The 104,052-nt window shown below is 43.1% G+C and overlaps 5 protein-coding genes, 5 long non-coding RNA genes and 1 pseudogene across 23 annotated transcripts; 4 read left to right on the forward strand and 7 right to left on the reverse strand.

The window, feature by feature from the left end:
• Positions 1–18,280: 18,280 nt before the first annotated feature.
• On the reverse strand, positions 18,281–22,233 carry LOC113123148 (H-2 class II histocompatibility antigen, I-E beta chain-like). The gene is made up of 6 exons (XM_026294976.1): positions 22,084–22,233; positions 21,353–21,625; positions 19,828–20,041; positions 19,670–19,737; positions 18,792–18,905; positions 18,281–18,694 (listed from the first exon to the last, which is right to left on the reverse strand). The coding sequence occupies exons 1-6, from the start codon at positions 22,136–22,138 to the stop codon at positions 18,669–18,671; spliced, it is 750 nt and encodes a 249-aa protein (XP_026150761.1). The 5' UTR covers positions 22,139–22,233; the 3' UTR covers positions 18,281–18,668.
• Positions 22,234–24,829: 2,596 nt separating this feature from the next.
• On the reverse strand, positions 24,830–30,309 carry LOC113145902 (mamu class II histocompatibility antigen, DR alpha chain-like). Its single transcript, XM_026333049.1, has 4 exons — positions 30,151–30,309; positions 29,824–30,072; positions 27,166–27,450; positions 24,830–25,351 (listed from the first exon to the last, which is right to left on the reverse strand). Exons 1-4 carry the CDS (start codon positions 30,227–30,229, stop codon positions 25,230–25,232), a joined length of 735 nt encoding a protein of 244 aa, XP_026188834.1. The 5' UTR covers positions 30,230–30,309; the 3' UTR covers positions 24,830–25,229.
• A 5,877-nt stretch (positions 30,310–36,186) lies between these two features.
• On the reverse strand, positions 36,187–40,754 carry LOC113145988 (uncharacterized). Of its 2 annotated transcripts, none has more exons than XR_003297303.2 (2): positions 40,661–40,754; positions 36,187–38,864 (listed from the first exon to the last, which is right to left on the reverse strand). It is a non-coding gene; the product is annotated as an uncharacterized LOC113145988 (long non-coding RNA). The 2 variants fall into 2 exon arrangements; XR_003297302.2 differs by lacking the exon at positions 40,661–40,754 and adding an exon at positions 39,139–39,280.
• Positions 40,755–41,811: 1,057 nt separating this feature from the next.
• Positions 41,812–63,435, forward strand: LOC113145958 (uncharacterized). Of its 11 annotated transcripts, none has more exons than XR_004463314.1 (13): positions 41,812–41,867; positions 44,919–45,059; positions 46,018–46,136; positions 46,315–46,511; positions 46,620–46,735; positions 48,528–49,478; positions 49,574–49,654; positions 49,740–49,945; positions 50,124–50,660; positions 50,784–51,928; positions 52,051–52,256; positions 52,417–52,723; positions 63,186–63,435. It is a non-coding gene; the product is annotated as an uncharacterized LOC113145958 (long non-coding RNA). The 11 variants fall into 11 exon arrangements; XR_004463318.1 differs by having other exon boundaries at positions 49,606–49,945; positions 50,784–51,309; positions 51,821–51,928; XR_004463311.1 differs by having other exon boundaries at positions 49,606–49,739; positions 49,816–49,945.
• Positions 46,178–54,145, reverse strand: LOC113145948 (CST complex subunit CTC1-like; annotated as a pseudogene).
• Positions 63,436–71,161: 7,726 nt separating the features above from the next.
• On the reverse strand, positions 71,162–77,046 carry LOC113145871 (H-2 class II histocompatibility antigen, E-S beta chain-like). Of its 2 annotated transcripts, XM_026333010.1 has the most exons (6): positions 76,898–76,967; positions 75,925–76,194; positions 72,637–72,850; positions 72,473–72,540; positions 71,638–71,751; positions 71,162–71,545 (listed from the first exon to the last, which is right to left on the reverse strand). In XM_026333010.1, exons 1-6 carry the CDS (start codon positions 76,950–76,952, stop codon positions 71,520–71,522), a joined length of 747 nt encoding a protein of 248 aa, XP_026188795.1. In that variant the 5' UTR covers positions 76,953–76,967; the 3' UTR covers positions 71,162–71,519. The 2 variants fall into 2 exon arrangements, with proteins under 2 accessions (XP_026188795.1, XP_026188803.1); XM_026333018.1 differs by lacking the exon at positions 71,162–71,545 and having other exon boundaries at positions 71,603–71,751; positions 76,898–77,046.
• Positions 77,047–78,871: 1,825 nt separating this feature from the next.
• On the reverse strand, positions 78,872–82,831 carry LOC113145911 (RLA class II histocompatibility antigen, DP alpha-1 chain-like). Its single transcript, XM_026333062.1, has 4 exons — positions 82,672–82,831; positions 82,349–82,597; positions 80,229–80,513; positions 78,872–79,445 (listed from the first exon to the last, which is right to left on the reverse strand). Exons 1-4 carry the CDS (start codon positions 82,748–82,750, stop codon positions 79,324–79,326), a joined length of 735 nt encoding a protein of 244 aa, XP_026188847.1. The 5' UTR covers positions 82,751–82,831; the 3' UTR covers positions 78,872–79,323.
• Positions 82,832–87,393: 4,562 nt separating this feature from the next.
• LOC113145824 (CST complex subunit CTC1-like) lies at positions 87,394–103,666 on the reverse strand. Its single transcript, XM_026332927.2, is given in 26 exon segments — positions 87,394–87,639; positions 87,809–87,929; positions 88,022–88,178; positions 88,306–88,361; positions 94,018–94,177; positions 94,264–94,332; positions 94,449–94,584; positions 94,843–94,919; positions 95,021–95,067; positions 95,163–95,300; positions 95,543–95,632; positions 95,719–96,127; positions 96,222–96,336; positions 96,417–96,435; positions 96,437–96,587; positions 96,825–97,039; positions 97,137–97,278; positions 97,485–97,714; positions 97,879–98,001; positions 98,103–98,408; positions 98,511–98,640; positions 98,713–98,933; positions 102,211–102,433; positions 102,665–102,761; positions 102,939–103,032; positions 103,496–103,666. Coding segments are annotated over 26 exon segments (3,675 nt in total). The 5' UTR covers positions 103,553–103,666; the 3' UTR covers positions 87,394–87,547.
• Positions 87,582–95,719, forward strand: LOC113146004 (uncharacterized). Its single transcript, XR_003297306.2, has 4 exons — positions 87,582–87,722; positions 87,831–87,946; positions 95,173–95,435; positions 95,533–95,719. It is a non-coding gene; the product is annotated as an uncharacterized LOC113146004 (long non-coding RNA).
• On the forward strand, positions 96,000–96,915 carry LOC113145997 (uncharacterized). 2 transcript variants are annotated; one of them, XR_003297305.1, is made up of 4 exons: positions 96,000–96,120; positions 96,260–96,393; positions 96,489–96,598; positions 96,782–96,915. It is a non-coding gene; the product is annotated as an uncharacterized LOC113145997 (long non-coding RNA). The 2 variants fall into 2 exon arrangements; XR_003297304.1 differs by having other exon boundaries at positions 96,080–96,133; positions 96,228–96,393.
• On the forward strand, positions 98,522–99,003 carry LOC117152768 (uncharacterized). Its single transcript, XR_004463319.1, has 2 exons — positions 98,522–98,657; positions 98,768–99,003. It is a non-coding gene; the product is annotated as an uncharacterized LOC117152768 (long non-coding RNA).
• Positions 103,667–104,052: the final 386 nt, after the last annotated feature.

Raw genomic sequence — 104,052 nt, forward strand, 5'->3', positions numbered from 1 at the left:
TTAATCAAAGATCAGTGTTTGACAGTTTGTCATCAAACCGTCGAGCTTCAGTCGTCACAGCAAAACATGGACACGTGTTAGAAAATATCTGCTTCTCTGGGAAAAAGCCAAAGACACAAGAGTCCTGAAGGAGAACCACAACTCCCAGGGTGCATTTCACCAACAAACAGTCAATCACAGAGCTTTCAAATGCTGCTCACTGTTACAGCCAGCTGTTCACTGATTCTTCATGGCCACAGCAGCTGAGGCTCATGGGTACTGTAGTTTTATAAACACAAGAAACCAGATTAGTCAGAAACAAAGTGTAAATAATAGAATCTGGTGTCAGAACAGAAACCGGTTTGACGGTTCCAGAATCAGGAGAATTTCAGTCACTTTCAGATCAGTCACAAACTGTGACCTGAGGTTTTAGAGGCAAAACAAACAAATCAGAAACAGTCAGAGCTGGACAGGAGCTCAAAGGCTGACGGCCATCACAGAGGTCAAAGGTCAGTAGGTCTGGAGCTGTTTCTGTTTTACTGTGAAATCTGTTTTCATGTGTTTTTTGTGTGATGACTGATGTGAGTCCTGCAGCTCAGACTCTGGACTGATCAGGAATAATGTCCATCCATCCCCGACTCCATCTCTGCTGCTGTGAACACGATGAAACGGGCTGATGTGATTGGTCGTCACTGAGTCCTGCTGATTGAGATTCTCCCTCCACACCTGAAGTCCACTACAGCAGGTGGCCCTGCCCTCACAGCTGTAACAGTCTGGAGGAAACCTCTGTTCTCAGGTGACCAAGGTCATGTTTGGCTGCAGTCAAAGCCAAAGTCTCCATCACTGAGTTTTCTGACCTGAATGGAGCATCAGCTTTTTGTCCCTTGTCCCTAAAATAAAGTCAAGTTTAATCACAGCTTCATCAGGACCTGGCAGTCTGGCTCCGTACCTGGGACCAGCAGTCTGAGCTGCAGGTTGGGGCTCAGAGCGTCATGGTTCAGGATTAGGTCACTGGCCAAAGAAGAAACGAGGACCTGGTCAAATGATAGAGAAGACAGTGAGTCCTAGAACCTATTTGCCCAATTTGGACATTTTCACTCAGGGGTGTACTCACTTTTGTTGCCAGCGGTTTAGACATTAATGGCTGTGTGTTGAGTTATTTTGAAGGGACAGCAGATTTACACTGTTATACAAGCTGTACACTCACTACTTTACATTGCAGCAAAGAGTCATTTCTTCAGTGTTGTCACATGAGAAGATATGATAAACTATTTACAGAAATGTGAGGGGTGGACTCACTTCTGTCAGATACTGTAACAGCAGGTTGTAAGATGCTAGCAGGCAGAGCGTACATGGAACGTCATAACCAAGCGGCCGGCATAGTGTACAGGAACATCTGTGCCGAGTATGGGCTGGAGGTCCCAAGGTCAAAATGGGACACGCCTCCAAAGGTGAGGGAGAATGACCGAGCTAAGATCCTGTGGGACTTCCAGATACAGACCGACAAACAGGTGATGGCTAACCAACCGGACATAGTAGTGGTGGACAAACAGCAGAAGAAAGCCGTAGTGGTAGATGTAGCGATCCCAAGTGACAGCAACATCAGAAAGAAGGAACATGAGAAGCTGGAGAAATACCAAGGGCTGAAAGAAGAGCTAGAAAAGATGTGGAAGGTGAAGGCAACAGTGGTCCCCGTGGTAATCGGCACCCTCGGGGCTGTGACCCCCAAACTGGGAGAGTGGCTCCAACAGATCCCAGGAACAACATCAGAGATCTCAGTCCAGAAGAGCGCAGTGCTAGGAACAGCTAAGATACTGCGAAGAACCCTCAAACTCCCAGGCCTCTGGTAGAGGACCCGAGATTGAGGAAGACACACCACCCATAGGGGTGAGACGGGAATTTTTTTTTTTTTTTTTTATATATATATATTCACACTACAGCTGTTTTTCCTGAGTCAACAGTTAAAAGCAGGTTGTTAAACTGTTAAAAGTCCTGTCTCTGTGCTGTGACGAGATTAAAACCTGATTTGAATTTCTCTGTAATCTCATTTATCTCAAGGTGTGACTGCAGTTGGTTATATACCTAAAGTTGGACAGTCCTGTAGGATCAGGGTCGTCCTTCTTGATGATGGGCTGTATGACAGCATGTTTAAAGGCAGCTGGGACATCAAGGACCAAGTTATCAAATCAACAAGTCTGGGCCTGAGTGTTTTAAAAACATCCTTAAGGAGGCGAGGAGGGAGAGTCCAGAGGACAGTAAGATGGTCTCAGGTCTTGGACAACTGTTGTCAGAGAGGAGAGAGAGACATGCTCCAAACTATCAACAACAGCCTGACATGGACTGACCACAGGATCAGGCACAGAAGGTCAAATATTAGACCAGATGCCAGTGATTTTGTCTCAGGAGAATTTCAGAAGACGTTCACACATTTGAGGTGAAGGTGGAATGGAGGACTCACAAGGATTCAAAAGAGAGTTCAGAGTGTTAAAGAGGATGTGAGGTTTGTGGCTGTTACCTGAAATTAAATTAGATCAGAATTGTTCTTTTGCAGCTTTTACAGCTCTCTGATCATTTAAAAGACTAAAAGTTTCTAAGGAGACATGGAGACGGTCTTTTTGTCATTTCCTCTTGACACGTCTGCTCACAAGTCTAAGTTCTCTAGTGGATTCATTCAGTCATGGTCCATGGTGTCCTCATGGTGTCCCTTTTCCATGTGTTGTATCTGACACTGACTGAAGGAGTCAATAAGATTCACAAAGTCTTTGGCCAAGGGTCTGGATATTAAAGTCTCCAGTAATTAAAGAAGGATTCATATTTAAGCAGCAGACCCATCACAAAGTCAGCAAACTCCTGTAGAAAGTCCTTATTAGGTCTAAGAGGATGATACAGGAGCACACACAGTGTGGGAGTGTTACACTTTAATACAAAAGAATCCAAAGCTACTTTCTGACACTGAATATTGGACTTAAACACCAAGGCCAGTCCACCACCTCTGCTGGAGGTTCATGGGGAACTAATAAGTCAGGATGAAGAATTTGTGAAAATGGGAGAGACTCACCAACTTGGAGCCAGGTCACATGTTGCGTCCAAAATCGCATATTTGCCTAATATATAGTCTGTAAAAACTAGTATGTGAGGCAGGTAGTATGGTCCAATTGGTAGTATGTGAAAAACAGTAGACGAGAAGTACCGGATGACCTACTACTTCTGCCCGAATTCTGTAGTATGCATACAATGTCAACTTTGTCATCCCATGATGCCACAGGAGAGGAGACGTCAAATGGTGGAACGTGTACTCCAGGGAAAAACGTTGTTCGTCTTGGTTAAATTGCACTTGTTTAACATGATCTAAATAAACGGCTGATTTGTGGAAAGTTTAAACGATGTAAATACATGAGATGATTTTCTGAATCCGCTGTAAAAAGATGGTGATAAAAACACACATACATGCCCCGTATCAACATCTGAATCTAGTACGTGATTTTTTTATTTGTATATCTAACAGGTTTCTTTAGCTTCTTTTTGAAACAGGGTTTAATGTTTTCTGTCCAGCTCATGTTGTGTCTGTTGTCCTCTCAGTCCCACAGGTGGAGGTGGAATCAGGGGCGGAGTCTGTCCAGCTGCCCTTCATAACCACAGCTGACCTGCCTGAAGACGTCACAGTGGAGTGGAAGGACAGGTTCGACGACAAGGTCCATGTGTATCAGGACGGCTCTGACCGACCTGAAGAACAGGACGAGTTTTACAGAAACAGAACAGAGATGAAGAAAGACCTGCTGAGAACTGGAGACCTCAGTCTGACCCTGAAACATCCAACAGGCAGAGACATAAACATCTTCACCTGCAGAGTCTACAGGGAGGGAAGAGTCCTGATGGAGAAACAGGTAAAGCTCAGGGTCAAAGGTCAGTTCAAAGTCTTTATACTGAACTAACTGTTTCCAGTCTTTGATTTTGAGCCTTGTGCTCTCTCTCTCCCCTAGTTTGTGCTCTCTCCCTCCCTCTCTCCCTCCCTCTCTGTTCTCTCTGTACCTTCTGCAGGTGTCCCTGGTCCTGGAGCTGTATATCGCTGATGTGCAGTTACTGGTCCCACCAACCTGCAGTGTCTATTTGTTGTTTATTGTTGCTGTTCTTTTCTCTCTGCTCTATCCACTCACCCCAACCGGTCGAGGCAGATGGCCGCCCAAACTGAGCCCGGTTCTGCTGGAGGTTTTTTTTTTCTTCCGTTAAAGGGAGTTTTTCCTCTCCACTGTCGCCAAGTGCTTGGTCATAAGGGAATTGTTGGGTTTTTAGTTTTAGTTTTTGTAAAGTGCCTTGAGATGATTGAGATGTTAGTTAGTTCTGAGCATAAATTCTTGTATTTGTTTGTCTGGTTGGTCTAGTCTGGAAATCAAAGCTCAGTCTCTTGTCTTGGTTCTTCAGGAGTTGGACCTTTAGATATTTACACACTGTCCATTAAAACCACATCAGTGCTGATGTTCTGTCTCTGCAGCCAAACTGTCCCTCATGTTTCCGTCTCAGTCGACCTCAGACTCATCACATGGTCCCAACATCCACAGACTGAACACAGTCAGAGCTGAGACTCTCTGATCTCAGTGTTTGACGACCAACTTACAAACTAAACTAAGTTCTTAGAGCAGAGTCCAAACTGAGACAGACCAGGTGCTGTTGATGCTCCAGGCTTTGGATCTTCCTCCATCAGGTGCTGAGAGACCTGCACCTTGTCCAAACCTAAATCCTGGAGCTGGATCAGTACCTGAGTCCTTCAGTGGACAAACTCTGCTCTGATACATGTGAAATATCTGAGGGTCCCTGGTTTTATCTGAGCTCAGACTCATGTTCATCAAACTGCACTTTAAATCTGTAGATACATGAAACAAGTGTCAGTGAAATAATTGATGAAGTGATTAGATTCTATTGAGTCAGGATCAATAACTAAGCAGTAAAATCCAGTGTTGAGCTGATCACAATGATCCTGATCCAGTGACTCAAATCACTGCATCACTTATTAACAACTGTGTGATAGAAACATGTTCATCAAGTAGTAACGTTCACCTCCTCTTTACTCCTGCTGCTCCTCAGGGAGGTTAGTAACGTTCACCTCCTCTTTACTCCTGCTGCTCCTCAGGGAGGTTAGTAACGTTCACCTCCTCTTTATTCCTGCTGCTCCTCAGGGAGGTTAGTAACGTTCACCTCCTCTTTACTCCTGCTGCTCCTCGGGGAGGTTAGTAACGTTCACCTCCTCTTTATTCCTGCTGCTCCTCAGGGAGGTTAGTAACGTTCACCTCCTCTTTACTCCTGCTGCTCCTCAGGGAGGTTAGTAACGTTCACCTCCTCTTTATTCCTGCTGCTCCTCAGGGAGGTTAGTAACGTTCACCTCCTCTTTACTCCTGCTGCTCCTCAGGGAGGTTAGTGACGTTCACCTCCTCTTTACTCCTGCTGCTCCTCAGGGAGGTTAGTGACGTTCACCTCCTCTTTACTCCTGCTGCTCCTCAGGGAGGTTAGTGACGTTCACCTCCTCTTTACTCCTGCTGCTCCTCAGGGAGGTTAGTGACGTTCACCTCCTCTTTATTCCTGCTGCTCCTCAGGGAGGTTAGTAACGTTCACCTCCTCTTTACTCCTGCTGCTCCTCGGGGAGGTTAGTAACGTTCACCTCCTCTTTATTCCTGCTGCTCCTCAGGGAGGTTAGTAACGTTCACCTCCTCTTTGCTCCTGCTGCTCCTCGGGGAGGTTAGTAACGTTCACCTCCTCTTTGCTCCTGCTGCTCCTCAGGGAGGTTAGTAACGTTCACCTCCTCTTTATTCCTGCTGCTCCTCAGGGAGGTTAGTAACGTTCACCTCCTCTTTACTCCTGCTGCTCCTCGGGGAGGTTAGTAACGTTCACCTCCTCTTTACTCCTGCTGCTCCTCGGGGAGGTTAGTAACGTTCACCTCCTCTTTACTCCTGCTGCTCCTCGGGGAGGTTAGTAACGTTCACCTTCTCTTTACTCCTGCTGCTCCTCAGGGAGGTTAGTAACGTTCACCTCCTCTTTATTCCTGCTGCTCCTCAGGGAGGTTAGTGACGTTCACCTCCTCTTTATTCCTGCTGCTCCTCGGGGAGGTTAGTAACGTTCACCTCCTCTTTGCTCCCGCTGCTCCTCAGGGAGGTTAGTAACGTTCACCTCCTCTTTGCTCCCGCTGCTCCTCAGGGAGGTTAGTAACGTTCACCTCCTCTTTATTCCTGCTGCTCCTCAGGGAGGTCAGTAACGTTCACCTCCTCTTTGCTCCCGCTGCTCCTCGGGGAGGTTAGTAACGTTCACCTCCTCTTTGCTCCCGCTGCTCCTCAGGGAGGTTAGTAACGTTCACCTCCTCTTTGCTCCCGCTGCTCCTCGGGGAGGTTAGTAACGTTCACCTCCTCTTTGCTCCCGCTGCTCCTCAGGGAGGTTAGTAACGTTCACCTCCTCTTTATTCCTGCTGCTCCTCAGGGAGGTCAGTAACGTTCACCTCCTCTTTGCTCCTGCTGCTCCTTTTTCCAAATGTGTTTCCACAATGTGACATTAAAACTTGTCATCCTGTGTTTGATTGGTGGATCAAACACATCAGGTGATCAACATGTGATTAACCAGATCAGTTCATTTCCTGTCCCTCAGTCATTGATCACATCATTGATCAGTCACATGGTCCAACCTTTGAGATGTTTCCATCAGAGATTCTGATCAGTTTTTCTGTCTCCTCTGCAGGTCGACTGGGACCAACCAACAACAGCACCACTGTTCCTCTGCTGGAAGTTAGATCAGACAGTTAATCAGTCTTTGAGTATTGATCCAGTCTGACCCATCACAAACCCTGACCCTGTTACTAACAAGTCCTGACCCCGTAACTAACAAGTCCTGACCCTGTGACTAACGAGTCCTGACCCTGTCACTAATGAGTCCTGACCCTGTGACTAACAAGTCCTGACCCTGTGACTAACGAGTCTCAGACTTGATCAGAGACTTTAGATCCTGTGAACTGTGACAGAGGTCTCACTCTGATGACAATCAGTTTCTTTGACTCTCCCTCCATGTTTAGATGTGAACTATAACCTGACAGGTGTTCTCAGCCTGTAACACCTGTGGTATTTACAGTATTTACGTTGTGTATCAGCTTGTTGCAGCTTCATGAAGCCTCTGATGTTTCCACTGTGGACACACATGAACCCGAGGACCGATGGGACCGTGCATAGCGGCCGCTCTCCGTTCTGGTCCTGGATCAGTATGGCTGATGATCGGCAGGACGTCACACACCACGTTTGGTTTGTGTCGACCCAGAAGATCCAACTGTTTCCCTGCAGTCCAGCTGTTTCAGGGCTGGAGAAGGAGCAGAAAGTGGAAACAGCCTGTTGACACAACATGAAATATTCAGACAGATGTTTTCAGGCTCCATCAGGTGGAATATTCCAGCTGTGCATCACTGGACTCGTTGTCGGTCGGTGACGTGACTTTAAAATGAAGGTGTGTGTGTTTGCAGCCAGTCAGGAGGCTTCAGTGAAGATGAGCTTCAGTGTGTGTTCAGTGTGTGTGTGCGGCTTCTTCACGTCAAACCGGTCTCAGTCGGTTTGTCGTGGACTCGGCGGCCTGGATGGAAACCAGCCCCACATCTGTCCCCACAGCTGCACCAACAGCTGGATAACATCTGCAGACATATCAACAATCATTGAGTTCCAGTTTGTGTTTGAGCTGCTGTGTAATAATCAGATGGACGTTTGGTTTTGGAAGCCAAAGAGAAAAAGGGGCCTGGACTTTGTTTTAGGACCCAGGATGAAAATGGGTTTTATTGCTGTGTGTGTGTGTCGGTAACTCTGCTCCTCAGACTCTGGGACTGTTACACCCTCAGACCGACACGACCACAACAACCACACAAGTTTTAACGTCCTGTTCATTTACTCAAAGCTGTTTTGCTGCTTTTGCATTGAATAAAGAGCCGTGACCTCCCACGTCTGGACTGACGCCTTTGTTTTTCCATCGGCCGGAGAACGTCCGCAGACAGAACAGGTTTTATGGACGCACGAGGACTGGGACCGTGGTCCGGGGGCTCAGTCCCAACAAGGTCAGACAGTCAGAATGAAGCAGAAAGAAACAGGTGGAGAGTAGAAGAGCTCTCAGCTGATTGTTGTGTATTTACAGTCACTGCTCTAATTCACATTATTGCAAATCAATCAGACTGATCTGGTTTCATCGTGTTTCGGTGTCGGTCAGAGACCGGACGGGGCCGAGGACGGTCGGTCCTGCGGGGCCCCGGTCCCGTGGGCCTGGATGTGGTTTGTTCTTCAGCTGCTGCTCTCACATTGATTTCTATTGATTTCTTATTGATTTCCCACAGTTTGGATCTGAAAGGCTCAGACTGTCGTCCTCTCTGGGACTCAAAGGAAACATCTTTGTCCTCACAGATCCACTGCTGTTCACCCGACCGTGGACCTGAAACAGGTTCTGGTGTCGGTCCACTTCAGGGTCAAACTGCAGTGATGCTGTGATGTAGTTTCCCATCAGTCCACAGGTTTTTCATCAAAACTGCAGTAAAGGACGCTCTCATGTTTCCTCTGAGGCAGAAACTACAGTCTGGGCCCTTCTCCCAAATGGACCAGAACCACGTCTGGTTCAGTCCAGCTGAAGGGAAATCAGATATAGAAAATCAAACCAATAAAACACAGGTGGGTCTGTTTCTTGTCCGTTGCTGCTTTGTGTGCACCGACTGTGACTGTGGTGACAGACGAGATGATCCGTGACCAACTGCTGGAGCATTTACAAAGTGATGACATTAGACAGAGACTGGTCCTCGAGCTGGACCTGCCATGACAGAAATACAAGTAGAAGCTGCGGCTGAGCAAAGAGAATGACGGCTGACAGAGATGCTCCAGTGGGACCTGGACCAGTTCAGTCAGACCATGATAGAGGGAAACACCAGTCACGTCCAGCTGCTGCCCCGCTTCTCCTGCCCTGAAGTCATGTTCCAGATGTGGTTCAGACAAGCACCTGGCTAACTCAGCACAAGGTCCTGCTGCTAAACTTTACTGCAAATTATGCAACAACAAGGGACATTAGGTGCGAGTATGTGTGAGGTGCAGGTGCATGAGGTCACAGTGCTGAACGTAGAGACCTCGGCTGGTGGTCCAAAGAAACTACACTGCACAGTGACTGTTCATCCTCCTGCTTCACCTGGCACCACAGGACATGTTGTGGATACAGGTTCTTCTGGGTCCATATCTATAAACGCTACTTCAGGGCCACACAGTTATCTACACCTGACGTCCGACTGGTGACTTATACTCAGGAATGCTCACCTGTACTTGGAGGTCTACAGGCACAAGCAGCTGCACCACATTTTTCGTCGTGGATAAAGGGACTGCTCTGCTGGGCAGGGATTTGATATCTGCCCTAAAACCTCAACTCATTGGTGATGATGTCTGCACCTCCGTCATGGAGAGTTCCTTATGGCCTGACATCGGCGCTCTAAGCTTTCCAAAAGATGATGGTGTCAAAAACCACCTGGATGGTCTCACTGTGTACGGAGAAACGGTGCAGGAACATGACGTGACCCTGAGCTTTGTGCTGCAGACACTGGAAGAGGCAGGATTAGTGCTAATGAGGAAAAATGCAGTTTTAGACAGACTTCACTGAGGTTCCTGGGTTTTTATAAACTTATATTAAAAAAATAATAAAATTCTCTTTTCAATACTTTTTAGTTTAAGCTCCACAAAATCTAAAATCTTACTAAATATATATTTTTCCTAAATAACAGTTTATTTGAAAACATAAAATTGGACGTGTTTTTTTATTAATCTGGACAAATATCAATGACAAGATTTAAGACGTTTGCATTAATATTATAATAAAAAAAAATCAGGAATTGAAATTAACAGTTAACACTTTGCTTATTGAAGTGAACTTTTGCCTACTGTATATACATATATATTAAAACGACAGGAACAACCACAGCAAATCAGTAACAGTGATCCAATGGTTGTATAATCAGATTGAATTATATCTAAATATAATCTGTGACTTTATAATCAGGATATTTCTGATATTCTAGTTTCAGCTTGTGGACCTTCTGATTGGCCTGTAGTAACTTAAATATTGGCTGGTGAATGAAAAAGTTTGAAAAACAGAAATAAAAGCAAAACAAAGCCATTTGTTAATTTGGCATCAGCCTTGTAAAATCTGGATCAATGATAGTTTCACATAAGAAGGACATGATCCTGATTTTCTTTGTGGTCACAGAGACCTGCTTAGTACTTTCAGTCCTGCTGGTCCTCTCATTTCCATGTGTGACATATTTGTCAGGGATTGAGAAGAAAAGAATCATATTGGACCATTAAAATATCTACACTGAGAGAATTAAAGGGATCAGATGAATGTCATTGTCTAAAACAATAGTTCTTCACCTGGGGCATGTTTACAGGTCACAACTGGCCACTTATGGAAAACTGACCCAGGAGAAGCCCCATACACACAGCTGGTATTATCCTATGAAATTAAAGGGAATAGAATAATTATGGATCAAATAATTCAATATAAAATATTTAGATGTGGATAAACAATGAAATTACAGTTAAAAAACAAAAGGCCGGGAACCTCTGGCCTAGAAGAACCCACCTTCCATGATCTAACAACATTATTGATAAAACAGTTTTAGAGCCACAGTATCATCATCATCATATACAGGTGAATAATTCAATAAGCATCTTCAGTGTTAATCTTCTTTTCCTCTCTTTCCCTACAGGACTGAGCTTGAGCAGGAGGTTTGAGACAGACTGTTGGTGTGGAGGGTAAAAGGAGTCACAGTGAGAGTCAGTAGATTCTGAGTGGAGCAGGCAGGACTTTGGAAGAAATGATGCAGAGTCTAAATGATGAAACTTCTATATGGTTGGAGGAGGAGCTGCAGGGCAGCAGAGGTGGAGGGATGTGCAGAGTCCAAAGGACAGGATTGTGTCTGAGGAGGAGGAGATGGATCATAGTGATGCAGGACACTGTTGAAGACTTGAGGGATTCTTTTGCTGACTGGGCCACTGGATTTATCATTCCCCTGATTGAGTTATCAGCCCTCTCTGCCCAAAGATGGGAGAACATCACTTAAACAAAAACAACATAGAGACTTTATCAGGTGGATTGTGTCACTACTGTGGAAGACTAAGTTCATTTCATGGACTGTTGTCCCAGATAGACAGGGGCACAGAGAGAAACCAGTGCTGACTGGTCCTTTTTGTGGCAACACTAAACCAAAGTCCTTGTCAGAGTATTTGCAACATGGTGAGTGAATGAAAGTCACTGAGCAGTGGGTTTGTTTATCAGGGAAACAGCTTCTCTTTGAACATCTGCTCTGTCATATGTGACAGTCCAGCCTGAGCCTTAGTCACAGGTGTGAGACCACACTGTGCAGACCATGGGTGTGACAGGTGTCACCAAACTGGTGTCCATACAGGACATCAAATGACAGTCCCTGATTTAAGTGCCAGGCGTAGAACTGATGGATGCTTTAGACCAAATACAGATGCAGAACTCCACCATGAACACTCACCTTTGGCTGACCTTCATATTCACATGGTCTCCAGATTCCCTTACTATGCACTTAGTATGTTTAGGGGTCATGAGGCGTCTGCTTGATTTGTGGATGGGTCCTCCTGGACCCCTGCGTTGTCTTATGTCAAGCAGTCAAGCTTCCTTGATTCCAGAGAGACTGCTTCCTTTGAGGGATTACGTTCCTTCAGAGTTCACTAGAAGACCACAGAGACTGGCTGAAAGAATCAGGTGGAAGGTCACAGGGTTTCTCCGGTTTCTGCTGGACTCTGGGCCTGTTGGACTGAAGGGCGTGTTAAAGTCTCAAATATATGACACTGTCATGCTTTGGTCAGTTGGTGTATTTATATTCCTGAGTTCAGAATATTGTCTGACGAGGACCAATCTGACCAGTTCTCTTCTGGTATCTTTTGTTGAACACGTTGGTCAGATATCTGGACCAGAGTTTATAGTTTACAGTTTTCATGGTTTGGTGCATCTGTGTCAGGGGTGGGAAACCTGTGGCTCGTGAGCCAGATGTGGCTCTTTTCCTGACTGCATCTGTCTCACAGATCAATCTGAGCTGACATTTTAAAGTAAAACATCACAGAAATCACAGAGTTAAAAATAACATTGAAAATATAAAACATTCTTACTCATTTTAATCCATCAGTTTATTTCCTACCCTCCTGTTCAGGGTTGCAGGTGACTGGAGCCAATCCCAGCTGTCATTCGGGGCACAGGAGGCTCCGACACCAAAGCTCTATTTTTATTGGATAATGCTGTAGCCTGCAGGTCTTTGTGAGGTCAAGAAGTAAACTTCCCTTCTTTTAATGAAACAGTCAGCTAATTTATACAGAGCAAACCTTTGGACGAAGAATATGGTGAAAAGAACAAAGATGTGGGGTACCGTACATTTCTGCACGAATGGACTGAAGAACCCACCTTTGTGGAGAGAGCAGGTTCTGCGGTCTGTCTAATATGTGGGAGGACGGCAGGAAGAAGACATGCCAAGAGCTACTGTGCAGAGGGCAAACTGGTCAGCAGCAACTCCCTGTGTGGACCAGACAAGGAGACTGGGATTCGTCTTTGCTGGTTCCTTAGCAACAGTGAGGAGCAGAAATCTGTTCACAGATGGTGAGTATGTCCAAACATTCATGTTGATGTGGCCAATGAACTTTTTGACGACTTTTGGATCAAGAGAAGATAATCAAATAAAAGACCTGTCTCTGTCAGCAAAAACTGTTCATGGTCACACATAATGATGGGAAATCAAGTGAAGGACATAAATACAGCACCAGACTTTCCCCTGGCTTTGGATCAGTCGACAGACGTAACAGCCACTGATCCCAGTTCAGTGAGTGGGAGGTGACACAATGTGTGAAAAAATAACAAATGGAAAATGAACGAACCTTCAGATGTTCCACCCTGCAAAAGCTGTTTGATTAAACCGTAAAGATTTTGAATCTGACTTTTGTTCTGTGTCTGAACAGAAAAAGTCCATGACCTGTCGGCCACTCTCTGCTAACAATCCCACAATGCAATGCTGCACGTCTGTCGGTGAGGACGATGAGCTGGTGTCTCAATGTGAACGTCCTGCTGATGAACAGGGAGCAGTGGGTGACGAGCTGGTTAGAAAACAGTTCATGTTAAACTAACAGAGACAAACTGTCGACTACATGATAAATGACGATGAAGCTAAGAAGGTAAAATCATATTTTCAGCTCAGGTCTGAACAAACAACTGCAGGTTTGAACTAAACGTAATTAAACATGTTTTAATTCAGCCAGTAAATTATCAGGTGTCTCACTGATGTCAAGGTGCAGGTGGATACACCTGAGGGGTCACCTGGGGCTGCAGCTCTGTGGTGGATTCAGCTCAGAAAGTCCCTCATGCTCCTGTTGTCATGATAAACTCGTCACTGTTCACAAGGAAACGACAAATAAAAATGTGGTTATGATTCTGGTAAAACCGTCCAGATCATAACTCTGATACTGATGATATGATCTGTCAGGGACAGGTAGATATGCAGGTGTGTTTACAGGTGTGTTTACAGGTGTGTTTACAGGTGTGTTTACAGGTGTGTTTACAGGTGTGTTTACAGGTGTGTTTACAGGTGCGGCCTCGTTTTGGTGAAACAGAAGCAGGAAACAATAAGAACAATGTGGATCAAAGAGCAGAAACGTTTCCCTCAGCAGGTGATTGACACTTTGATTAGAACATTTTTGTTTAATTGACGTAAACAATGAGACAAACAGCAGCTGTGGCTCCGTCACTCACCTGTCAGCTGGACTGTGAACACCAACCATCAGTGGGACTGAGCCAGTTGTAGACCAGTAACACCACTGGGACTCACTGGTTTTAATTAGTTTGACAAACCCAGTTAGTGGATGAAACCGAGACTTTCCATTTGTCCTGATGAGTTTAGATGTGGCCCAGTTCCATGAAGGCAGAGGGTCCAACGTGACCATGGACCTGTTCTGGTCCAGACCTGGTTAAAGTTAGAACTAACTTACACACCATGGGAGACTTGGGGTTCCAGGCTGCTGGTCCTCGGTCGTGGAACGTCCTGCCTGACCACCTGGGGGAACCACAGACTGTGGAGTCTTTTAAAAAGCATCTTAAAACGTTTTTATTTCAAAAAGTTCTTTAGTTTGATGTTAGTTTGAATCAGGCTGTAGCACTTTGACATGTTGGTGTCCAAGTGTAAAGTATAAATAAAATGTGTTATTGTTAAATGACTCTACCAAGACTCAGCTCCACAGTCACGTCCTGACCGGCCCCTGATGGTCTGAGGTTTTTAGTGTCTGACATGTTTCAATGTGCAACAGCAGATGTTCAAAATTACAAAAGTGGATTTTATAAATTATTATGTTAAATATTATTATAATTAGATATTTTATTATTTTATATAATATTATATGTGACATTGAAAATGTTTTTGTTCGTCTTCACAGGAGAATTTCTGTGAAATTACCAGTAACATGAATCACAGATCAGCACAAACAGTGTCGAGCTACTTTACAACAGTCACTTTATTTCTTATCTTCTGTTACAGGTTTGACTGATGCTGTCGGCCCATTGGACCGTTCACACATTCAGGTGACTCAGATTTTGTTTCCAGAAAATCCTCCCACAGTATCAAATGTTCAGGTACGATCAGGAAGGAAGAGTTCTGCTTCCTGTCGACTTCTTAGATTAATTCTGTCCATCAGAAAGACCTTAACAGACTGGCAGCATTTAGCACTGTCTCCTCCCAGCAGCAGGTTATGGGTCTGAGCCCAGGTGGACCAGGGGCCTTTCTGTGTGGAGTCTGCATGTTGTCCCTGTGTCTGTGTGGGTTTTCTCCTCCCACAGTCCAAACACATGCAGGTCAGGATTAGGGTCTGAGCCCAGGTGGACCAGGGGCCTTTCTGTGTGGAGTCTGCATGTGGTCCCTGTGTCTGTGTGGGTTTTCTCCTCCCACAGTCCAAACTCATGCAGGTCAGGATTAGGGTCTGAACCCAGGTGGACCCGGGGCCTTTCTGTGTGGAGTCTGCATGTTGTCCCTGTGTCTGTGTGGGTTTTCTCCTCCCACGGTCCAAACACATGCAGGTCAGGATTAGGGTCTGAACCCAGGTGGACCCGGGGCCTTTCTGTGTGGAGTCTGCATGTGGTCCCTGTGTCTGTGTGGGTTTTCTCCTCCCACAGTCCAAACACATGCAGGTCAGGATTAGGGTCTGAACCCAGGTGGACCCGGGGCCTTTCTGTGTGGAGTCTGCATGTGGTCCCTGTGTCTGTGTGGGTTTTCTCCTCCCACAGTCCAAACACATGCAGGTCAGAATTAGGGTCTGAACCCAGGTGGACCCGGGGCCTTTCTGTGTGGAGTCTGCATGTTGTCCCTGTGTCTGTGTGGGTTTTCTCCTCCCACAGTCCAAACACATGCAGATTTGGTTGGTGACTCTAAATTGTGTGTCTCTGTGTATCAGCCCTGTGATTGGCTGCTGATCTGTCCAGGGGGGACCCTCCTCTCACCCACTGCATGGATGAAGGAAAAGACTTTAACACATGAAACTGTCAAATATTTGTGTCTTTGCAGCTTCATGAACTCAACAGGTGAACGTGTCTATACTGTCCTCACAAAGAGTGAAACTTGTTCTATGCTACACAGTTAGATAACAGGTGAGTAGGAGGTCCTCCAATAAACACAAGCGTAACTTTTCTTGGAAGTTTAATGAAGGCTCACTTTCCTTTTCTCTTTTCTCTCACTTATTTCTCACTTTCTGTAAAACTGAGCACAACAATACGAATCAAAATACAGTAATATACATCTTACAGGCACAATTTAAAGTTTCAAATAAGAATATGCTGAGTCACAACAGCAATCATCACAATTATCCATAGTAGTGCCGAATTAACAATATGTTATCTCTAATTTGAAGCAAAATAACAATGCAGCAGCTATATTATGTTTGCAGTGTTTAAAAAGGTGATACAATAAATGCTTACGGACAAATAATGTCCAAGGCAACAACGTAATAAAGAAAAATATAGCCGCAAGAGGCGATGAACGGCCTCGAGCGAACCGCGTCCCCCAGCACCTCCCCCCGAATGGATCACCCCCCTGAGGAGACCACCTCCCCAGCACCCCCCTCCCTGAATTGACTACCCGCCAAAAATTGGCTGCTCCCCCAATATCCCAAGTAGACCATGTCCTTCAGTGGACCCCCGTAGAGGTCTGTGCCAAATTTGGTACAACAAATTTTGGTACAGTGCAAGTACATAGGGGGCGCTATTGCATCTATAGGGTGTGGTCCAATTGGCTTTTTGATGAGGATGCCCTGAAGGATGCTTGTGCCAAATTTGGTACAGTTCTGACAAAGTAAGTGCAAGTACCTAGGGGGCGCTATTGCATCTATAGTGATTTTCTTAAGTCACATGGGTTCAGGCCAGTGGGCTCTACAATTCATCAATTGGTCCGATTGAAATCCGACCATGCGTTTGTGAGTTATCACAATTTGAAGATAGCAAAACATAGGTCAACTTCTGGGGTCCGGCAAAGGAAATCCGTAAAAGTTAGCAAAAAAATTTGGATAACTTTAGCTGCCCCACATGTCTAGATGATGCTGACCAAGAATCAGCTCATTCGGTCAAAAGCCCTAGGACGAGTTCGCTCAAGTACGAGGTGTGCGAAACTGGACATTTTGCAAAATTCCCATTGGAAATGAATGGTGAGATTTCGTCATCGCCAAGGCATCAGCATTGAAAATAGGGCATGGGTCCGATTGGCTTTTATGATCAGGATGCCCTAAAGGATGTCTGTGCCAAATTTGGTACAATTCTGACAAAGTAAATGTTTTGGTTTGAATGGCAATTTACAAATATGTTCAGGGGTCAAATTTGAGGTTAAACGCGCAGAAAAATAATAATAAGAACATTCCTAACGATTTCCAGGCCCACGGCCACCTGTCAATCATAATATATATATTCTCGGAAAGGTCTAACGCAGTCCCACGTCATGGTGGGGTGTGGGTAAGTCGTCCACCTGGGGGGACCCCTTGCAGTTTTGTACTCCTGGCTCACTTAGCGATTACAATAGGCCCTTGCCTGCACTGTCAGTGCGCTCGGGCCTAAATAGCAGCAGACGACCTGTTCTCTACCTTGTGTCAGTAACTCTGAGGGGATTTCCAGCTCTAAAACTGCTGCTGCCAACTGACCAGAAGGGGGCACTGCAATACACAAAACTCTATGCATAAAACAATTGAAAAGTTTTTAGCAGTTATAAACGCACTCAAACAGGGCAGAACAGTTTCCACAGATCAGATCAATAAAATGTTGTGTATGAGGCAGCAGTCATGTGACCTTCTGACTCGAGGCCACGTCAGGTAACTCAGCAGCCAATCAGAGGCAGAGCTGCATATGTGTCACCAGTCGCTAACAGCAGGTTATTGTGTTCATCAGGTTAATAAAATGGATCCACCACAGACTCAACGTGTTGAATCGAGTTAACTGACTTTGTTCAGGAGAAATTCTCGTAACGTTTGAGCAACATCAGCAACTTAAATGGACCTGACACCCACAGCTGGTCCACAAACCCTGAACTTACTCTGTTAATTATTGTCACAGGAAAATATGATAAAACACAACGAGGACATGAAAGAACTAGTCCTGAGTTTGTTATGAGTCAAACATCTGGAACATCTGGGCTCTGTTATTTCTAATTTACTGTGATGTTTGTTTGTTGTGAGTCACGTGTTTTTTGTGTTTTTCTACAAAACAAACTGGTTCTTAGGTAAATCCTTTAATAAACAGACTCAGAGGACGAACTTCGGTCAGATCATATAGAAGTTTTACTTTCAAGGAGTAACAGTCACACAGCACCTTGGTACAGCATGAGGGTCACTGGCTGCTTGCAGCCCAACACATCAGTTTTCATGGAAACACAAAAGGAGGTGATTTCACACAGAAAGACATCTGGGCCCTTATCAAATAGTCAAGGTCAGAGCAAACTGTGCTCACTGAGAGCAAATATTATATTTCTACAATGCACAATAGGCCCCATTCAGAAGTGAATGTAAGAATTTCTCTAACACAGGTTTTCACTCATGTTTGAATCAGTTGTGGTTTATGATTCACCAGAACTGGTGCAACCAGGTTTATCTGCTGGTGTAAACTGGAGCCGGTTCCAGTCAGTGTTGGACTGAGACTAATCCAGAACAATATGAACAGAACCACATTGTGTTCTGATGCAGATCTTTCCAGACGTGACTCCAGTTCATGAACAACAGTTGAATAAAGTGACAGTGAGTCCAACTGGTTTCTGGAGGTTTATTGTGGTTAGAAAACGTCCCAGTGCCGGAACAATACATCAGTCTGACAATCACACAACCTATGAGCCCAGAATCATCCACAGACCCAGATCAGATTAAAACTAGAATTACTCAGTTTGTTTAGAGAAGCAGTTATAAAATATTGATTTCACACAGTAAAGCATCAGAGTTCAGATCCAGCTGATACAGTCCAGACTGAACCTGATCCAGGACAGTTTACTCTGACTGTCGTGATTAGGATCAGGTTCAGACTAGCAGAGTATCAGCACAGACAGTGATTATCAGTGTCCAGCAGGGGGCAGCACTGACACTCTGCTGAGCCCAAAACAGAAACAAGTTGAAGCAGCAGATGGTCCTGGACCAGGTCCAGGATCAGTTGGTGGGAACCAGGATCCGTCCTGTTGTAAGAGAAGAGATGAGGACAGGGTCAACAACTAGACACCAGATTATTAAAACTCGTCTGGACTGGTTTTGGATTGTGTGTCTTGCTCTGACCTCTGGCCTTCCTCCTGTAGTAGATGAATCCAGCCAGAGATAAGATCAGACCCAGGATCAGTCCTGAGGCTCCGATGGCAATTTTGTTTCTCTCTGACTCAGGCAGGGACGGATCTGAGGACAGACAGGTGAGACACAGACAGGTCAGAAACAGACAGGTGTGACACAGACAGGTGTAGACACAGGTGTGACACAGACAGGTGTGACACAGACAGGTGTAGACACAGACAGGTGAGACACAGACAGGTGTAGACACAGACAGGTGTGACACAGACAGGTCAGAAACAGAGCTGAGACACAGACAGGTGTAGACACAGACAGGTGTAGACACAGACAGGTCAGAAACAGACAGGCATAGACAGAGCTGAGACACAGACAGGTGTAGACACAGACAGGTGTGACACAGACAGGTGTAGACACAGACAGGTGTGACACAGACAGGTGAGACACAGACAGGTCAGAAACAGACAGGCATAGACAGAGCTGAGACACAGACAGGTGTAGACACAGACAGGTGTGACACAGACAGGTGTGACACAGACAGGTGAGACACAGACAGGTGTAGACACAGACAGGTGTAGACACAGACAGGTGTGACACAGACAGGTGTGACACAGACAGGTGTGACACAGACAGGTGAGACACAGACAGGCATAGACAGAGCTGAGACACAGACAGGTGTAGACACAGACAGGTGAGACACAGACAGGCATAGACAGAGCTGAGACACAGACAGGTGTAGACACAGACAGGTGTAGACACAGACAGGTGTAGACACAGACAGGTGAGACACAGACAGGTCAGAAACAGACAGGCATAGATAGAGCTGAGACACAGACAGGTGTAGACAGACAGGTGAGACACAGACAGGTATTTACCCCAGTCCGTAACCAGAGGTTTGTTCAGGCTGGCGTGCTCCACCACACAGGAGATCTTCTCTCCAGACCTGTTTCAACACAAACACATCACTGTTTCTGTCTCACTGCTCATCTACCTGGACCAGACTGGACTTTACTGGACCTGAACCTGGACTGACCTGGGCGTGTACTCCAGGTGGGAGTGGACCTGGTAGTACCAATCAGCGTCTGCCAGCTCATCAGTGGAAGTGACATCAGAGGAGACTTCCTGTCCGTCTCTGGTCCAGCTCACTCTGATCCGTTTGGGGTAGAAGTCGAAGACGCTGCAGACCAACATGGCCGGATGGTTCCCAGAAGGGGGGGTCAGTGAGCGCAGTTTCACGTAGGGCTGAGCTGGAACAGACGTTATGACGAATATTATTAATATTTTTATTATTATCAGTAATTTACAAATATGATCAATATCACTAATAGTATAAGGGAACGTTTTCTGTTTCCCTTCAGCCAATCAGAACCAGCTGATGGTTGTTGATATTCATGAATGAATCAATGACCATCAGAGGAAACACTTCTCTGATATCTGACTTAACTAATCCACCACTTGATGTGGACTGAAGATCTAAATACTCTGATAAAAATCAGTTTCTCATCTGATCCTGGATCTGTCTGAAACACAAACAGGGTCCTGATCTCAGTGTGGACTTCCTGTTTACATGAGACCTGAGCTCTGCTGATCAACAACCTGTTTCTAAAGTTTGTTTTACTTTTGATTTGACTTTGGGTTTTATGGGTTTTTTATGTTTGTGTTTCAAAGTTATGACTTAAATTAACAACAATAATATTAATAACAATTCTGATCAGCTCTGTGGCTTTGAACAGACATAATTTAGGAAAGATAAAATGGGATAATCTGACATCCTTAAATAAAAACAATAGACTTGTAGTTAGCAGCTAATTTCTGTTTCTAAAACCAACATTTACATGAACAGACATTTGGTTGTGGTTTAATATTTGTTTATCAGTTAATTTCTGTGAACCTCACGAAAATCCAGTTTGTTCTGATAAAAACAAACTGGATTTTTGTGCAGAAGGTTCAGAATAAATCATGATGATACTACGCCAATTTATTTAACACCATTAAGTTTTTCTGACAAAATAAATATTACAGAAATATGAATAATTATAATTTGTCTTATTTCACAATAAAAATGAAAGAACCAACAGGTGGAGACACAAAACTCAGGAAAAACCATCTGAGTAAATTGATCTTTAAACTTTTTAATAAATTTGTTTATATTTAACTGTAGAAAAGTTGGAACAGTCTGAATATTTTGTTTCCTCTTAAATTAAAAAACAGTAATTGATCAGTTTGACCAGCAGGTGGAGACAGAGACTCTGGTCTGTTCCAGTTAAATCCACATTGATCAATAATCACTGATGATGTTTGATATAATTAATAAACTGATTATTTACCAACAATCTGATGTTTACACTGATTTAATTTCTGTTGGTCGCTGACCAATAATCAATAATCAATATTTCAATAAACAGTTTCATTTGAATGTGAAACAAACTCAAATGTTTTCACCATGTTTGTTAATTGAACCTGATCGAGTCTGATCAGACACATTGATCAGTGTTTGTATTGATAAAGACTCAGTCTGAGGTTTGACATGAAAATCTGACCATGTGACACAAACTCACCTGATTTAGTCAGAGCAACTTGGTAATCAATGTCAATGTTGTGTTTGCAGTATCTGTCCTTCTCAGCTCTCCTGGTGCTCAGTTCTCCAGGAAGGTTGTTCCAGTAATCGGCCTGTTTGACTCCGTACTCAGTGTATCCAACATATTTACCCAAACTGCTGCTGAACCTGGTGAACTCCAGTTTGTTGTAATACCAAGACAAGATGAACTCGATGTCGTTCGGCTTAGAGGAGTTAAAGTCACAGCGGAACAAATAAAAATTCCGAAATCCATCTGAGGAACAAAGAACAGTCAGTGATCAGATTATTGATCAGTGATCAGTGTATTGATCCTACCTGCTGTGTAGACAGCAATGAAGTGTAACAGTGTGTATTGATCGGTGATCAGAGTATTGATCCTACCTGCTGTGTAGACAGCGATGAAGTGTAACAGTGTGTATTGATCAGTGATCAGAGTATTGATCCTACCTGCTGTGTAGACAGCGATGAAGTGTAACAGTGTGTATTGATCAGTGATCAGAGTATTGATCCTACCTGCTGTGTAGACAGCGATGAAGTGTAACAGTGTGTATTGATCAGTGATCAGAGTATTGATCCTACCTGCTGTGTAGACAGCGATGAAGTGTAACAGTGTGTATTGATCAGTGATCAGAGTATTGATCCTACCTGCTGTGTAGACAGTGATGAAGTGTAACAGTGTGTATTGATCAGTGATCAGTGTATTGATCCTACCTGCTGTGTAGACAGCCAGGAAGAGCAGGGAGAAGCTGAGAAAGGATGAAGCCATGTTCCTCTGGTCACTTCACAGACACTGACTCAGTCTGACTGAGAGCTGCTCTAAAAACCAGAGACGTGGTCACATGATGCAGCATCAGCTGTTACCAGGCAGACGACTCTCACAGTCTGAGGAGGAAGAGACTGAGACTGAAGAAGAAAATGTGGTGATCATTAAACATTAAAACATATTAAGAACAGATGATCAATTTTTAACTATCCTGTCCCGAAATAATTATATAGTAGGCTACGTAATTACTAATGATTATAGTATAGGAACATACTTCAAATTGTTGTTCAAATTGAGTAAACATTATTTTAAAAATTATTATTTTAAAATACAGTATTGCCTAAAATATTATCCAAATGGTACCATCTGAAGTGTTTTATGAAATTTCCATATTCCACTGACACCTGTTGCTTTTGCTACTGCCAGAACAGATGAGGCAAAGCAGCTTTATTTATATAACACATTTCAAACACAGAGGCAATTCAATCTGTTGTACAGAGAAGGTGAAGAAATAGAAGCCTAACACAGAAACCGATCAATTAAAATAGAGTTTTCAGTTTAATTTTGACCAGTTTGGTTCTGAGTTGAATTTCCACTAACTGACTAGTCCGTAAATTTCTGCTGTGTTTGTTTTCTTTTAGACGATCAAACATGTATTTTAGCCTGTCCTTCCATATGTCTCTACTCACTTTGCTTGTGTTTATGCCATTTCTGTCCATTGTTACTGTAAAAGTCAACTCTCTGCTGGTGTACGACTGCCAAACACTGTTAAATCTATGACCATCGTTTGAAAATTTGGTGAGATTTGAGCGTGATGGACGGTAGGCTGGGTGTTACTTAAGGCTCGCCTGGCACTGTCTTCTGTGGTTTTTGCCGCTTTGTTTTGTGCCGCTCTCTAGACCCGATCGGCTCCTGTCTGCTCTCCATGGTCGGGTCTGATCAGTCAGACGAGGTACCACAAACCCACCTTCTGTCGTATCACTACCTCTGTTGCTGCGGGGTGAATCTACACAACTTGTGGCCGCTTGCATGGGCTCCAAATAGGCTCATTAGGTGAACTATGTAGACCAGGTGAGAGTCCTTAGACCCACAGTCCTGAGTTGGTTTCACTTCACACCTGGTCTGAATAGGCTCCATAGGTGAACAATAGAAGTGAGCTCAGGTGAGGGTCGTTAGGATCTAATGGTGGACTCATGTGACCCCTCTGGTTCACCAACTGGCTGCAGAGGACTCCGCCGAGTCATCACTTCTATTGTTCACCTGTGGAGCCTATGGGACTAGGGGTGGAGTGAAACCAACCTGGGAGATAAATTGGAGTTTCCATACCAGCTTTTCTCGGACTGATGAAGCCACTTGGATGGGTGGTGAAATGTTTTGGCCTTAAAACTGAAAGTCCAGTTGTCATGACTCAACCTGTAGATAGCATCACTTGGACGACTGAGAATCTTCACAGATATAATATTACATGTTTTATTTCTGTCTGTGTTTGTTCTTTTATGTGTGTTTTATATTTTTACTGTTTAATCCTGGTGTACAGAACTTTAGTCAAGTGTATTGTTTTTAAAGCACTCTATAAATAAAATTATATTGGATTGGAATATCTGTTCTAAGGTAGCAGGTCTGCCTTAGACACGAGTATCTCAGTCTTGCTCTGACCATTAATATTCACCAGATTTCAAAAACATTTTAGTTCCAAGTTTAGTTTTAATCTGTGGTTTTGTGTGTTCTAGTTACAGTTGCTGCTTATAATTATTGGATTTAGTTCACTTATCTGTGTTTCTGTTTGCTATTACCTGTTAGATACATTTTCTTTTAGAGAAGTTCTTTCCAGGACTCAACAATGAATGAACCCCAAAGAGAATGCAGTCAGAAGTCTTACTAATTACGAGTACTCAAGTTCAGTCAACACATAGAGTAGTGAGGAAGGAAAAAAAGAACAATTCGCTCTTCTCTACAACTGCATTTATTCATGGATTGAAGGTAGGTTGAGGGTTGAGAAACTTTATGGGAATCTTCTTCTTCTTCTTCTCCTTTGGGCTGCTCCCTTCAGGGGTCACCACAGCCAATCATCTGCCTCCATTTAACCCTTTCCTCTGTATCCTCCTCACCCACACCAACTATCCTCATGTCCTCCTTCACTCCATCCAAGAACCTCCTCTTTGGTCTTCCTCTAGGCCTCCTTCCTGGCAGCTCTAACCTCAGCATCCTTTTACCAATGTATTCACTGTCCCTCCTCTGAACACGTCCAAACCATCTCAGTCTGGCTTCCCTGGCTTGTTCTCCAAACCATCTAACATGAGCCGTCCCTCTGATGTCCTCAGTCCTGATCCTATCCATCCTCGTCACTCCCAGAGAGAACCTCAACATCTTCAGCTCTGCTACCTCCAGCTCTGCCTCCTGTCTTTGTCTCAGTGCCACTGTCTCTAAACCAGACAACATTGCTGGTCTCACCACTGTCTTGTCCACCTTTCCTTTCATTCTTGCTGAATAAAGTATTACTGGTATATACAGTTTTAAAAGTTTGGTCCCCCCAAACTATACATGTTATGATTGTTAAAGTAGAATAAGTAAATACAATAAACCTTTACATTTTTATAATGTTAATGTCCTCTTCAATAATTTCAATCAATGTCAAAATTAAACTCATTGTTTTCAGGTCAAGTGTCCTTTTGAACAATGAACTAAGGTTTTGTCTTTTTTTTTTTTTTTACTGGTATTTGAATTTTTGTGCTGGGCTCCATAACATTTGATTGTGTTTGCTTTCATATATTTACATTGAACATGGTTGTGAGTTGTGAGTCTTTCTGAAAGAAGTATTTTGTAGACAAAAACTCTGAACACTTTATAGTTTCCAGTTATGACTCAATTAATGACGAGGTGGAGCAGCTTTACTTATCAGTTTGATCACTATACAGTCGTAATATATTTTGAATAATCTATTGAACAGAATTTTTGGAAGTGATTAAAGTAGGAAATTCTTTACATACACTGAAGCATTATGGTGTTGATGTGCAAAAAAAAATCCACAGAAATTATATCATCTAGTTTGTGTCATTGTAACATTTAAAATAATGACATCGTTCGCTCCGACCAATCAGCTGCACTCGTTCCCTTTGATGAGGAAGAAGGTTCCAGCTGCCACACCGAGCAGACCCACTGTCAGACCCAGTCCACAGAACACTGCAGGTCCAACACTGGGCTGCTGGACCTCCACATCTGGAGACAGAAAACACGCAGAGACTTTAACATCAGCTCCACATCTGGAGACAGAAAACACACAGAGACGTTAACATCAGCTCCACATCTGGAGACAGAAAACACACAGAGACGTTAACATCAGCTCCACATCTGGAGACAGAAAACACACAGAGACGTTAACATCGGCTCCACATCTGGAGACAGAAAACACACAGAGACGTCAACATCAGCTCCACATCTGGAGACAGAAAACACGCAGAGACTTTAACATCAGCTCCACATCTGGAGACAGAAAACACACAGAGACTTTAACATCAGCTCCACATCTGGAGACAGAAAACACACAGAGACTTTAACATCGGCTCCACATCTGGAGACAGAAAACACACAGAGACGTCAACATCAGCTCCACATCTGGAGACAGAAAACACGCAGAGACTTTAACATCAGCTCCACATCTGGAGACAGAAAACACACAGAGACGTCAACATCAGCTCCACATCTGGAGACAGAAAACACACAGAGACGTCAACATCAGCTCCACATCTGGAGACAGAAAACAGACAAACATTAACATCAGCTCCACATCTGGAGACAGAAAACACACAGAGACGTCAACATCAGCTCCACATCTGGAGACAGAAAACACACAGAGACGTCAACATCAGCTCCACATCTGGAGACAGAAAACAGACAAACATTAACATCAGCTCCACATCTGGAGACAGAAAACACACAGAGACTTTAACATCAGCTCCACATCTGGAGACAGAAAACACACAGAGACGTCAACATCAGCTCCACATCTGGAGACAGAAAAACAGACGTTAACATCAGCTCCACATCTGGAGACAGAAAACACACAGAGACGTCAACATCAGCTCCACATCTGGAGACAGAAAACACACAGAGACGTCGACATCAGCTCCACATCTGGAGACAGAAAACACACAGAGACGTCGACATCAGCTCCACATCTGGAGACAGAAAACACACAGAGACGTCAACATCAGCTCCACATCTGGAGACAGAAAACACACAGAGACGTCAACATCAGCTCCACATCTGGAGACAGAAAACACACAGAGACGTCAACATCAGCTCCACATCTGGAGACAGAAAACACACAGAGACGTCAACATCAGCTCCACATCTGGAGACAGAAAACACACAGAGACGTTAACATCAGCTCCACATCTGGAGACAGAAAACACACAGAGACGTCAACATCAGCTCCACATCTGGAGACAGAAAAACAGACGTTAACATCAGCTCCACATTTGGAGACAGAAAACACACAGAGACGTCAACATCAGCTCCACATCTGGAGACAGAAAACACACAGAGACGTCGACATCAGCTCCACATCTGGAGACAGAAAACACACAGAGACGTCGACATCAGCTCCACATCTGGAGACAGAAAACACACAGAGACGTCAACATCAGCTCCACATCTGGAGACAGAAAACACACAGAGACGTCAACATCAGCTTCACATCTGGAGACAGAAAACACACAGAGACGTCAACATCAGCTCCACATCTGGAGACAGAAAACACAGAGATGTCAACATCAGCTCCACATCTGGAGACAGAAAACACACAGAGACGTCAACATCAGCTTCACATCTGGAGACAGAAAACACACAGAGACGTCAACATCAGCTCCACATCTGGAGACAGAAAACACAGAGATGTCAACATCAGCTCCACATCTGGAGACAGACGCATCAGTTCTGTCACTCATTAACTGTACATGAGGTGAATTTAAATATTTTAAATAAATATTTCATAATGTATTTAATAAATAATTTAAATAAAGTTGTCTCACCCCAGATCCTGGTCAGGGGCTGGTCCAGGGCTGGATGATCCACTGTGCAGCTGTAAACGTCTCCCAGCTGTGGCGTGAACTCCAGTCTGGAGGTCTGTCTGAAGGAACCGTCTTTGTTGGGGAAGGGAACGTTGATGCTGGTTCCTTCAGTCACGTTCTGTCCGTTCTTGGTCCATTGGATCTTTACAGGAGCAGGATAGAAACCAGTCACATGACAGATCAGGGTGTTCTGCTGGTCCAGCTCCACATCGTCTCTGCTGTAGATGATCGGACTGGAAGGAGGATCTGAACAGACACACAGTTTAATGTGTCTTATGAAATAGAAAAGTTTAATATGTACAAGAAACTTAGTTTTAGCCAATCATTTATTTAGGTATTTCTCTCTAAATGCACAATAATAAATAACTAATCATTTCTTGCATTTCAGTGACTTTTCCATTTCCGCTCTGCACAGTAATAGACCCCAGAGTGTTTTAAATAGGCTTCTTCATTCAGAAGTTTGTTTTTTATGAGGTGATAGATATTAAGGTCACAATTTAACTTTGAAACTATCTGTTTGTTTGTACTATTTTAATGTTTGAAAATAAAATTTGAATGTGAAACGCTTGGTTTCAGAACCGGAAACTATGATTCAAACACCCGGTTGGACTGTTGTCATGTTATTCAATAGCCTGTTTGGGCTTCCCATCAGACTATAGTTATTGGTCAGTAGGTCCAATGGAACCTACTAGTTCAGTAGGTTTTTTGCATAGATCAACTTCAGTTCTGATCAAAACTACTAAATGTTAAAAAAATTTCCATGATCTTTTTTTGATCAGAACTGAAGTTGATTACTGATCTATGCAAAAAAAGTTGAAAAAAAATCGTTATCTGATATATTTTCACAGCAGTTTATTTTAGTGAATGTTTTCATCCTGAACATAACAAAAGGGCTGTGTTTTCCAACAGTGCACAAGGGTTAAAGAGGCTGTTCATGCTTGAAAACCTTTCTATGTGACTGAATTAAAACCATTCTGTAAAGAAGCCAAAATTCCTTCACAGTGATGTGAAAGACTCATTGCCAGTAGTCGTGTAGTAGTAATGTAGTAGTGAACACTTGATTGCCGTCATTGCCTCCAAGGCTGGTGCAACCAATTACTAGGTTTAGGGGGAAGTTACTTTTTCACACAGTTTCAGGCAGTTTGGACAGCTTTTTAACGTTAATAAATGAAATAATTTAAAAACTGCATTTAATATTTAAATTTGTTTAATGATCTGAATCATTTAAGTGTGACAAACATGCAAAAACAACAAAAAAAAAATCAGGAAGTAGGCAAATACTTTTTCACAGCACTGTACCTTGTTTCCAGCCATGTTGACAAAACTTTGAAGAGACAGATTTGTAACAATGATAAGAATTAAGTTTTTTCAAATCTTATTTTCTAATGTTTAAATCACAGATTTCAGTTTTGAAACCAATATTATCGTCTTAAGACCCAAGCTCTAGTTTGATATGCATTTTTTCATTTCTATTTGCTATTTAGGTTTATTGGAACTTGATAAGTATAAAAACTAAGTATCATCTTTTGACATGATGTGGTAATATAACCCTAAATGTGATGTGCACGCATGTGGACGCCAGGTCCTAAGAATAATTAATGTTCACAGTTCAGGTTTCCTTATGGGTGCCTGTTATGCATTATATGGAAAAACAAAATGCCAAAACGTTGCCTCATGCAATTTAATATCAACACTTTATGTATTGCATTACATTATAGTGATACGTGTATTGGCAATATCATTATTGTTCACCTATCCTGGCCTGAGGAAACCCTGAGATGATTCTTGTGGAAGCTTTGGGCAGATAAATAATTTTATTGGTTATTTTGTACTGGTGTGGTTCAGCCTGTTAGTAACAGAAAAGTTAAGTCTAGTGAGTTTTCCTCACAGCATCTTCTTCTGCGATGGTCACCTGTAGAGTTTAGGAGTGATGTCAGGTAACAGTGTCATGATGTGGTTGTTTCTGTTTCCAGTTGGACTTTTATTTTGGTGCCTGAGTTTCTGTTGTCTTCTATGTTAGTCACAGGTAGCTTTGTATTTATTAATTAGATTACTTTCACCTGTGTTTGATGAGTCTTTGTTTCTTTACCTATATATACCTGTTCCTTTTCTTTGTTCTTCGTTGGAGCATTAACGTATGTGAATGAGTTTACCTGTGGAGATTACATGTTTGCCTGCTTGTCCGCGCCGAGAGGGGCGTTTAGCTCCCGGACAGGAACTCTTTGTTTTTGTGCCTGAGTCCTGGGGTTCCAGGTTTAAATAAAACTCTTTTATGTCCTGCATTTGGGTCCTACCTCCTTCATCACCACACCCCCACACCACATAACACAGAGAAATTCAATGTAGTTGGCTGCACTGAGCTGCTCAGTAAACATGTTCACAGTGAACTGCAGGTGTCAGGTACATTTAAACTGTTAAATTGAGTTTGTGGTCTGTTGTATTTTAATTGTAGATTATTTTAGTGTGGACGTTTTATTATTTCTTCATATTTTGAAATAATAAGCCCATTAAATGTAAATGTTGCCTTTTCTCTGGCTTGTATATTTGAATAGAAATAAAACAAAATATAGAACAAGTAATAAAAATCTTAAAAAATATTTAAGTTTGACTTGTCTTTACCATTTTCCAGTGGGAGGTCCTTCACCGCATTACGAGTGAGCTTAAGGTTCTGTTTGCAGACCTGTTGCTGAGCCACAGCTCCTTCATAAGCTCCTTCCTCATAGCTGGTATGATCAATAAAACTGGGCTGAGGTTCGACTCCTCTCTTGTTGACAAAGTCAGCGTACCACTTCTCTTCACCATCCAGTCCGTACACGTCCTCTCCATCAGAGTCTGAACAGCCTGAGATACGACTGTCCTGATGTTGACCTGAAACAGAAGGAACCTGATCACAAACTGTTTGTTTGTTTGTTTGTTGTTGAGTCCAGACTGTAAACAGACTCTTACCTTCAGCAGAGACACAGAGGACCCAGGAGAGGACCAGGACCAGGACCAGCTCTGACACCTTCACCTTCATCATCATCATCAGTGTCTGTGTCTGTGGCTCGGACTGAGTCTGTGAGGAAGACTCTCAGGAACTGACTGAGAGTCCAGCAGCTGCTCAGCTCTTACTCGCACAGCAGCCAATCACAGCGCAGAGACCACGTGACGTCACCGGTTACCAGGTAGACACAGCAGCTGCTGCTCACACCTGAAGCTTCATCACACACACCTGGAGATCAATAATCAATAGTTTATCAATAATCAATAGTTCATCAATAATCAATAGTATTTCAAGTTAAAGTTTATTGGTAAAAGTTAAATCTGAGACAAATTTTAAATGAGATTTTCAACATAAATTTAGTCGAAAACATTTAATCAGATTTTTCTTTCAAACAGCAAAAAGGTTTTTTCTCCAACATAAGAAAAACTATTGTATAAACATATTTATGAATGTATTTTATATTTGTAATAAATGTTGTTTTCACCACATTTTATATTTTTAATCAAACTGTTTAAATTTCCCACAGACACAATCATTTTCATAGATCAAACAAAATTCAATAAAAGTCACACATTCAGTTTTGTGTGTTTTTCCACTGTGGGAAAGAACATGACTACAATACTGCAATAAGTACAGTTTTAAAAAACTTCCACATCAGTGATATTATTGATTAATCAATACTTCATCTCAGACAGAAACACTCTTCACTGCACAGCATTTATGAAAGAGATGAGACAAACTTTATTCATCCCTGAAGACTAATTCAGGTGATCTTGTAGGGAAAGTAATAAGATTGGATTCATGAGACATTTTGAGGTGACTCCTGGACCGGAGACAAGTCTCAGTGTGAATAGACTCATGTCAGAGTCATTAACTCAAACAACCAAAAGGAAGAGGAAGTTTTCATCTAGTAAAAGTACTCAGAGCACAGTAAAATAAACTGATTCATGGATCAATACTACATCTCCAGTCTGGTCCTGCATGTTGTTGTGTGTGATATTTTATTCATCCTGTGATCAATAAGGTAGCTGACGTTAACTACCTTATATACTTCTAATTTGAAGTACTTTATATACCGCCGGGTAGCTGACGTTAACTACCTTATATACTTCTAATTTGAAGTACTTTATATACCGCCGGGTAGCTGACGTTAACTACCTTATATACTTCTAATTTGAAGTACTTTATATACCGCTGGGTAGCTGACGTTAACTACCTCATATACTTCTAATCTGAAGTACTTTATATACCGCTGGGTAGCTGACGTTAACTACCTCATATACTTCTAATCTGAAGTACTTTATATACCGCTGGGTAGCTGACGTTAACTACCTTATATACTTCTAATTTGAAGTACTTTATATACCGCTGGGTAGCTGACGTTAACTACCTTATATACTTCTAATTTGAAGTACTTTATATACCGCTGGGTAGCTGACGTTAACTACCTTATATACTTCTAATTTGAAGTACTTTATATACCGCCGGGTAGCTGACGTTAACTACCTTATATACTTCTAATTTGAAGTACTTTATATACCGCTGGGTAGCTGACGTTAACTACCTCATATACTTCTAATCTGAAGTACTTTATATACCGCTGGGTAGCTGACGTTAACTACCTCATATACTTCTAATCTGAAGTACTTTATATACCGCTGGGTAGCTGACGTTAACTACCTCATATACTTCTAATTTGAAGTACTTTATATACCGCTGGGTAGCTGACGTTAACTACCTCATATACTTCTAATTTGAAGTACTTTATATACCGCTGGGTAGCTGACGTTAACTACCTTATACTTCTAATTTGAAGTACTTTATATACCGCTGGGTAGCTGACGTTAACTACCTTATATACTTCTAATTTGAAGTACTTTATATACCGCTGGGTAGCTGACGTTAACTACCTTATATACTTCTAATTTGAAGTACTTTATATACCGCTGGGTAGCTGACGTTAACTACCTTATATACTTCTAATTTGAAGTACTTTATATACCGCCGGGTAGCTGACGTTAACTACCTTATATACTTCTAATTTGAAGTACTTTATATACCGCCGGGTAGCTGACGTTAACTACCTTATATACTTCTAATTTGAAGTACTTTATATACCGCCGGGTAGCTGACGTTAACTACCTTATATACTTCTAATTTGAAGTACTTTATATACCGCCGGGTAGCTGACGTTAACTACCTTATATACTTCTAATTTGAAGTACTTTATATACCGCCGGGTAGCTGACGTTAACTACCTTATATACTTCTAATTTGAAGTACTTTATATACCGCCGGGTAGCTGACGTTAACTACCTTATATACTTCTAATTTGAAGTACTTTATATACCGCCGGGTAGCTGACGTTAACTACCTTATATACTTCTAATTTGAAGTACTTTATATACCGCCGGGTAGCTGACGTTAACTACCTTATATACTTCTAATTTGAAGTACTTTATATACCGCCGGGTAGCTGACGTTAACTACCTTATATACTTCTAATTTGAAGTACTTTATATACCGCCGGGTAGCTGACGTTAACTACCTTATATACTTCTGATTTGAAGTACTTTATACACCGCCGGGTAGCTGACGTTAACTACCTTATATACTTCTGATTTGAAGTACTTTATACACCGCCGGGTAGCTGACGTTAACTACCTTATATACTTCTGATTTGAAGTACTTTATACACCGCCGGGTAGCTGACGTTAACTACCTTATATACTTCTGATTTGAAGTACTTTATATACCGCTGGGTAGCTGACGTTAACTACCTTATATACTTCTAATCTGAAGTACTTTATATACCGCTGGGTAGCTGACGTTAACTACCTTATATACTTCTAATCTGAAGTACTTTATATACCGCTGGGTAGCTGACGTTAACTACCTTATATACTTCTAATCTGAAGTACTTTATATACCGCTGGGTAGCTGACGTTAACTACCTTATATACTTCTAATCTGAAGTACTTTATATACCGCTGGGTAGCTGACGTTAACTACCTTATATACTTCTAATCTGAAGTACTTTATATACCGCTGGGTAGCTGACGTTAACTACCTTATATACTTCTAATCTGAAGTACTTTATATACCGCTGGGTAGCTGACGTTAACTACCTTATATACTTCTAATCTGAAGTACTTTATATACCGCTGGGTAGCTGACGTTAACTACCTTATATACTTCTAATCTGAAGTACTTTATATACCGCTGGGTAGCTGACGTTAACTACCTTATATACTTCTAATTTGAAGTACTTTATATACTGCTGGGTAGCTGACGTTAACTACCTTATATACTTCTAATTTGAAGTACTTTATATACTGCTGGGTAGCTGACGTTAACTACCTTATATACTTCTAATCTGAAGTACTTTATATACCGCTGGGTAGCTGACGTTAACTACCTCATATACTTCTAATCTGAAGTACTTTATATACCGCTGGGTAGCTGACGTTAACTACCTCATATACTTCTAATCTGAAGTACTTTATATACCGCTGGGTAGCTGACGTTAACTACCTCATATACTTCTAATCTGAAGTACTTTATATACCGCTGGGTAGCTGACGTTAACTACCTCATATACTTCTAATCTGAAGTACTTTATATACCGCTGGGTAGCTGACGTTAACTACCTTATATACTTCTAATTTGAAGTACTTTATATACCGCTGGGTAGCTGACGTTAACTACCTCATATACTTCTAATTTGAAGTACTTTATATACCGCTGGGTAGCTGGCGTTAACTACCTCATATACTTCTAATCTGAAGTATTTTATATACCGCTGGGTAGCTGACGTTAACTACCTCATATACTTCTAATCTGAAGTACTTTATATACCGCTGGGTAGCTGACGTTAACTACCTCATATACTTCTAATCTGAAGTACTTTATATACCGCTGGGTAGCTGACGTTAACTACCTTATATACTTCTAATTTGAAGTACTTTATATACCGCTGGGTAGCTGACGTTAACTACCTCATATACTTCTAATTTGAAGTACTTTATATACCGCTGGGTAGCTGACGTTAACTACCTCATATACTTCTAATCTGAAGTACTTTATATACCGCTGGGTAGCTGACGTTAACTACCTCATATACTTCTAATCTGAAGTACTTTATGTACCGCTGGGTAGCTGACGTTAACTACCTCATATACTTCTAATCTGAAGTACTTTATATACCGCTGGGTAGCTGACGTTAACTACCTCATATACTTCTAATCTGAAGTACTTTATATACCGCTGGGTAGCTGACGTTAACTACCTCATATACTTCTAATCTGAAGTACTTTATATACCGCTGGGTAGCTGACGTTAACTACCTCATATACTTCTAATCTGAAGTACTTTATATACCGCTGGGTAGCTGACGTTAACTACCTTATATACTTCTAATCTGAAGTACTTTATATACCGCTGGGTAGCTGACGTTAACTACCTTATATACTTCTAATTTGAAGTACTTTATATACCGCTGGGTAGCTGACGTTAACTACCTTATATACTTCTAATTTGAAGTACTTTATATACTGCTGGGTAGCTGACGTTAACTACCTTATATACTTCTAATTTGAAGTACTTTATATACTGCTGGGTAGCTGACGTTAACTACCTTATATACTTCTAATTTGAAGTACTTTATATACTGCTGGGTAGCTGACGTTAACTACCTTATATACTTCTAATCTGAAGTACTTTATATACCGCTGGGTAGCTGACGTTAACTACCTTATATACTTCTAATCTGAAGTACTTTATATACTGCTGGGTAGCTGACGTTAACTACCTTATATACTTCTAATCTGAAGTACTTTATATACTGCTGGGTAGCTGACGTTAACTACCTCATATACTTCTAATCTGAAGTACTTTATATACCGCTGGGTAGCTGACGTTAACTACCTTATATACTTCTAATTTGAAGTACTTTATATACTGCTGGGTAGCTGACGTTAACTACCTTATATACTTCTAATCTGAAGTACTTTATATACCGCTGGGTAGCTGACGTTAACTACCTTATATACTTCTAATTTGAAGTACTTTATATACCGCTGGGTAGCTGACGTTAACTACCTCATATACTTCTAATCTGAAGTACTTTATATACTGCTGGGTAGCTGACGTTAACTACCTCATATACTTCTAATCTGAAGTACTTTATATACCGCTGGGTAGCTGACGTTAACTACCTCATATACTTCTAATCTGAAGTACTTTATATACCGCTGGGTAGCTGACGTTAACTACCTTATATACTTCTAATTTGAAGTACTTTCCATACTGCTGGGTAGCTGACGTTAACTACCTTATATACTTCTAATTTGAAGTACTTTCCATACTGCTGGGTAGCTGACGTTAACTACCTTATATACTTCTAATTTGAAGTACTTTCCATACCGCTGGGTATCTTGGGAATTTCCCCCCAGGGATCAATAAAGTCTGATGATCAGTCTGTATTTTGTTGGATCCATCTGATCCTGAAAAGGAACTAAAGTTATCAGATAAATGTAGAGCAGGAAAAAGTCCAGGGTTTGACTCTGACATGTAGTGAAGTCCAAGGGTGAAGTAGAACTACATGGAAATACTCAGGTAAAGTACTAATATCTCAGAACTGGACTGAAGTACAGTACTTTGGTAAATGTACTGAGTTATTTGGTTCTGTCTGTGTTTGTTGTGAATTTAAGATTGTTAAATTAAAATGTGTTAGTATTTTTTTCATTTGCATTTGAACATTTATCAGGATGTTACAGCATCCTGAAGCATATTATAAAGAATTGATCTATTTTCCATATTACACTTTGTTTTTAACAATTTCTTACTGTGTGTTTATACTTTTTTATTTATGAGAGAAAATCTCCAGGAATCATATCTGACAAACTAACAATTTAATACATTTTGAATGTAAATCTATAAAAAGAATTAAAAAATATGACAATTGTGCTATTAGTTAATCACATATGTCAGAGACAAAATCAGTGTCATTTATTGTTGTTTATTTGTTTGAAGCCTCAATTCTTTCTTGTCAGATTCTTAATCTGAAATTTGTTTTGCATAAAAAAACATTTTACTCTGTTCTGACACAAACACATGAACATTGACATTAGACATAAACATCCAACATAACAACTTACTCAGCATTATAAGGCCTTTGACTATTATAGATTAGGCTCCTTGTTTCCTCTGAGGACTGACTGATGGACTAATGAATGTTTCAGTCTGACCCTGTTAAAGCCTGGAACAAAGTGTTTACTGGCTGTTCAGAACATGTTTGGAGTCAGAGATGATGCTTTTAATCAGCCACATTGTGTTGTTGTCATAAACTGTCTCATTCAGTCCTTCCTGGGATTGACCTACGACCTTTGAACAGCTTTTTATTAGATGTTTCAGTCCAGATGTTGCAGCAGTGGACAGACAGCTGTCGAGCTCTCCAACAGTCTTAGTAAAACAGTGTCATCTGAATATTTGAAGCTGAACCACAATCATCCCTGTGTAAAGCTGAGCTCATACCAACACTGGTTATGATGGCAGAAGAGAAGGTCTTGTTCCCTTTAACCAGCTGGACTCTGTTGGTGAGGAAAGATGAAAACCAGTGACCCAGATATGGATTAACTCCCTGGTGGGTGTTTGGAAATGAAAATGTCAGGTTGAATCCAGAAACAGGGCTCTTGCATAGTTCTAAGGTTTATCTAGATGTTGACTGATGATATGAACTAATGTAGCAACAACCTGTTTTCTATACAAACTGAAACTTAGTCCAGTTTGTCACCTCTACATGTTAGATGTTTCAGCAGGATCTTTCTAGAGCCTTTATAACTACTGAGGTCAAAGTTACGGGTCTAAAACCTTTGCCTTCTTTTGGACTTTAGTTTTTGGCTCATGGTTTCATGTCTGAGATTTTCCAGGCAACAGGGTCTGTATGAGTGTCAACTGGCTCTGTTGTAAAGATCTGTAAAAGAGAAGGACCACACTTGTCCAGCCCTCAGCTTTTCTGGTGTTTGGAGCTCTAAATGTTTTTCTGACCTCATCAACACTGATATCAGACCTGTCCCATAGTTCTGCTGACTCTAATCTAGAAAAGAAGATGTTTAGGTCATGATCTGTCACAGTGGGTTTGACTGGGGACAACAGTCCTGTCCTAGACTTCATGGTGTCCCACACTTTTTTAGAGCTGCTGGTTTGAAAGTTCTTTTCCAAATCGTTCCTATGTTTTCACTTTGCTTCCCTCAATTTAATCCTAATCTCCTTTTCTGTCTGTTGAAGTGTTGACAAGTCTTTAGTATTAAAAGCCAAATTTCTCTCCTTTCTCATTTGTTTATTTATTATTTGGAGAGATTTTCATTTCTTTGTCGGGACCAACTGTAGACAAAAGTCCATCAAATCATTAATCACTGCTGTTCTTTCTTTCATTCAGGGAACCTTCATGAAAAATGTCCCAGTCAGTCCAATCAAAACCTGCTCTGACTTGTTCCTTGTTCTCATTTGTCCAGATCCTTAGAACTTTCTTTTCTGGCTTAGTTCTCTTAAATGTGGTCCTGTAAACTGGAACCATATGAATTCCATTATGATGTGAATTGAATACTGGAGGTCTGCACTTATCTAGAAATCTAGTCCCTGTTAATGTTTCCAAAACCCTTATCCAGGATGTTGCCATGTTTTCCATATTGTTCAAACCTGGCAACACAGATTCTAGATGACCCTGATTCTACTGTTGCTGCTGCATCAGGACATTTGAGTTGGACTTCATGAACACATGAAGGTATGATGGGAGCTGCTTTTGCTGCTTTACCATCAGGAGGAACGTCCACTACAAAAAGTCCCTGGGCCAGTCCAAAGGTCTTAAAGTCCTTCCCAGAAGCTCCACATTGGGTCATTCACTCCAGTAGCTGCTATATTCCAATATGGACTCCACGTTGTTGTTCAGAGAGGGCAGATGTGTGAGGAGCATTGAAAGGAGGGATGGACAATTCTTAATCCCCCTCTTCTTCCACGGTTCCTACCCCCGTTTAGTTCTAATGAGCTCTGGAGGAACAGTGTCCAACATCCAAATCTCAGGCTGCAAGTTGGACAGAGTCCGCTCTCGTCCTTCCAACAAAGTCTCTTGTCTGTCAGAGCGAGTTGTTCGTGTCAGCTCCCTGCACCTGTTCATGTTGTCGTCACTCAGGTGAGCTGCTGTGAGCAATAGCAGTGACAGACCAGATCCACAAAGGCCAAGAATCCACTAAATCAAGGGCCTCGTTGATGAAGTCCTTGTCTCACCTGGACGGTCTTTAGTCCAACGTTGTTGGGTCAGACAACATTTACAGCCACAACACGCACAGACTCCTGATCAATCAATATCTGTGATTGGATGTTGTTACATATGATCAGTCATGTGATCAGTGGAGACAGTTATATTTGACTTTAAATCCTAAATGGATCAATTAATTACCGTCCTCAGTTTATCTGACGTTAACATGAAACTGGAAACTTGATCCAAATGTCCAAAAACCAGTAACAATCTCATCGTCATATGTAAAAGATATTTTGTTACTCAGATACTAAAGTCAATGTATAAAACCTGTTGCTGTACTACAAAAGTACTTCATCAGACCCAGACCGTATTCTTCAGAACCAGCCAAAGGATGAGTTTCATGTCTCATTTCTCCAGTTTCTAAAATAAGAATAAAAAGTCCTGATCACTGCCACGGACTTTAGTCATTGATTATTGATTATTATTGATTGTTATGGAGGCTGCCAGGAGTTTGACACCATCAGAACCACAACCAGCACCACAGCAAACAGAGCCAGAGAGTTAGGCTTGTTAGTTACTGTATTGATTATTGATTAATCTATTGATTATTAATCTCAGCATCTCTCAGTCATTCATCACTTTTTAAAGACACTGTGACTTTAACACCATCCTGTCCTACAGGTGTGAGTCTCACCTTCTGATCCACTGCACATGATCCCCTGAGCTTAGAAACGACCACACTATGATGACCTAGTCGGGTTAGAACAGAACCTGATCTGGACCAGGACCATGGTGACCCAGCCAGGTTAGAACAGAACCTGATCTGGACCAGGACCATGGTGAGCTAACCTGGTTAGTACAGAACCACCTTTATGTTTTTAGAAGAGACCATAATACTATAACCAGTTACTGCATGTACTGATGGTAGTAGGTGATGAGGTGATGGTAGTAGTTTATTCAGTACTTTGGTTTTCTCTCACATGTCAGTGAAAACGTGTGAAACCAGTTTCCCCAGTTTGTTGAACTGGGACACTTTGTGTTCACCACCAAACCAGTCTGACCACATGCTGCCTTCAGGTGTCTTTGTAAATCCAGGAATTCTCTACATTTACCTCTGAAACTAAGGACCAGCTCTAACACTCAGTTAATATGAGGAAAATGTGTTTTCCTGCAGCCCCTGAACGCAGCAGCAGCTCTGTAAAGTCCCCACTGTTTATTTCAGTCCAGCAGCAGCAGCCAATCAGGAGCAGAGCTACTGATGAGTCACCAGTTACCAGGAGAAACAGTTTGGAGCAGCTGAAGCAGCTGATCCAGGATGAGAAGGTGCAGCTCAGTCCAACAGGTGTAGACAGGTGTCTGTTCATAGTGTCCTTAAACAGACCTCAGGGTCAAACACTGATTTACTGAGGCAAAAATAGAAAAGACTCACGTCAACATTTGAGTTTCTCCAGCAGAATAGAGGAACCTGCTCAGTTTGATACAGACCATCTGTGGGACAGTCTGGAGCTTTGGACCAGCAGCTACAGAAATATCAGCTGCTGAGAATCTGGACCCCTCAGTCAGATACAGGTCTGCAGAGGCCAACAGGTCAGACCTGTCCCAGAGACTCTTTAAGGCCTGAATGTTCCTCGACTAGGCTGTGGTCCAACAAAGTGCAGCCATTGTTCAGAGGAACCAGGTGACTGGACCTTTAGCCTGGACCTTCTACACACTGCCCTTGTCCTGGACTGAACCTGAACCTGAAGCTTCATCATTTGTTATCATGTGTTGTTACGCCCCAGCCTAGGGGTTGGCGGAGCGTAACACGATTGTGGAGTTTTCCTCCAAACCTCTTCCACTCTCAACAAACACGAACGAATAATCGAATTACAATTAACAAGAATATTTATTCTGTTTAAACACAGAATACAATACAGAATGTACAAAACAAACAAAACGCTAATTTAGCCCTACTCAAACAAAAACGCTCCGTGAGCCCTACGATATCAAACAAACGAAAATCAATAACAGAAACGCTGCAATAGCCCTACGATCTCAAAACAGAAGAAACAACACAAAATCACAGGTCGCTAGCCTGGAAACTCCTAAAACAAAACAGGAGAAAACAAAACACAAACGTAACCTAAATATCTAAGTATTTCTAATCTAAATAACGAAAATCCTATCAATACTAAATCCTCTAATCGAAACAAAAACCTAATCTCTAATTAACTCACTCGAAGTCGAAATCTTTATCAAATAGCTGGGAATGGTAAAGGTGGGACTATAGCTCTCCTAAGCAGCAGTCCGTGGGCTTCTTATAGTTCTTCCGGGAAGTGTTGGACCAATCCCGGAAGTCCAATCCACGGGCTTCCTACGTCCACGCCCACTTCAGCATCCGTCACACCCACACACATACACACACGTAATGGGGAGGGCCAATAACACACAACCACACACATAATGACCCCTAGGGTCATAACATGTGTCAACACCTGCAGGAACAAACGTGTCCATCAGACCAGTGACATGAATAAACACCAGCCAGATAAGACCAGACCTGACAGGAATAATGATTAATATTATTATATATATATCTACATATAATATATATATATATATATAATAATAATATTATTATTAATGACTGACACATGATTGGTTATAAAAATGACTGTTACCATTACAATAACAGCAGCATGTCTGTGATGTTTTACTGCAGGATAATTATCCTGTTGTCTACCCCGCCCCCTTTTTTGCTAATGGCCGACAACACGTAGATAAATAAAACTAGCTGCTGTTCTTACATTTTAAGAGTAATATTGACGGCCTTGGTGCCGAATGAAGCAAAAGCGTCCCAGTTTTCTATCGGCGCGCTGTAGAATGTGAAACATGACTCCTCCCCCTCTAGCGTCGAGCGCTGCCTGCCCAGTGTTGTCATGGCTACATTTACAGTAGGAGAGGGGGCTGCGTTAAAGCCCACTGTTGCGTCATCTGGCACGGGGTCTCGCCCGTCGATTTAAAAGTCTCATCATTGGCTACAAGATGCGTCTGTCACCATTTACGAACAATTTGACTGGCTAATTCTCCTGTCAATCGAAGTTAGAATATGCCCCCTGACTGGGATTTTCTCTGAGGATGTGAATTCTATTGGTTTTACCGTTAGTTACGCAGTGAAACGTAACAAACAGGTTTGATTGAGGCCTCATGTGATTCACAGAAGCTTGCTATGTCAAACTTTATTGAATAAACGGACAAAACAGCCGTAAACCGCTTCGTTTTACGGCTTATTATGAGGAGGACGATGGATTTATGGATTTACTGTACAATATTACGTCTTTTTGGACTAAAACATGGGTGCACTTTGTTCTATGGATTCTAACGAACAGAACGATATGCGGCACTCCATGTTTGAGTACACCTATGAAGTTACACGAGAGAAAGGTAAAGAGCGGCGTTTTGTACTGTATGTTTACTGTTGTTAAATATTAAGAAACTGTAGTCGCTGTGATTATTCGATCCTAAATTGCTTTATACCATTTGAATCGTGAGACTTTAAGGTTTTATTAGACATAAAATTTATTAGACTGTATCCATATTTTCCGACGATCTTTTTGTGACATATCTGGACATACAAAAATCGGCTCGGATCCGATCCGTGGGTGACTAAATTAAAGTGATGCCACATATTTACAGGAGACCATGGAAAGACTGGAAAACAATAATTTCTAACAGGACTGAACTAACTGATCCATCACTGGGATCAATGACCTGCTCTGGACTAAAGTTTGGCTGCACAGAATAAATTTCCACAATAATTATACATACAGTGGGTACGGAAAGTATTCAGACCCCTTTAAATTTTTCACTCTTTGTGTCATTGCAGCCATTTGCCAAAATCAAAAAAGTTCATTTTATTTCTCATTAATGTACACTCAGCACCCCATCTTGACAGAAAAAAACAGAAATGTAGAAATTTTTGCAAATTTATTGAAAAAGAAAAACTGAAATATCACATGGTCATAAGTATTCAGACCCTGTGCTCAGTATTGAGTAGAAGCACCCTTTTGAGCTAGTACAGCCATGAGTCTTCTTGGGAATGATGCAACAAGTTTTTCACACCTGGATTTGGGGATCCTCTGCCATTCTTCCTTGCAGATCCTCTCCAGTTCTGTCAGGTTGGATGGTGAACGTTGGTGGACAGCCATTTTCAGGTCTCTCCAGAGATGCTCAATTGGGTTTAGGTCAGGGTTCTGGCTGGGCCAGTCAAGAACGGTCACAGAGTTGTTCCGAAGCCACTCCTTTGTTATTTTAGCTGTGTGCTTAGGGTCACTGTCCTGTTGAAAGGTGAACCTTCGGCCCAGTCTGAGGTCCTGAGTACTCTGGAAGAGGTTTTCTTCCAGGATATCTCTGTACTTGGCTGCATTCATCTTTCCTTCAATTGCAACCAGTCGTCCTGTCCCTGCAGCTGAAAAACACCCCCACAACATGATGCTCCCACCACCATGTTTCACTGTAGGGATTGTATTGGGCAGGTGATGAGCAGTGCCTGGTTTTCTCCACACATACCGCTTAGAATTAACGCCAAAAAGTTCAATCTTGGTCTCATCAGACCAGAGAATCTTATTTCTCATAGTCTGGGAGTCCTTCATGTGTCTTTTGGCAAACTCTATGCAGGCTTTCATGTGTCTTGCACTGAGGAGAGGCTTCCGTCGGGCCACTCTGCTATAAAGCCCCGACTGGTGGAGGGCTGCAGTGATAGTTGACTTTGTGGAACTTTCTCCCATCTCCCTACTGCATCTCTGGAGCTCAGCCACAGTGATCTTTGGGTTCTTCTTTACCTCTCTCACCAAGGCTCTTCTCCCACGATTGCTCAGTTTGGCTGGACGGCCAGGTCTAGGAAGAGTTCTGGTCGTCCCAAACTTTTTCCATTTGAGGATTATGGAGGCCACTGTGCTCTTAGGAACCTTGAGTGCTGCAGAAATTCTTTTGTAACCTTGGCCAGATCTGTGCCTTGCCACAATTCTGTCTCTGAGCTCCTTGGGCGGTTCCTTCGACCTCATGATTCTCATTTGCTCTGACATGCACTGTGAGCTGTAAGGTCTTATATAGACAGGTGTGTGCCTTTCCTAATCAAGTCCAATCAGTTTAATTAAACACAGCTGGACTCCAATGAAGGAGCAGAACCATCTCAAGGAGGATCAGAAGAAATGGACAGCATGTGAGTTAAATATGAGTGTCACTGCAAAGGGTCTGAATACTTATGACCATGTGATATTTCAGTTTTTATTTTTTAATAAATTTGCAAAAATTTCTACATTTCTGTTTTTTTCTGTCAAGATGGGGTGCTGAGTGTACATTAATGAGAAATAAAATGAACTTTTTTGATTTTGGCAAATGGCTGCAATGACACAAAGAGTGAAAAATTTAAAGGGGTCTGAATACTTTCCGTACCCACTGTAAGTTATTAAATTTCCAACAGGTCATCCTGTCCATTGTCAATCATAGATTAAATAAAAGACATGTCTAAATTAATGATGTTATAATTTTAATAATATCAAATTCAAGGTAATAATATGTAAGTATGTTAAAACTGTCACTAGTACAGAAATGTTCTTTCCAACTGTGGAAAAACTGTCTGTGCCAACCTGCCCAGCCAGACCAGCACTTTAACTATTATATACAAATTATTAGTCTGAATCTGTTTGGTTGAGATCAGTTTCCAGGGGGCGGGCACATTGATGCAGAATCAACCAATCAGAGAAACGAAGGATATGATGTGTGTGGTAGAGACGCTAGTGAAGGACTGTTGTGGTTTCTGTTGTAAAAACATGAGAATACACTGGTATCACCAGGTCTGTTCATAGTTTTGAACAGAGTAAACAGCAAAGCCAGTTGTAGAAAGACTTGGGACTGACACTGAAAATGTTAAGAACGAGTCAGTGCCTCAGGGGGTCCAGACCCACATTCTTTTATTTCAGCCGAAAGTGAAACTAAATCATTTCTGGTTGAAAGTGAATCTGTCAAATTGTATAATTTCATAACGACTCTCACCTGGTTTACATAGCTCACCTAATGAGCCTATGGGACTAGATTTAAAATGACAATATCTCAGTAGAAAATATGTGAACCCTAACCCTATGTGAAGAAGGTCCTAGCCTCCTCATCACCATAAAGTCAAAGTTTAAAAACTGTGGCTGTACTACAGAAGTAATTCAGCAAACCCAGACCATGTTCTTCAGAACCAGCCAAAGACCAAAGACTGCAGTACTGACAGCAGTAGTTTATTCAGTACTTTATTCTCTGTCTCTTAGTAAAAACATCTAAAACCAGTTTCCCCAGTTTGTTGAACTGGGACAGTTTGTGTTCACCACCAAACCAGTCTGACCACATGTTGCCTTCAGGCATCTCTGTAAAACCAGGAATTCTCTACGCTCACCTCTGACACTGAGGATCAGCTGTGTTTTAATATGAGGACACTTTGTTTTCCTGCAGCTCCTGAACGCAGCAGCGGCTCTGTAAAGTCCCCACTGTTTATTTCAGTTCAGCAGCAGCAGCCAATCAGGAGCAGAGCTGCTGAAGAGTCATCAGTTACCAGGAGAAACAGTTTGGAGCAGCTGAAGCAGTTTTATCTCAGTATGTGGGGAGAGGATATAAACACACTGTGTCCTGGAGTCTCTGGTTATGATGCTGGTTTATGTGCAGTTCACTGACACTTTACTGTTTATTGTCACACACAGTGTCCAGATTAGTTAATTTGTTGGACTAAAGACTGGTCCAAACAGAGTCCAGACATTGAAGAAATCTTTAAATCTTTGATGAATAAATGTTAATTCATTTACACTATGAGTCCAAAGTCAATGTGACAGTGTAAAGAGTTTAACTAGTTAGACTAAACTTTATTAAACTGCACTTTCCCTTGTGGATTATTAAGGTTTAGTCTGAGTTAATGATCATTTGGGCAGATAATTCTTCTTCTCCTCCTTTGGGCTGCTCCCTTCAGGGGTCTCCACAGCCAATCATCTGCCTCCATTTAACCCTATCCTCTGTATCCTCCTCACCCACACCAACTATCCTCATGTCCTCCTTCACTACATCCAAGAACCTCCTCTTTGGTCTTCCTCTAGGCCTCCTTCCTGGCAGCTCTAACCTCAGCATCCTTTTACCAATGTATTCACTGTCCCTCCTCTGAACATGTCCAAACCATCTCAATCTGGCTTCCCTGGCTTTTTCTCCAAAACATCTAACATGAGCTGTCCCTCTGATGTCCTCATTCCTGATCCTATCCATCCTCGTCACTCCCAGAGAGAACCTCAACATCTTCAGCTCTGCTACCTCCAGCTCTGCCTCCTGTCTTTGTCTCAGTGCCACTGTCTCTAAACCAGACAACATTGCTGGTCTCACCACTGTCTTGTCCACCTTTCCTTTCATTCTTGCTGACACTCTTTTGTCACACATCACACCTGACACTTTCCTCCACCCGTTCCAACCTGCTTGCACACGTCTCTTCACTTCTTTTCCACATTCCTGTTTATGAATCAGGAGTCATGTGATCAAACAGCTGCTGCGTTTATTTTGTCTCATCTGTTTCCAGGTGAAGCTTGTTGTTGTTGAAGAGCAGAGAATAAAGTGAAGGCGCTGAGACGCCCCCTAGTGGATCATCGTTAAACAACACTAATACTAACAGTGGACTGTGGTTTTACCTGCCGACAGGTAACTGTGCTGTGAAATAAGAGCTCAGCCTGGAGAATTAATTAACATTAATTAACTTCACTTTATTAATTTAATATAATTAAAATGTTCAACATTAAAATTAAACAAAACAACACCACGCTCTTTACAACTGAATATTAAAGTATAAACTGTTTGTTCTGTACATCAAACTCTTCAGTGTCAACACAAACAGGTTTAGATCAGTCAGTGTGGATGTGCAGACACTTGAGCTGTAGAGCAGGAACCATCCTGGTCATGAAGTCTCCGTCTCCTCGACTGAACCTCCGCAGCTCTACAACAAACAAACAAGCAAACATGATCTTCAGGTGTGGTTTCACTAAACCAGGACAAATGATTCTGATAATTCCCATCCAGGTAGTGGACTCTTATTTTTTAAGGTGTGTTTTGATGTGTTTTAATGTCTGTGTGTGTTTTAATATCTGTATGTGTGTGTGTGTTACCCTCTGGTCTCTGGTTGCTCAGTTTCCTGCAGGTGAGTGAGATGGGACGACCCACAACATCAGTGCTGCACATGCACAACAGGAAGTGGAGGAGAGGGTCGTCACAGTCAGGGTCACACACCTGAGACAGAGACACAGGTAAACAAAGTAAACACACAGGTAAACAGTTAACTGTCTGCAGAAACAGTGTGAAACAGGAAGTGGTACTGACCAGGCTCCGCCCCTGGGGGTATACTCTAATATGACCCTTGACCCTGAGCGCCCTCTGAAGCCCCTCCCACTGAGAATCAGTCAGTTTGAGCAGAGGACGAACAAGAGCACCTGAGAACCAGACGTGAGCCTCACCTGTGCCGTCGTCAATCACCAATCTAGTTAAAATATGGATCAATATATCATCAATCACCAATCCAATTAAGATATTGATCAATACATCATCAATCACTGATCAATACACAGACATGAAGTGCGGACCAGGCTGCAGGTCCAGGTTCTTACTTTGCTTTGGACTGAAACAATGAGGAGGTCGAACGACACTGAGAACTGGAACAAGACTGAGAGAGAGAGAGTCAGGTGTTTACCACAGGATGGAAAGTAAACAAACTGTAGTAAATATAAACAATAAACATAAATAACAACTAACACAAACTATAATAGACACATAATTCAATATATAACCTGTGTACATTTGCAGTAGAGTTACCTGTGTATATTGGTAGTACTAGTATCTGAACCTGGGTGTACCTGTGTGTACATTAGTGTACTACATATGCAGTATACATACCTGTGTGTAGTCGCTGCCACACACTGAGCAGCTCCACTGCAGATGCAGGAACAGGAAACAGATCATGTGACCTTTGACCTGACCCACAATGCACCTCTGCTCCCTGCTGAGAGCCCACAGGCCCAGGTGCATGATGGGAGCAGGAGGAGGGTGAGCAGAGCTGAAACAAAACCACACAGATGAAACTGTGTCAGTGTTTTAGTAGTGGATCAATCATTATTATAGATAATCAATCAGTCATGTTACCTGGTGTCTCCCAGTGAGGTCACAGTGATGGAGCTGACAGGTGAACTGCTGCAGTACACACTTCCTGACCTGAGGCAGGTAAACACAGGTGGAGTCAGAGGTCAGACTCGTCTTCACAGGTCTGTCTGAGGGCTCAGACCTGGTTTGAGGGTTAAGGTTAAGGTTACTGTGTGTGTGTGTGTTACCTGGACAGTTTCCTGTGGAAACCAGACAGCAACAGCATGTTGCCAGGCAACAGGCCAGGGGGGTAGGGGGTGTGGCTTAGGTCCAGGTACACCTGCAGACTCCTCCCAGTTTGGTCACACATGGTGAGACGCACACCTGAACACACACATACACAGTCTGTCAGTGAGGACCGTCATCAGTGCATCCCCTGGCCCTAAGGTCCAAGACTAATCTGGTTCTAACCTGGACCTGGGTCTCATCTGGACCTGATTCTGGAATTTACTTTTTTTTTTTCTTGTGTGCTGAGGAAAGTTAGTTCTTCTATGACAATGATAGTAAATTATAATTTATCCGTGTGTGTGTGTGTGTTAATGTGTGTTTATGCCTGTGCATGTGTGTGTTTGTACCTGCATGTGTGTCACTTGTCCTGTTGTTCAGGTTGATCCTGTCTGATACCAGACCCTGAAAACACACCAGCTCTGAACTACACACAGATATGAGAGTTATTGATTACTCCTCATGATCAATCTGTGTGTCTTTGTGTATAATTAGAAATACAGGTGTGTAAAGGACCAGTTCACCTGGAGTCCAGGACCTGAGAGACAGACAGGACTGAGGGCGAGAGAGTCTGAAGACAGAGAGAGAGAGAGAGCGAGAGAGAGACGAGGCTTCATCTCATCTGTGATAAACTGTATATAGGCAGTATGACAGTATGTGTGTGTCTTTACCTGTCTGCAGGTGTGCAGCAGCAGTGGACATATCAGAGTGTGGAACCTCCAATCAGATCTGACCTGCAGGGTGTGGTCAGTGTGGAGCTCCACTCCACTCCGCCCAGAAACATCACAGCCAATCAAAACACTGGGATCCTGATAGACAGACACACAGACCAATCAGCTGTCAGGATTCTGATGATGCAGTAAAACTACGTCAGGCTCAACTCAGGATCCGACTGATACAAACCCAGAGTTCACCTGCACAGAAACATGACCCTGCTGCCTCAGGTAGAGTTAAGGTGTGATGGAGGTGATAAATACACTGAGCTACAAGTTGTTACAGGTGAGACTTCAGTCCTGCCCCTCAGTGACATCATCACAGGTGTGTTTACCTGAGTGTTTGCAGCGATGAGTCTATAGAAACATCCAGGCTGGAGGAGGGGGAACCATCGAGCCGACACACCTGAGAACACCAGCACCACCAGTGCAAAGCAGCAGCAACAGATAACCTGGTAACAACTGATCACAGGTGCATCATTGGAACTAACACCCACATAGGTGTATGTCTCACCTTGTCATCCTTGTCCTTCTCTGCCTCTCTATCTGTCATTGGTCCATTCTTTGGGTCCCGCCCCCACCTGACCACTGGACCAATCATAGCTGCTTGGACACAGAAGCTCAGTGTCAGCCCCACCTCTTCTTTCTTTAGCTCCACCCCTGTATTCCTCCAGGCTACACCCTCTTTCTGCTCAACCCTGATCACCATGGAGACACAGGCCTGGGTTGTCGTGGCAACAGATGTGTCTCCTGTTCTTCTCCTTTTCCTTCCTGCAGTTTGTCCTCCCTCCTGCTCTTCTTCTACTATCTGCTTTCTGTCTGTGACGTCATCTGCTGGCCCCTCTCCTGTCTGTCTCAGGTGTGTTACCATAGCAACAGATGGACTCAGGATGTGCACGTGGTCCAGAGAAAACTGCAGGTAAACTCTGCAGGTAAACACACAAACAGATTTTAACATGTTCATATGTGTGTTTTAATGTGTGAGTGTGTGTGTGTGTGTGTGTGTACCTGCAGTTTTTGTGTGTGATGAACCTGTCCTGATCCAGGTGTTGGTAGGAGGGGAAATCTGATTGGAGGAATCTCTCTGTTACCATGGTGAACTGCTGCACACACACCAGACAACCTGGAACACACACACATTTGTTGAACCTGCAGTCTGTGACCTCTAACCTCTGGGCAGGTGTGTGTTTGTGTGTGTGTTGTACCAATCCAGGCGGTGTTGAATGCCGCCCTCTGACCTCCCTCCTCTTCTTCAGTGGTTTCTGTGACAACACAGGCCACAGCTCCATTGGAGTCTCTGAGCTGCAGAGTCTGTTTGTGTTCAGACGCCAGAGATGGAAGCTCCAGGACCCCGACCAACAACAGGGGGCGCCGCCTGACACACAGGTAACAGGTATCATTTATTGTGTGTAGTCAGTAAATACTCATGTATTAACTGGTTAATTTATCCAGTACTACCAGTATATTTCTGTTTTTACAAAATGTTTCTGTCCTATAAAACATGAAACACAGTCAATGTCCCTGTTCTGAAAAACAGTTCAAACTTGTTTGTGTTTGCATCTAGCTGAGCGGCTGCTGGTCCTGAGTTTACCTGAGTCTGGGTTTACCTGAGAGTCTCTCCAGTCTGACGATTGTTCTGGGGGTCAGGGGTCAAAGTCCTGAAGGACCAGGACAGTGCTGTATTGATCTGGGATCTGGTCAGACTGGATCCATCAGGAGGCAGCAGAGAGCTCAGAGAGACTGAAGACCAGCAGTCGGACTGTAGAGACTGGATGAGCTCTGACATACTGATGTACTGATGGACGCCAGGGTCGACACTGTACTGTGGAAACACACACACCACACACTGACTGTGTTAAAGATGTTAAAGACACAAACACTGACCTGTGGAGACACAGAGACACTTCAGGTGTATCTACCTCAGTCAGGGGACAGGTATGAGGCTCGTCCAACATCTCTGAGTAAATATCCCTCCTCCTTCTTCCTCGTCTCCACACAAAGTCCATCAGCTTCCAGGACAACACACACACACTGCTGCTTCAACACACTGGGAACCAGACTGAGACACACACAGAGTGGTCACTTTATTAGGAACCCCTGGGTAAGACTCAGTCGGTTTATTAGGAACCCCTGTGTCGGACCAATTCAAAAGTCCAGCAGTGATAATGTTCAGTGTGTGTTCAGACTGTGTGTTTAATAATAACATCGTCCTGTGTCTCTGCAGCATAAACTCACCTGTGTGACAGCTGTGAGCTCAGGTGACACGCCCACAGGTACTCAGACACACTCACGTTCTTCTCCAGCAACAACCGTGGTAATGCTCCATCACCTGGGCAAGTGGAGTCAGGTGGAGACCCCCCCACCCTGCTGAAGGAAGTGACCCTCAAGGTGGAACGCAGACAGGTGCAAAGCATGCTGGGAGGAAAGTCAGGACAGGGCCGGAACAGGAAGTGGACGTGATGGAGCTGCAGTGTTTAGAAAACAATAAAACTGTATGAAGAATTTCCGTATATATTTATAAAGTGATAAAAAATTATAATTATTAACACCTCGACATTCACAGAGCAGGGATCACACCTGGACTCAGACTCACCTCCACACAGTCTCCTGCTCTCAGTCTCCTCCTCAGAGTCGGCTGATAGGCCAGGCACAGACCCACCTTCCTGTCAATCACATACAGCCCCGCCCCCTCATTTACCACCTCAGTCACCATGCCCTGTCAGAGGGGAGAGGCGGAGCTTATTACACAGGTACCTCAGCAGGTAAAATGAAAACATTCTGACAACCAATCAGGACTGAGTATCATCTGTATCTCACCTGGTAACTGATGACCCTGGACTGTTTCACCCTGACACCTGATTGGATAAAGTCTCTCTCAGGCTCCTCCTCTTCATTGTCATTGTCATGTGACATCATGGGAAGGGGCGTGTCTGATTGTGACTGTGTTTGTGTGTGTTCCACAGGTGTGTGTGTCAGTGTGTTGCCTGTGTGTATTTGTGATTGGTCTGTTACACACAAGATGTTGTTTCCTCTCCAGCCTCCCAGGACACACACACGCAGAGCTGTCACACACACACTCTCACCAACACACACACACTGAGACCACCACAGTCTACTGGTGACCTGCAGACAGACAGGTGAGAGAGAGACAGGTGAGAAAAAGAGAGACGAGACAGGTCAGACAAACAGGTGAGAGAGACAGGTCACAGACAGGTGTCGTACCTTCACGAGCACAGGTAACTGGTGTCTGTTGTCTGTCAGTGTGAAGCAGAAGAAGCTTGTTCCTGCCACGACCAGCAGAGGGCTCACTGAACCCACCTGTCCACAGACTGCCACCCGCTGACCTCTGACCCTAACGCAGACAGACAGGTAAGTCAGAGACAGAAAGACAGGTCAAACAGAGATAGACAGACAGGTGATCCACCTGTGCTGCAGTAGACCGGCAGCCTCTCTGACACTGACAGCTCTGCTAAGACCCGCCTCTTTTTCAGCGGCAGCAGCCAATCCCTGCTCAGGACCAGGACACAACACCACAGGAGAACCAATCAGCTCCACGCAGCCTCCAACCTCACCCTGCCCCAGGGCATTGTGGGGGATGTAGTTCCAGTGAGGGAGTAAGACGGGACGATTTAGCCACATAGGAGAGGGAGACAGGACCTGCAGAGAGACAGACAGGTGTTAAACTGTTCAGCTGCAGGTGAAAAATAATAAAAACAATAAAAACCTGTTAAGCTAAAAGGTTTTACAGATTTATAACCTTTACACATGGATGCTGGAGGCAGCAGTTCTGTAAACATATAGTTTAAGTCAAATAAAGAGTTTTAATGACTCTGGACTCTCTGACCCCCCACCCTTAGGACCAACCTTTAAAACCCCGAATCACTCTGACAGTCCAGATGGACACAGCCTTTTAGACTCACCTCACACCTGATGCTCCCACTGCTGTTCGTCAGCCTCCACTCTCCGCCCCGCCCCTCTCTCAGGCAGCCAATCAGCAGCAGGTTGACCCGCGGCAGAGCCCGGTGTCCTGGCAGAGAGAGCTCCGCCTCCCTGGCCCACGCTCGCTGCTGATTGGTGCTCCAAGACAGGTTACTGACGCAGGCCAGGTGCTGCTGGGAGACCAGTTCAAAGACAGACACCGGCCTGGAACAGGCAGGGTCAAAGGTCAGTGACAAAATACAGATACAGTACAGCTTTAAACAATAAATAAATATAATATAAACACAGTAAATATATGAACACACACGTTTGTGACAATAATGTGGTAATAATGTTACAGTATTGGACAGGTGTCAAACAGGTGTTGGACACACAGCAGACAAGTATTGGACAGGTGTCAAACAGGTGTCAAACAGGCTGCAGACAGTCGTACCTGTAGCTGACAGGTAACGTGTGTGTGACTGTCATGTTCTCCTGAATCTTCTTCACCACACACACACTCAGAAACACACCTTGGTCAGAGCTCACACCTGAAACAACATCAGTAAACATCTGCTCTAATACCTGATTGTAACCTTTGACCTTTTTAACATGAGTAAAACAGCTGAACTTATATATTCACTGCGCTCTAAGATTAGCCTGGTTCATTTACCTATAGGCAGGTATTACATTGTGAAACTACACTGAAAGCTGATTGGATGACTCACCTGTCAATAACTCGTCAGCAGCACAAGGGGCGGGACACATCGGACACACCTGTTGTGTGATGAAGCTGAACATCTCCTTTAACCACGTGGTCTCCTGCAGGACCAACATTTACCTGTTTATTCATGACTGAGACACGAACAGAACTTCATTTAAAAACTGGACCAAAGTCTGACAGCAGCCTCAGTACAGTGTCTTCAGAAACACAAACATCAGTCAGGGCTAAACTGCAGCTGGTAAGTGAATTATGAGTACACCGAATTTATAAACACACCAAACAAGAAAGGAAAATTAATCACCGACACGAGTTTCAGTGACGAGTTGCCATAACTTAGAAAATGTTAACTTTAGATTAAAAAGATTCTTTTACTGCCGTTTTCAATATGTAGTTTTTAATAGTAGGTGGATCAATTGAGGCCGAATTGAGCAGAAACGCTTGGTAACTGTAAAATGTTTTATTTTCTACTGTCATATCTCTATTATGGCTCATAATCTAAATATGATTAAATTGACATATTTCTGTACGGAGTTCCTGCTGTCAGCGCTAAACTGTACTGACGGCTTCACTGCGGAGTTTGAACTGGTCCAGGAACAGCTGCACGGAGTCCATGTCCATGGGGTCCAATAAACCTGAACGCTGAAGTCTGATGTTAGTAATTTATAACTTATTAAGGATGAAATATGTCGTTTTTCAGTCCTCTCGTTTATTAACGAACCGCTCCCGCAAAAAACCTTCTAAACTTCCTGTTCAGCTACGGTGTCCGGGGAGGGTCAATTAGGTCAGTGTGTTCAGCACCATAGAAAGTGTTTGTGCTTCACACTGTGGGCAATTACTTTATATACATGATGGTGAAATTAAAAACCCTGTCTATAATGTACAATACTAAAATGATTTTAATATCATACGTCAAATATGAGTTAGAGTTAAGTTCTTATAATTTCTGTGTGTTACTCTGATAAATTAAATTTTAATGTATAACCAATAAGGAAAATTACACTCACTCTAAATACATTTAGATGTACCTATGTACCTTATAGTTTATTACCAACTTTATCAGGTAGAATTGATTATCCTCAGATACTAAACAGCACATTACAGTAAAATCATTGTAAATACCATTGATGATAAATGTGGATGAGGATTAGGGCCACTGAAAAAATAAAAAAGATGCCAGATGCCATCAACAATAATGTAAAAGGAACATAGTTGGTTAGTACAGTCGAGCACTAATATTCAGGCATAATATTGTGTGGTGCTGTTTTGTCTTTTCCCCTGAAAAGCAGTACTTGGAAATATACATCTGACTGTAATCTCAATATTTTGTGTGTGAAAACAAACTTTAAATGACCAGTTCTCAGACTGCAACATATTTACATCAGCACAAGGTGTAAACTGTCATATGGGCTAATGTGTGACTGGGTAAAGTATTGGTCCATGGCCCAGTTGATGCAGTTGGAACAGATTGATCGTCCTCAGGTCACAATCCTACAAAATATTATAAAATCCAATGCCACATCCTAATATATTACTGTACCTACAGCCAATGGGCTTTGAAAGGGAAACAGGTTAAATCAATCAGAAATTAGAGCAACAGAAACACTTAAGAGTATTAATTTGTTGCAAACCAAAAATGTAATTAAACAAATGTATATAATTAATCTCAAAAACACATATACAAGCTTCCCACATAGATTTGTTACCATGTAAAGTGTTCAAATGTACACAGTTACAAACAAAATGTACAATTACACTTCAAAAGTCAACGTATGGACATGAAATTATATATATAGACAAATAACAAACTGTAATTTTTCATTACACATACCCCAATTTAAAAATTCTTGGCATATAAAAAAACATCTGGTCACATCTTAAAAACCTCCTCAGATTTTATTTGGCCTATTAAAATATTTCATTTATAAAAAATGTTTAATGTTATGTTCTTGATTAAGGTCTCTTAGTGTGAGGGTCTGAAGAGTGAAAATATAAAAGCTCTTTTTTTAACAGCAGAATATTAACATCCTCTTTATGTCAATATCTCAGAGAACACACAGAATGGTTTGACTGTGAAATGTACAGCCACAGGATTATGCTGATTTATCTCATGTATAGTACTTCTATGTTCTGCAGTCCTAGTGTTTATAGCTGTTGGTGATTTGCTCATATATGCAAAACCACCAGCACATTTTATCATATAAATGACCTTTTTTGTGGAGCATTTTATAAAACCTTTTATTTTCATTATTTTTTTCTGTTATCAAGTAGTTGAATGTAGTAAAATGACACTGAATGACAGAACCACATCGATAATTACCTGTACGAGGATGCAGAAGGTTGTGTTCTTAAGAGTCATCACGTCAGATTGAACTAACATTTGTCTTAAGTTTGGAGGTCACTTATATACAACTTTAGGAGATTCATATACAGTATCTGACAGAAGTGAGTCCACCCCTCACATCTCTGTAAATACTTTATCATATCTTTTCATGTGACAACACTGAAGAAATGACACTTTGCTACAATGTAAAGTAGTGAGTGTACAGCTTGTGTAACAGTGTAAATTTGTTGTCCCCTCAAAATAACTCAACACACAGCCATTAATGTCTAAACCGCTGGCAACAAAAGTGAGTCCACCCCTAAGTGAAAATGTCCAAATTGGGCCCAATTAGCCATTTTCCCTCCCCGGTGTCATGTGACTTGTTAGTGTTACTAGGTCTCAGGTGTGAATGGGGAGCAGGTGTGTTAAATTTGGTGTTATTGCTCTCAGTCTCTCATACTGGTCACTGGAAGTTCAACATGGCACCTCATGGCAGAGAACTCTCAGAGGATCTGACAAAAAGAATTGTTGCTCTACATAAAGAGGCCTAGGCTATAAGAGGATCGCCAAGACCCAGAAACTGAGCTGCAGCACGGTGGCCAAGACCATACAGCGGTTTAACAGGACAGGTTCCACTCAGAACAGGCCTCGCCATGGTCGACCAAAGAAGTTGAGTGCACGTGCTCAGCGTCATATCCAGAGGTTGTCTTTGGGAAATAGACGTATGAGTGCTGCCAGCATTGCTGCAGAGGTTCAAGGGGTGGGGGGTCAGCCTGTCAGTGCTCAGACCATACGCTGCACACTGCATCGAATTGGTCTGCATGGCTGTCGTCCCAGAAGGAAGCCTCTTCTAAAGATGATGCACAAGAAAGCCCTCAAACAGTTTGCTGAAGACAAGCAGACTAAGGACATGGATTACTGGAACCGTGTCCTGTGGTCTGATGAGACCAAGATAAACTTATTTGGTTCAGATGGTGTCAAGCGTGTCTGGCAGCAACCAGGTGAGGAGCACAAAGACAAGTGTGTCTTGCCTACAGTCAAGCATGGTGGTGGGAGTGTCATGGTCTGGGGCTGCATGAGTGCTGCCGGCACTGGGGAGCTACAGTTCATTGAGGGAACCATGAATGCCAACATGTACTGTGACATACTGAAGCAGACCATGATCCCCTCCCTTCAGAGACTGGGCCACAGGGCAGTATTCCAGCATGATAACGACCCCAAACACACCTCCAATATGACCACTGCCTTGCTAAAGAAGCTGAGGGTAAAGGTGATGGACTGGCCAAGCATGTCTCCAGACCTAAACCCTATTGAGCATCTGTGGGGCATCCTCAAACGGAAGGTGGAGGAGCACAAGGTCTCTAACACCCACCAGCTCTGTGATGTCATCATGGAGGAGTGGAAGAGGATTCCAGTGTCAACCTGTGAAGCTCTGGTGGACTCCATGTCCAAGAGGGTTATGGCAGTGCTGGAAAATAATGGTGGTCACACAGAATATTGACACTTTGGCCCCAATTTGGACATTTTCACTTAGGGGTGTACTCACTTTTGTTGCCAGCGGTTTAGACATTAATGCCTGTGTGTTGAGTTATTTTGAGGGGACAGCAGATTTACACTGTTATACAAGCTGTACACTCACTACTTTACATTGTAGCAAAGAGTCATTTCTTCAGTGTTGTCACATGAACAGATATAATACATTATTTACAAAGATGTGAGGGGTGGACTCACTTCTGTCAGATACTGTATATACCTTTATGGAATACTTAGTGAACATCTCAGGCAACAGATGCCTGATGCAGAGGAAGAGGAGCAAGAACCATCATGGCAGGACAAACCCCTGCACAGCATGTACCACCGACAGATACAAGAAGTGTCTGATATATAAAAGTCCTACCAGTGTCTGGAAAGAGCTGGACTGAGAGACAGCACAGAGACAGCACAGAGACAGCACAGAGACAGCACAGAGACAGCACAGAGACAGCACAGAGACAGCACAGAGACAGCACAGAGACAGCACAGAGACAGCACAGAGACAGCACAGAGACAGCACAGAGACAGCACAGAGACAGCACAGAGACAGCACAGAGACAGCACAGAGACAGCACAGAGACAGCACAGAGGCTCTAATCGTAGCAGCACAAGAACAGGCCCTGAGCAACTTCTTGTTTTGTCATTTTACAGACTTTAACTGTACATCGCAATGCATCATGGGTCCAAAATAATTACAGTAGCTAGCAGCATTTTTCTACAGTAACATGTTGCAAAATTACAGGCAAACTGTGTTGTGATTGTAGATGATGCTGTAACAGTTAAATTCTGTAAATATCGGATTACGTTGCAAAAGGAGGTTTGAAGGAGGAACCAGAGCATGTGAGGAGCAACAGTCAGCTCTGTGGGGAGAACAATATTATGTTGTTTCACACATCACTGAAGACGATTTAGAGATGAGAATATTTGTCATTTATGTGATTGTGTCCAAGTGTATAGCTGTTTTCTGACATTCAGGATGAGCTCTATGCTAATTTAGCATAGATAAACTAGTTCATCTTCATCCATGGCGCTGCTTCTCTGCGGTCACTACTCCAATTCTTCTCTGATTGGCCGGCTGACTTGACATGCGTCACTTCTGACCAATCAGGGGCAGAGCTCTATGCTAATTTAGCATAGAGCATTTAAGCATTTAGCATTTAAGTTTGTTACCCTCTGCATAACGTTTTAGATGTGATAGTGAAACAATTCAATTCAATTCAATTCAATTTTATTTGTATAGCGCCAAATCACAATACAAATCATCTCAAGGCACTTTACAAAAACTAAAACTAAAAACCCAACAATTCCCTTATGAGCAAGCACTTGGCGACAGTGGAGAGGAAAAAACTCCCTTTAACGGAAGAAAAAAACCTCCAGCAGAACCGGGCTCAGTTTGGGCGGCCATCTGCCTCGACCGGTTGGGGTGAGTGGATAGAGCAGAGAGAAAAGAACAGCAACAATAAACAACAAATAGACACTGCAAGTTGGTGGGGCCAGTAACTGCACATCAGCGATAAACAGCTCCAGGACCAGGGACACCTGCAGAAGGTACAGAGAGAGAGAGAGAGAGAGGGAGGGAGGGAGAGAGCACAAACTAGGGGAGAGAGAGAGCACAAGGTTAGTAACATTCAATGGTGGAATATACATGAGGTGGGAGGAGAGAAGAGAGGGGGGGGAGGGGGGGGGAGCTCAGTGCACCGATGGTCCTCGGGCAGTCTAGGCCTATAGCAGCATAACTAACTAAGGGATGGTTCAGGGTTGCCTGAAGCCAGCCCTAACTATATGCTTTGTCAAAGAGGAAGGTTTTAAGTCTAGCCTTAAAAGTACAGAGAGTGTCTGCCTCCTGAACCCAGGCTGAGAGCTGGTTCCACAGGAGAGGAGCTTGATAGCTAAAGGCTCTGCCTCCCATTCTGCTTTTGAGAACTCTGGGAACCACAAGTAGACCTGCACTCTGAGAGCGAAGTGGTCTATTGGGATAATATGGTACTATGAGGTCTTTAAGGTATGAAGGAGCTTGATTATGAAGGGATTTGTATGTGAGAAGAAGGATTTTAAATTCTATTCTATATTTTACAGGGATCCAATGAAGAGAAGCCAATATAGGAGAAATATGATCTCTCTTGCTAGTTCCTGTCAGGACTCTGGCTGCGGCATTCTGGATTAATTGGAGGCTTCTTATTAAGATATTAGGACATCCGGATAGTAATGAGTTACAGTAATCTAGCCTTGAGGAAACAAATGCATGGACTAGTTTTTCTGCATCATTTTGAGACAGGATGTTCCTAATTTTGGAAATGTTGCGCAGGTGAAAGAATGCAGTTCTAGAAATTTGTTTTATGTGTGAGTTAAAGGACATGTCCTGGTCAAAAATAACTCCAAGGTTTTTTACAGTAGTGCTGGAGGCCAGGGCTATGCCATCTAGAGTAGCTATAATTTTAGAAAAGTTATTTCTGAGATTTTTAGGCCCAAATATAATGACTTCTGTTTTCTCCGAGTTTAAAAGTAAAAAGTTACTGGTCATCCAGGCCTTTATGTCAGTTAGACAGGCTTGAAGTCTGGTTAACTGGTTTGTGTTAACAGGTTTAATAGATAGATATAACTGAGTGTCATCTGCATAGCAGTGGTAATTAATAGAGTGCTTCCTAATGATATATCCTAAAGGAAGCATGTACAGGGTGAACAGAATCGGTCCTAGCACAGAACCTTGTGGAACTCCATAACTAACTTTTGTTCGTGTGGAAGGTTCATCATGGACATGAACAAACTGGAATCTGTCCGATAAATAGGATTGGAACCACTTTAACGCTGTTCCTCTGATACCAATCACATGCTCCAGTCTCTGCAATAAGATGTTGTGGTCAATGGTGTCGAATGCTGCACTAAGGTCTAGGAGGACAAGTATCGAAACAAGTCCATTATCTGAGGCTAAGAGAAGATCGTTGGTAACTTTCAACAGTGCTGTTTCTGTACTATGATGTGCTCTAAATCCTGATTGAAAATCTTCAAATAGTTCATTCCTGTGTAAGTGGTCTGATAGCTGCTTAGCAACAGCTTTTTCTAGGATTTTAGAAATAAATGGCAGGTTGGATATTGGTCTATAATTAGCCAAGACTCCTGGATCAAGACTAGGCTTTTTGAGTAAAGGTTTGATTACTGCAGTCTTAAAGGCCTGTGGTACGTAGCCTGATACTAGAGATAAATTTACCAAGTCCAATAAAGATGAGTTCATTAATGGCAGGGTGCCTTTAAGCAGTCTAGTCGGGATGGGGTCTAAGAGACACATTGATGATTTCGATGAAGCAACTACTGATGTAAATTCAGAGAGATCTATGGGAGAGAAGCAGTCTAAACATAACTGAGGTCCTACAGATGATTCAAGAGCTACTGTAGTAAAAGATTCATTTATTGCAGGTATAGGAAGCATCTGCTGAATTTTATCTCTAATAGTTGTGATTTTATTTGTAAAGAAACTCATAAATTCATCACTGCTGAGAGCTAAGGGAACACTGGGCTCAACGGAGCTGTGACTTTTTGTCAGCCTGGCTACAGTGCTGAAAAGAAACCTGGGATTGTTCTTATTTTCCTCTATTAGTGATGAATAGTATGCAGTTCTGGCTTTACGGAGAGCTTTTTTATATGTTAATAGACTGTTTTTCCAGGCTAGAAAAATTTCCTCTAAGTTTGTGGAACGCCACTTCCTTTCCAGCCTTCGTGATGCCTGCTTTAAGGTACGAACATGTAAATTATACCATGGGGCTAGTCTTCTCTGAATCACTAACTTCTTTTTCAGAGGGGCCACAGAATCAAGCGTTTCACGCAGTGAGGTTACAGCGCTGTCAACAACATGATCAATTTGGTAGGGAGTAGGATTAAGGCAGCTGCCCTCCATTATGTTTATACTTGGCATAGATGCAAATAAAGATGGAATCATTTTCTTAAATTTATTAACAGCGTTGTCGGATAAACATCTGCTGTAGTGGAATTTTCTTCCAGACGCTGCATGATCCATCATTTTAAATTCAAAAGTTATCAAAGAATGATCTGACAAAACAGGATTTGGGGGAAAAACTATTAGATGTTCAATTTCGATGCCATAGGTCAGAACAAGATCAAGGGTGTGATTAAAACAGTGGGTGGGTTTATTAATGTTTTGAATGAAACCAATTGAATCTAATATAGAATTAAATGCAATGCTGAGGCCGTTATTTTCAACATCTACATGAATGTTAAAATCTCCCACTATAATGACTTTATCTGATCTAAGCACTAAATCAGACAGGAAGTCAGGGAATTCAGTTAAAAACTCTGAGTAAGGAACAGGTGGACGGTACACAATGACAAGTAGAACTGGTTTTTGTGTTTTCCAGTTTGTATGTGAGAGACTAAGAGTGAGGCTCTCAAATGAGTTATAACTGTTCTGAGGATGAAAGTTTAATAATAAGTTTGAGTGGAAGATTGCAGCTACTCCTCCACCTCGACCTGTGCTTCGAGGAACATGATAATTTTTATGACTGAGGGGGGTTGATTCATTCAGACTGACATATTCATCCTGCTGTAACCAGGTTTCAGTAAGATAAAGTAGGTCAATTTGGTGATCAGTTATCAAATCATTTACTAACAGAGATTTAGAAGAAAGGGACCTAATATTTAATAATCCACATTTGACAGTTCTGTTTTTCTGTTCAATAAGAGGAGTGGTCTTAATTTTTATTAAGTTTTTATGAATAACTCCTCTTCTGTTAACTTCTGATTTATTTGATTTATATGTTCGAGGGGCAGACACAGTCTCTATGTGGTTTAAAGGGGGCGGCGGCTCTAAGGAAACTGCAGAGAGGCGTTTTAGACTGAGTCTCTGCATCCCGGTCCCCACCCTGGATTGTCAGGCTTTAGGTCGGCTAATAAACTCGGCCAAATTCCTAGAGATGAGAGCTGCACCATTCAAAGTGGGATGGATGCCGTCTCTCGCTATCAGACCGGGTTTTCCCCAGAAAGTGGCCCAATTGTCTATGAAGCCCACATCGTTTGCTGGACACCACCTAGACAGCCAGCGACGGAACGACGACATGCGGCTAAACATGTCATCGCTGGTCAGATTGGGGAGGGGTCCAGAGAAAACTACGGAGTCCGACATTAATTTAGCAAAGTTACACACCGACTCAACATTAATTTTAGTCACCTCCGATTGGCGTAATCGGGTGTCATTGCTGCCGACGTGAATAACAATTTTCCCATATTTCCGATTAGCCTTAGCCAGCAGCTTCAGATTTGACTCGATGTCGCCCGCTCTGGCCCCAGGAAACATTTGACTATGGTCGCTGGTGTCTCTATTTTCACGTTCCTGACTATGGAATCGCCAATTATCAGAGTCGGTTTCTCAGCGGGTGTGTCGCTGAGCGGGGAAAATCTATTAGAAACGTGAACAGGCAGGTGATGAGCCGTGGGCTTCTGCTTAGGAGTATGTTTCTGTTGGACCGTCGCCCAGGCTAATTCTCCGGGCTGCTCCGGAGCTGCCCTTGGACCGCTAACAGACCCTGAGCTCGGTGGCTCCACACCAGCTAACGGGGCTAGGCTAGCTGGCTTTTGTTCGAAGGTGCGGAGCCGCGCTTCCAAATCAGTGATCCTCGCCTCCAAGGCTAACAGAACCTTACACTTATTACAGGTATCATTATCGCTAAAGGAGGCAGAGGAATAACTAAACATGTGGCACACCGAGCAGGAGAGAGGGAGAGGCCATGTTAGCTAAGCTAACTAGCTAGCTAAGCTAACCGGTAGGCCAACGAGCGCTAAGTCAGGAAATAGCAACAAACACCGGTCAAAACAGAAAGGTACCCGACCAGCACCGGAATGCAGCAGCCAGTGAACCGTTCAAAGTCTAGCCGGTTCCCAGGTGTGCCAAACCACAGCTAGTCTGCCGCCAGTCTGCAGACGAACCACACAACACACACAACACGACACGCCTGCAAGACAAAAGTGACCAATCAGGGGCAGAGCACTTGACTTGAAACACTTGACTCTAGGTTGTGGTACCAGTTAGTTGATGACCCAGATTAGTTAGAGCTGTGTTTACTGTGTTTAGCAGCTGTGAGCAGTTTTCTTAAGAAGTTTCTTGTCATGTGATTTTGTGATTTCAGATGTTTCTTTGGAATCAACCCAACCAGTGGCCCCAAGATGCAAAGCTGCCAATAACTGTTAGTCCTCTCGTCTCCTCTCAGCTCAGGTGATTAATGGACTTTGAGCTTAAGTCATATACAAACCTCCGGTTCTGAAACCTGTTGTAAATTGAGTTTTAATTTAAAAATGTTTTTGGCTGCAGCTCTGACTCTGGTTTTATTTGAAACAAATGCAGTGTTGATGAATTTTGGTTCAACAGCAAGTCGGGTCTCAAACACTTAACAATATGTAGAATTTGTCAAGCTGTTACTGTAAAAAACAGAAATAAACTGTAAAATATTCTACAACAAAATATTGTGTTGTGAAGTATCCAGGTATTTATTGACAACTTTAGTTGTCAGGTAACTTCTGTAACTTGAACACAATACAAGGTAATGTAAACTAGATTACAATTAATTATTGTTTTCCTGTAAAAACAATATATTGCTGTAATTTACATACAACAAAATCCTGTAACATACTGTAGTTCTTGTTACAGTAATTAAAAGCAAATTGTACAAAACTATTGGCAACTTTTTTTGCCAGGTATTTACTGTAAATTCTATAGTCAGTTTGTCACAGTGTACATGTTGAGGCTTTCAGATGACATGTTTTACTTTATTGATTAATCTCAGTTAAAATAATTTACACATTAGAAAATAGAGAAAACTGCAGTTTACAGTCAATGAGGTGATGTCTTCAATTTAAATGTTTTGTCTGAACAACAGTCCCTAAAACATATTCAATGAAAAACCATATTCCCTGAAGAAAAACAGAATTTTTTTTTGAGAATCTGAAACCAGAATGTTTTTGACATTTTGTTTGAAAAGTAAAAATTAATCTGTATCAAGATAATAAGGGGTTGAATCCAGCAAACATTCACGCTATTGCTTTTTATTTATCTCTTCATCCATTCTGTGCATTTTATTTAATCATTCAGTCTGGAAAATATACAACACACACTCCATGAAGCTTTAAATTGTAATCATGCTGTTTTCTATGATACTGAAAATTTTTATATTGGTCAGATGAAACAAGATATTAACAGACATTACTTTGGGTTTTACATCAATGTCAATGAGCAGATACCAAACTCAATAACAGAGATGAAAATATCTGATTTATTTTCTGTTACGAATCTTTATTTGTCCCACACTGAGACAGCAGGGACAAGATAAAAATAGCTGCAAAATAGAAAAGGGAAAAAAACAAGGTATTAATAAAAATAATTAGGAGTTGGTTCTGCAGGTGTAACCGGGTCATATGTTCCCTTAGTTATAATTACACAGAATCTGTTTTTATCCCCAAATATTTCTATACCTAACTGTCAGGACCTCCTAACCTGTTGTTTTTGTTGATAAAGTTTGAGTTCAAAGCCCCTCCTCATTAATTTCTGCTTCTGTGGTACCCCTCCAAAGATCCTGACTAGCATCAATGCTGCTATCAGTAACTAGGACACCCAGGGCCTCTGCTGTTCTAGGACTTATAGCCATAATAAACCACTTATCGACCTGAGGCCCAGGGAGAGAACACTCTCCCCTAGTGCTATAGCTCCAGTCAAAACACGCAGAGTGGCTAAAAGAGAGACAGACTGTCCAATCAGAGGAATCTAATTCAAATCCCTTGCAGACAGACAGTTTCAGGTCCTACTCAAACTAATTTGAAACTTGCAGTGCTCAATGTCAGATCTCTATGTAACAAATCATTTTTAATCAATAATTTTATCTCATTTTACAATCTTGATTTTATGTTTTTAACAGAAACATGGTAAGATAGCAGGACAGCAAATGCAGTTCTTATTGAATCCACCCACCTAATTTTACATTTCTATCAGAAACAGGAGAAAACAAAAAGGGTGGTGGCGTCTGTGCCTTGTTTAGGGATAATATGGTTCCCCACAGGCTGTCATTTGGGGAGTTCTTATCATTTGAGTATGTATCTTTTAAAATGGAGCAAAAATTATCTCCCTCTGTACTTTTTATCATCCTCTACAAACCTCCCCAATGCTGCCAAAATTTTATTGATGAATTTACTGAGATGCTTTCAGTCGTCTTCACAGAGTTTGACTGTTTGGTTATTACAGGTGATTTTAATGTTCACATGGATAAGGCCTGTGACAGATATGCCAAAGAACTTTCTGCCGTCCTTGAAACGTATGGCCTTAGTCAGCACGTTAGTGAGCCGACCCATACCAGAGGTCACACTCTGGACCTTGTCATTACTAAGGGTGTTAATGCTTCTAATATCACTGTGATTGATGTTGCTTTGTCTGATCATTTCTGTGTCTTTGTTGATTTGTCCATAATTAACAAAGATGCAACTGGACCTACACTTGTTCAGAAAAGACATAAATGATAACACCAGGAAACTGTTTATGGAGATGATCAGGTTTGAAAATATCACTTTCTCTCATGTTGAAGATTTGTTGACTTCATATACTTCAAGTGTTCTAAATGTCAGAGATGTGATTGCTCCTGTTAAGGATAAATTAATCAGGAACAGGCAAAAGCCACCGTGGAGAAATGATGACTCGGTCAGGGCACAGAAAAGGGAGTGCTGGAAGGCCGAAAGAAGATGGCGTAAATCAAAGCTCCAGGTTCATTATGACATTTATAAGCAGATGTTCTGTGTGTTCAATGAAACTCTACGTAGAAAGAGAGAAATGTATTTTTCTGAAATCATCAACAACAGCAGTAACAACTCACGTGTCCTGTTTGCTACAGTGAGTAAACTAAATGTAACATCTAAATGTAATGAATTTGAATAATTTTTTAATGACAATATTCAGGGTATTAAACAAACAATAAATTGCACAAGGCAGATACCACCTCTGCAGCCATCCAGGAGATGCTGACACACTTTACACCTGTAAATGACATAAAGAGATGAAGACATCATCTCAAGTCTGAGTTCATCCACCTGTTGCCTTGATGTTTTACCCACTAAGTTTCTGAAATCAGTACTAAGCAGTTTGTTACCACAACTCAATCAATTAGTTAATAACTCATTACAGTCTGGAACATTTCCAAGGGCCTTGAAAATTGCTGTCATCAAGTCTCTCCTGAAGAAGAGCAGTCTCGATGCCATGGTACTGAACAACTACCGGCCCATATCAAATCTGCCGTTTTTAGGCAAAATCATTGAAAAAGCTGTTTACCAACAACTTACTGACTTTCTCATGCTAAACAACTGCTTTGATGATTTTCAGTCAGGTTTTAGGCCCCATCACAGCACTGAGGCTGCCCTCATCAAGGTGACAAATGGCATTCGTCTGAACACTGACACTGGCAGAGTCTCTGTGTGAGTACTGCTGGATCTAAGTGCTGCTTTTGACACAGTGGACCATGTGATCCTGTTACAAAGGCTAGAGGACTGGATAGGCATCTCTGGTACTGCCCTTAAATGGTTTAAGTCCTATCTTGAAGACAGGAAGTATTTCATTGAAGTTGGTAACTGTGTCTCAGATCAAATGGTTAATACGCAGCAATAATGTGTCCTACCATAACTATGCAGATGACACTCAGATTTACATTTCACTCACAGCAGGTGAACATGGACCAGTCGATTCACTGTGCAGCTGTATTGATCAGATCACTGTGTGGATGCAAAACAACTCTCTCCAAATAAACAGTGACAAGACTGAAATAATCATCTTTGGGCCACAGAAACAAAGAGAAAGTGTCAGCAGTCACCTCGAGTCTCTTTCTCTAAAATTTAAAAATCAAGTTAGAAATCTAGGGGGAATCATGGACTCAGACTTGAATTGTAACAGCCACATTAAATCAATAACATCATCAGCATTTTACCATCTCACAAACATTGCCAGAATCAAAGGGATCAGGTCTAAACCAGACTTGGAAAGACTCATCCATGCTTTTATCTCCAGCAGGTTAGATTACTGTAACAGTCTACTCACGGGGCTCTCAAAACGAGCTGTAAGGCAGCTACAGTACATCCAGAACGCTGCTGCTCGGGTCCTGACAAGAACCAGAAAGTACAACCACATTACTCCTGTTCTCAGATCTCTGCACTGGCTTCCTGTCTCTCAGAGAACAGTGCAATGTTCTAGGTGGGGTACAAGATTTGACATGAAGAAAGATTGAAAAAGAGAAGACTGAACTTTTCTGTTCAGAAGACCCCTCTTCATTTGATCATGACACCAAGTGTACACACCAACACACTGCAAGGTCAATTCCGTATTATAAAACTAAGGCCTTAATTAGCATTAAAATGTCTTAAATTCGCGTTTCAAAGGTCTTAAAATGAAATCTAACAGACCCCATAAGGAAGATTTTATTTGAAATCCTTTCGCGTATTTGTTACGCAGAACGAAATAGGCGGAACCAACTAAAATACGCGTTTGAGGGGAGTTTATTTAACACATGCTTTTCGGCAGCTGCGTGAACTGCGGGGAAGTTTCAGCATTAGTCTTTTGCCATGGGTAAATGTAAATTTAATGACAATTGGTTACAAAACCCTAATTTTGCGCCGTGGTTAAGTCCAGTTAGTGGCAACGTGTTCGAGGTCCGGTGCAGGCTGTGCAAAAAAGTGTAAAACTCGGAACAATGGGTATGAAAGCTTTGGAGACCCACATGCGGTGTGAATAAGACAAAGCGGCTGCGGAAACCTGTCGGAAAACACCTGGCATTTTATTTTTGTTTTAATAAATCAAACGGTGTGTAAACAGTTTATATCAATAAACAGTGTGTTATGGGAATTGGTTGGAGACAGTTATATTTGACTTTAAATCATAAATGGATCAATTAATTACCGTCCTCAGTTTATATGACGTTAACATGAAACTGGAAACTTGATCCAAATGTCCAAAAACCAGTAACAATCTCATCGTCATATGTAAAAGATACTTTGTTACTCAGATACTAAAGTCAAAGTATGAAACCTGTTGCTGTACTACAAAAGTACTTCATCAGACCCAGACCATGTTCTTCAGAACCAGCCAGAGACCAAAGCCACAGTCAGAACTGGGACTATGATGGTGTCACCAACTAAACGTGTCAGGCCCAGTTTCTGTTTCAGACTCTGGTCCATCAAAGGACGAGTCTCACGTCTCATTTCTCCAGTTTCTACAATAAAAATAAAAAGTCCAGATCACTGCCACAGACTTTAGTCATTGATTATTGATTATTATTGATTATTATGGAGGCTGCCAGGAGTTTGACACCATCAGAACCACAACCAGCACCACAGCAAACAGAGCCAGAGAGGAAAGTTCATTAGTTACTGTATTGATTATTAGTTAATCTATTGATTAGCAGCATCTCTCAGTCCCTCCAGTGTTCAGACTCTTGGTTCTGACATCGATGACTGAAAACAGAAAGTCCACAGCTTCACCTTCAGCTCGGACCATTTCCTGTTCTGAACCAACACGTTCATCACTTTTTAAAGACACTGTGACTTTAACACCATCCTGTCCCACAGGTGTGACGCCCACCTGCTGACCCACTGCACATGATCCCCTGGGTCCAGAAACCACCACACTATGGTGACCCAGTCGGGTTAGAACAGAACCTGATCTGGACCAGGACCATGGTGACCTAGCTGGCTTAGAACCTTCATATTTTTAGAAACTCTTTAGACCTGACAGACCATGGTACTGTAATCAGACTGTATACTGCAGTATCAATAGTAGTACTATAATCAGACCAGATACTGCAGTACTGACATTAGTACTATAATCAGACTGTATACTGCAGTACTGACCAGTACTATAATCAGACTGTATACTGTAGTACTGACATTAGTACTATAATCAGACTGTATACTGCAGTATTGACATTAGTACTATAATCAGACTGTATACTGCAGTACTGACTTCAGTACTATAATCAGACTGTATACTGCAGTACTGACTTCAGTACTATAATCAGACTGTATACTGCAGTACTGACTTCAGTAGTTTATTCAGTACTTTGGTCTTCTCTCACATGTCAGTGAAAACGTGTGAAACCAGTTTCCCCAGTTTATTTTCACCACCAAACCAGTCTGACCACATGCTGCCTTCAGGCATCTTTGTAAAACCAGGAATTTTCTACGTTCACCTCTAACACTGAGGATCAGCTCGAACACTCAGTTAATGTGAGGACACTTTGTTTTCCTGCAGTTCTTGAACGCAGCAGCAGCTCTGTGAAGTCCCCACTGTTTATTTCGGTTCAGCAGCAGCAGCGAATCAGGAGCAGAGCTGCTGATGAGTCATCAGTTACCAGGAGAAACAGCTGAGCCAGGATGAGAAGGTGCAGCTCAGTCCAACAGGTGGGACAGGTGGGACAGGTGTCTGTTCATAGTGTCCTTAAACAGACCTTAGGGTCAAAAACTGATTTACTGAGGCAAAAATAGAAAAGACTCACGTCAACGTTTGAGTTTCTCCAGCAGAACAGAGGAACCTGCTCAGTGTGATACAGACCATCTGTGGGACAATCTGGAGCTTTGGACCAGCAGCTACAGAAATATCAGCTGCTGAGAATCTGGACCCCTCTGTCAGATACTGGCCTGTAGAGGCCAACAGGTCAGACCTGTCCCAGAGACTCTTTAGGGCCTGAATGTTCGTATTAACCCTTCCTCAACTGGTCCGTTGTCCAACAAAGTGCAGCTATTGTGTAGGAACTGGGTGACTGGGTGACTTTAGCCTGGACCTTCTACACGCTGCCCTTGTCCTGGACTGAACCTTCATCATTTGTTATAATGTGTCAACACCTGCAGGAACAAACGTGTCCATCAGACCAGTGACATGAATAAACACCAGCTGTATAAGACCAGGCCTGACAGGAATAATGATTAATGTTATATATATATATAGATATATAATATTAATCATTATTATTGACTGACACATGAACGGTTATATAAAATAACAGCAGCATGTCTGTGATGTTTTAATGCAGGACAATCAAAGTGATGCCACATATTTACAAGAGACCATGAAAAGACTGTAGAACATAATATCTCTAACAGGACTGAACTAACTGATCCATCACTGGGATCAATGACCTGCTCTGGACCTGCACAGAATAAATATCCACAATAATTATATTTAGGATCATTTAACCTGAGTCAGGACTAAACTCACCTGGGAAATCCCTTCTCTTGGTTTCTAACCCTCTGAAATCACTGACTCAGCTCAGCCCTGGTTTATTTAGTTAGTCTGGATCTGTTTGTTCAGCTTTTGTGAAAAATCCTTCATGTTCCTGATGTTTAGTTTTCATGTGTAGATGTGAGTAAATGTCCTGGTTTCCATCAGTTAAACTTTCAGTTTTTGTTTAGTCCAGTTTAATGTTTCCTGGACCTGCAGCATCAAGTCCTGATGAAACCGTGTCACATTTTGTCCAAAGTGACAAATAAACATTTCAACACTGGAGGGAAAGAAGGAGGTCAGACCAAACAAACAGGATGAGCTCAGAGCTGCAGGGTCAGAGGTCAAAGGTCAGGTCAGAAATATTTTAACACTGTGGAAGAAACTGTCTTTGAATTAGTTTTAATTTTATAATTAAACTATTTTTATCATCTAAACCTGAGCTGAACGTTTTTTATCTGTGGGTCTGACTGTAAAACTGTTTAAAATAAAGTTTAATAAAAATAAATTCTCAGTCAAATGTTTGTGTCTCCAGCTTCAGAAACTGAAGTCGGATCAGTCAGATAAAATGTGTATCAGACGCTGTGATGTTTGTTTGTTGTTTTGATACAAAAACAAACTGGACTCTGGTTTTTACTCAAATTTGATCAGCGGGTGTTAATGATTCACCAGAACTGGTTTATAAACTAATTTTAAAATGGTGTAACCTGGTTTGTCTACTGGTCTAAACTGGAGCATGTTCCAGTCAGTGTTGGACTGAGACTAATCCAGAACAATATGAACAGAACCACTTTGTGTTCTGACGTGGATCTTTCCAGATGTGACTCCAGTTCATGAACAACAGTTGAACAAAGTGACAGTGAGTCCAACTGGTTTCTGGAGGTTTATTGTGGTTAGAAAACGTCCCAGTGCAGGAAAAATACATCAGTCTGACAATCACACAACCTACGAGCCCAGAATCATCCACAGACCCGGATCAGATTAAAACCAGAATTACTCAGTTTGTTTGGAGAAGCAGTTATAAAATATTGATTTCACACTGTAAAACATCAGCTGATACAGTCCAGACTGAAACTGATCCAGGACTGTTCAGTCTGCCTGTCCTGAATTGGATCAGGTTCAGACCAGCAGAGTATCAGCACAGACAGAGTCCATCAGGGGCAGCACTGACAGTCTGCTGAGCTGGAAACAGAAACAAGTTGAAGCATCAGCTGGTCCAGAACCAGGATCAATTAGTGGGAACCAGGATCCGTCCTGTTGTAAGAGAAGAGACAAGAGTCAACTACAAAACACCACATCCTTAAAACTGGTCTAAACTGGTTTCAGACTTTGTGTCTTGCTCTGACCTCGGGCCTTCCTCCTGTAGTAGATGAATCCAGCCAGAGATAAGATCAGACCCAGGATCAGTCCTGAGGCTCCGATGGCAATTTTGTTTCTCTCTGACTCAGGCAGGGACGGATCTGAGGACAGAGAGACACAGACAGGTGAGACACAGACAGGTGAGACACAGACAGGTGAGACACAGACAGGTGAGACACAGACAGGTGTAGACACAGACAGGTGAGACACAGACAGGTGTAGAGACACAGACAGGTGTAGAGACACAGACAGGTGAGACACAGGTCAGAAACAGACAGGCGGAGACACAGGTGAGACACAGACACATGTAGACACAGGTGTAAACACAGACAGGTGTAGACACAGACAGGTGTAGACAGACAGGTGAGACAGAGACAGGAGTAGAGACAGACAGGTGTAGACACAGACAGGTAAGACACAGACAGGTGTAGTCAGACAGGTGAGACACAGACAGGTGGAGACACAGACAGGTGTAGACACAGAGATGAGACACAGACAGGTGTAGTCAGACAGGTGAGACACAGACAGGTGAGACACAGACAGGTGTAGACAGAGATGAGACACAGACAGGTGAGACACAGACAGGTGAGACACAGACAGGTGTAGACACAGACAGGTGAGACACAGACAGGTGAGACACAGACAGGTGTAGACACAGACAGGTGAGACACAGACAGGTGAGACACAGACAGGTGTAGACACAGAGATGAGACACAGACAGGTGAGACACAGACAGGTGAGACACAGACAGGTGTAGACACAGACAGGTGAGACACAGACAGGTGTAGACACAGACAGGTGTAGACACAGACAGGTGTTTACCCCAGTCCGTAACCAGAGGTTTGTTCAGGCTGGCGTGCTCCACCACACAGGAGATCTTCTCTCCAGACCTGTTTCAACACAAACACATCACTGTTTCTGTCTCACTGCTCATCCACCTGGACCAGACTGGACCAGACTGGATGTGGATCTGGGCCTGGACTGACCTGGGCGTGTACTCCAGGTGGGAGTGGACCTGGTAGTACCAATCAGCGTCTGCCAGCTCATCAGTGGAAGTGACATCAGAGGAGACTTCCTGTCCGTCTCTGGTCCAGCTCACTCTGATCCGTTTGGGGTAGAAGTCGAAGACGCTGCAGACCAACATGGCCGGATGTTTCCCAGAAGGGGGGGTCAGTGAGCGCAGTCTCACGTAGGGCTGAGCTGGAACAGACGTTATGACGAATATTATTAATATTTTTATTATTATCAGTAATTTACAAATATGATCAATATCACTAATAGTATAAGGGAAAGTTTTCTGTGACCCTCTTTCCTTCAACCAATCAGAACCAGCTGATCATTGTTATTGATATTCATGAATGAATCAATGACCATCAGAGGAAACACTTCTCTGATGTCTGACTTATCTAATCCACCACTTGATGTGGACTGAAGATCTAAATACTCTGATAAAAATCAGTTTCTCATCTGATCCTGGATCTGTCTGAAACACAAACAGGGTCCTGATCTCAAACTTCCTGTTTACATGAGACCTGAGCTCTGCTGATCAACAACCTGTTTCTAAAGTTTGTTTTACTTTTGATTTTACTTTGATTTTATTTTTCACTCACACTTTAGTTTGACATGTTTGACTGAACAGTTTTAACTTTTTCTTCTGGTTCAGATTTTAGACACAAAGTAATAAATCTGCTATAGTCAAATATTTAACAGCTTGTTCTCACTGTGAGATGATGATAAAATAAATCTTCAATGAAAATATAAATATATAGTTAATATAGACACTGCAGGTCAACAGTCTGGGATCACCTCAGTTTTCCAGTGTAATAAAATGGTTGTAGTTTATTTTAATGTCTCTGAAATGAGAGAGATTAAAGAAAATCTGTTGGTTTAAGTAAATTAAATCATAAATTTGACTCTTTTAAAATCCTTGAGTCTTTTTTTTTTTTTTTGACTAACATTGTTGGGACAGACAGCACCTGTTGTTGTTGCACCCATAGGTGTCTTTCCCTCTTCACCTGGACAGTCTGCAGACTGAGCTGCTGTTCCATCGTTTGAAGCCGAGCGTCTTGTTCTTTCCTTCCACAGCCTCATTATCCTGACTCCCTTTGTTCATTGGACCAGCCAGACCCAGTCCTGCTTCCTGCTGGGCTGGATGGTCCAAATAATGGACCCCAGTCTTTATATACACACACAGTTTGTTGGAAGGACTCAGCCAAAGCTGGGACACCTGGAGGAAACTGTTTCCATTCATTTTTTTTTAATCTTTGGTGGTTTATTATTTTATTGTTAAAATAATTAATTGCTGGATGACCAGTAACTTTTTACTTTTAAACTCGGAGAAAACAGAAGTCATTATATTTGGGCCAAAAAATCTCAGAAATAACTTTTCTAAAATTATAGCTACTCTAGATGGCATAGCCCTGGCCTCCAGCACTACTGTGAAAAACCTTGGAGTTATTTTTGACCAGGACATGTCCTTTAACTCACACATAAAACAAATCTCTAGAACTGCATTCTTTCACCTGCCCAACATTTCCAAAATTAGGAACATCCTGTCTCAAAATGATGCAGAAAAACTAGTCCATGCATTTGTTTCCTCAAGGCTAGATTACTGTAACTCATTACTATCTGGATGTCCTAATATCTTAATAAAAAGCCTCCAATTAATCCAGAATGCCGCAGCCAGAGTCCTGACAGGAACTAGCAAGAGAGATCATATTTCTCCTATATTGGCTTCTCTTCATTGGCTCCCTGTAAAATATAGAATAGAATTTAAAATCCTTCTTCTCACATACAAATCCCTTCATAATCAAGCTCCTTCATACCTTAAAGACCTCATAGTACCATATTATCCCAATAGACCACTTCGCTCTCAGAGTGCAGGCCTACTTGTGGTTCCCAGAGTTCTCAAAAGCAGAATGGGAGGCAGAGCCTTTAGCTATCAAGCTCCTCTCCTGTGGAACCAGCTCTCAGCCTGGGTTCAGGAGGCAGACACTCTCTGTACTTTTAAGGCTAGACTGAAAACCTTCCTCTTTGACAAAGCATATAGTTAGGGCTGGCTTCAGGCAACCCTGAACCATCCCTTAGTTAGTTATGCTGCTATAGGCCTAGACTGCCCGAGGACCATCGGTGCACTGAGCTCCCCTACCCTAACCCTACCCTGAGCCCGGTTCTGCTGGAGGTTTTTTCTTCCGTTAAAGGGAGTTTTTTCCTCTCCACTGTCACCAAGTCCTGCTCATAAGAGATTTGTTGGGTTTTGTTGTTTTTTTGTGCCTTGAGATGATTTGTATTGTGATTTGGCGCTATACAAATAAAACTGAATTGAATATTATTTATTACTTACTTACTAGCATTTAAGGATCATTAAGGACTTTCAGGAATATAATGTCAATATAAAATGAAAACTCTGGTCGAAAAATGGAAGTGACCCCAAACCTTTGACTGTTAGTGTGAATATGAATAACTATTATAGTTTGTCTTATTTCCCAATAAAGATTAAAAAACATCCCAGCAGGTGGAGACAGAAATTTTTAAACTAGGGCTGAATCATTAATCAATACATTGATCTTTACTCATTTAAAGTTTAACAAATATATTTATATTTGACTGTAGAAAAGTTGGAACAGTCTGAATATTTTGTTGTGTCTAAAATTAAAAAACAGTAATTGATCAGTTTGACCAGCAGGTGGAGACAGAGACTCTGGTCTGTTTCAGTTAAATCCACATTGATCAATAATCACTGATGATGTTTGATATAATTAATAAACTGATTATTTACCAACAATCTGATGTTTACACTGATTTAATTTAATCTGTTGATCAGGGATCAATAATCTACGGATCCTCTTAAGTGTCAGGTGAAAATTATGTTTCAGACTTTGTTTTGCTAAATGAGTCCAGTTACGACCCATTTCGACCGGTTGGGCTGTTTCGCTGGTTCCCTTCATTTTAAACAGATGGAAACATAATTTAACACTGAGGTCACAGATTAACTTTAGACTGACTTTGTCATCCTTCAGTCAAATATTCGTCTTCACAGTAGCTGGTTTTCTAACATCTGTCGAGTCTGTCGAGTCGAGCTACCTCACTGGTTCCCATTTCCATATTTCAATAAACAGTTTCATTTGAATGTGAAACATCAAACTCAAATGTTTCCACCATGTTTTTTAATTGAACCTGATCGAGTCTGATCAGACACATTGATCAGTGTTTGTATTGATAAAGACTCAGTCTGAGGTTTGACATGAAAATCTGACCATGTGACACAAACTCACCTGATTTAGTCAGAGCAACTTGGTAATCAATGTCAATGTTGTGTTTGCAGTATCTGGTCTTCTCAGCTCTCCACGTGGCCAACTCTGGACCTTTGTTCCAGGCCTCAGCGTTCTTCATCCCAGGCTCAGTGTATCCAACAAATTTACCCAAACTGCTGCTGAACCTGACGTCCTCTATTTTGTTGAAATAATAAGAGGAGATGAGCTCGATGTCGTTCGGCTCAGAGGAGTTAAAGACACAGCGGGTCACCACATATTCCAGAAATCCATCTGAGGAACAAAGAACAGACAGTGATCAGAGTATTGATCCTACCTGCTGTGTAGACAGCGATGAAGTGTAACAGTGTGTATTGATCGGTGATCAGTGTATTGATCCTACCTGCTGTGTAGACAGCGATGAAGTGTAACAGTGTGTATTGATCGGTGATCAGAGTATTGATCCTACCTGCTGTGTAGACAGCGATGAAGTGTAACAGTGTGTATTGATCGGTGATCAGTGTATTGATCCTACCTGCTGTGTAGACAGCGATGAAGTGTAACAGTGTGTATTGATCGGTGATCAGAGTATTGATCCTACCTGCTGTGTAGACAGCGATGAAGTGTAACAGTGTGTATTGATCGGTGATCAGAGTATTGATCCTACCTGCTGTGTAGACAGCGATGAAGTGTAACAGTGTGTATTGATCGGTGATCAGAGTATTGATCCTACCTGCTGTGTAGACAGCGATGAAGTGTAACAGTGTGTATTGATCGGTGATCAGTGTATTGATCCTACCTGCTGTGTAGACAGCGATGAAGTGTAACAGTGTGTATTGATCGGTGATCAGAGTATTGATCCTACCTGCTGTGTAGACAGCGATGAAGTGTAACAGTGTGTATTGATCGGTGATCAGTGTATTGATCCTACCTGCTGTGTAGACAGTGATGAAGTGTAACAGTGTGTATTGATCAGTGATCAGTGTATTGATCCTACCTGCTGTGTAGACAGCCAGGACGAGCAGGGAGAAGCTGAGAAAGGATGAAGCCATGTTCCTCTGGTCACTTCACAGACACTGACTCAGTCTGACTGAGAGCTGCTCTAAAAACAAGAGACATGGTCACATGATGCAGCATCAGCTGTTACCAGGCAGACGACTCTCACAGTCTGATGAAGGCATAGGTATATGTTAACAAAAATCTTAATAGTAGATTTTGGTATTGATAAAGTTGCAATTTATATCCATGTTTTCCCTTAAAAATGTATAGTTAAAGTATAATTTATTAAGTAAACTTAAATAAAGTTAGAGTATATTTCCCAGTTAGATAATGTACTAGAAGTACAGTTTTAAATGTACTATTTCAAGACATCTTGGGAATAAATTGGACCACTTTTAGTTTATAAAAGTACACTCAAAGTATATTTTAGGTATAAGAGAAGTAAAGTTTGAGTACACAAATAATTTATATCTAAGTTTAATTTTGTACTGTAACTCTACAGTGTATTGAACTTATTGGTACTAGTTATATACTTGTACCCTACTAAATACTGTTAGTTTGCTGGTCACATAAGACTCCCAAACTTTTCACTTTATAAAAGTATACTTAAATATACTTATTTTGCTGTCAGACTAGTAAAATCAGACCCTGTGATGGACTGGGGACCTGTCCAGGGTGGACCCCTGCCTTTCATCCAAAGAGAGCTGGGATAGGCTCCAGCAGATCCCTGGGACCCTGGTTAAGGAATAAGGGGGTACAGATGATGGATGGATGTATTGGTAAACTTTGAGTATATTACTTTCCCCCTAATTTGTACTTTGCACTACAGCAGCAGCACAGGCCTGGACAGGAACTATGACACTCAGGCTGCAGCTACAAATCAGTCAACAACATCATTTAATAAAACACAGGATGATACAGTATAATAACACATACACTGCTACAGACACACAACAGAAGGAACAATGTGAACACACACAATAGTAGGCCAGCCTCCCACACTCTGGTATACTGTGAAGTGTGCAACTATAAGTGAACTTATAGGTGCTAGTTCCACCATCATCAAATTGAAAGGAACAGCCAGGATCAGCCCTGGACCAGCCCAACATCTTCCTGCTGTGCTGTGTTTGGCGCTGTTCTGTTGCTCTATGTGCAACACACAGTGAAACAGTTGGAGCAGGGTTGTCCCTGCTGTCAAACTCTGCCTATGGGCAAGTGGTTTTAAATTTAATCTCTGTGTCAGTTCTGGTTCACAGTATTTTCATTAACAGACTTTATCCTTATTATCTACAGAGAGTCCATCAAGTCTGTTCACGACGGAAATAGGCTTAACAGGACTCCAACCTGCCCTCAATCAAGGACTTGTACACCTCAGAGGTCAAGAGGAGGGTAGAGAAGTTTTCTGCAGACCCCTCACATCCTGGTCACAAACTGTTTGACTCCTCCCTTCTGGACGGTGCCACATAACACTGTACACCAAACAATCAAGTCCCAGCCCTGTGTCAGACTGAGTCAGTTTATCACATACAAATCCCTTCATAATCCAGCTCCTTCCTACCTTAAAGACCTCATAGTACCATATTATCCCAATAGACCACTTCGCTCTCAGAGTGCAGGCCTACTTGTGGTTCCCAGAGTTCTCAAAAGCAGAATGGGAGGCAGAGCCTTTAGCTATCAAGCTCCTCTCCTGTGGAACCAGCTCTCAGCCTGGGTTCAGGAGGCAGACACTCTCTGTACTTTTAAGGCTAGACTTAAAACCTTCCTCTTTGACAAAGCATATAGTTAGGGCTGGCTTCAGGCAACCCTGAACCATCCCTTAGTTAGTTATGCTGCTATAGGCCTAGACTGCCCGAGGACCATCGGTGCACTGAGCTCCCCTACCCTAACCCCCCCTGTGGGTTTCTATGTGAAGTGCCTTAAGACAATTTTATCGTGATTAGGTTCTATACAAACAAACTGAACTGAAATTGAACATGTTGACTAATAGTTTAATGAAGTTTAATAAAAGTCCAGTTGTGACATTTAGTTTAGACAACTCATAATTAAGCAGGAGAAACTGTCTCATTGTAGAAATTAGAAACATCAGGATGTTTATGATCTAAATATTCCCTTAAAAATACATTTCTCCAATGTTTTCTTAAACATTATTTATCTAAATTCATATAAGGTCAAACCACAGTGTGAAAAGGCAAAACTTCAATCAAGCTGTGTCAATGGAGAATTTAATCAGTATTAATGTCACTGTCATACAAACAAAAAATAAATTGATAACTGATGGTTTTATTTTTCATTGAGCATCAGCCTGAGACTGTCTCTGAAGGCCAAGACAACTCAGTGATATTTTAATAACCAGCTGCACATTCTGATTTGTCTCTATGCAAAAACTTTATATACAATCCTGATGACATCATCAGCTCCGACCAATCAGCTGCACTCGTTTCCTTTGATGAGGAAGAAGGTTCCAGCTGCCACACCAAGCAGACCCACAGTCAGACCCAGTCCACAGAACACTGCAGGTCCAACACTGGGCTGCTGGACCTCCACATCTGGAGACAGAAAACACACAGAGACGTCAACATCAGCTCCACATCTGGAGACAGAAAACACACAGAGACGTCAACATCGGCTCCACATCTGGAGACAGAAAACACACAGAGACGTCAACATCAGCTCCACATCTGGAGACAGAAAACACACAGAGACGTTAACATCAGCTCCACATCTGGAGACAGAAAACACACAGAGACGTCAACATCAGCTCCACATCTGGAGACAGAACACACACAGAGACGTTAACATCAGCTCCACATCTGGAGACAGAAAACACACAGAGACGTCAACATCAGCTCCACATCTGGAGACAGAAAACACACAGAGACGTCAACATCAGCTCCACATCTGGAGACAGAAAACACACAGAGACGTCAACATCAGCTCCACATCTGGAGACAGAAAACACACAGAGACGTCAACATCAGCTCCACATCTGGAGACAGAAAACACACAGAGACGTCAACATCAGCTCCACATCTGGAGACAGAAAACACACAGAGACTTCAACATCAGCTCCACATCTGGAGACAGAAAACACACAGAGACGTCAACATCAGCTCCACATCTGGAGACAGAAAACACACAGAGACTTCAACATCAGCTCCACATCTGGAGACAGAAAACACACAGAGACGTCAACATCAGCTCCACATCTGGACACAGAAAACAGAGGCATCAGTTCTGCTGCTCATTAACCGTACATGAGGTGAATTTAAATATTTTAAATAAATATTTCATAATGTATTTAATAAATAATTTAAATAAAGTGGTCTCACCCCAGATCCTGGTCAGGGACTGGTCCAGAGCTGGATGATTCACTGTGCAGCTGTAAACGTCTCCCAGCTGTGGTGTGAACTCCAGTCTGGAGGTCTGTCTGAAGGAACCGTCTTTGTTGGGGAAGGGAACATTGATGCTGGTTCCTTCAGTCACCTTCTGTCCGTTCTTGGTCCATTGGATCTTTACAGGAGCAGGATAGAACCCAGTCACATGACAGATCAGGGTGTTCTGCTGGTCCAGCTCCACATCGTCTCTGCTGTAGATGATCGGACTGGAAGGAGGATCTGAACAGACACACACGTCTTTTAAGTATTGACACAAACTTATTCATCATCTATAATAATAATAATAGTAATACATTTTATTTCATGGTGCCTTTCAAACTCTCAAGGTCACCTTACAGAGAGAAAAGGAAGCATACAGCATGAAGTACATAGAGTGCATTAAAACAACAGTAACAACAATGCATAAACAGAGGGCCAGAATGTAAAGGCAAAAGTGTAGAGCATCCAGGAAGTGGGCGAAGTACAGTAAAAGTAAATTGAAATACAGAAACCCAGATGACAGAACAACAAATATGAAACAATATGAGACAATATGAAATAGGCAGAGGGTGGTAGAACATCACGGGCTGCTTTGAGAAGTTAAGACAGTTAGGTGGAAAACGCTATACGGAACAGATACGTTTTGAGTGATGATTTAAAAGTTGATAAGTCCGGAGACGACTGGATGCGATGAGGGAGAATGTTCCAAAGGCGGGGCGCAGTGTGGCTGAAGGATCTAGCGCCCATGGTGGCCAGGCGCACTGTAGGGGTGCAGAGGAGAGTGGAACTGGAGGAGCGGAGAGTACGAGGCGGAGAATAACACATAACACATAATGTACAGTATCACTGCTGTCAGAGCGAGAATATGTCTGAGGTGAAGCAGCTCTCTGAAGAAAAAGTCCTCATGAACATTTGCAGACTCAAACTGCAGCTAAAGAAGGTGCTGTCTGAAAGACCTCATTGACCTTTTCTCACCACTGCAGATTTTAGAACTGTAACAGCTCTGGAAAAATGGAAACAGATCACTGTCAATTTTCCAAAAACTTCATGTATAGCAGCCATTTAATTCCAGTGTTTACACAAACCACCTCATCCTCACAGTGAGGTATTGATTAGGTGATCTCCTGAATCAAATCTTTAGTGTTGTGATGTTGTCTTTGCATTATTTGAGAAACCCTGCACTTCTTTGTGATTCTGACCAGTCCCACTTACTGAATTAAATGCTCATTTTATATTAAACTAAAGTAATAAACTGTAGAAACTAAGGAAACTGATCAGTTTACAGGGGTTGATTATTGTTTTCCAGAGCTGTATGTGTGTGTATGGCAGGTTGTACATGATTTAATCTGGAACTTTCTGCCTGAACCAAAGGAAAAAAAACTTTAATAAATGTCTCCTTCCAATATTATATAAACTAACAAGCATGTTGTATAGAGGGTTGGCTTCTTTTAAATTTGAATTAAGGTGGATCTTTATTCTATTACTGGCTAACTGTGTTGTTGTAGTTTGTTTCTGTAAGTGTGAATCAAATTCAGTTTACCAATTTTATATTTGTCACTTCTAGAACAACTGGAAAAGTGAAAATGATAAAGGTGAATGTAAAACTGAGTGTTTTCAAAATTATAGCCCCACAGTTGTTTCTACTGCAAACAGCATTTATCTAAGCTTAAAGCCAAAGCCAAGTCTTCATCTCATGTCTTCAGCTTGTGGAACCAGCAGACCAGTTTCTAATAAATATTAGAGACTTTCAGAACTAACAACATTAAACTATTAGCACCGTGTTTCCATTTCTAACCTTGTTTTATGTTATTGCCACTGTTGTCTTTGTATTTTTACCTGGAGAAAATCATTTTATTTTATTGATTCTAGTTCTGTGTTCTACTTAACACTTTGTTTTGTAAAGTGCTGTATGTATGAATAAATAATCCATAAATTGTATTGATGTATTGAAACCTATGGAGTCATGTTAAGGAATTTTAAACAGTTCTTTAAATTGTATAATGTCATTATAAACAGCTGTAGTTATTAATTTGAAGAGTTTAGAAGATATAAACAGATCTGTTAACTTCTCTTACCGAGCTGCAGTGGAGGGTTCTTATAGCTCTGTAGATCTGCTTTCAGGTTCTGTTTGCAGATCTGTTGCTGACCCACAGCTCCTTCATAAGCTCCTTCCTCATAGCTCATATGATCAATAAAACTGGGCTGAGGTTCGACTCCTCTCTTGTTGACAAAGTCAGCGTACCACAGCTCTTCACCATCCAGTGCGTACAGCTCCTCTCCATCAGAGTCTGAACAGCCTGTGATACCAATGTCCTCATGTTGACCTGAAACAGAAGGAACCTGATCACAAACTGTTTGTTTGTTTGTTGTTGAGTCCAGACTGTAAACAGACTCTTACCTTCAGCAGAGACACAGAGGACCCAGGAGAGGACCAGGACCAGGACCAGCTCTGACACCTTCACCTTCATCATCATCATCAGTGTCTGTGGCTCGGACTGAGTCAGTGAGGAAGACTCTCAGGAACTGACTGAGAGTCCAGCAGCTGCTCAGCTCTTACTCACACAGCAGCCAATCACAGCGCACAGACCAGATGACGTCACCGGTAACCAGGTAGACACAGAGGCAGCTGCTGCTGCTCACACCTGAGGCTTCATCACACACACCTGGAGATCAATAATCAATAGTTTATCAATAATCATAATCATCAATCATATATCACATAAAGTCTTTTCAAAGTAAAGTTTATTGTTCAGTCAAATCTGAAACTGTTCTAATGTTAAAATTAAACAATAAAACAGCAACAATTAAAGTTTATCTTATCTTAAAAATAGGTAAGTTCTGCAACATAAGTAAATTATCATCTAAACATTGTTATTGATTTATTTATTTCTGTTTTTATTTCAATACAAAATTTAACATTTCACCAAATATAAATATTTTTTATTTTTATTATTAACTATATAATAAATATTAAATACTGCATCCAAATAATTACTTTATTACTCTATTAATTACTTTATGAATTACTATTGATCAATATAATTTAAATAATTCTTCTTCTTAAATTACTTATTAAAGAGGACATCCTGTTGATTGTCAATCATAGGTTTAAATAAAAGTCATGTCTAAATTAAAGATGTTATAATTTTAATAACATCAAATTCAAGGTAATAATATGTAAGTATGTTAAAACTGTCACTAGTACAGAAATGTTCTTTCCAACAGTGGAAAAACTGTCTGTGCCAACCTGCCCAGCCAGACCAGCACTTTAACTATTATATACAAATTATTAGTCTGAATCTCTTTGGTTGAGATCAATTTCCAGGGGGCGGGCACATTGATGCAGAATCAACCAATCAGAGAAATGAGGGATATGACGTGTGAGGTAGAGACGCTAGTGAAGGACTGTTGTGGTTTCTGTTGTAAAAACATGAGAACACTGGTATCACCAGGTCTGTTCTGTTCTGAATCATTTATGGTTGAAAGTGAATCCGTCAAATTGCATAATTTCACTCAAAAACTGAATCTGAATAGCACAAATTGAAAATGAGTTTGACTGGTGACCTGTCCAGGGTGTACCCTGCCTTTCACCCAGAGAGAGCTGTCATGGCCCAATGGAGTCAGACTTGTAACCAAAAAGTTGCATGTTTGAGTCTCAGGACCGGCAGTAATTGTCGGTGGGGGGAATGAAGAGCCAGCACTCTCTCCACCCCAGTACCATGACCATACCCCCAACTGCTCCACATTGGCTGCCCACTGCTCTGGGTGTGTGTGCACAGTGTGTGTGCACTTTGGATGGGTTAGTCCTAAACACAGGGTGATGCATGTTAGCTAGGGATAACATTAGACTACTTGTTATATTTATGCCGTTAGTTTTCTTGCACATCACATGTAGAGTTCCATCTTGTGTATACTAAAGTATTTTTAATCTAAAAACACCCACTGATGCACATTGTTTAGCATGACAGCATTTTTCTCTGGCTTTGACGTTTTCCAGAAGAAATCTACACAATAAACATGGAAATGAAGCGTAGCAACTAAAACATGTCCATCAAGGTACTAATGACAGATTTAACGTATTTCCACATCACCACCTTTAATGTTATTACTATTAAAATGATACTACCCTAAGTTTCCCTTCAAGGATTAATAAACTGAAGTTTTCATCCAGTAAAAGTACTCAGAGCGCAGTAAAATAAACTGACATGTATCAGAGATAGTACATCTCCAGTCTGCTCTTGCAGGATTTTGTGTGTTGTGTTATTTTATTCATTCACTGTGTGGTTGCTGTGTAAAGTTATAGACTGTAACAGTCTGTGATAAATCAATAAATTTATTACGTCGCTCCGCCCCCTCCAAATGTGTACACCTGAGCTAATGGAGCTGATTCTGCATTAAACACCACAAAAGAAGAAGAGGAGCAGGTTGATGAAATCTGAGGTTTCTGTGACTTTCATGTGTTAATGTGAGGAAGGTCTCAGCCTCCTCATCACCATGAAGTCAAAGTATAAAATCTGTGGCTGTACTACAGAAGTAATTCAGCAGAACCAGCCAAAGACCAAAGCCACAGACAGACAGAACTGGGCCTACAATGTTGTCACCAACTAAATGTGTCAGGCCCACACACGCAGATGCTCAACAGAACCTGTTCCAGACCAGGACCATGGAGACCCAGCCAGGTTAGACCAGAACCACCTTCATATTTTTAGAAACCCTTTAAACCCTTGTGGGAACAGTCATTCAAATCCTCTGTTCTGCGTGTTTGTTTAATCACTGACGCTGGAGAAAATATTCTTGGTCCAATTGATTATATTTATTAAACATTCACTGAATAAAGCAGTTACAGAGCTCTGGGTCAGACTGTCCCTAACTCCAACAGTGTTCTCTGTCAGCTCATGAAGTCCGACCCCTCATTCTTCCTGTCCCGGTATTCTATATATTAAGACTGGGATGGAGGGTCCCAGGTTTCTCCTTTGCTGATTGGTCCATGCTGAGGAATTTACCAACTGCTGTCGTGTCTCTGCCAGCGACCCCCATTCCTTGGACAACTAACCCCCATTCCTTGGCGTTGTCCCTGTATGTAAACAGACACACAACACAAACAAAATCCTGTTGCATCTACAATGACTACTCTATATTATTCTACTTCTCTAAATCCCCTTTGACCTTTTACACTCACTTTGATCATCATACTATAACCTGAACCGATTAATTATATTGCAACTAATTTATTCGTATTGTAATTATTACACAGGCCTTTATTTAATCCCAACACCCTACAGACCATTGTACTATAATCAGTAGTACTGCATGTACTGACAGTAGTACTATAATCAGAACTGACAATACTGCTATAATCAGACCAGTTACTGCAGTACTGACAGCAGTAGTTTATTCAGTACTTTATTCTTCTGTCACATCTCAGTAATAACATCTAAAACCAGTTTCCCCAGTTTGTTGACCTGGGACACTTTGTGTTCACCATCAAACTAGTCTGACCACATGCTGCCTTCAGGCGTCTCTGTAAAACCAGGAATTCTCCATGTTCACCTCTGACACTTGACACTGAGGATCAGCTCTAACACTCAGTTAATATGAGGAACCTGTGTTTTCCTATAGCTCCTGAACGCAGCATCGGCTCTGTAAAATCCCCATTGTCTATTTCAGCTCAGCAGCAGCAGCCAATCAGGAGAAGAGCTGCTGATGAGTCACCAGTTACCAGTAGAAACTGAAGCTGAAGCGGCAGATATGAACACACTGTGTCCTGGAGTCTCTGGTTATGATGCTGGTTTATGTTCAGTTCACTGACACTTTACTGTTTATTGTCACACACAATGTCCAGATGTGTTAATTTATTTGACTAAAGACTGGTTCAGACAGAGTCCAGACATTGAAGAAATTTTTAAATCTTTGATGAATAAATGTTAATTCATTTACACTATGAGTCCAAAGTCAATGTGACAGTGTAAAGAGTTTGACTAGTTAGACTAAACTTTATTAAACTGCACTTTCCCTTGTGGATTATTAAGGTTTAGTCTGAGTTAATGATCATTTATGTGGACAGGTAAATGATTTAGTTTAAAGTCTGTGAGCTTCATAAACACAAACTCAGCAGGATTATTATCATATTAATAAGTTTATGAATCAGGAGTCATGTGATCAAACAGCTGCTGCGTTTATTTTGTGGCTTATATTCCTCCTTCTCTTTCCATTAGTCCCTGAACGCACCGTGGAAAGTCCCAAAGGTTTACTTTCACTACCTGTTTGATCAGCAGCCAATCAGAAGCTGAGCTGCAGACCCGTCATCAGTCACTAACAGCAGGTTTTTATGGTTGAACAGCAGCAGAGAAAACGAGCTGATACTCCCCCTGCTGTTCATCAAGTGTGCAGACAATATACAACGTGTTCAAAAAAATTTTAAAAAATTAAAAGAGAACCTGTGTGCAGATATTTCCAGTTCAGACAGTCAGTTCAGGTTGTTATCTGACACACAGTGAAGATGTGTTGTACAGAGTTATGGCATGAGGCAGGAAGGATTTCCTGTAGCGATGCTTAAGACAACGAAGCTGTCTATTTGGATTTCAAAACTTAAACACATAGTCACAGGAAAATGTTTCTGTGTGAAACTGATGAATATTTTAACGATTGATAATCAATCGGTCAAACTCTAAAGATTTTCTCACCTGGAACAAACCAAATACCAAATGAACCTCTCTCCAGTCTGTAGGCTACATGTGTTCAAAATAAGTCTACACAGATCAATAACTGATCACAGTTGCTTTAATTAATCATTCAAGACATGAAAATACAATTGTTTCACCAGGTAATATCAGTTTTTACTTTAATACAGTTATTGATTAAATTCTGATGACATGTTGATGCACCTGCAGGTTTGTTGTTTTAAATGAAGACAAAGAAAACAAACACCTGCTCAGCCAATTAGAAAATCAGCTGCTGATGACTCATCTGTTTCCAGGTGAAGCTTGTTGTTGTTGAACAGAAGCAGATAAAGTGAAAGAGCTGAGACGCCTCCTGGTGGATCATCAATAACCAGTTTTACCAGTCCACTGTTAGTTTATGATATATAAAAAATAAATAAGAGCTTAGACCGGAGAAATAATTAACATTTATAAACTACACTTTATTAATTTAATATAATTAAAATGTTCAACATTAAAATTAAACAAAACAACACCACACTCTTTACAACTGAATATTATAAACTGTTTGTTCTGTACATCAAACTCTTCAGTGTCAACACAAACAGGTTTAGATCAGTCAGTGTGGATGTGCAGACACTTGAGCTGTAGAGCAGGAACCATCCTGGTCATGAAGTCTCTGTCTCCTCGACTGAACCTCCGCAGCTCTACAACAAACAAACAAGCAAACATGATCTTCAGGTGTGGTTTCACTAAACCAGGACAAATGATTCTGATAATTCCCATCCAGGTAGTGGACTCTTATTTTTTAAGGTGTGTTTTGATGTGTTTTAATGTCTGTGTGTGTTTTAATGTCTGTGTGTGTGTGTGTGTTACCCTCTGGTCTCTGGTTGCTCAGTTTCCTGCAGGTGAGTGAGATGGGACGACCCACAACATCAGTGCTGCACACACACAACAGGAAGTGGAGGAGAGGGTCGTCACACTCAGGGTCACACACCTGAGACAGAGACACAGGTAAACAGTAAACACACAGGTAAACAGTTAAATGTCTGCAGAAACAGAAACAGTGAAAGAGGAAGTGGTACTGACCAGGCTCCGCCCCTGGGGGTATACTCTAATATGACCCTTGACCCTGAGCGCCCTCTGAAGCCCCTCCCACTGAGAATCAGCCAATTTGAGCAGAGGACGAACGAGAGCACCTGAGAACCAGACGTGAGCCTCACCTGTGCCGTCGTCCATCACCACTCTGATTGAAATACAGATCGATATATCATCAATCACCAATCCAATTAAGATATTGATCAATACATCATCAATCACTGATCAATACACAGACATGAAGTGAGGACCAGGCTGCAGGTCCAGGTTCTTACTTTGCTTTGGACTGAAACAATGAGGAGGTCGAACGACACTGAGAACTGGAACAAGACTGAGAGAGAGAGAGAGTCAGGTGTTTACCACAGGATGGAAAGTAAACAAACTGTAGTAAATATAAACAATAAACATAAATAATAACTAACACAAACTATAGTAAATATAATCTTCTTCTTCTTCTCCTTCTCCTCCTCTGGGCTGCTCCCTTCAGGAGTCTCCACAGCCAATCATCTGCCTCCATTTAACCCTATCCTCTGTATCCTCCTCACCCACACCGACTATCCTCATGTCCTCCTCCACATCCAAAGATGGCGCCGAGTATGGCCGCCTTGGTGTGTTGCTGCGTCCTGTTTTGTTTGTTTTTGTGCGTTAACTTTGTGTCTGCTTGCTCTTACACCAGAGAAGAGCTCATAAACACTCCACCCCCACGGACTTATATCCAGTTTTTTTGGCTTCTGCTGCAGATTTACTTAATGTTTTGGTCAAAAAAGTGAAACACCACCGAAGAGGAAAGCGTGCCGGCGCACTTGTGCGTCTGCGACAACGGAGAATGCGCACACCGCTACCTGGGATCTTCCTCTCCAACGTCCGCTCACTCTCCAATAAAATGGATGAACTGGCACTGCTGACGAGAAGAAACGGGGAGTTTTCTTCATCTTGTGTCTTGTGCTTTACGGAAACGTGGCTCTGTGAACAAACACCAGACTCCGCGCTACACCTGGAGGGATTCCAACTACTCCGAGCGGATCGTCTCAGGGAAATTTCCGGCAGGGCTAAAGGTGGTGGTCTCTGTTTCTACATTAACAGTGGCTGGTGTACCGATGTGACTGTGATCTCCCATCTTTGCTCTCCGGATCTGGAATATTTAGTTACTCATTAACTGCAAGCCATTTTACTCTGCGCGTGAGTTCCATTCATTCATCCTCGCTTGTACTTACATCCCGCCGAGTGGGGACGTGCACGAGGCTCAGCGTGTACTCGCGGACCATATTCTGCGTGTGGAACGAGAACATCCGAACTCTTTAGTCATCGTCCTTGGTGACTTTAATAGAGGAAATCTGAGTAAAGAACTACCAAAATACAAACAACACATCATATGCCCAACCAGAGAGGAAAACACGCTTGATCACTGTTACACCACAATAAGGGGAGCATACCACGCAGTGCCACGCGCTGCTCTCGGACTATCTGACCACGTCATGATCCATCTGATTCCCGTGTACAGACAGAGGCTGAAGCTCTCCAGACCTGTGGTAAAAATATCTAGAAAATGGACTAGCCAGGCTGTGGATGAGCTTCGTGCATGTTTGGACTCTACGGACTGGGATGTGTTCAGAGCTGCTACAGATGGCCTGGACGAGTACACAGACACTGTGACGTCATATATACAGTTCTGTGAGGACGGTATCCTACCAACACGAACCAGGGTGAGTTACAACAATGACAAACCCTGGTTCACAGCTACACTCAGACAGCTGAGGCTACAGAAGGAATTGGCATTTAAAAGTGGAGACAGAGAGAACTACAAAAGTGCTAAGTACAGGGTTAGCAAGGAGGTGAGAAGAGCTAAATCACTGTACTCTGAGAGACTCCAGCAACAGTTCTCTGCCAACGACTCAGCCTCTGTGTGGAAGGGGCTTAGGCAAATCATCAACTACAAGCCTAAATCCCTCCACTCCACTGACGACCTTCGACTAGCCAACAGCCTAAATGAGTTCTATTGTCGCTTTGAGGATTCATCAGGCTGCCCTGACACCTCCACTCAAGCCATCAACACAGTCAATCACACCCCCTCCCCACACCACCCAGAGGACCCATCAAAGTCGCCCATAACCCCCACCACCTCCCCCATATATCCAGCCCTCGCAATCCTGGAGGAAGATGTAAACAGGATTTTCAGGAAACTGAACCCCCGCAAGGCTCCCGGCCCAGACGGTGTGTCCCCCTCCACCCTAAGACACTGTGCGGATGAGCTGACTCCTGTGTTCACAGACATTTTCAACACCTCACTGGAGTCATGTCACGTGCCTGTCTGCTTCAAATCCTCCACCATAGTCCCAGTCCCAAAAAAGCAGAGGATCACTGGTCTCAATGATTACAGACCTATGGCATTGACGTCTCAAGTCATGAAATCATTTGAACGACTGATTCTTCCCCAACTCAAGACCATCACGGCCCCCCTCCTAGACCCCCTGCAGTTCGCTACAGAGCTAACAGATCTGTAGCCGACGCAATCAACTTGGCCCTACACTACATCCTGCAGCATCTGGATTCCCCAGGAACCTACGCCAGGATCCTGTTCGTGGATTTCAGCTCTGCCTTCAATACAATCCACCCTGCTCTCCTTCAGGACAAGCTGTCCTTGCTGAACGTGCCTGACTCCATCTGTCTGTGGATCACTGACTTCCTAACAGATAGGAGGCAGCACGTGAGGCTAGGGAAGAATGTCTCAGACACCCGGACCACCAGCACCGGAACCCCACAAGGCTGTGTACTTTCCCCTCTGCTCTTCTCGCTGTACACTAACAGCTGCACCTCTGACCACCAGTCTGTCAAGCCGGTTAAGTTTGCAGATGACACCACCCTCATCGGACTCATCTCGAACGGAGACAAGTCTGCCTACTGGAGAGAGGTGGACCGTCTGGAATCCTGGTGCAGCAACAACAACCTGGTGCTGAATGCCCAGAAGACAGTGGAGATGATCATTGACTTTCGGAAAGTCTCAGTTCCGCTGACACCCCTCACCCTGGCAGACACCCCAGTATCCACTGTGGACTCCTTCCGCTTCCTGGGCACCACCATCACCCAGGATCTCAAGTGGGAGCCGACCATCAGCTCCCTCATCAAGAAGGCCCAGCAGAGGATGTTCTTCCTGCGGCAGCTGAGAACACTCAAGCTACCAGCCAAGATGATGGTTCAGTTCTACACAGCCATCATCGAATCCATTCTCACCTCCTCCATCACCGTGTGGTACGCTGGTGCCACGGCCAGGGACAAGCTCAGACTGCAGCACGTTGTGTGCTCTGCTGAGAAGGTGATCGGCTGCAACCTCCCATCTATTGATGACCTGTACCTCTCCAGAACTCTGCGGCGTGCAGGCAGAATCTCAGCTGATCCCTCCCACCCTGGTCATGGTCTCTTTGTGCCACTTCCCTCAGGCAGAAGGTTACGATCCACTCGGACTAGAACCTCACGTCATAAAAACAGCTTCTTCCCATCTGCCATCAGACTCATTAACTCCAACAGACACTGCTCTGACACTTTAGCACAGTCACCGTACCTTGTTCCGTCATCCACCTGACGACTTTTGCACTGTTCATCCCACTGCACTACTTAGTCATATTGCGTTGCTCTTTCTGTAAATTCATCTTGTAAATAAGAAAAGTATACATACAGTATTTTTAATTTCACTGCACCTTACATATTTTATTCATCTATGCTGCTCATTTAGGGCACTTATTATATGTTATATGTAACTTGTCATGTCTATGCTCTATGTTTGCACCATCTCACCAAAACAAATTCCTTATAACGTGAACCCCTCACTTATTTGGCAATAAAACTGTTTCTGATTCTGATTCTGATTCTGACTACATCCAAGAACCTCCTCTTTGGTCTTCCTCTAGTCCTCCTTCCTGGCAGCTCTAACCTCAGCATCCTTTTACCAATGTATTCACTGTCCCTCCTCTGAACATGTCCAAACCATCTCAATCTGGCTTCCCTGGCTTTTTCTCCAAACCATCTAACATGAGCTGTCCCTCTGATGTCCTCATTCCTGATCCTATCCATCCTCGTCACTCCCAGAGAGAACCTCAACATCTTCAGCTCTGCTACCTCCAGCTCTGCCTCCTGTCTTTGTCTCAGTGCCACTGTCTCTAAACCAGACAACATTGCTGGTCTCACCACTGTCTTGTCCACCTTTCCTTTCATTCTTGCTGACACTCTTTTGTCACACATCACACCTGACACTTTCCTCCACCTGTTCCAACCTGCTTGCACACGTCTCTTCACTTCTTTTCCACACTCTGTGTTGCTCTGGACTGTTGACCCTAGGTCCTTAAAATCCTCCACCTTCTTCACCTCTACTCCCTGTAACCTCACCGTTCTACTTGAGTCCCTCTCATTTACACACATGTACTCTGTTTTACTGTGACTAACCTTCATTCCTCTCCTTTCCAGAGCAAACCTCCAACTCTCTAGATTTTCCTCCACCTGCTCCCTGCTCTCACTACAGATGACAGTGTCATCTGCAAACATCATGGTCCACGGAGATTCCTGTCTAACCTTATCTGTCAGCTTGTCCATCACCACAGCAAACAAGAAGAGGCTCAAAGCCGATCCTTGGTGCAGTCCCACCTCCACCTTGAACTCCTCTGTCACCCCTACAGTACAACTCACCACTGTCTTACAGCTCTCATACATGTCCTGCACCACTCGAACATACTTCTCTGCCACTCCAGACTTCCTCATACAAAACCACAGCTCCTCTCTCGGCACCCTGTCATACGCTTTTTCCAAATCTACAAAGACACAATGCAGCTCCTTCTGGCCTTCTCTGTACTTCACCATCAGCATTCTCAAAGCAAATATTGCATCTGTGGTTCTCTTTCTTGGCATGAAACCATACTGCTGCTCACAAATGCTCACTTCTGACCTCAGCCTAGCCTCCACTACTCTTTCCCATAACTTCATTGTGTGACTCATCAGCTTTATTCCTTTGTAGTTTCCACAACTCTGCACGTCTCCCTTGTTCTTAAAGATGGGCACCAGTACACTTCTCCTCCATTCCTCAGGCATCCTCTTTCTCCAAGATCTTGTTAAGTAGCCCAGTCAAAAACTCTACTGCCACCTCTCCTAAACACTTCCATACCTCCACAGGTATGTCATCAGGACCAACTGCCTTTCCACTCTTCATCCTCTTCAATGCCTTCCTCACTTCATCCTTACTGATCTTTGCTACTTCCTGCTCCATAACAGTCACCTCTTCTGCTCTGTGCTCTCTGACATTTTCCTCATTCACCAACTCTTCAAAGTATTCCTTCCATCTTTCCATCACACTTGTGGCACCTGTCAACACATTTCCATCCCTGTCCTTGATCACCCTAACCTGCTGCACATCCTTCCCATCTGTCTCTCTGCCTCGCCAACCTGTACAAATCCACCTCTCCCTCCTTAGAGTCCAACCTATCATACAAATCCTCATATGCCCTTTGTCTGGCCTTTGCCACCTCTACCTTCACCTTATGCTGCATCTCCCTGTACTCCTGTCTGTTCTCTTCTGTCCTCTCTGTGTCCCACTTCTTCTTAGCTAACCTTTTCCTCTTAACACACTCCTGAACTTCCTCATTCCACCACCAAGTCTCCTTATCTGCTTTCCTCTTCCAGATGACACACCAAGTACCCTCCTACCTGTCTCCCTGATCACTTTAGCTGTAGCTGTCCAGTCATCTGGAAAAACCTCCTGACCTCCCAGAGCCTGTTTCAGCTCCTCCCTGAAAGCCACACAACACTCTTCCTTTTTCAACTTCCAATAGTAAATATAAACAATAAACATGAATACTAACACAAACTATAATAGACACAAAATTCAATAAATATGTACCTGTGTGTACATTTGCAGTACAGTAACCTGTGTGTACGTTAGTAGTATTACATATGCAGTATACATAGCTGTGTGTACATTTGCAGTACTACATTAGTAGTATACATACCTGTGTGTAGTCGCTGCCACACACTGAGCAGCTCCACTGCAGATGCAGGAACAGGAAACAGACAATGTGACCTCTGACCTGACTCACAATACACCTCTGCTCTGTGCTGACAGCCCACAGGCCCAGGTGCATGATGGGAACAGGAGGAGGGTGAGCAGAGCTGAAACAAAAACACACAGATGATACTGTGTCAGTGTTTTAGTAGTGGATCAATCATTATTATAGATAATCAATCAGTCATGTTACCTGGTGTCTCCCAGTGAGGTCACAGTGATGGAGCTGACAGGTGAACTGCTGCAGTACACACTTCCTGACCTGAGGCAGGTAAACACAGGTGGAGTCAGAGGTCAGACTCATCTTCACAGGTCTGTCTGAGGGCTCAGACCTGGTTTTAGGGTTAAGGTTAGTTCCTGTCTGTGTGTGTGTGTTACCTGGACAGTTTCCTGTGGAAACCAGACAGCAACAGCATGTTGCCAGGCAACAGGCCAGGGGGGTAGGGGGTGTGGCTTAGGTCCAGATACACCTGCAGACTCCTCCCAGTTTGGTCACACATGGTGAGACGCACACCTGAACACACACATACACAGTCTGTCAGTGAGGAAACTCATCAGTGCATCCCCCTGGCCCTAAGGTCCAAGACTAATCTGGTTCTAACCTGGACCTGGGTCTCATCTGGACCTGATTCTTTACTTGATTCTTTACTTTTTTTTTTCTTGTGTGCTGAGGAAAGTTAGTTCTTCTATGACAATGACAGTAAATTATAATTTATCCGTGTGTGTGTGTGTGTTAATGTGTGTTTATGCCTGTGCATGTGTGTGTTTGTACCTGTATGTGTGTCACTTGTCCTGTAGTTCAGGTTGATCCTGTCTGATACCAGACCCTGAAAACACACCAGCTCTGAACTACACACAGATATGAGAGTTATTGATTACTCCTCATGGCGATCAATCACAGGTGTTTTTGTGTATAATTAGAAATACAGGTGTGTTAAGGACCAGTTCACCTGGAGTCCAGGACCTGAGAGACAGACAGGACTGAGGGCGAGAGAGTCTGAAGACAGAGAGAGAGAGAGAGAGCGAGAGAGCGTCTTCATCTCATCTGTGATAAACTGTATATAGGCAGTATGACACTGTGTGTGTGTTTACCTGTCTGCAGGTGTGCAGCAGCAGTGGACTTATCAGAGTGTGGAACCTCCAATCAGATCTGACCTGCAGGGTGGGGTCAGTGTGGAGCTCCACTCTGCTCCGCCCAGAAACACCAGAGCCAATTAAAACACTGGGATCCTGATAGACAGACACACAGACCAATCAGCTGCCAGGATTCTGATGATGCAATAAAACTACATCAGGCTGAACTCAGGATCCAACTGATACAAACCCAGAGTTCACCTGCACAGAAACATGACCCTGCTGCCTCAGGTAGAGTTAAGATGTGATGGAGGTGATAAATACACTGAGCTACAAGTTGTAGAGCTTTGTGAGACTTCAGCCGTGCCCCTCATTGACATCATCACAGGTGTGTTTACCTGAGTGTTAGCAGCGATGAGTCTATAGAAACATCCAGGCTGGAGGAGGGGGAACCATCGAGCCGACACACCTGAGAATACCAGCACCACCTGTGCAAAGCAGCAGCAACAGGTAACCACGTAACAACTGATCACAGGTGCATCATGGGAACTAAAAGCGTAGGTGTATGTCTCACTTTGCCATCCCAGTCCTTCTCTGCTTCTCTGTCTGTCATTGGTCCATTCTTTGGGTCCCGCCCCCACCTGACCACTGGGCCAATCATAGCAGCTCGGACAGAGAAGCTCAGTGTCAGCCCCACCTCCTCTTTCTTTAGCTCCACCCCTGTATTCCTCCAGGCTACACCCTCTTTCTGCTCCACTCTGATCACCATGGAGACACATGCCTGGGTTGTCGTGGCAACAGATGTGTCTCCTGTTCTTCTCCTTTTCCTTCCTGCAGTTTGTCCTCCCTCTTGTTCTTCTACTGTCTGCTTCCTGTCTGTGACATCACCTGCTGGCCCCTCCCCCATCCGTCTCAGGTGTGTTACCATAGCAACAGATGGACTCAGGATGTGCACATGGTCCAGAGAAAACTGCAGGTAAACTCTGCAGGTAAACACACAAACAGATTTTAACATGTTCATATGTGTGTTTTAATGTGTGAGTGTGTGTGTGTGTGTGTGTGTGAGTGTGTGTGTACCTGCAGTTTTTGTGTGTGATGAATCTGTCCTGATCCAGGTGTTGGTAGGAGGGGAAATCTGATTGGAGGAATCTCTCTGTTACCATGGTGAACTGCTGCACACACACCAGACAACCTGGAACACACATACATTTGTTGAACCTGCAGTCTGTGACCTCTAACCTCTGGGCAGGTGTGTGTTTGTGTGTGTTGTACCAATCCAGGCGGTGTTGAATGTGTTTGAATGCCGCCCTCTGACCTCCCTCCTCTTCCTCACTGACAACACAGGCCACAGCTCCAGTGGAGTCTCTGAGCTGCAGAGTCCGTTTGTGTTCAGACGCCAGAGATGGAAGCTCCAGGACCCCGACCAACAGCAGGGGGCGCCGCCTGTCACACAGGTAACAGGTGTTATTTATTGTGTGTAGTCAGTAAATACTCATGTATTAACTGGTTAATTTATCCAGTACTACCAGTATATTTCTGTGTGTACAAAATGTTTCTGTCCTATAAAACATCATGAAACACATTGAATGTCCCTGCTCTGAAAAACAGTTCAAACTGCTGTTTGTGTTTGCATCTAGCTGAGCAGCTGCTCGTCCTGAGTTTACCTGAGTCTGGGTTTACCTGAGTGTCTCTCCAGTCTGACGATTGTTCTGGGGGTCAGGTGTCAGAGTCCTGCAGGACCAGGACAGTGCTGTATTGATCTGGGATCTGGTCAGACTGGATCCATCAGGAGGCAGCAGAGAGCTCAGAGAGACTGAAGACCAGCAGTCGGACTGTAGAGACTGGATGAGCTTTGATATACTGATGTACTGATGGACGCCAGGGTCAACACTGTACTATGGAAACACACACACCACACACTGACTGTGTTAAAGATGTTAAAGACACAAACACTGACCTGTGGAGACACAGAGCCACTTCAGGTGTATCTACCTCAGTCAGGGGACAGGTATGAGGCTCGTCCAACATCTCTGAGTAAATATCCCTCCTTCTTCTTCCTCGTCTCCACACAAAGTCCATCAGCTTCCAGGACAACACACACGCACACTGCTGCTTCAACACACTGGGAACCAGACTGAGACACAAACACTATGGTCAGTTTATTAGGAACCCCTGGGTAAGACTCCGTCGGTTTATTAGGAACCCCTGTGTCGGACCAATTCAAAAGTCCAGCAGTGATAATGTTCAGTGTGTGTTCAGACTGTTTCAGAGCTGCTGTGATGATTTGGATACAGGTGTTTAATAATAACATCGTCCTGTGTCTCTGCAGTATAAACTCACCTGTGTGACAGCTGTGAGCTCAGGTGACACGCCCACAGGTACTCAGACACGCCCACATTCTTCTCCAGCACCAACCGTGGTAACGCTCCATCACCAGGGCAAGTGGAGTCAGGTGGAGACCCCCCCACCCTGCTGAAGGAGGTGACCCTCAAGGTGGAGCGCAGACAGGTGCAGAGCATGCTGGGAGGAAAGTCAGGACAGGGCCGAAACAGGAAGTGGACATGATGGAGCTGCAGGGGGAGTGTTTAGAAAACAATAAAACTGTATGAAGAATTTCTGTATATATTATATATATATATATATATATATTATATTATATATAAGTGATATTATAAAGTGATATTAACACCTGGACCAATCCCAGAGCAGGGATCACACCTGGACTCAGACTCACCTCCACACAGTCTCCTGCTCTCAGTCTCCTCCTCAGAGTCGGCTGATAGGCCAGGCACAGACCCACCTTCCTGTCAATCACATACAGCCCCGCCCCCTCACTTACCACCTCAGTCACCATGCCCTGTCAGAGGTGAGAGGCGGAGCTTCTTACACAGGTACCTCAGCAGGTAAAATGAAAACATTCTGACAACCAATCAGGACTGAGTATCATCTGTATCTCACCTGGTAACTGATGACCCTGGACTGTTTCACCCTGACACCTGATTGGATAAAGTCTCTCTCAGGCTCCTCCTCTTCATTGTCATTGTCATATGACATCATGGGAACGGGCGTGTCTGATTGTGACTGTGTTTGTGTGTGTTCCACAGGTGTGTGTGTCAGTGTGTTGTCTGTGTGTATTTGTGATTGGTCTGTTACACACAGGATGTTGTTTCCTCTCCAGCCTCGCAGGACACACACTCGCAGAGCTGTCACACACACACTCTCACCAACACACACACACTGAGACCACCACAGTCTGCTGGTGACCTGCAGGCAGACAGGCGAGAGAGAGACAGGTGAGAAAAAGAGAGACAGACAGACAGGTCACAGAGACAGGTGAGAGAGACAGGTCACAGACAGGTGTCGTACCTTCACGAGCACAGGTAACGTGTGTCTGTTGTCTGTCAGTGTGAAGCAGAAGAAGCTTGTTCCTGCCACGACCAGCACTGGGCTCACTGAACCCACCTGTCCACAGACTGCCACCCGCTGACCTCTGACCCTAACGCAGACAGACAGGTAAGTCAGAGACAGAAAGACTGGTCAAACAGAGATAGACACACAGGTGACCCACCTGTGCTGCAGTAGACCTGCAGCCTCTCTGACACTAAGACCCGCCTCTTTTTCAGCGGCAGCAGCCAATCCCTGCTCAGGACCAGGACACAGCAGCACAGGAGAACCAATCAGCTCCACGCAGCCTCCAACCTCACCCTGCTCCAGGGCATTGTGGGGGATGTAGTTCCAGTGAGGGAGTAAGACGGGACGATTTAGCCACATAGAAGAGGGAGACTGGACCTGCAGAGAGACAGACAGGTGTTAAACTGTTCAGCTGCAGGTGAAAAATAATAAAAACAATAAAAACCTGTTAAGCTAAAAGGTTTTACAGATTTTACAGGTGCATAGTGGATCGGGCAGTGGTCGAGGACGGGGACCTCGGCGACCCGATCCCTGGATGCTGAAACTGGCTCTAGGGACATGGAATGTCACCTCACTGGGGGGGAAGGAGCCTGAGCTTGTGCGGGAGGTTGAGCGGTACCGACTAGAGATAGTCGGGCTCACCTCCACGCACAGCCTGGGCTCTGGAACCCAGCTCCTTGAGAGGGGCTGGACTCTCTTCTACTCTGGAGTTGCTCGCGGTGAGCGGCGGCGAGCTGGTGTGGGCTTGCTCATAGCTCCCCAGCTCAGCCGCAACGTGTTGGAGTTTTCCCCCCAGAGTGAAAGGGTCGTTTCCCTGCGCCTTCGGGTCGGGGATAGGTCTCGCACTGTTGTTTCGGCTTATGGGCCGAACAACAGTGCTGAATACCCGGCCTTTTTGGAGTCTCTCGGGGGGGTGCTGAAAGGTGCTCCTACCGGGGACTCCATAATTCTGTTGGGGGACTTCAACGCTCACGTGGGCAGCGACAGTGAAACCTGGAGGGGCGTGATTGGGAGGAACGGCCTCCCCGATACGAACCCGAGTGGTGTTCTGTTGTTGGACTTCTGTGCTACTCACAGTTTGTCCATAACGAACACCATGTTCAAGCATAAGGGTGTCCATCAGTGCACAGGGCACCAGGACACCCTAGGCCGGAGGTCAATGATCGACTTTGTAGTCGTGTCATCTGACATTCGGCCGTATGTCTTGGACACTCGGGTGAAGAGAGGGGCAGAGCTGTCAACTGATCACCACCTGGTGGTGAGTTGGATCCGCTGGCGGAGGAGGAAGCGGGACAGACTTGGCAGGCCCAAACGTACTGTGAGGGTCTGTTGGGAATGTTTGGCCGAACCCACTGTCAGAGGGGTCTTTAATTCACACCTCCGAGAGAGCTTCTACCAGATCCCAGGGGAGGCTGGGGACATTGAGTCCGAATGGACCATGTTTTCCACCTCCATTGTCGACGCGGCGGCTAGGAGCTGTGGCCGTAAGGTTTCGGGTGCCTGTCGTGGCGGCAATCCCCGAACCCGGTGGTGGACACCGGAGGTAAGGGATGCCGTCAAGCTGAAGAAGGAGTCCTACCGAGCTTGCTTGGCTTGTGGGACTTCCGAAGCAGCTGACAGGTACCGCAGGGCCAAGCGTGCTGCAGCCCAGGCGGTGATGGAGGCAAAAACTCGGGTATGGGAGGAGTTCGGTGAGGCCATGGAGAAGGACTACCTGTCGGCCCCGAAGAAATTCTGGCAAACCATCCGGCGCCTCAGGAGGGGGAAGCAGTGCTCTACCAACGCTGTTTACAGTGGAAGTGGTGAGCTGCTGACCTCGACTGGGGATATTGTCGGACGGTGGAAGGAATACTTCGAGGATCTCCTCAATCCTGTCAACACGTCTTCCATAAGGGAAGCAGGGGCTGGGGATTCGGAGGCTGATCCATCCATCACCCAAGCCGAAGTCACTGAGGTAGTTCGGCAGCTCCTCGGTGGCAAAGCACCGGGGGTGGATGAGATCCGTCCCGAGTACCTCAAGTCTCTGGATGTTGTTGGGCTGTCATGGCTGACACGCCTGTGCAACATCGCTTGGCGTTCGGGGACAGTACCCCTGGATTGGCAGACCGGGGTGGTGGTTCCTCTTTTTAAGAAGGGGGACCGGAGGGTGTGTTCCAACTACAGAGGGATCACACTCCTCAGCCTCCCGGGGAAGGTCTATGCCAGGGTGCTGGAGAGGAGGATCCGGCCGGTGGTCGAACCTCGGATTCAGGAGGAACAATGCGGTTTCCGTCCTGGGCGTGGAACACTGGACCAGCTCTACACACTCTCGAGGGTGCTCGAGGGTTCATGGGAGTTTGCCCAACCAGTCCACGTGTGTTTTGTGGACTTGGAGAAGGCATTCGACCGGGTCCCTCGTGACATCCTGTGGGAGGTGCTCCAGGAGTATGGGGTCCGGGGCTCTTTGCTGGGGGCTATCCGGTCTCTGTACAAACGGAGCAGGAGCTTGGTTCGCATTGCCGGCAGTAAGTCAGACCTGTTCCCAGTACACGTTGGACTCCGGCAGGGCTGCCCTTTGTCACCGGTTCTGTTCATTACTTTTATGGACAGAATTTCTAGGCGCAGCCAGGGGACGGAGGGAGTCCAGTTCGGGGACCACAGGATTTCATCTCTGCTTTTTGCAGATGATGTTGTCCTGTTGGCTCCATCGAGCCAGGATCTCCAGCGTTCACTGGGGCGGTTTGCAACCGAGTGTGAAGCGGCTGGGATGAGAATCAGCACCTCCAAGTCCGAGGCCATGGTACTCAACCGGAAAAAGGTGGTTTGCCATCTCCAGGCCAGGGAAGACATCCTGCCTCAAGTGGAGGAGTTTAAGTATCTCGGGGTCTTGTTCACGAGTGAGGGAAGGACGGAACGTGAGATTGACAGACGGATCGGGGCATCGGCAGCAGTAATGCGGTCGGTGTACCGGTCCGTTGTGGTGAAGAAGGAGCTGAGCCAGAAGGCGAAGCTCTCGATTTACCGGTCAATCTACGTTCCTACTCTCACCTATGGTCATGAGCTCTGGGTCATGACCGAAAGAACGAGATCGTGGATACAAGCGGCTGAAATGAGCTTCCTCCGCAGGGTGGCCGGGCGCTCCCTTAGAGATAGGGTGAGGAGCTCGGTCACCCGGGAGGAGCTCGGAGTAGAGCCGCTGCTCCTCCACATCGAGAGGAGTCAGTTGAGGTGGCTTGGGCATCTGTTTCGGATGCCTCCTGGGCGCCTCCCTGGGGAGGTGTTCCGGGCATGTCCCACCGGGAGGAGGCCCCGGGGAAGACCCAGGACACGCTGGAGGGACTAGGTCTCCCGGCTGGCCTGGGAACGCCTCGGTGTCCCCCCGGAAGAGCTGTAGGAAGTGTCCAGGGAGAAGGAAGTCTGGGTATCCCTGATTCGGCTACTGCCCCCGCGACCCGGCCCCGGATAAGCGGTAGAAAATGGATGGATGGATGGATGGTTTTACAGATTTATAAGCTTTACACATGGACGCTGGAGGCAGCAGTTCTGTAAAAACATAGTTTAAGTCAAATAAAGAGTCTTAATAACTCTGGACTCTCTGACCCCCCACCCTTAGGACTAACCTTTAAAACCCTGAGTCACTCTGACAGTCCAGATGGACACAGCCTTTTAGACTCACCTCACACCTGACGCTCCCACTGCTGTTCGTCAGCCTCCACTCTCCGCCCCGCCCCTCTCTCAGGCAGCCAATCAGCAGCAGGTTGACCCGCGGCAGAGCCCGGTGTCCTGGCAGAGAGAGCTCCGCCTCCCTGGCCCACGCTCGCTGCTGATTGGTGCTCCAAGACAGAGTACTGACACAGGCGAGGTGCTGCTGGGAGACCAGTTCAAAGACAGACACCGGCCTGGGACAGGCAGGGTCAAAGGTCAGTGACAAAATACAGATACAGTACAGCTTTAAACAGTAAATAACTGAGAATATAAACACAGTAAATATATGAACACACACTTTTGTGAAAATAATGTGGTAATAATGTTACAGTAGTGACACAGGTGTCAAACAGGTGTTGGACACACAGCAGACAAGTATTGGACAGGTGTCAAACAGGTAGCAAACAGGCTGCAGACAGTCGTACCTGTAGCTGACAGGTAACGTGTGTGTGACTGTCATGTTCTTCTGAATCTTCTTCACCACACACACACTCAGAGACACACCTTGGTCAGAGCTCACACCTGAAACAACATCAGTAAACATCTGCCCTAATACCTGATGATAACCTTTGACCTTTTCAACATGAGTAAAACAGCTGAACTTATATATTCACTGCGCTCTAAGATTAGCCTGGTTCATTTACCTATAGGCAGGTATTACATTGTGAAACTACACTGAAAGCTGATTGGATGACTCACCTGTCAATAACTCGTCAGCAGCACAAGGGGCAGGACACATCGGACACACCTGTTGTGTGATGAAGCTGAACATCTCCTTTAACCACGTGGTCTCCTGCAGGACCAACATTTACCTGTTTATTCATGACTGAGACACGAACAGAACCTCATTTAAAAACTGGACCAAAGTCTGACAGCAGCCTCAGTACAGTGTCTTCAGAAACACAAACATCAGTCAGGGCTAAACTGCAGCTGGTAAGTGAATTATGAGTACACCGAATTTATAAACACACCAAACAAGAAAGGAAAATTAATCACCGACACGAGTTTCAGTGACGAGTTGCCATAACTTAGAAAATGTTAACTTTAGATTAAAAAGATTCTTTTACTGCCGTTTTCAATATGTAGTTTTTAATAGTAGGTGGATCAATTGAGGCCGAATTGAGCAGAAACGCTTGGTAACTGTAAAATGTTTTATTTTCTACTGTCATATCTCTATTATGGCTCATAATCTAAATATGATTAAATTGACATATTTCTGTACGGAGTTCCTGCTGTCTGCGCTAAACTGTACTGACGGCTTCACTGCGGAGTTTGAACTGGTCCAGGAACAGCTGCACGGAGTCCATGTCCATAGGGTCCAATAAACCTGAACGCTGAAGTCTGATGTTAGTAATTTATGACTTATTAAGGATGAACTATGTCGTTTTTCAGTCCTCTCGTTTATTAACAAACCGCTCCCGCAAAAAACCTTCTCAACTTCCTGTTCGGCTGCGGTGTCCGGGGAGGGTCAATTAGGTCAGTGTGTTCAGCACCATAGAAAGTGTTTGTGCTTCACACTGTGGGCAATTACTTTATTTACATGATGGTGAAATTAAAAACCCTGTCTATAATATACAATACTAAAGGATTTTAACACATGTCAAATATGAGTTAGGGTTAAGTTCTTATCTTTTCTGTGTGTTACTCTGATAAATTAAATTTTAATGTATAACCAATAAGGAAAATTACATTAACTTTAAATACATTTTTCTGTAACAGTTATGTGTTTCCTTATAATTCCTCTATCTTCCTCCATTCCTAAATCTATGTACCTTATAGTTTATTACCAACTTTATCAGGTAGAATTGATTAT

Source organism: Mastacembelus armatus, chromosome 18 (genome assembly GCF_900324485.2).
Source record: "Mastacembelus armatus chromosome 18, fMasArm1.2, whole genome shotgun sequence".
NCBI lineage: Eukaryota > Metazoa > Chordata > Actinopteri > Synbranchiformes > Mastacembelidae > Mastacembelus > Mastacembelus armatus.

Excerpts from the sequence above, each read along its gene's own strand:
- LOC113123148 (XM_026294976.1), bottom strand. The coding sequence starts at position 22,138 with ATGGCTTCATCCTTTCTCAGCTTCTCCCTGCTCTTCCTGGCTGTCTAC. Across the intron at positions 21,626-22,083 it reads CCTGGCTGTCTACACAGCAG|ATGGATTTCGGAATTTTTAT; the intron begins GTAGGATCAATA and ends TTTGTTCCTCAG. Across the intron at positions 20,042-21,352 it reads AGTTGCTCTGACTAAATCAG|CTCAGCCCTACGTGAAACTG; the intron begins GTGAGTTTGTGT and ends CGTCTGTTCCAG.
- LOC113145902 (XM_026333049.1), bottom strand. The coding sequence starts at position 30,229 with ATGATGATGATGAAGGTGAAGGTGTCAGAGCTGGTCCTGGTCCTGGTC. Across the intron at positions 30,073-30,150 it reads CCTCTGTGTCTCTGCTGAAG|GTCAACATCAGGACAGTCGT; the intron begins GTAAGAGTCTGT and ends CTTCTGTTTCAG. Across the intron at positions 27,451-29,823 it reads GGACCTCCCACTGGAAAATG|ATCCTCCTTCCAGTCCGATC; the intron begins GTAAAGACAAGT and ends GTGTCTGTTCAG.
- LOC113145871 (XM_026333018.1), bottom strand. The coding sequence starts at position 76,952 with ATGGCTTCATCCTTTCTCAGCTTCTCCCTGCTCGTCCTGGCTGTCTAC. Across the intron at positions 76,195-76,897 it reads CCTGGCTGTCTACACAGCAG|ATGGATTTCTGGAATATGTG; the intron begins GTAGGATCAATA and ends TTTGTTCCTCAG. Across the intron at positions 72,851-75,924 it reads AGTTGCTCTGACTAAATCAG|CTCAGCCCTACGTGAGACTG; the intron begins GTGAGTTTGTGT and ends CGTCTGTTCCAG.
- LOC113145911 (XM_026333062.1), bottom strand. The coding sequence starts at position 82,750 with ATGATGATGATGAAGGTGAAGGTGTCAGAGCTGGTCCTGGTCCTGGTC. Across the intron at positions 82,598-82,671 it reads CCTCTGTGTCTCTGCTGAAG|GTCAACATGAGGACATTGGT; the intron begins GTAAGAGTCTGT and ends CTTCTGTTTCAG. Across the intron at positions 80,514-82,348 it reads GAACCCTCCACTGCAGCTCG|ATCCTCCTTCCAGTCCGATC; the intron begins GTAAGAGAAGTT and ends GTGTCTGTTCAG.